The sequence below is a fragment of the Hypanus sabinus genome, chromosome 2 (assembly GCF_030144855.1).
Source record: "Hypanus sabinus isolate sHypSab1 chromosome 2, sHypSab1.hap1, whole genome shotgun sequence".
NCBI classification, from domain to species: domain Eukaryota; kingdom Metazoa; phylum Chordata; class Chondrichthyes; order Myliobatiformes; family Dasyatidae; genus Hypanus; species Hypanus sabinus.
Window position 1 is genome coordinate 137,513,806 of NC_082707.1, and position 144,179 is coordinate 137,657,984.

Here is a 144,179-nt window from a genome sequence, read left to right on the forward strand (position 1 = left end):
TATTTCAAATATCTCCACCTCCACCTTGATTGCCATGAACCTGACAGCCATTTGTAACGTGCTTCTGTCAGCAGTATTCTGAAGGACAGCGGTGTCCATGAAGTTGCCTTTGCTTCATGAAATTTTTATTGAAAATCTTCATGCTAAGGTTCCAGTAGGACAACTGCTCCCTGAACACATCCACCTGGATGAACGTTTTCCCCATTTTCTCTTCCTTTACCAGGTGTTTGTCTTGCTTTCGGTGACATCAATTCATTCTTCCAGTCATTCTTACCAATGCAGCCATGGTGTGAAAATCCTTGCAGTTGGACCAAGGTTAGGCAAACTGCCCACGGCAGACTTCTGAGTGACCTCGGAGGCACCAAGCTGTGAAACTGTGGTAACATACAATGGAAATCAACGTAACAAAGTGCAGGTGATATGGAGTTGTTGAGAGGACTTCCGTACTGCCTAATGTCAGATCATTACAATAAACGTTAAGAAATGGAGTTAGCTGAGGCATTGAGATCATATACCATAAAACGGCAGCTCCTGTGTCAGATCAGGGTTGCGGCCTGAATGAAGCGATGATTCTGAGAACATTGAGAGCCTCTGGCAGGCATCCACTTAGTCTTTGCTAATGCTCCAGTCAGTGTGCTGCTGTGACTGACTCTCAGTGGTGCCCCATCCCCATCCCCATCCCCATACTGGAAGACTAAGCATTACAGATTAACATTTTGCATCATGGATATTTGCTGCTGTCTTATTTAGGACCACTGGGATTTTCATTCTTTTCTTGGCCGGTGAACTTTTTAACACAATTGCATTCTGCCAGACACAAAAACTGGAGGAACAACACTTCATATTCCATCTTGGTAACCTTCCCCTCCCACACCCCTCGATATTTCCTCTGATTGGTTTTCCACCCTCTTCCCACCTTCTTTATAGGGCCCCTGCCCCCTCCTCCTTTAGTCCTGATGAAGGGTTTCGACCCGAAACGTTGACTGCTTCTTTCAACGGATGCTGCCTGACCCGCTGAGTTCATCCAGCTTGTTTGTATGTCTTAATTTGACCACAGCATCGGCAGTGCACTTTGTGTTTTTTATAATATGGGCGTTTGCGACATGGTGGGATGGATTTGTAAGCAGTACAGAGCTGCAGGCATCTTCTACCACGTAGGAACTCAGTTTAAAGCAATAGCATTACATCTTGCAGAAAAATCTGAATACTGAACTTAAACATCCTGGTTTAACTATACAGTATGTTGCTCTTGTTTCACATGAGTCTTTAGCTACATAAGTTGCCAGGTAGCTGCACTTTTGACTTGTGAACTTCAGTTGATGAACAGTTTGCAAGAATGCAATACTCTTGTAACCTGGAATGGTCTTGAAAATATGGTCTTGTACTGGGTACTGCTCAGAAAGAAGCTGCAGAGTGACAGACATTTTAGATTTCTTCTATAATTGTGTATCTGGTGTCCCTATAAAGAAAACGACCTTGTTCTATTATGCGCATGTCTATACTGCTTACATCTGTGAATTTAAGCTATATTGCTTCTCAGGCATTGTTCTTTAAAACAATCCCTAGTTTCAGATTCCTTTTCAAAAAAGAAAAGTAGATTTACATTTTAAGCAATCTAGCATAAAGTCTAGATTATTCTGCTAGTTTACATCTAAAGCCAAATAGTCTCTAATTCAGGTTACCCAGATTATAAACAATCTGAGTAAATCTATTATCTTGCTTTTCAGTACTGTATACTTGCACGATGTTCCAATCATGATACAAGTAGCTGCTTTCCTATATTAGCCCTGATCTTGTACTAATAGCGCCGCTACTCACACTGACTGTCATTATGGAGAAAATCATACAGATGTATCTGAACTCACATGTGCTTGTTAAATGTGGCAGTCTGTCATTGGATGTGCAGTACCCCTCCACTGCCCCAAGTACTGAGATTCACACACGCATTACTCATCTTAGTTGTTGCATGTGTCGTAATGATAAGTTACATTTTCACTACCCACCAAATAAACACATTAGAATTTTTTAAGACAGGCAGCTTCTTTCGCATGTCAATTGTTAATAAAGTGACAAGCAATACATTTTGTCAAGCCACCTCATTGGCTGGAAGAAAATTGGTCATATGAGGGCCAGTTTGCATTCCATCAGAAGATATTAATTGTAGCAGGTTAAAAAAAAATTGGGACAGATCCTGACTGGAACTACTGGCGGTCAGCCAACTGAATGGACATAAGTCATGGGCTTACATATATAACCCTTCAGCTGTGGAAGGCAGAGATTTGCTGAATGATGGATGGTGCAGCATTGGCCACTATGCTCTGTCACTAGACTTCACATAGAATCCAGATTCCCTGGGGAAATTCTCATTCAGATCTGTACTGGGACAAACATGATAGGAAAATGAGAGCACATTGACTGCAATAGGTCTGTGGACTTGAAGGAGAAGCAGATGGTGTTATTTATAAACAGTATAAAACAAACTGTTGGAGGAACTCAGTAGGTCAAGTATCTTCTGTATTTGACTATCCCTTTGCTATCACAGACGCTGTTTGACCTCCTGAATTCCTCTAGCAGTTTTGCTCCAGATTCTAGCATCTGCAGTCTGTTGTCTCCGTTATTTTAACAAATGCATTTTGCTAGAGTACAGTGTTTTCATCATTTTATGATGCGTTTTAACTGGCTTCTTTGCTTTTTAAAATACAGCAGTTTTTAAAAACTTTAATTCTACTAGTTCTTAAAGATCTCTGTCAAGAGATATTTTAAACACATGTCACCTTTCACAGCCAACAAAGACTCACTCTCATCGAAGGCCACTGTGAAAACCACCCTGGAGTGTTTTGGGGGCAAAGTCTTTGCATAAGCTTGTTGCCAGCCTGAACAAATTACCCAACTTGAGGGAGACACAAGAGACTGTAGATGTTGGAATATGAGTCAAAAAGCAAACCACTGGAAGGACTCAGCTTTTGTGGAGGGAATTGGGTAGCCAGTGTTTCTGATAGTGAAGGTTCATCTGAGCTGAAAGACAGAGAGGAGATCTCCTGATGTACCATTCAGTACAGCCAAAGTGTCTTTGACCTGAAATGTCAACTGTGCATTTCCGTCCAGAGATGCAACCTCATCAGCTGGGTTCCTCATGCAGTTTGCCTTTTGAACTGAACTTGAGGATATGGTCCTCCATATCCTTCTTTGAAAAAGCATTTCAAAGAAGTGCTTTGAAATGATGCTTGGATCCTTCCTCACCAAACTGCAGCAAAATCCCTAAATGCTCAAGGACTTTTCCCTATCAATTCAAACTAATGATCTACACTTCAGTGTATAACAGGCAATTCAGTTCAGTAAAAACAATTGAAGATGCGAATTAAGTGAGTTTCTTTTAAAGAAACCATGTTGGTTTACAGCATATGAGTAATTTGAATTAGAACGTAGTAGGTATAACAGGTTTGAGAGAACAGGTAACCTGACCCATGTTCCCTGTAATAAGCTTTATTACAATTATACAGAGAGGAAGACAGGGCTCGTGCATTGCTTCTTGCCTCATCTGCATTGGGTAATCTTTATTTCTCTCCTGACATTTCCTTCTGGTAAATCAGCACTAAAACAACTCAAAACAGTCCACCAAAAATGCAGAACTCACCACCAGCTATCCCCAGTCTAACTAACAGGTTCCATTTTTACAGTCAATTTTTTGTTCATAGTTGGGCTTTCTTAACCGGGGATGACCTCTATAGTGCACATCACCCCCTTAGTTTAATTTACCCTGGACGAAAGTATACTGACTATAATGACTGGTTATCACATAAATTATCAATTATTTTCCCCCAAAACAAGCTCAGAGGATTGTTTATTTACTTATTAATAGGCCCTCCCTGTACTTTGAGCCGCACTGCTCAGCAATCCCCTGATTTAATCCTGGCCTCATCGTGGGGCATCAATGACCAATTAACCCACAAACTTGTATGCCTTTGTACTGTGGGAGGAAACTGGAGCACCCAGAGGAAACCCACACAGTCAGCGGGAGAACATATAGACTCCTTACAGGCAGTGACAGGAACTGAACCAGGGTCGCCTGCAATGTAAAGCTTCGTGCGAACCACTAGGCTACCATGCTGCCCTGTTCTTCCCATGAATATAAGTTGAAAAATCAGGCAAAGATGTAGAAATAAAAACAGAAAATATTGGAAAAACTCAGTACATCAGGCAGCATCAACGGAAAGAGAATAAGAATTAATGTTTCTGGTCAAAGGGTCTTTCCATTCTGACAGGACCTGAAACTGTTAGTTTGTTTCTCTCTCTGCAAATGCTGAATCTTCTGTCTGTGAAAAACTAAGTCACCAATTGGGTGCAGCCAGACGACAGAGAAGTGGAAGTTCACACAGTGGCCCTCACAGTGGCCTATCCTTTCCATCACTCCAGAAAAAGACAGAAAGTTCTGGGGAGGGTTTTTGGGAAATGGGTGCATGAGGGTGAGATGAAAAGGGTGTCACTTCAGTCATGGTGAAGCGGAAGGTGTTGGAGGGAACAAGAGCCTCAGTGACTGGATAGCCCAGTCTCAGGCAATCTGATGCTGGAAGGTCTTAGTAACAAAACTATGGGGTTTAAACCAGCAAGACATTTTATGATGCAAGCCTCTATGTAGTAGGTGTGGTGTGAATGGGAAACTTGAGAGACTGGAGAAAAATAAATCTGTTCCATTTGACCTAGCTACATTGAAGAAGAGATACTTAGCATTTACTTGAAGTTGTTTTATATCCATTTAGCTGCTAGATTTCTTAATGTCCAGGAAGCTTGGTCAACCAGAGGTAGACCTACAAATAACAACATTGACCACTTGCCTAAAGGACCACCAATTGTCCACTATGTGTCTCAGATGTTTTAAGCATGACCTTGGGGGGTGTTCAAGAAGGGTTGTGATTGGAATTTAGGTTTTACAAATATTAACAGCTGACCAATCCCAGGCAACCAGATTGACATTTCAATTTGATGACTTTTCCTTAGAAATGGAAGAGGTCAAAGGTGTACCAAGTGCTTAAGTAATTGTACAGCCTTGGAAGGAAAGGCAAGGAAAGAATGAAGATCTTTGCTAGTATGGAAGATGACTAATTAACTGACAAGGAGGTTAAATGTGCATGATTAAAGTGTTGGATGATAGGATATTAAGAAAAAGTGACTCTAATGGAAGTGTAAATGGTAATAATATTCTCAACAGCCAATTGAGTAAAAAGAAGAGGAAATCGTTATCAGAGGCTTCTGGCTTGGTTATTGAGATTGGGGGGTGGGGGGTGTGGGTGGATGGTGTAAAATTTCCAATTGAGAGGGGCGGTATTAGTCTTTGTATGTGTCTAATGAATTAAGACTGGTTTAGCAATCCCCTAATGCTTGTTCTCCATTGAAAATCTACATTGATCTTTCATTCCACATGATGCAGATTTTATGATATTGGGTTTCATTAAAGTGCTTCATTTACATTGTAAGTCATACAATTCCATGCACATAATGTTAAAACTTAATTCAGCAATCCAGCTCGTGCAAGAGAAAGCACATGACGGTGCATAAAGAAACCCAGGCAGCGATCAATACTGTTGGCCATGATCCACACTCCTACAAACTTTTCAATGCGTATCTCTGGGCAATGTATCTGGGAGACAGTTTCCTTTCATCTGCTGGCTTATGCCTCTGTTGTTCATGTTCTCAAGTCTTGGGACTGGTTTCCAGGGGTAGTAGTGGAAGCAAACAGATAGGTGGAGTTCAAGAGGCTTTTAGGCACATGGATATGGAGAGAATGGAGGGATATGGATGATCTAGAGGAGGAGGACATTTAGTGTATATTAGCATCAAGGTAGACACATACCAGTTGCTAGGCTAATTGGTCATTGTAAATTGTCCTGTGATCAGGCTAGGGTTAAATTGGAGGTTGTAGGGCGGAGCAACTCGCAGGGCCAGTAGGGACTATTCTGCGCTGTATCTCAATATATAAACATAGTGGGTATGTCTAGTACTGTCCTATATTCCTCCTCATTTTGACCATTATACATTGGATCAACTCGGGCTCAGCTGCACAGATTCTTGCCCCTATTCTACCTCTGGATTCCCATTCCAGAAACCTGAGCTCCAAAATCTGTAGTGTTGTTCTGATGGGCAAGTGAGGGGTTAAGAGGTCTCTTCTCCCAGATGGATGCAGCTGCATTATTTCCCTGCTGCCCCTCACTCAGCTTTCCGAAGCCAGCTCATTATCATATTGCTGTCTGTAGAAGCGAATCGCTTACATTCCATGCACCCGCCCAGCCTCACATCCGTGCAACCGGGATAATACTTCAAAAAGTCTTATTTAGTTCTCGGGTGCATTGGGATGTCCCAAAAGGAATGTGAATGGTGCTGTAAAAGTGCAAACTTTTCTATTGTCACTATGTGTCCTGGCCTTATTCCAACTTCTCCTTAGAAAATATTCTTACTCACTCTCATCTGCTTTGTTTAAGTGCAACCTGTGGTTGTCTGTGCATGATGGTCACATCAGCACTTCATGGCAAAGTCTAGAAAAGAATCATACACTTGGGACCTAAAATGAATGGAACATTTTAAATCTAGAGATATCACAGGACCAATGAGAAATGGTGATCACACATACAGATCATTGAGACAAATACAAAAGATTATCAGAACAACTAATGGGACGCTGGCCCTGATATCTAAGTACTTTTGGTTATAGCAAAGCCCTGGCCAGATCAAAGTTTTCCTGACAGAAGAAAGAAATTACTTCTCTAGGCTGAGGAATCCAAAAATTTGAGTTGGACCTTATAGGGATGAGCTTAAGAAACATTCAACAGGCAGAAAGTGGTACATGTTGGACGTTTTTCTCTGCAGTTGAAGCTAACTTAATTCTTATTGTTAGATTGGATATTGATAATTTTTATAATGGGAAAATAACATAATACTTTTCCAATATTCCTAATGTTGTATAGTAACTGCTTAACTGGGATGTCCCTTTGACACTGAAATCAGGATGTGCTTCTGAAAGATACCTAATCACTCTAAGCATAAATGATTTTCCAACAGACAGTAATCCCAACAAGATTTAATTTCACTTTCATTTTCCCTACTATGCATTTGAGGCATTGGTATCAGAACAGCTGTAGACTATAGTTTCTAAACTGGATTTTGGATATGAAAGCCTAAATTTTTCATATAAACTCCAACTGGGCTGAGGAAAACTGGCATCACCTGTAAGCTACTTTCGTACATTTCTTAATGTCTGAGTACCTGATTGATAAATATGGCTGTGGACTTTTGGACTGAATTTTTACTCTTGCACCATTTTTCCAATGTAGGAATTCCCAAATAACGTACATTTGTTTGCAGTGAGATTTTCAACATCACTGCATCCAAGTCATGACAATTCTTACTTTCTCTCTGAAAGTACAGGTTTTGCTAATCCCATCTAGTCTAAAGGGCCAACCCTCAAATTGTACTCTGCCTCCATTAAGATCCATGAACACACCTACAAATACAGCCTGTCTTGTGCAGCTGGACAGCTCTGTCCATGGGTAATCTTACACTGCCGATGCTGATATCCACCCCATCTCACTTTTGCAGTTGGGATATGACCCTACTCCTTACTTTGGAAGGAATGACTTCATCTACTTGTTTGCCAGTCCATGGGAGAGCCAATGTACAATTTCCTGCATGGCAGGCTTCCCCATTCAGAGAACTGCACTCAGTCAAGCCCATTCCTTCCTGGAAGGGTCTGTGTTGCTCCAATTGCAGACTAAAACATCCCCCGTGCATACATTATTCTTTATAGTCTGTCTATACCCTGTTGACTCCTGCAACAATTCATCCTTCTATCATCAGTAGCAACACTCCCTGTAGCTGGGAACGTGCTGCTTACATTTTGGTAGGTCCTTTTAAGAGTGAGCAGCAGCAAATAACACCTATTAAATAACTTGTGATTGTCTGTAAGGAGCATTACTTGAAACTGCAGCAGTACACAGGAAAACCCGATGGTAGTATTCGGAAAGTGTCACAGATGCAGATCTTGCTGTTGATGCCACTTTCACAAAGAGTGGTTCGTGCAACCAGCAATAACCAGTATTAATACTATTATAAGCATCTCAAGACATTAACGCTGTTTCTTGTGCTACAACTCTGTGTGGTTACTGATTAGCTTCCCGAGGTTTAAAATGTAATAGCTGATGAACATGTTGATAGATCAGGTCTCTGGGGTGTATATGAAGTCTGTTGCCATCCCGCTCAACAAAAAATAAGAAATGATTTAATCCTAATTCTGATGAGTCAAATGTCTACTTTAACTAAAGGGTCAGGTGTTGGGTGTGTTCCATTACACTGGTCTGTGCATGTTCAGGGTCTGCATTTCTTTTCTCAAAATATACAGTGCACTCCTGTTAATTGGGGCATATCAGGACCAGTAGCTTTTGGCCCAATTAAGTGCCTGCCCCAATTAGCCTAAATTTCATGGAAATAGTTAAAAAGCTTTATTAAAGACAAACTACCGTTTAACTGAGTAACAAATTAAGTGTTTAAATGAAATATAGAATAAATTAGAACACTACCGAAACTACTAAAATATAGTAAAACTGTTTATTAGTTCCCAATTGTTATCGATAGAGGAATTAATTCAGTGTACACTGATGTGCCCTTTTGATTGACTGTAAATGAACAAAGTTAGCACAGCCACCTAGTGTGGATAGTGGAGTACCATTAAACAGTGCTCTCAGCGATTACATTCTCCAAATCTTCATTTTAATTGTAACATTCAAAATGATTGTAGATACTTTCAAATTCTTCATAGTTCCTAACTTGTAGAAAGAGTGAAATCATTTCATTTTCACGACCGGGCTGTTTCCGACATCTCTAAGTCCGAGTGCTTGAAACCACAGAGAGCAAAACAGTTCTGAATTGTCTTACTGTTTATTACTTCTCACCTATCAGTGACAAAAATCACTGCCTTCTGACCACAGGCACCCAAGTGATACTGTTTAAAAACTGTTCTCTCTAAGCATGGTGAGGAGCCTAAAGGCCGCATGATGCACATGCCATTGACGCCACGTAGAAAATGTTCGGAAACAGTCAGCTGCCCCAATTAAATGGCATATTGTCCCTAATAAATAAAGGGAATCCTGACAATATTCTCAATTTGATTATGTACTTTAAGAGCTGTCCTAAATAAATGGATGTCCGGATTAACCGGAGTCCACCGTTGTTCACAGTTCATCGTTGTATTAATAAAACGAATGCTCTGGAGCAATCAATGAATTTTACTCTATAATCACCATCTCCATGGACATATGCATATACAAAATGGAAATTAATTCCTATTTTTCAATTTAAAAGTAAACATTTGAAGATTACAGTCTCCTTTTGAGCCTCAGATTAACGGACATGCTTGCATGATATATTTCCAGATCTTGGTGTGGAAATGGCCCTTCTGCGTGGTTTTCATTAAAATTGCCAGAGGTAACACGTTTTCCAGGGTTTAGCTAATGGAGTTTGATTATTAGAAGAAGTTTTGTGACAATACAATTAGTCATGACTGAGACTTTTTTTGACAGACAGACACAGATTAATCCTTATAATCCCATCCTTCAGGCCCTATTCAGACGGATGTTAATAATTAGGCTTCTCATCCCTCTTTGTTCCCATTAGATTTGACCCTTTATTTTACTATTTATACATTGCTTTCTGCTTCACAATAGAATACAGAGAAATTACTGACAACTACTTAAATTACCACCATGTTTATCTATTATCCAAATTCATATTGCTGTATTAATTGCTGTGAAGAATCTTAAGAAATAGAACAATGGATCAAAAATTTGCTGGCTACACTATTCACTGCCAGTTGTATTATGCTACAGGGTACAATGCTTAGCAACTTTTGATTTTTTTAGACAATAGATGACAATTTGGAACTTTGAAACAGGGGGCTTGGTTGAGTCCTGAAATTGAAACCTTGCTTTCAAGCCACATGTCTATGTAATACCTAAAAGCTCCACAAGGTGGCATCATTGCCCTGCTGCTAAACAGACTGCCACAAAGCCTCTGCAACAATCCCTTTTGTCAGAGGACCCCCCCCCCCCCCTCCAATTCCTGTCTATTAATGTTAGCGTCAATACAAGAGGGACTTGCTTGGGTCTGATTATTTTTAAAAAATGAGTATGTGAAGTCCACTGCGCTTATAATACTAATCACATACTGAGCCCCATTTATGGGATAATGATTTATTTGCGGTAAGAGGACTTTAGATGCATGACATGTTATCTTTTTCATACATATCTACAGCATTAACACCTTTCCTTTTGGTGTTTTAATATCAGGGCATGCTGGGGCCATTTTCATTCCCATCTGTGAGCAGGTGGATTGGAGATAACTCTCATTCAGCTTTGTTTTCTTCCGGCACCATCATTAATCATTCCTTAAGCCACACTTCAACTTATAATAATCAGGACTGTCTGCTATATTCTGGGAAAGTATTGCCTCTCACGCTGTAATGTGAAATTGAAAGTGAATAGCCAAAGCTAGATGCTTCTCCAGCAGTCCCAGCGTATCTCATCATTTAGGTATTTATCCATCGCGGTCTTGTATGGGGAGTGACTCTGGTGTCCCAGGAGAGCACAGATTGTAACAGAGGATCAGATTTGTTACCCTGGCTTTGGGCTTTGATTGTCCTCCTATAAGTTTGGGATTAAACTGAAATTTCCCACAGGGCTGTGCAGGATTTGCTAGCATTTAAGTGTTTAACCTGTCTGTTTGTGAATGAGAATCCTGTGATCAAACTGTTCCACAGAGACTACCTTGTTGCAAGATAGCATCAAATGACAGACAAGATCTCGTTTCTCTAAATTCCTACAAAGATTGGGATAAATTTTGTTCATCGAGTATCTTTTCCTTTTCCCCAAGTGGACTGTTTTTAGATGTTATAAACAGCACACACATTGCACTGTTAAATATATTTGCAAAACCATTTTCTCAATTCAAGGCATTTTATTGCTTATGTGGTAGTTATCTGCTGGGAACATTATCTAACACTCTGATTTCATCTCCTGTTTCTTTAAAAGCAAACCTCTTTTTTTTCCCTGCACATTATATCCTCGAAGAAATGTTTTATAAAATGCAGAATTTATAAGGATTCTTTTTTTGTAGCTTGGCATATCACCTTTAAAATCTTGAATTTCAAGTGAGTCACCCGTGATGAACCTTCCTATTGAACTTAACATTCTTTTGGTATAAATTAAGCTGCCTTAGCTTTTCATGGCTTCCACCCTAACAAAACAAGAGAGACTTTCTTTTCCAAATACAGGCCAGGTGTGCTATGCAGGATATGCTCTGGCTAAAGACTGTCTATTCACTTGAGTGGCCCACCTGGTCCAACAAACATCTAGCCGACAGCCTGAAAGTAAAACAAGGTCTTCGGTGTCAGAATGTATTCCAGATTTAATTGGTGCCACTGTATAGCTCAAAGCCTGATGTGCCATTGACTGAGGTTAACTGTACAGAACACAATAGAACTGCCTTTTGCTACAGATCATAAATTTATTTGTTACATTTTCGTTCTGTATTTGTTAGCTGACGTTCTGCAGCCCAGTTTTAGCCCTCTGATATCAATAATGAGGATGCAATTTGGATGACTGTATTTCCCAAATGCCCTTCTTTTAAGATCTAAATGGATCCAAGATCACCAACAACAACTTGTATTTAGATGTGGCCTTTCAGACAGAAGGAAAACATCCTGAGGCATTTCATAGAGGCATTAGGAAATGAATTGGTACCAATCAGCCCTGAAAGAGATCTTACATGATGCATTGTGCTGCTGTAAGTGCTGTAAGGCATTCCTCCTATGTAAGTGCAGTTCAGGATTCCACAGGGTGGGTGTTGCTTCATCAGTGAAAATGTGCTGGAATCTGTATAATAGCCAAATCTATCTGGAAAGCAAGCATTTAGAGGAAGTGTGCGCTTCGTAAACACAAGAGATTCTGCAGATGCTGGAAATCCAGAGCAACACACACAAAATGCTGGAGGAACTCAGCAGGTCAGGCAGCATCTGTGACAATGAATAAACAGTTGACGGTCTTCCTGAAACGTCAACTGTTTATTCATTATCACAGATGCTGCCTGACCTGCTGAGTTCCTCCAGCATTTTGTGTGAGTTAACATGTAGTTCAGTTCTGTCAGGTGGTATCTGCTACAATTTCCCTCCCCCTAAGCATTGACCTCAATATGCCACTGCATTCTTTCCTATAAAGCTGGTGAATATAAAACAACATGAGAAAGGAATCTCAATATGGCAAGGCGTGCTATGCCAAACTTGAAGCATAGCTTTTTATAAACTGAAAAATGCAAAAATATTTTATACATGTGTATCTTATCAATTTTGTGGAATTTTATCTCTGCATTGAAATATTAATATTTATGATTTCTTCTTGGTTCCTGTGCGAATAATCACAAAAACATCTCGAGGTGCAGAGTTAGAGATTGAAATCGGCCTTGTTCCAGCCAGGGTGTGCTTGTTGTTTGCAACCTGAGGGTTTCGCAGCCTCAAGGGAGAATGGAGATGTGGCAGAGAAATGATGGAGAATTCTAAAATCTACAAATCTTTACAAGGAGATTATAGAACTTCATTAAATGCCTACGGGCATTCAATTGGATACAGTATTAAAGGATTCTGGATTTGATCCCCTCACTGGGGCGGGGTGCGTTCTGAACAACAAACACAAAACGCTGGAGGAACTTAGCAAGTCAGGCAGCATCCGTGGAGAGGAATGAACAGTGAATGTTTCAGGCCTTTTTCATGACTGGAAAGGAGTGGAAAATAAGTCAGAATAGGAAAGTGGTGGGGGGGAGTGGGGAAGAAGCACAGTCTGGCTAGTGATAGTCGAAACAGGCGAGGGAGAAGGTGGGTAGGTGGGGAATGAAATGAGAAGCAGGGAGGCGATAAGTGGAGAAGCTAAAGGAAGAAGCTGATAGGAGAGGAGAGTGGACCATAAGAGAAAGGGAAGGAGGAGGGGCTTCATAGGGAGTTGACAGGCAGTGAGGAGAACAAGGGGTAAGAAGGGAACGGGAATGTGGAATGAAAAAGAGAGAGGGGAGGTGAGCAATTAGAGAAATTGTTATTCAAGCCATCTGTCTGGAGGCTTCCCAGATGGAGGATGAGGTGTCGCTGCTCCCAGATGAGTATTTCGGTCTGCTTGGAACTGACGCTTGCCCACGTGGTGCCAGGAACAACAGGAGACCTTGGCTCTGTTGCTGGCGCTGTACTAATGCTTGTTCTGCATTACGTCCTGAGGAACTTGTATCAGTGTGACCAAACAAACAACAGTGCTCAGTCACGCAGACACAGAAGGATGGATGCTGGAACCAGGAGCAACAAATACTCTGCTGGGGGAACTCAGTGGGTTGAGCAGCATCTGCGGAGGGGGGTTTGGGGAGTGATTTGTCAATGCTTGCATCAAGCGGTGAAACGATGATTCCTATTTTCCTACAGCTGTTGACAACGGGGGGTGCTAGAGGGCGACTTCATTGAGTTCATCTGCAAAGCAGTTTAAATTTCTCTCTTTAAGGTCTCTTCTTACCTTTTCAGGGTGGCTGGGGTCCTGATGGAGCCTTCGATCTACAGCTCAAATAACAGTGAGCTTGCTGAGCAGCCCAGTTCTTTCAATACTCCAGCAGCACGTGCACCCTTGGTGTGTGACCCTGTGCAGCCCTGTGGGTGATTGGATTCCCTTGATCGTGTTGCTGTGTGTGGGGGGGAGTCAGAGAGAGGGGGGGTGGGGAGAGAGAGAGGGAGAGGGGGGTGGGAAGAGAGGGAGAGAGAGGGAGAGAGAGTGGGGGAGAGGGGAGAGAGAGAGGGAGAGGGGGGTGGGAAGAGAGGGAGAGAGAGAGGGAGAGAGAGGGGGAGAGAGATGTGGGGGGAGAGAGAGGGAGAGACAGAGAGAGAGAGGGGAGAGGGGGAGAGAGAGGAGGGGGGGTGGGGAGAGAGGGAGAGAGAGAGGGGGAGAGAGATGTGGGGGGAGAGAGAGGGAGACAGAGAGAGAGAGAGAGGTGGGGGGGAGAGAGAAGGAGAGAGAGACAGGGAGAGGTGGGGAGAGAGAGGGAGAGAGAGATGTGGGGGGAGAGAGAGGGAGAGAGAGAGAGGTGGGGGAGAGAGAAGGAGAGAGAGACAGAGGGAGAGAGAGGTGGGGAGAGAGGGAGGGAGAGAGAGAGGAAGAGAGAGAGGTGGGGGGAGAGAGAGGGAGAGAGAGAGAGGAAGAGAGAGAGAGGTGGGGGGAGAGAGAAGGAGAGAGAGGCAGTGGGGAGAGAGAGGGAGAGAGAGAGAGACACACACACACACACTGTGGGATGTCAAGCTGTTGAGATGAACAGTGGTTTTGTTGGACCCTAGAACTTGCTGTCATTCGGGTTTTGCAGGGGGGTGGCTGATGCTTTGTTTCGTCGGTGTCTGTGAAGAGTAAGGATTTCAGGGTGTATACTGTATACATTCTCTGATATGAAATGGAACCAGTGAACCATTAATGCTGTTCAGCCAGCTGAACCCCTCCAGCAGATTGTTGATGCTAACTCATGTAAAGAAGGGTGAAAGAATGTAACTAGACAATTGGTTTTAAAGACTGTCTCAAATGGGGAAAAGAGAGGTGGCCAGGAAGGGAACTCCAAAAGCCTGTAGATGTGGCACATATTAATGTCCAGTCATTCAGTCATACAGCACAGAAACAAGCAATGTAACCTAGATGTCCATGCTAACCATTGATACTCATCCCATTTATGTGCAATGCCCTGGCAGCTCAAAGTATCTAGATATTCCCTAAAAGCCATGAAAGGATCTACCTCCATAACAGTCACCTAGCACCTGTGCGATTGTGGTGCGATTGAATTCAGCAATTCAGAGACCAGCAAGATCAATGCAATGAGGTTTGTGGGGCTGCTGAGGAGGGAGGTGGTTCTGAAGATCTTTGAGGAATCCGCATTCACGTGGTGGTCAGGAAACAAGTGCTTGGGAAACAAGACATGGACTGAGTTTGGAGACGGGCTCACAGTTTAACGTACCTCAAGTTTATGGGGAGCAGAACCTGGTTAAGACTGAATTGGAACAGGGGAGACAAATGCACGAGCATTTCAGCAGTGTGATTTGAGCCGGGACAGAGCTGAGTGACGTTAGGGAGATAGAAACAGGCCATCGTACTGATAGTTCAGACTTGCTCTCAGAAGCAGAGCCTGGCAGCAAATAACAAGGTTGCCGTGGTTTGGTTCAAATTTCAGACAAGTGTCTTGGAGAAGGACGAAGTCCTTGACTAATGAGTGGATTTGGTGAAGGCTTCAATCTTTCCCGGATTTAGACATACACTAATAGTCGGAGACAAGCAACCCAATGTTTGAGAGATATCCAGGAGAAATCGTGGTGGAAAGACCTGCTTCATTTTCTGCTCTGTTGTCAGAAGGAAGAGAAATATATGATGTTGCCACCTATCCAGATAGACTTCATGTGGTGAAGTTAGTCTGACAGGAGTTTTCAAGAAAGCAGATTCCCTCATTGAAAACAGAAAGAACAAAGGCTCCAATCCTGAAACACTGACTGGTCCAACCACTTCACAGATACTAAATTATCTGCTGAATATTCCAAGCATTCTTCGTGCTCTTTTCTCCTTCTAACCTGGGCTTCACTGCTCCGCTCAGCTGGTGTTCTGGTGTACTCTTTTTTTACTGCCAGTAGAAGCATTTCTGGTTTAAACTCCTGACAAAACACCACAGGGCAAAGCTTTGCTGAACATGATCAACACACACAAAATGCCAGAGGAACTCAGCAGGTTAGGCAGCATCACTGGAGGGGAATAAACGGTCAATGCTTTGGGCCATGACCCTTCATCAGGGCTGGAAAGGAAGGAGGCAGTGTCAGAATAAGAAGCTGGCTGAAGGAAAGGAGCACAGACTGGTAGGTTATAGGCGAGACCAAGTCAAATCGAAAGTGGACAGAGTGAAGGTGCTCAACAAAACTGTTCCCCAGTCTATGTTGGATCTCACAGAGGCTGCACTGGATGACCCTGACAGGCTCGCAGGTGAGGTGCTGCCTTACCTGGAAGGAAGGTTTGGGGTCCTGAATGGTGGTGAAGGAGGAGCTGTAGGGGTAGGTGTAGCACTTGTCAAGCTTGCAGGGATTAATGCCAAGAGGGAGATCAATGCGTGGGAAGGATGAGTTGACCGGGGAGACATGTGGAGAATGATCTGTATGGAAATCTGACAGGGGTGGCAGGAAAATACGTGCTTTGTGGCGGGATCTCATTGGAGATGGCGGAAGTTGTGGAGAATGATGTGCTGGATACAGAGGTTCATGGGGTGTTACGGAAGGATAAGGGGACCCCTATCCCTGTTATGACGGTAGAAGGATGGGATGAGAGCAGTTGTGTGGGAAATGGAGGAGATGCGCATGAGGGCTGCATCGACCATTGTGGAAGGGAAATCTCATTCTTTGATGTAAGAGATGATCTGATGGTTACCTCCAGAGGTGTGATATCAGCTAGACTTAACAGCAATAATATCCAGTTAAATTGCCTCAAGGAATATTTAATCTTTAACACTCATACAGAAGTCATAATGTTCTCTTTTTAGAACCGATGATGAGATTTGAAAATACTTTTTTCTCTCTAGTTTCCTTGGGTAATTACAAGATAACTTCTGTCTCCAGTGTGGTCCACAGCCAACTTCAAGCAAGCATACATTGATCAAAGATGAATTCTCTTTGCAAATACCTCAGCACTTGCGGGAGGAATCTGCATCTCACCTAGTGCTGATTAACGGAGATTTATAAACCAGCAGAGGAGGAGATCAAATCTCCGTGGCAACACATGAGGGCACTCCATCCCCATCACTTCACGGCATGACATACTGTTCCAACTCACCACGTACTACATACTCCCCTGTCACTCCAACCCAGTGTTTGAATTGTGACTGATGATACTGTAGCTCATGCTCTGCATGATTAATTGTTCCATGTAGAAGGAATACAGTCAGGGCTTCAAGCTGGATAAATTTGGCCTGCGTGCTCCACTTGATTTCACAGGAGAGTTCCATGGATGGCTCTTCACCCTTATCTTACAGAGCCTTTGGAGTTTGCTGGAGGAGAGAAAGGAAATCGAAGAAGTATTGTATAATTTTAATGTGATGTGGGCATTTGATAAGTGGTCACATATGAAATTACTTTGTTAAGTAGCCCTTATAAAGGTTTTTAAGGTTATTATTCCCACTTTACTGTTTAAGGCTGAGTAACAATAATGAGTTGTCATATAAAAAAAGATTACAAAATGATTTGCACAGGCCAAACATGTGGTTAATTGGAAGGTAGAGTTGAGAAACTCTCTGATCAAATTGTGCCTCTCATCCTCCCTCTCGCTATCAGCTGTACTGATGTAAGGATTTAAAGATGAGCTTTATTTATCAATGGCTTAATACAGTCCAAGGATTTGCTGGGGGTGGCCAGTGTGTTTCCCATGCTTCTGGCGCCAACATAGAATAGTTCACAACTCACTAACCCTACTGTATGGCCTTGAAATGTTGGAGTAAGCTGGAGTACCCAAAGAAAGCCCATGCGGTTTGGAGGGCAACGTACAAATTCCTTAGAGGCAGGGGTGGGAATCAAACCATTATCAGTGATCACTGGAACTGCAAAGTGATTGCCGATTTTGTGGTACTTCCGCAACATTAATTACACTAGTTTTTCTCTCAAGTGGGTGAAGTTTTAAAGTGGGTGATGACACTGGAGGGTAACAACTTCTGCTTTACTTTGGGGTGTTATGCCAGATAATCGCACCGGAGTGACAGGTAGTATCTCTTTTATGTTTGTTCATCAAGAAGTATATTGTCATGCATTTCATCGTCTGGTTCTGGTGACCACAAACACACTGGAGAAGATTCGATTTCCATTTTTACATGGACTATCTACATCCACCATTATTTGTGCCAATGTAATTGAAGATGCCCATAACCAATGTGGAAGCTCAAAGTTGAGCATCAGGTTTTTCACTGATTCCATTCGTTTTTACCCCCAGATTTATTAGGGTGATAATTGCCTATCTAAAGGTCAAGTATTTGGGCCCATGAAGGTTTGCATGACTTCAATAACGGTAAGGGGCGTTGTAATATTGAAAGTCTGGGGAAATAGTAAGGCATTCATTTTCCTTCATTTGTTGCATTGTGGTTTTGCTGCCTGAAAGAGGTGCGTTGTGGAAGGCGATTTCACTTGGCAGTCTGCAGAGCAATCCCCTCAGTACATGTGCTGGTGTGCCCACATGGAAGGGCACTTCCTTAGAGGACAGTTGACCATTGCTGACGATGAAGCAGTCAGACCTGGGGCACATTTTAGCTGCAGGTGTCCTTGGACAGCATTGCACTGCATTTGACGTTTCCTGCCAATTCAGAGGCTGTGAGCCTGGTTACAAACAAGTAGGTGTGCCTCCGCCTTCAAATGCGAGTGAGAGGGTATCTGCAGGCTTCCTGTGTCTGCCTGACATGCTAGCATCCTGCTGCACTCCTCCAAAGCAAGAAGCATTGACTGCCATTGGGAATGCTGGTGGGAAGCTCTCAACCTCCTGATAAACCGAATACAAACAGAAAAGGAACAACGTAAAAAGATTGACAAGTAGATCTCAAGTCTTACTATTGACATTGCTTTCACAAGCGATAAATTATAAAATCTCTGCACACCTACCTTCTAGAGGCAGGTATATGTCTGGAATAAACACCAGAAAAGTATGTTGACATTTAAATTATACAATCAAAGCTTAGTTTTACTATAATTATACTGCAGTTTGTCAAGTGCCTCTGGTATCAGTGTGAAACTCATTTGAAAAAGTGGATACGCACTAATTGGGTTGAAACCTGGCATAACTGATCTCTACCCATTTATCCAATCAATTATGCTCACTTTATGTGCCTGTTAATTGGGAATAACCAATTGGAATATACACCCTAATGTGTTGAGCTTGCTACACCGACAATAGCAAATTTTCTTGAAGCAGTTCCCTAAATTCTTTCAAGAAATAATTAGATATCCTTCTGGAGAGTAAGAATGAGATATGAAACAAAAAGGCAGACAGTTGTGAATAAAAGTTATTTTTATATTATATTTTAATTAACTTTGATATGGGAAGTTCAATGTTTGAGAGAACCCACTCGAATATTGGATTCCTGGAACTGGAATGAAGGGTCAACATAATAATAACAAAAACAAAGCCTGTTGTGTCTAAGTCTTATCCAGTTAGTATGACTGGCTGACATAGTTTTTGCTACCCAAAATTCTTATAGACAGTAAAAAGCATGTCAGCGTTTACATGCTCCTATCACATGTACAGTTATGCTCTGAATTTTGAATGAACAATTTCCATTAGACCAAGACACTGTGGAAGATCATTTCATCCTAATAAACATTAGGATAAATAAATACATAAATAAATATCCCAATAATATCCTAAAAATAGAATTAGTGGCAACTCAAAACAGGCCTAGGTTCATCTGATCACATACACCTATTAGTTTTATCTAGGGTTTACAACAGACAGCATTGAGCAATGGGCCTATAAGTGATGGTAACTAGCCATTTACTCTAAAGAGGATTGCCACTGATTATTGGGTATATATCAAATGGACATTTAGCTTTATATTTGCAATGAATTGTTAATGATCCTTCAGTGTATAACTGATAGATCTTGGCCGTTGGGTCCATGATTAGTGGACATTCGCCATTGGGTACATGATGATGGATATGGGCCTTTGGGTACATGATGATGGACATTCTCCATTGGATACAAGACGATGGGCATTTGCCATTGGGTACATGATGATAGATATTGGCCTTTGGGTCCATGATGATTGACATTGGCCATTGGGTACATGATGATAGGCATTGGTCTTTCAGTACATAATGATGGATATTGACCATTAGGTACATGATGATGTGAATTGGCCATTGGGTATATGATGATGGCTATTGACCATTTACTACATGATGATGGGCATTTACCATTGGGCACATGATGATGACATTTTCCATTGGGTATACGATGATGGACATTCACCATTGGGTAAATCATGATGGATATTACCCTTTGGGTACATGATGATGGATCATTGGACATTGAGTACATGATGATGGATATTGGCCATTGGATACATGATGATGGATCATTGGACATTGGGTACATGATGATGGATATTGGCTATTGGGTATAGGATGGTGAATCATTGGCCATTGCGCATATGATGATGGATATTGACCACTGGATACATGATGATGAATATTGGCTATAGGGTACAGGTTGGTGGATCATTAGCCTTTGGGTACATGATGGATACTGACTACTGGGTACGTGGCGATGGATATTGGTCATTGGGTATATGATGATGGATCACTGACCACTGGATCTACTACAGTTAATTTTATGTCACCAGCAATGCTGAAGCTTATCACATCATCTCCAGTTAGGTGAAAATGTAGATTACACTAAATTATGCTGTCTTCAGTTTTCAAAACAAATGCATCTTCAGCATTTCAATGTTCTTTCTCTTTTATATTTGAGATTTTTTTGTACGGAATTCTATTTTCCTTCTAGGAATATCTTTATAGGTGTTACGTACATGTAACCCTGTAAAAGTACCAGCAGCAACAGAACACACCTGGCGTCTGGTTTTGCTGTTAACAAATCACTATTCTGTTAGTAACTACATAATTTAGTAACTTAAACCAGGTAAGCCAGGAAGTAGCTGTGTTATCCTTATATAGGTGTAAAAATAAAGTTCCCAAACTCAGGTGACAAGAGATACAGTCTTAGAATGGTATGTAAGAAAGTTCAGTTCAATCCTCAGGTTAACTAATGCAAGATATTTGTTATCCAAAGACGAATGTTGTGAGAAGGCAATTACGTCAATATTCCACAGATTCCACGCCAGCGATACAAAATAACAATAGTGGTAGGTTTTATCTCCGAAGTTGTTCCACTCCACACACGAAGTATCACCGACAGTGATCTTCAACGAATATCCTTTCAACACAGGTGGTACCACACCCGAATTCAGCTACGCGACATCCCAAAGAGGTGTCCATAGGGTACTCAAACAGAATCCACGTATGGATTATCACCAACAATAGCTTATCACAAAGGGGACCCTCTTCCAGGGAAAACTACCACCCAGGTAAGGGTCGGCACACTGGTAGATTCCATAAGGTTACCCCAACCACACAAAGTGATAGCCACTTATCCAGTTCCATGGCATACAAAATAACTCCAATGGTACCATCTTCCAGTGAAATACCGCACCCAGACGAGGGTCAACACACACGTGATATTCACAAAGGTTTCCCCTCGCCAGAGAACCCACTCCTGTGGATTAACTACGTGACAATCACACTCTCGTATTCGAATAGAATCAAACTCACCCTTACAGGCTACTTGGAGAGAATCCAAACAGTGACCTCTTTTTCATTAGGTTTCTTCTGTTTCAAACCTTCCTCTCCTCTTCTCTCTGTAAGCTTCTTCTAGTTGCAGCACTTATGAGAGTCATTTATCAGTATTCTGGATCGATCTCAACTCACCCCTTATGGGCTACTGAAAATTTAAACCAGCGACCCCACTCACTGGTGTCTTTCAATGACAGAAACCATCTTGACTCTGAGTGTATGTGTCTCTGTGTCCTTGTATATTCAAAACAAGCCGCGGAGAAAAATGTAAACATTCATTGTCCATCAAGTAACTCCACCTCTCTCACCATAGTAACCAAGCAATTTAAGCAATTTTGTAGTCAGCAGAAATCCAACAGTGTCCAAAAGTCAGTCTCATTCTCTCGGTGTTTCGAAGTGCTGGTCCACAGAAAAAATAAACCCTAGGGGTATATAACAATAGGAAAAGTATGGTTGAAACCACTGATAACATGGCAGTGGGATCACCAACAATGATGAGACTGCCTACAGAGCAGAGGAAGAAGAATTTGAGGCCAGGTACTAGGCAAATAACCTCTTCGTCAGTGTCAAGAAGACAAAGGAGATGGTTACCTACTTCAGAAGAACTTGTACCACTCACATCCCTCTTTCCATTGGTGGCCCAGCAGTGGAAACTGTGAGCAGTTTCAAACTCCTGCGAATGCACATCTCAAACGACCTTTCATGGTCCCAGAACACATCCTACGCAGTCAGAAAAGCTCAGCAACACTTCTGTTTTCTGTGGAGGATGAAGGGAGTTGGACTACGTGCATCTGTATTCATGCCATTCTGCAGATGCTCAGCAGGGAGGATCCTAACAAGTTGCGTCACTGCATGCTACAGAAATTGCACTGTGGCAGACAGGAAGGCTCTGCAATAGGTAGTCAAAACTGCCCAAAGCATCACCAGCACCATCCTACCCGCCATCAAGGACATATATATAGAAAAAGGTGCTGGAAAAAGGCCAGTAACATCATGAAGGTCCCACCCACTCTGCTCATGGGCTGTTTGTCCCATTCCCATTCAGGAGAAGGCTGCATAGCATCCATGCCAGGAACACCAGACTCCAAAGCAGTTACCATCCCCATGCAGTAGAACCGGTTAATGCCTTCACCCACTAACTCGCCCCCCTCCACATCAACAACCACCACAGCTTTATCATTTCCTGTCAGTCACATTATGTACAGGCACTCCTGTACCCAGTGTCACTTTATGGACCTGCAGTCAATCTATTTATATCAGCTATCGTATGTATTTATATTTATTGTGTTTTTATTATTATTGTGTGCATCGGATTTGGAGTAACAATTATTTCATTCTCCTTTACACTTGTGCACTGGAAATGACATTAAACAATCTGGAGTATATTTATAGGAAAAATATGGTTTAATCCCTTGATTTAAATGGTTTCTCGGAATGTTTATGTAGGTGTTGAGCTCACTACAGGGAGCAGTGTGTAGACTTTGTCTGTGATAAAGAGTTTTCCCTCCCATATATATGTCACCTTAAGCCAAAAGCACGTAAATGACAGCAGGTTTTAGATTCTCCAGGGACAAAGGGAAAGTGCCTCCTAATACCTCACAGTGGCTCTTCACATTTATATTGCAACTAATTTATTACATAGGCAGTTGAAGAATATAACAGGAGCTGGGATCATGGAGATCACCCTTACAAAAAAAAGTTTAAAATCCAATCTGTGAATGCAGCCTAGAAGTGTGAAACTACTTGGCTCAGGAAAGTAGGAATTCCGTGACTATGTTTTGGTTCTGGTGGAGTGAACTGCTTATGATCAATGACAGCCTCCTTACTAGTTCCTGCAATTTTAGGCGAAGCACAAAAAAAAAATTGCAGTTAGTATTTTAAAAGGTATTCAGGCACACGAAAGTAAATCTAACATTGTGATTAGAAGTCATTTAATAGGAACCTATACATGCGTATAGTTATGAAAACTCTTTTCACTTGCGTAGCTGTAAAACATTTATCATAGGATATTCTGGAGGTGATAAAAACTTCAGGCCTTACACAAACATCAGTAGGTGCACAACAGAATTTCAAAGTTCTCTACCTGATGAGGGAAATCCAGCCCGTGTGATCCCACACTACTTCAGCAGGAGGGGTGGACTCATTGTGGCAAGAGAGGAGGATGTTGGTTCTAATTGCATCCACTGCAAACCACTGCTGGAACCTCCATACTTGAGTGAATCTCAAATAAAATGCTCATGGCTTTATACACTGTCTTATAAATAATGATGACATCTTGACAATTTTATTATTAGGCATTCATTACAGTTTCAAAACCCAAAATTTGTCAACTATTGCTGCAAATATCTGCTGGATAAAAAAAAAGACGTTCTGCAATTGATTCAGTAAAAGCTATTGTGAGGAACAATTGAGGAAGATATGCACTCCAGCATACCTAGATTATTTCTGTCCCTGTAAGATTTATTTCTGCAGATTATTCCAGTCTGTCCTATTACATTTCCCTGCATTGTGCAATCATTGTTATCTTTATTCTGTTAAAAATTTTGCCTTGCATGGTTTAGAAACCCACGTATTTGGCACTGTTCAAAACAAATGGGATCAACTTGTATTTCTCAGAAAAATTTGCAAAATGCTTCCTGTTGGCAATTTTTCATATCAATGGCTTTGACGCCAGGTTAATTTCTGTAGTTTAGCGGTACTGTACCCTCTGCAGCCAAATGAAATGTAGGAAGTAAACACCAGTATTTCTGTAGCAGGTTATTAACCATTTGTTGCTGTCATTAGGATGCCAGGCAGAGATTTTTTTCCCCTTTTAATTTAATGCATCTCAAAGTGTGAGCTATAGCAAATGTCACAATCCCATTAAGTGTCCCTCACAGCATTTGTTGTGCTAACCTCAAGGATTTCCCATTTGTGCACCAGGGTAAGGGTTAATAAGCTTACTGCATTCTGCTGTGTGATAGACTGACACCACAGAATGTATCAATGGGATGATAACCCTTTTTCTTTCTGTTATTATTTTTCAAACTGAAGCTCTGAATCAGGCAGCCTCTTCTGGAAATATTTGTATGATCCACATTTCTGCGATAATTTTAGTTTGTTTCAAACTTCAGTTTGCATCTTTTGCTAAGGGAACAGTCTCAACAGAAGGATCTAGTTCCTTCATGTTATGTTCCCTTTATTGAAATGTAGAGCAGGAGCAAATCTAATTTGTTCATAAAGATCAGATTTAATTTCCACAGCAAATTCCAGAAGAACCTGTGTGTTTAAGAATAGTGAATGTTCATGTGTACTGGAGTCGAACTTTGAGTCTGTCCTCCCTATGCACAACATGATATGGAATGTGCATTACTGTTCCTTCACATCAGCTTATAAAATCAGCATCTATAAGGAGTGACAATTTTGAGGTTTTACATTTTTTTTGGATAAAACCCATTTTACTTACTTTGAAGCTGCATGCGCCTGACTCCAGTTCACTTTCAGTGTCACTCCTGTGGCTAACCGTTTGCTTAATGGCTAGGAATGGTGTCAGTCATTTAATACATTCATTTCTCTTGCAGAGCTGGGTGCAATGTTCTGTAATCATATAGTCCATTTGCTGAATTTATTTCTTAAACAGTATTTTTTCCCTTTAAGCTGTGGAATTTGGACTTGGAGTCAGGCTGATTTTGCGCTATGATGGAGGGGGAGATTGTAATCTGAAATCCAAAATGAATCCAAGTGTTCATCCTAGTTGTGCGTAATTAATTAGATTATGGGCAAGGATAAAAAGCCCCGATTAGGTTGGTGCACTGTAATGCTGTTGCATTTTGTGCTGTCTCACAACCTTTCATGGTTTTGCACCACAGCTGCTGTAATGGAGTCAAGAAAAAAAACCTCAGGCAGCAATGGAGGATAAATTCAATCATTTAATTAGATGTCTGGACAATTGTACCCAATATACATAAGCTGGTGGTAAAAGTGAAGTTTGCTCTTTGCTTTTAGTTCATGAAACCTCTGCTGTCCCTTGCCCATAGCTCAGGGCAAAGAACCCCTGGAGTTCATAAACCCGGGATAACTACATGAGTTGGATCAGTTATTGCCTCAGCTTTCCACTGTCCGTAAAACATTATCAAGCTGTAACTAGCAAACCCCGATTTTCCCAGGGAACTAACTTCTCTATGAGTTTAAAGTAGGCTTAATTTTTGAAAATCAAAAGGTCAAAAATTCTGAAGCAATATTTATGATGGTGAGGACAACGGAATGAACACAATTGATTATTCTCAAGAATAAGAAGCACTTCTGACATTGTGAACATCATGTGACTGTACACGGCATAAAGACATACCTGCACACTCATATGATGTCAGTACCTGCAAAGCTTCATTCTCCATTTAGTTCAATGGAAAATGAAATGCTTCATTAAATATACTCCACTAGGTTAATCTATCAAATGAGCGAGCTGAAATTTGTCATTTTTAGAATGTGGAAGGTTAGTTAATGTTTTAAATTTAAGGAGTGGGATTGATGCCTGATTGACAGCAGCTGGATTTTTATTTTTTAAAAAAGGAGCTGAAACACAGCATTGTGAAAGGAAGGATGCTGGTGTTGCAAGGATTTCACCGGCATGTCTCAGCCACAATCACAAGTTGCTGCAGGAACTGTCAAGACAAGTTTATTATTCACTTTTTTTTCTGAATACATTTAAGAGAAATCAAGTGCACCTTGTTTTGAAACATTACCTATGACACAGGAACCTCAGCCCCTCAATCATTTTCTGTGATCCGTGCCTCTGCAGACCTGTTGTTGTTTAAAAATGTACTTGCTTTAGGGAATAATATTTTTTAAATGTTATACACTTACCTCAGGCTCAGAATTTTTTTACATTACTCACTTCAAGCAGGCGTAGAGTCACTCGTGTGGAAAAAGCTAATGTAATGCTGCTTGAAAAATTTAATCTCTCATGAAATTATAATGCTAAAGATCAGCAGAAAGTACATCTTGATAAATAAATGAAGGTATCTGTTTAGCAGGCAAACTGTAGTTTCCAGCAGGGTTAACAAAATCGAGAATTTTGTGAGCAATAATTTTAAACGTGTTTATTGTCAATGTTAAAATGATCTTCTTTCACAGCCAAGTGATGACAAACACAAAGGGATGGGATTCGCACAGTGAAAGACTCCTCGTGTAATAGTGGTACAATTTTAAAAGAATTGGCTTTTTGGCAATCAAAATTCACTAATTATTTGGCAATAACCTTGATATGTTACACAGTTCACAACCCAGTAGATCAGTAATCAAAATGATGGTGCACTTATATTCACTATTTTTCGATTTGATTGTTTATTAACAATAATTGTTGGACAGACTCTTTACCCTACATTTTAGTAGCTTAGAAAAAGCACATTTTTCAATATTACAACAATGATAACAAATTAATAAAAAAAATGTATGAACAATTTAGAAATAAGCTCACCTTTGCTTTTGAAAGTATTTTTTTGCAAACAAGCAGTAGCTGTAACACACTGTCTTAATTGTGAAAGACCAGTTTAATCAGCAAGAATGACCTACTGAGCGACAGTTCTAAAACAGGAGAGAAAAAAAATACAGGTTTTCCTTTTCTACAATAAAAGCTGTGGAAGTTGCGTGGGGTAGAGTCTCTAGGAAATCCACTCTTTCTTTGAAAAAATGTCCGTGGGTAGATACAAGATTGGCACAACAATGACTGAAAATAGCAAGGGCTGATACGCATTGTCAGCTAGAATTTGGGTTAAGACAGTGACTTTTGTCTGCAAGGTGTCTGCGTTGAAAAGAAGAGATGGGAGATGTAAAATTCTAATTTTCCTATCTCTGATTAATAAGATATATGGCTGAATAATGAGTGTGCAGGTATCACACAGAAGCATTCACAATTCCCCAACTCTGTCTAAAAGTGCATTAAAGTCCAATACTAACCAAAAAAAAAGCCAAGTGTTATTTTTTTCGCCTTGCAAAATTAAGTGAGTGGCATCAATGGTCATAAATGAAAGCATTCATCAAAGGTGTTGGCCATGGCAAAGGATTAGCGAATGCTGATGAAGTGTCCAGCTTCCCATAACTCGGAATGGGACCAGATTCAGAATTCCTTTATCATCTTGCTGCTGCATAACAAAGGTCTCATATATTTAGTGCAGGTTTGCCCTGGGCCACATAATAGGATTAGGAATAATTTTTACAAATTTACAAAAAACAGATCACATGGGAAGGCTTAGAATTTGCTAATAATTTCTCCGTCCTTGATAGATCAAAGGGAGCAAGGGTTCTGAAGCCAAGCAGCAGTTTGACCCTGGTCAGGCTTCCTAATGAAAGGGTTAATCTTCTCAGAGGTGACCATAGAGGAGCAAGTGGTGTGACCAAAGGGAGACTGAGGAATTAGAAAATCATTCAAAAGAAGACTGGGTAATATGACAGAAAGAGAAAGTTACTCAGCCGCTCCACCTTAACTTGTCCTCAGTGATCTGAAATGATTTTCTAAATGATAAATCTGCCATAACACAGAATCAGGAGTTACAGTTCATTTACCTATTGCTTTATATTAAATTAATTTATTGCACTTTTAATAGGTAGAGTTCATCTTTAAAAAAAAGTGCTGGAAGACATTTGATAGGGCTGTCTTTAAAAAAAAAGATAATTGAAATCAGTGTATTCCTCGGGGAGAGTTGACATCACACGGCTTCCTGCACTAACTAGGAAGGCAGGACAGTGACACAGGCAGTAAGTCTGTCCTGTGTAACCTCACAAGTGCAGTTCAAAATTCATCAACAGCCATCATTGCGAGGAGGTTTTCCCAGTGTGGTTTAAACCAAAATGCAGAAAAGTGGATTTATAAACCTTTAACAAGTCATGCAAAGGTTACAAAGAAGCCAGGAGGAGAAAGTAATCTTCATAACAGAGCAAAGATTTTCAAGACACCAAAGCTCACTTCAATTCAACATTACAAATAAGTGTTAATCCTGTAAACCACCAAGGTTTTAATCTTCAACTACTAATTTATGACTGTAAAATAATTAATCTGTTCAACATAATGGATTACATTTTCCCACTGGAACTTGAGAATGAGCAGCAGTTAAACTAGCACTAACATTTTTGCCACTGATCTTTTTTTCCCATTTAGAAAGTTAGCTTGACCAAATTTTACCCAAATGCTTGAAAAGCATCCTTTTACATTCTTCACAACAATGCATAATTAAAATACATCAGTATATGTCACTGTTATTAAGCCTAAGTAGTGAGTATTTCTGACAAGGTCAGTCAAAAAAGGGCAATGGCAGAGCCCACGGTTATCAAGTGTTACAATAAGGAACTGGAAATTTGAGACCCTGGAGTAGGAGGAGGCTTTATATGTAAATATGAAACTGTAAGTGTTCTGGCAACTAACTGGTTCTTCCATATCAAAAGTACTAGACAATTCAGAGTTATAGTCAAAGACTTAGGACTATCTATTGAACACAAGGCAATTTTGAAATAAAGACTAAACTGTTATGTACAACTGTGGTATGAATAGCAAGTGAAAGATATGTTTTGATTTTTAATGGATTGTCCGGTAATTATTCTGTGGTCTAGGTTTTATTCTCCTGTCACCACAGAGCCGTTGAACCCAGATTGTGAAAGTAAATGCCTCAGTAAGTTAATGTGTCCAAGGGTTGAATATAATCTGTTCTTTTGTACATTCAACATTGGACTGAGAACACAAGGTGGATTGCATATACTGTATAAAACTACAGACCAAGCCACCATACAAACGGACTGTACATTGGTCCAAGGAATGTGACACTTGATAAGCTTTGTGAGCCCCTTCCACTAAGGAACCCAAGCTAATTATCATCACTTTTTTTTGATGGAAATGTCAGGAGGTGGGCGACATGAATGACGTATGAGTGTCCCAAATTGGGTTAATTGAAATTAAAATTAGGGATTGTAACACATGGCTCCCAAACCTTTAACAATGACGGATGACAATAAGTGGATTACGTATAGACCCCTATTGGTAACCCAAGCAATGAGTTGACGTCTTTTATTCCATGTGAGGGATTACTCTAGCATTGTTAATTTACAGCAAATGAATACATTAAAGTTTGTTTTTCTTCTTAAATGGCATTCTGACATTCTTATTGATGCACTGGGATTGTTTTCTTTGATTTTGCTCAATATTTGGTCGTAACAACAATGCACGGCCCGACTCAGATGTGTTGTTAACATTTTGAACCCTGAGCATAAACAATAGACATGTTGAGTGAGATAACGCAATGTAATCCAGGACTAGTTTTCTTCCTTCTCCAGTATCATACAGTTAGGCAGCAAAGAAATGGGCTATTTGGCCGTAATTCTCCTGCTGACCGTCAAACACCCATCTAAACTAATCCTACTTATTTTCCCTACATTCCTCCATATTACTGGCACACTACTTCTCAATATCTCAGTTCGGAACTAAACTGCACGATGAGTTAACTAATACTGGGAGAGTGATACAAGTCGTGCAGTCCAGCTCAGATGCTTTCTGGAAGGGGGTCAGGACATTCCTGCGGATCCCATCATCTGAATAAACTGCAGGGCTGAAACACCACGTTAAAGAGAGATTCCATTCCTACTGCTACTTCAGAACCAGAATCATTTTTATTACCACTGACATGTGTCGTGAAATTTGTTGTTTTGCGGCAGCGGTACATTGCAACACATAAGGAATTGCTATAAGTTACAATAAAAAAAATAAATACATAATGCAAAGAGTGAGGTAGTGTTCATGGGTTCATGGTCCATCTGATGACAGACGGAAAAAAAAGCTGTTCCTAAAACATTGAGTGTGTACCTTTAGGTTCCTGTTCCCCTTCTGCTATGCTAGCAATGAAAACAGGGCATGCTCTGGATTGTAAATGACCTTAAAAATGGATGTCACCTTCCTGAGGTATCATCTATTGAAGATGTCTTCAAAAGCATGGAGACTAGTGCCCATGATGGGGCAGGCCGTGTTTGTAATTCTCTGCAGCTTTTTCTGATCCCGTGCATTGGTTCCTCCATACCAGATAGTGATATACCCAGTCAGAATTATCTCCACAGTACATCTGTAGAAATTTGCCAGAGTCCCTGGTAAATCTCTTTGAACTCCTAATGAAGTACAGCTATACTGGCATGCTTTCCATGTAATTCCATCAATATGTAGGGCCCACAATAAATCTTCAAAGTCATTGACACCCAGGAGCTTGAAACCGCCCACCCTTTCCACAGCCTTCGCCTTGATGAGGACTACTACGTGTTCTCTGGACTTCTCGCGGAGGAAGGGGAACACAAGAAGAAGGCAACTTAGCACATTTGAAGATCATGAACAACAAAAAAACTCCAAGTAGCACCTGCACAGAATAATCTGTGACCAATGAAAAAGTTAGAAATATGTGAAAGTAATGTGAAAAAAGATGTGTCAGCCAGCACCTGTAGAGAGAAACATTTTATATTTAAGCCTGTAAATAGGTCATTATTCTGGAATGCTCATTTTACTTTAGAGATGCTACCTGGCCTACTGAATATTTCTACCATGAATAATCTCATCACTATCAGGCCCTTACAGTAGTGGAGGAGGTGGGGGCTGAGCTTGTGGTGTGGCAGGATAGCAAACTGCTTGAAAGGAATGAAATATTGAGAAAGGTTCAGGAAGTCATTTGTCAAGGTTCACAAAATTTAACTGATACCATTAGGTCTATTTTTATGCTAGTCCTCACATAGTTAGATTTGAATGTTTCCACAAAGAGAACACTTTCATAATATAACTCCGATTACTTGTGCAATATGCTGTGACTGTTCTGGTCAGATTCCTGCTGTGCAGGTCAAGACTACCCATGCTCCTGGAAAGATGATGCACCTTAGTGAAGAGGCCAGACTGTGCTTTAGTAGGCCTGGTATAAGAGCACATGGATTTTACGAAGCAATTGAAATTACATGGAAGCCAACTCCGTTGAAAGCCTGATGTTATCTCGATGCAACACCAAATGCAATAATAAAAATATTAGGGACTAGAAAGTTATCAGTCTGTGTGAAAATTTCAGCTCTAAGCTTGGTGAAACAAATTCACTATGTGAAAACCTTAAGAAGGCCTTAAAATGCCTCTAAAAGTCTTCATGACATGGTTATGGTGGTTACATTAGGATTGCAGGCAAACTGCTATGCAGAATGTGGCTTAAAAGAAGACCAACATTTTTACAAAATCTCAAGACATCCTGCAGAGTATTTTATGCACAGCTAAGAAAGTAGATCAGGCTTCTGTTCAACATCAAATCTGAAAAACAGCACAATTCTCCATTCGTACTAAACTGGAACATCTGGCTGAATTAGATGCTCATGCCCCTGGGACTTAGAGTTAGAACCTTCTGACTTTGAGACAAAGGCATGACTAACACCAAAGGCACCTGAACTGTACAGCTCAGATTGGCACAAACTTTATCACAAACACTACTCTGTGAAGCAGATGTTTCAAGCAGGTGGAATATGCTATACATCTCACTGCTGGTGGAGCTGCAACCAAGGAATCAAATCACTGATGTAAATTATATTATAATTAAGGTTTTAGTCAAAACATGTGTTATAGCTACCGTTTGTGTGCAGTAGGGTATGGAAAAGTACAGAAGCAATTCTCCACACTTGATTCTAGGTCAAATGTTGCTTTTGTTAAAGATTTGATCCATTCCTCCTGGAGGGAGGTTTCACTGAATGTTCTCACTTAATTTTAAGAAGACAAAAGTGTATCACTTTGATAAACATTAATGTTCAAAGACATCTTTATGCATTCAGATCTTTGCTTCTCTATGAAATCTCCTCTCGACCTTCTTGGTTCCAGGGAGAACAATCACAGCTTTTCCAGCCTTACACACAGCTGAGTTCCCTCACAACTGGAACCATTCCAGAAAATCATCTCTGAAACTCCTTTGGGACCTTTAGATCCTTTTTAAGGTGTCATTATTCAAATCACCCATCAAATGTATAAACTCACAAAAGTCCAACCTGCTCGTGTAATCCCTCTCTTTGTGTCATATTTATCACTCTGGTGAATCCATGCTGTATTTTTGCTGAAACTGACGAGCCTCACGCAGAGTACAGTGCCCAAAGCTAAACGTAATACTCCAGACTGGGTCCATCCTGTACAGTTCTATAGATAATCAAGATGACTCCTAACATTTTCCATCAGGCAGTAGCGTTCAGTCCTGCTGAAAGGTCTAGGCCTGAACCGTCGACTGTACTCTTTTCCATAGATGCTGCGTGGCCTGCGGAGTTCCTCCAGCATTTTGTGTGTGTTACATCTGTAGATCAAAACCACCACCTTCTAATAAAATGTTCCAGGTGAGACCAATAAATTGAAGTTACATCAGCTAACTCTTTTTATTATTCACCTGAAGACATTTGTGTTGCTGGTAAATATATTTACTGTCCATTTCAAAGTTATCCATGATATGGTGGTGGTAAGCTGCCTTCTTGACCCATTGCTGTCTACCTAGTTAAAGTAGTCAATGCTATTCCATAGACTGTCTCAGCAATAATGATGCACTTTTGGGGGCAAGATTGTGTATAACTTGGAGGTGGCAGAGTTCTCCATGTTGATGTCCAAATCCCGGCTCCTTGAGGTCAAAGATTTGGGATATACAGTTGAGAACACCTTTCTGTTTTGTGTTAATTCAAGTTGTAAATGGGTACACCCTACATTGGCTGTGTGTTGTCATGGAGAATGCACCTTTGCAGTGGCAGACGAGGTGTGATTTAGCAGGGTGCATTGTTCCAGGTGATGTTGAACTTCCTAGGTCTGTTTGGAGAGATGCCCATCTAGACAGGAGAACGTCCCACCACAATTCTGATGTGCTTTATTGAAAAGGTTTTAGAAAGCACAAAGTGGACCCACTCATCTAAGAATACTCAACTACTAACTGGCTTCATGAGGCCCACATGATTAAATTTCTTGTCCTGTGGTAACCTCCATGTGGTGAACTACATACGCCTGTCTGGACATGCCCCCCCTGCCGACTGCTCCTGTGGCTCCTCCCACTGACCGTGGCTCCTCCCACAGACCCCGGAATAAAGGCGATTGAGGCCTGAGCCTGGCCCTCAATCTCCAGGATGTAGTATGGTGGTCAATTGCTGCTTGTTCCTTCTTCCAGTCAATAAAAGCCGATATCTCGCCTCCCGTCTCAGCGAGAGTTATTGATGGTGCATCACTCCATAATATTGATTTTGGGGAAAAGGACAATGGCAATGTTATTTAATATCAAGGAAAGTTTGCTGAACTCTTATTGGAGATGGCATTTGATTATTTTGTCATCATCACTTTCAGTTTGCAGATCACTCGAAGCACATTTATTAGGTGATAATGAGCCAGGGTGGATTTAGCCTGGTTGCAGTGGAAAGACCAGGCCAATTTCCATCCTGTTGGATGGATGCCAATATCATAGCAGAACCAGAATAACTTAGCAAAAGGTAAGGGGTAACCGGAATAATTTAGCAAGGGTTAAGTGTAACCAGAATAGCTTAGCTACAATTTTGGATTATTGGCCTTTTGGGGCCACAACCAGGATACTGTTTGATGCCAGTTTTTCAGAATGCATTCAGCCAATTTTTAATATTGCATCATGCAAATTAAATTAACTGAATACAGCCTTCTATGTTTTTAGGAGTCTGAACAGAACCATTGACTCAGCATCCTTGGTTGGGTATGCCTACAAATTGCTCTGCACTCAAATGGAGAATGAGAAAGCTCTCATGAGGCTTCCTCTGGCCCTTTGCAGAAGGGTTTCCATGGTTTCTGTTGGTTCTGGGGATTTCTCAGCTCTGTATCAGGGGTTCAGCAGCATACTTTTGACAATGGCTCCCCCCAGGAATTCCCTCGGCTCCTGGACATTTGCAGTGCCGTCACTACTTGAGCAACAAGCTCATCTGGAGTTCAACGGGAAAGGAAAACCCTCCTCACGTCGAATCTAGTTCAATAAATCTGCAAATTGAATGCACGTAAATAGGGTCCACTCCCAAGACTATTGTTTCAGCTAAGGATTTTAAAAGTAGCTTTTAATTTGTTAGTCCTGCTCTGAACCTTTTCCAAGGCCTCTATAATGCCCACCGTGTACTTACTGTGCAAACTATTCAGGATGGGGCTGCACCAAGATTATTGTAATAAATGTAACAAAGCACCAGCCTCTGAGTTTTCTCATGTTCATTAAGTTGCTCCCAGTTCTCTGAGTCTGGCCCTGCTGCTGCAAAACTCCTGATTTAGTGAAATTTGATCAGGACAAACATTTCTCCATTAAATGGTTCCAATCCGTATACTTTAGGTTATAATTAAATCAGTTACTGTAAATCCAAACACAATGCAAACACTGCAGACATGTCAGCTGCCTGCATCATGTGACAGAAACAATTCAGAATGACATGGAGGTCTTTCTGAAATACATTTAATCCAAACAATCCCTAATGTGTCTCTGCACCTCCTGCTGCAAACGAAACTAAAAATGAACAGGCAGATATTAACCCATTGGGAGCAACGACAGTACTTACAGCATCCTGTAATAATACAGGATTGTAGCTAATTCACCAAAGAAAGGCTTATACCATGAAATTCTTTACAATTCCACATAATCTAATTTTGCTTTGCTTTTTAAGTAGGAGGACAGTTCCATTTCTGAAACTGAAAAGTGTTGTCTAATAGAGACTGAAGAAAATTTTGTAATACTGTAACTACCAGCAATTTTTCAAAAGCTTAGCCAAAACTCATTTTTGTTTCATTGTTGCTTGTTTTGCACAGAATGCGAGCAAAACTGCTACTTTTTTAATCAAGTTCAGAAATTTTTTAAGAAGTGCAGACAGAAATCTATGTGTATGCTGTCTGGAGCTCGACAGATTCAATTCTAAATATAGGTAAGTGCCAGTGACAGGAGTGGCAGAGTATCTGACAGACTATTGTGCCACCCCTCTGCACTTCAGCACCTGAGGCACTGGTTTCAAGTTTGATGGAGAACTAGATTGACAGAGTTAATCAAACTGTTTTCCAGCCTGGTTCACATTGGGTAAATCTACATACATTTGTTTTTAAAGCAAACCTTGATGCATGATTAAATAATTTATTGATAACAGGAAGGAGTGAGTCTTCATCCAGACTGAATCAGACCTACCAAAAATAATGTGATATGGTTGCCTGGAGGCTTCAGATCCTCAGTTTGTTTGTTTTATTTAAGACTGTCACTGAAATTTGACATTTTTATAACAGGCACGTTTGGCAACACAATCATGGGCCATAAAATATAAACACCAAAAAAAATACACCACTCCATCTCTACAGAAAAGAAACAAATAAAGAAGGGTGCAGGCCCACTGCCAATTGACAGCAATTCACCTCACCAAGTCGACAGAAGTTACAAATCACAAATTGAGAGAAAAGCACTGGAAGAAGAGCTTCAAAAAAGCATTGAAATGGTTTCAGTTGAGAGTCTGTGTGAGAGGAAATCATAAGTGCAAATTCAATCTGTGTACTACAAAAGTGAAAATTGCTAAGAAAATGGAAAGGATTTACAGGAGTGCCCTTTACAGATTCATAATTGTCTAAAAATTCCTTCATCATCCTTCACTTAATGGGAAAAAGTCATATCAGATAAAGAAAGATAATCAAATGGCTGTTTATATCTATTATCATTTACTCTCTAGTTACCCGCTCATCAAAATCCAAGGCTTTACATTTTGTTAGGAACGCTTGACTCTTGCCCTCATCACAGCCTTGTCCAAGCATGGTTCCAGTTGGGGGGGGGGGGGGGTGGGCAGCAAGAGTGATTGTACTTGACTTCAAGCCAGCATTTGGCCAAGAAATTTGAATAAATTTGAAATTAATGGAAATTAAGGGGAAGGAACACCAATGGTGTACCCCAATACATATAGTTGTAGTTGGTGTGGGTCAGTCACTTGGGACATCACTGCAGAATGTTGTAGGGCAGTGTCCCAGACCCTACTTTCTTGAGCTGCTTTATCAACGATGTCCTTCCACAAAATACAGATATTTGTTGATGACTGCACAATGCATCTCTTCACACAATGTGGCAATTTACTGCATGGTTGCATGCAGAAAGAATTAGACAACATTTCAGAACTGGGCTGATGGGTTGTAAGTAGCATTTACAACACAAGAGTGTCAGGCAACAATCATATACAATGAGAGAAAGGCAAACCACATGTCCTTGATATGCTGTGACATTTACTGCATTCGATTCCCAGAACATCACCACTATCATCAGGAAGCTCAACTGGAACAGCCACATAAGTAAAAGAGCAGGTCAGAGTATGGGTATCTGAGGTGAATAACTCACATCCTGATACCTTTACATCTTCCAACGTCTATAGGGTGCAAGTTAGGAACATGATGAAATATTTTCGATTGGTCTCAATCAGTGTATCTCCAACAGTTCTCAAGGGACTCTAAACTTTCCAGAATAAGCGGTCTACTTGATTAGTTGTCTATCTGCCACCCTCCAGTTGATGCCGTGTGCATCTGCATCTACAACATGCCTTGTAGGTTCTCATCCCGGCTTTTATGACATCGTCTATGAAACTCATGGCCTTGGCCATCAAGTGCTTCAGCACATGGGAACTCCAATATCTGCAGGTTCCTCTCCAAGCCGCATACTCTCCTGATTTAATCAACTGCAAGCTATTTGTTGATTCTGGATTGAAATTCAGCAAACCCCTGCTTCGGCTTTGTGGGTTAATCTTCACCAGGAGGATGGCAATAGTTCAAGAGAGTAATATTCCACCACCTCCTGCGAAAAACCAAAGATGCGCAATAAACGATAGTTTTGCCAATAAATATAATCCTGAAAAGTTAACAAGTTAAATACATCATACACTACAAAAATGTGAATGAGTTCTTGTGTTAAAATTCAATCAAAGTGGCAAGTTTCCAGTAAAAAAATTGCAGCAAGTGTAAAATAAGTGTCCTCAGTAGGTTCTTAACATCTAACAAAACCCATTGTGGGATGTACAGATTACACAGGAGATACATGGAGCTCAAGTTGTCCCCAGAACTTCCTACACAACATTGTTACAAACTACAGAGTCCACACAACTCAATCTTACAAGTGACAATCCTCATTCACTACAATAATTACATATCATACACTACTTACCCACACTTAAGTTAATTTAAACTATTAGCAAGTTTTACAAATTTAGCTGAATGACCAGTTTGGTACTCGCTGTGATACTTGTTGCAGTTTCTGTATTACTTGTGTTGAAGGTATTGGCTCATTAGGTATTGTTGGACTTTCAATAGACTTTGCAATGTTTCAACGGTTCAAAGGTTCATTTATTATCAAAGTACACCACTCCGAAATGCCTCCTCTCCAGATAGCTACAAAAGCAAGAAAGAAGAGAACAGCAGCACAATCATCATCACCCAAATTCCTCCTTGCCACACACAAAAATGGAACAGGCACATCAACCCCCAAACCCCCTCCCCCACACACACCAAAAATGAGAAAAATTGGGTGATAAACACAGAATACAGTACAGGAAAACCATAAGACTGAAAAAGAAGTCCCCAGTCAAAGTCCAGGTCCAAGATGCAGAGTACCTGGGCAATATACTCCCTCTCTGTAGCAGAGTGATCTCACCAGCAATAAAAAGGCAGTCTCTCCTCTCCGGCAGCAGAACGAGAGATCCCCCAGCGATAAAAAAGCAGGCAGCATGTGTATCAGTCTCCCTTGTTGCTTTAATCAGCAAACAATGGAAGCTTTTATCAGTGAAATGGAGTCAGCCTTGCACCCCATCTCGCAGACTTCTCACCACAAGGTTCCTGCATTGCTGCCTCTGACTCCCAGAATCCTCTCAGAGAATGCAGAGCAGTGAAGTACCCAAATGATCTCCAAACTACAAATCACAGGCTCTAACAGTTCCAGAATCACATTCAAGATGAAAACCAAATGTACAAGACATAAAAGAAGTGAAATATATGGTTTCATGATCTATCGAGAAGATGTCGACCAAAGCAGTGTTGCAGGTGCCATCTTAAATACTTTTGAAGGGTAGTCAGACTTCTAGAGAAACATTTTTAGCTTGCAGGCTTCTTCTTTATTCACTCAGACATCATTCATCAGGATTGAGTGGTCAATAAGCACTTAGTGGAATTCCTATTCTATTTTTATCAGATAATTCCAAGAACCACGTAACACTCCAACATCCTTTTTCTTCATCTCCAACAGAATGGATGGCCTCAGTACATGATAGCTGTCCTGGACCTCTTTTTCTTGCGGATTGTTCCCTCATGTTTTCCCTGTGCAACAATGACCTTGAACTCAATGTTGGTAGGACCAAGGAATTGACTGTGGACTTCAGGAAGAGGAAGTTGAGGGAACACACATTTCATAGTGTATTTTGCTTGATGTGTTTCTTCAATGCTTAATTAACAGTGAAAACTTTCCAATTCCCAATTTGAATATAATAGTAAGAAGTAATGAAACTGTGTTTTATCCATTGAACAAGCCACTCAAACTGAAAGGAACTAATCTGTGGACCATTAGTAGCAACAAATTCATCAAGAAATCCATATGTGGCTAAGATAGACCTTAACTCTTTAATCATAGATTCCTTAGTACAGACACCACATACTTTAGTTTTTAGATACTCAGAATGCTATTAATTAATATCAAGTGCTTATCTGCTCCTTTTTCATAATAATCAATATAGACCATTAAAATAGACTATTTGAATGCTTTCCAGTACTGTAGAACCATATCATATGTGACATCTATTGACTGTCTTCAATACCTTTGTTAATGCCAGACTGATTGACAAATCTTCTAACCACAGCTTCCATTGTGTTCTGCATGGAGTTCTATATTCTTTCTTGAAGTTATGAGTGAGCAAAAAATTCTTAATGTCTGTGATGAAATGCCTATGTACTGTAACTTCAGGTTGTGACTGAATCTGACCATCTGCTTAATGTGTATTTATATACTTGTTTCAAAACAAGGTCTTTCTATGCTGCCTTCCTGTGATTGAAAAATGATCCACAGACTACAGAGTATAAATTTATTTTTCTACATTATTTGTTGCTTCTTACTTAGGTAGTGGTACTGATGCACCATCAGTAACTCTCAGAGATGGGAGGCGAACGATAGGCCTTTATTAGCTGCAAGACACCACGATTAGTAGCAAGAGACCACCACACAACATCCTGGAGACTGAGGGAGGAGCAGTGCCTCCAATTGCCTTTATGCAGAGGTCTGTGGGAGGAGCCACAGGAGCAGTCAGCAGAGGGGCGTGTCCAGACAGGTATATGTAGTTCACCACAGGCACCAAGGTATCTGCTAAAGTATCTAGACAAAATGATGTCTCCCTCTGCATCCTTGATGCCATCATCAAAAAATAAGAACCAAAATACCTAACAATGGCTTGTAGTCAGTAATCAGTGCAAATAGCCTTCCAGCAAGAAATGGTAAAATCTTGCAAATCTAAAGGTAGTGGAAATACTGAACGTTACTTGTTCAGTTTTGGTTAGTGGGTGTGACACAATAGATTTCCCATTGATGTCACAAATCACTACTCCAAATCCACAGCTGGAAGCACGGCAAGCAAGTTTTAATGTGCAGTTGGTGTCTTAATGCTCCATAGAACATAGACAGTACATCATATTCCAGTGCACTATGGCTGACAATGTTGTGCCAACCTCTTAACTTATGACAAGTTGAATCTAATCTATCTCTTCCAATTAGCCCTCCATTTTCTTTCATCCATGTGCCTAGCTAAGAGTCTCTTAAATGTCCCTACCATATCTGCCTCTACCACCAACACCAGCAGTGCATTCCAAACACTTTCCACTCTCTGTATAAAAAACTACCTGTGACATCCCACTTATGCTTTCCTCCAATCACTATAAAATTATGCCCCTTGTGCTAGCCATTTCCAACCTGGGAAAAAGTCGCTGGCTGTCCATTCAATCTATGTCACTTATCATCTTATACACCTCTATCAGGTTGCCTCTCATCCTCTTTCATCTCACTTAGACTATCCTCATAGACGTCCTCTCTAACCCAGACAGCACCCTGGTAACTCTTCTTTGCACTCTCTCAAAACTTTCCACTCCTTTCTAATAATGAAGCAACCAGAACTGAACTCATTACTCCAAGTGTGATTTAACCAGAACTTTATACAACTGCAATGTTACCTTGCAGCTACTGCACTCAATCTCCCAGCTAATGAGGGCCAACACACCCTACACCTTATTAACCACACTATCAATTTACAAGGCAACTTTGAGGGATCTATAGATATGAACACCAAGATCCCTCTGTTCCTCCACACTGCTAAGAATCCTGGCATTAACCCTATACTCTGCCTTCAAATTTGACCTTCCAAGGTGTATCATTTCACATTTTACCAGAAGGAGTTCTATCTAACACTTCTCAGCTCAACTCTGCATCCTATCTATGTCCTGTTGTAAACAATGCCAAACTTCTGTACTATCCACACCACTCCACACCACCACCAACCGTAGTGTCATCTGCAAAATTATTAACCCACCCTTCCACTTACTCTTCTAAGTCATTTATAAAAATCACAAAGACCAGGGATTCCAGAATGGATCTCTGCGGGATGCCCCTGGTCACTGACCTCCAAGCAGAATATGTCTTCTGAGCAGAACTGAGGGCAAACCAACTCCGAATCTATGCAGGTAAATTTTGCATGATTCTATTCCTTCTGACTTTCTGAATGAACCTACCATGGGGAACTTTGTCAAATGCCTTACTGAAATCCTGATAGACCAGATCCACTTCTCTATCTTCATCAATTTGTTTTGTCACTTTCCTGAAGAATTCAATCAGGCTTGTGAGGCACAACATGCCCCTCACAAAACCATGCTGACTATCCTTAATCAGCCTGAGCTTCTCCAAATGCTCATAAATCCTGCCTCTAAGAATTCTCTCCATAGGTTTGCCCACCACTGACATAACACTCTCTGGTCTATACTTCCTCACATTATCACTATTACCTTTCTTGAACAAAGGAGTAACATTTGCCATCCTCCAATCCCCTGTTACAACTTCTGAGTCCAGAGAAGCTGCAAAGATCATCATCAAAGGCACAGTAATATCTTCTGTCTCTTCAGATAATAACCAGGAGCATATTCCATCTGGCCTCAGGGATTTATCTACCTGCATGTTTTTTACAAGTTCTTGCACGTCTTCTTAATGTTGACATGTTCCACTATTTTAGCCTGTTTTATGCTATCTTTGCATTCTCCAAGATCCCTCTCACTGATGAATACTGAAGCAAAATATTCATTAAGGACCTCCCCAGGCTCCTCTGTGATTCTTTTATCCCTGATCAGTGTTACCCTCACCATAGTCATCTTCCTGTTCTTCACATTTATACATATATAGAATGCCTTGGAGTTTTCCTTAATCTGATTCACCAAGGCCTTCCCATGTCTTCTTCCAGCACTCCTAAGTCCCTTCCTTCCTGGCTACTTAATAACTCCAAGGACTTCTGATTCTTCCTTCTTAATCCCGAAGTATGCTTCTTTCTTTCTCTTGACTAGATGTTCTGTATCTCTTGTCAAGTATGGTTCCTTCACCCTACATCCTTTTTGTTCTTCAGTGGGGTACCTAAATACTAGAACATTCAACAGCCATTCCTCCCCTGGTGATAGCCAAGTCTCTGTAATGGCAACTGTGTCAGAATCAGAATTAGGTTTAATTTCATCAGCTTACATTGTACAATTTGTTGTTTTACAACAGTAGGCCATTGCAATATGTAATAATTACAACTATAAATTAGAATAAGCAGTATATAAAAAATAAAGTAAATAAGTAGTGCAAATGAAACTGAGCAAGTGTCCATGGGTTCATTGTCTATTCAGAAGTCTGATGGCGGAGGGAAGCAGCTGTTCCTAAAGGGTTGAGTGTGTGTCTTCAGACTCTTGTACCTCCTCATTAAAGGTAGCAATGAGGAAAGAGTATGTCTTTCGTGTTGGGGGTCATAAATGATGGATGCTGCCTTTTTGAGGCATCGCCTTTAGGAGGTGTCCTCGATGCTGGGGTGGCTAGTGTCCATGATGAAGCTGGCTGAGTTTACAACTTCCTGCAGGTTTTTCTGATCCTGTACAGTGATGCGACCAGTTAGAATGCTCTCCGCGGTACATCTGTAGAAATTTGGAACGTACCAAGTCTCTTCAAACTCCTAATGAAATATATGTGCTGTTGCGACTTTGTAATATCATCAATATGTTACGCCCAGGATAGATCCTCAGAGATGTCAACACCCAAGAACTAGAAACTGCTCTCCCTTTCCACTGCTGATCCCTCAATGAGGATTGTTGTGAATTCCCTCAACTTCCCCTTCCTGTAATCCACAATCATTTCTTTGCTCTTATTGATGTTGAGTGCAATGTCAACCTTATTTAAACCATCCCCCCCCAACAGCTCTAGCAAACCTCTTGAAGAGGACTTGAAGATATTGGTCCTCTTCAAGTTCAGGTGTGATCTGTCCCTCTTGTACATGTCATACCTTTCCCAGAAGAGAGCCCAATCATCCACAAATCTGAAACTTTGCTGCATGCACCAATTCCTCAGCCACACATTCATTGGCCAACCAGTTATGACTGTTCCATCTTTTAAGGAACATCTTCCTCTTGATTACTCCATATCTGGAGAAGAGTCTTGTCTTAATTATTTCTGCCTCTGGAAACAAGTTCGTCTCCATTACATACGACCTGGGAAAGAGCATTTCTGTGGGGAAGAAACTGCCTCCACTACACCACCTTTCTGTGGAGAAGTCACAATTATCTTGTCATGTTAACTCCTGACTTTGATGAAGAGCCTTTCTCAATTATCATCCTTTTAGTGGAAGTATTTTGCCTTGTTTACTCCCTCTTCTGAGAACAGCCTTTGGTGTAAATTACTTCTTCCTATGAAGAAGAGCCTTCTTTAATTATGGTCTAGGAAAAGTTCCTTGAAGCAATCACTTTGTTCTGTGTGAAAGAGCCTTGGCTTGTTTAACATTGCCGACTTAGTACCATCCAGCAGAAGGGCACGTTTCAATAAGTCTCTGCTCCAAAAATCCAAAAAAGGAGCCTTGTCTTGAGTCTTCCTCTATTGGAGACCAGTGTGACTCCATTACTCTACTCTGGGGAAGAGCTTTGTTTCATTTGCTCCATCTTGTGGGGAAGAGGCCTGTTCTAGATTAATCTTTGTTCGGGATTAGAGCCTCTGTCAATCACCCTGTCCTCTAGGTAGAATGCTTGGTCATGATTATTCTTCTGCTTGGGGAAGAGTTTCACCTCAATGCCAGTCTCCCATGGGGAAATGCCAAAAAATAATCTTTCTTTTGATTACCCCCTCTGCTTTCTCGAATACCCTTTGCTATAGAGAAGGAACTTAATTCAATTACTTACTCCTCTGAGGAAGAGCAGTGACTCAAGTAGAATTCCATTAAATCTGATTTAGGTTTCATTAATTATAAGTTGTAATTTGTAATATGTTATCATGCTCTAAGACATTTTCACTTATACAGGAATTGGAAGATTGGAAAAAAAGAGAGCAAGGTTCATCTGGTTAACTTTATACAACTCTTATGGAAAGATTGCTGCAGGATTAATGGATTTGCTGCTAATCATAGCAATCAATCTCCATCAATTAGTGGACAAGACCCCCAGAAATGAAGTATAAGAAAACCCAGAGGTGGAATACTCTGGGAACCCAGATCCACTTAAATGATACAGCTTTAGTCATGATGTTAGGTAAGATTTTACAAACAGCATTTTCTACAAAAAGGGAGCAGCAAATTAACATTTTAATATGATGTATTACTAATTAATAGTCTCTTTGTTAAAAATGCCCAGGCTTGACAATGTTATACTATGTGTAAATATATAATGTCTCATCATCATTATCACATCAAATTAGTAAATTACTATTAATTCTCACCAAAGGTTACTTTCATTGAAATTACTTTTGGAATTGCTACACTGATGTTAGAAACAATGATTGAGCTTCTTTGCATTTGTGGCAGGGAAACCATATTGAAGTCGTTAATACAAACATCAAGAAAGTGACATCAGTTCTTGTGGGAGTTAATGTAAATCAAAGTTTTTGCAGCCAATGATTCATTCATAAAACTACAATATTAAGCAACATAACAGATATTGTGAATACAATATTTGGTGCATGTAATACTGTTTTAGAACCTGAAAACTACATAGCAATATATTAGTTCTGTTTTTGACATATTAAAGCATGTTATGTGATGCACTCGCATCATCATATTGAATCGCAGTTGTAGAACATGATTTTGTTGCAACAGTGAAAATGCGTTTTATGGCTATGCTTCCATGTAAGGGAAATTGACAGAACCCAATACTTCCTGCTTCACCTCTATACTACTACTGGGGCTTGAGAAGCTCTGTAAACACAGACATCTATCAAGAGTGATTCCTCCGGAGCAGACTGTGTTAAAGGTGGGTAACAATTTAACTCCATGGACAATGCTCCATCTTGTCTAGTTGTTGCATGTCAACGACAATGTGATCATTCTTTCGAAGGAATGTCATCACCCAAGGCGCCTGTTAGCATAAAGTACTTCGGAGGCCTATCTACTTACTTTCAGGACCACTCGGCAATAGGAGCATATTCATGCCAAGCTCATGATCGGCAACTCTGTATTGATCAGATGGATATTTCAGTACTAAACACTAATATGTTTGTGCTGGTACATTCAATCCACTGGAGTTAAAGAGAATGCTGGGCTTCCCATAACTACCATGGTTCCTTGTCTATTGAGAGGAATTTGCTGCAATGCACTTGATATCCAATTAGGACCATGCTAGTGTATGTATCTTGGTTTGTGGTTGAGTTCATGAGAGTCTCCAATCATTTGAGGTGTCTCCAATTATCTGTTCGGGGGGGGGCCGTCCTTACATGACAAATCATATAATCCTTATACCTGAAGTTCGTTCTCCTCCTCTTACTTCCATGGGCTTATCTCCCTCCTTGTCTGCATCCTCCTGCTCCCCACACTGGTGTAATATCTCAGGCAAGGAGCGAGCTGTCCTCAAATCTTAGCAGATAATGGAGAAGTCTGAAGACCCATTTGGTGTGTATTTTTCCGCGCCCCAGTCTGGTGCAGGCAACAACATCTCATTTGAAGGAGTCTGATCATATCCTAAGCTTGGTTGTAAAAAGATTTAAAAAGATTAGCTTTATTTCTCACATATACATTGGAACATAGAGTAAAATGTGTTGTGTCTGTGCGACTACATATCAATTAAATAAAAACATGTGTGCAGGTGATGGCTATAACTGGTGTCCTCACATTGCAATGAGAGAGTGAGAGGGAGAGCAGAGCCATATGCACATGTAGACGGCAGATCAATGTGCATAGGTAAGTTATAAGTTTATGTGTAGTGCTAAGGGGAGTCATTGTTCTAAAGAAATAGATCTATACATTACACCTCCTCCCCCTTTGGACTAATGTAACATAAAACTGTATATGTACAAAACATTCAATTTCCCTTTCACAAACCATTTTCAAATAAACATGCTTTCACAATAATGGTCCATAACTAACCTCACTATACTAAAGATTCATTCTTTCCGTGCTGCTCTGTTTCTTTCAGGATAGTGCCTCTGTCATGGTCCAGATTGGTTCCCCTTTAAATTTAGTTAGGTGGCGTTATGATCCGGACCATTGACTCTTTGTTCCCTTCTAGTTCCATTTTACGTATCCCTTGAGTTTGGCCATTAAGGTAATTTATTCTTGACCCGAACCGGCAGCTTATAAGCCCCTGGCTTTAGCCGTTCGGGCCGAGAGTGTTAGGAAGCGTCGCTACCACAAGCCAGAATTATCCAGCCCGCATCGGAGCGCCAGCAATTCACCTTCCTTTGCCCGGAGCCGGGCAAGGTCAAACTGCCAGGGGTGAGTTGAAGGTAGAGTCCTGGCTCGATATTCATGCCCAGTGTCCGTGCCTATCCCTCGAAGAAGAGTCCCGGCTCTGTGCCTGAGTTGAAGGCGGCATCCTGGCTCGATGTTCCTGTCCTGCGTTTGGTGTCCACGTTCTGGCTGCGGCGATCCAAGTCCCTAGTCTTCTAGTCTGAGGTTCGTGTTCCTCTTTGTCTTCCTTGATTTCCTGGTTCTCTGTGTAGCGAGTAATAACGCTATTTTATTGAACCTAAGAAAGACGTGTTTGTGTCCTGCTTATGGGTCCTCTCCCAGAACCATTGATATGATAGCCTCTTGACCTGTGGAGTGACATCAAGTTTAGCAGGTGTCTTGTCAAAGACAATGTTCTCGATTGCCAGTCTGACGTTGCTGTTAGTGACATGATCATCATTGAGGGGTAAGTCCGGTGGCTGTAAGGTGTCCACCTGTTAGCTGCGTTTGTCTCAGGTTGTTCTTCGGTTGAGCATCCAGTATCTGTTCACATGATGTCTCCATGTCTGATCGGCAACATCCACTGTGTATATCAGTGGTCCAGTTCCTGTAGTTACCCTACCGGGTGTCCACTTGTCTTCTCAGTAATCATGCACTAGGACTTCCTGACCAATCTTGACACTCTTTACTGATTCACTTGGCAATTGGCTGAACGGTTTATTCTTCACTTCGTTCTGTAGTTCTGGTTTCAGGAAGTCTATGCGAGATCTCAGATTCCTGCTCAAGAACAACATTGCAGGTGTTTGATTTGTCTTTGCATGAGCAGAGTTCCAATACACAAAAAGGAAGTTGTCCACCTGTGCTGTAGAGAAATGTCCTCATTTTCCATTGCGTTAATGGACTTCTTGAAGGTTTAGATAAATGTTTCAGCTAACCCATTTTTGCTGGGTAGTGAGGAGCAGACTTGAAATGTCTGATGCCATTTTTCTTCATGAATAATCTGAATTCTTCTGACGTGTATTGTGGCCCATTTCCACTCACTGTTTGTTCAGGTAAGCTATTTCTGGTGAAGATAGTCCTCAGAGATGGTTGCCTTCATTGGTATGACCGCAAGCTATTTCGAATGAGCATTCACAGCAATCAGAAACATGGAGTCCATGAATATCCCGGCAAAGTCAATATGTTCTCTTTGCCATGGTGAAGAGGATCACTCTCATGGGTGTAACAGTGCCCATGGGGATGCATTTTGAACTTTTTGCCATCCCAAACAGATTTTGGTCAAGTCTTCAATCTGTCTATCAATTCCCAGCCACCACATATAGCTCTGGGTGAGACTCTTCATCTTTACTGTACCCAAGTGTGCTTCATGCAGACTTTCTAGCACTCTGGTGCATATTTTAGAGGGAACCACAACACAAGATCCACATATCAGTGTCTTTGACATACAGACGGTTGGTTTCGTCTCACTGAGAATGTTGGAAACATAGGATTACCCATGAGCTGGCCATTCTTGCATGGTGATGTCATAGACTTTTGACAATGTCGGTTCATTCCTTGTTTCTCTTGGTATTTCAGAATTTGTTACAGGCAACTGGTCCACCAGTGTTGTATGGAACACTTCTGCTGAGTCACAAAACGAAGACTTCCCTTCTTCAGTTGTCAACAGTGGAAAACATAACAAGCCATCAGCGTTACTGTGTTGTTTGGTATCTTTGAACTCTATGTCATAAGAATGGGCTTCTAGAAAAAATGCCCAATGTTGCAACCAAGCAGCAGACTTCAATGGGTTCCCTTCCTGGGATTGAAAATGGACACAAGGGGCTGGTGTCACTAGTGTAAATTTTTGTCCATAGAAGTAGTTGTGGAACTTCTTTATTCTCCATACTAGATTAAGGCTCCTCACTCAATCTGTGCACATCTTTCTGACCATTCCCACTTTGCTCCTGTTAGCAACAGAGGATTCAATGGGTGCAGCATTTACGAGAAACCTGCGATAGTAGTTTACAAGGCCCAAGGTTGACCTGAGTTGTGACACATTTTCTGGTTTGCATGCCTATAGCACTGCTTCAGTCTTCTCTTGTGACTTTTGTAAGCCATGCTCATCAATGATATGCCCAGAATACGAGACTTCATTCTCGAAAACTCACACAACTCTCCCATTGCATGCAGACCATATTCATTCAGCCAAAGCCAAACGCTCTACCAAAGTTCTGCAGATGCTCTTCATCATTCTTGCCAGTCACAATGATGTCATCGAGGTAAAATTGTGATCCTGGGATATCTTGGGGCACTTGGTCCATTGTCAAATTACTGGGGTTGATGTGATGCCAGTTGAGGCAATTATACTGGAACAGTACCTTGTTAGTGTTGGTTATGAGAAACCTCCTCTTGACTCCTCAATGTTCATTTGCAGGTTTTGACAAGTCAATCTTTGAAAACCCCTGCATGGGCATGCTTCTAGCACTAACAAGAGCACTCAGAGGAAACCCACATGGTCACTTGGACGTTGCTCAAACACCAGCAGGATTTGAGTCCTAATCTTATATTGGCACTGTAACATTTGCAGAAACTGCTAGCAGAGAAATCCATTTAGATGAACGATGCACGGAAAACAATCTGAAGCCAGGAAAGGTAGGGGATAGCACCACAATCAGGCTCCAGCATTGGGTCGTTCTGCTTCTGAGAGCTGATTGTGTATATGAACTCTCTCAGAATGGGCCATGTGACTTTCCTGGATATCTGACTACGACCTTGATAAAATTACTCCCATGGTCAAATATGCATGCACACAGAAAATGAAAGCTGCTGCCATTCCTGAACAGTCCTGGATTCTGAAGGGAAGTCCAAAGCACCAAATGAGTGCAGTCTATTGGAAAATCAGTAACGGCAGAAACTCCACGTACTCAAAGAAAAACTGAAGGCAGCCCCTTTCCCTGGAGCAGAGAGCACTGATGACCACTCGAATACCATGGAGAGTAGAAAACTAGTGACTGGTCCTGAAGTTGGGCAGCTGAAAGTGACAGCAATCCTGATCATCAGGAAGAGCAGACCAGACAACTGCAAACAACTGAGGCATGCTATCTGTGGGACGACTCCTCTGATGTACTTCAATCTGGAGGAAACACGAGGAAATCTGCAGATGCTGGAAATTCAAATAACACACACAAAATGCTGGTAGGACAGAGCAGGCCAGGCAGCATCCATAGGAGAAGCACTGTTGACGTTTCAGGCCGAGTCCTGACGAAGGGACAAGGTGTTCCACCAGCATTTTGTGTGTGCTGTTTCAATCTGGAGGAGCATTGTTTTTTAGAGAGGGCAGCTCCAAAGTGTGCGCCCCTAGGAAAGGGGCCTTTGAACTTGAGCACTTCTGTGATTCCTCCCTTGGGCTGTTTGTGGGACATTGTCTAAAACTTTCACTCCAAATGTGTGGTCACGAGCAATCCTTCTAAGTGATCTTGATTGATCAAAAAAGGCATTGAAGCTCAGAGGAAGAGTCCATGGCTGGAAGTGCAGTTTTTAGAATGAACAGCTTGTTTCCAAAGTTCTTGCATCAGATTGACAAAGTTTGTACTTTCTATGTAATTCTTTAAATCACATTGGAACTGATGCTCTGAAAACCTGGAAGGGTTGTACCAACATCATAAAAGCCAGAAAATCTGAAGTTATTGAATGCTCATCTGAGGCAAAATGAATGTGTCACCAGTAAAGGCACACATTCATTTTGAAGTGCTCAACCAATTTTCTGGAGATGTGCAATTCAACCAGAAAATAGACACAATTGAACTCCAATCCACAAATAAATGTTAGTTTTTTTCATACAGCACTGAAAAGAAGATGTCGCATGTTCACTCTTCTCGTAATATGTGGTTGTATGACTCCCTGAGAAAAGAATCTGGAAATAAAAGAACTGTCCAGATATTCCATTTCACAAACCAGAGGGCAGCAATCTTGGCTTGTATGAGTGGGTGGAGGCCTGACGGTGGGAACTTCGATCAGTCAAGCTCATAGAGCTGTTATTGCTTTCAATAACGGAGGCATTGCAGTTTTCAACACTATGGTTGGGTAAAACTGAGCCTCCCATTTGATTGCTCTTTAAAAGTCTTAACTGCAGTAAAAACTCAAGGTAACTACAGGGATAAAAGGTCAGAAATCCAAAAGGAAAATGGAATGTGCTGGAAATGCATGAGGGTTCAGTCAGCTTCTGAGAGTATAAAAGCTGCTGCTGATTTTTCAGTGGAAACCTTTTCACTTGAACTGTTAGGGGTCCATAAGATATAGGAGCAGTATTAGGCCCATCCAGACTACACCATTCAATCATAGCTTATCTTTTTTCCACTCCTCAGCCCCACTACTCAGCCTTCTCCCCGTAACCTGTGATGCCATGTCCAATCAAGAGCCTTGATCCTGCAGGGTCATGTAGGAGGTTGTACAAAATAGTGGGCATTTTTTTTTAACATTTTTGTTATTTGCAAGTTCAGAATATTCTCTAATGCAGATCAAGATGTCCACAGTAACTTACCAGTAATTTTGAACTCCTGCTTTAGATTCTGGCTGGGCTGTAAGGACCATGGGAAAATACTACTTTTCAGTTTGAGGCAGACTGATTTCATAGTATTTCATCAAAATCTAATTGATTTGACCAAATGTTCCAAGGTTCAAAGGTTCATTTATTGTCAAAGTGTTCAACTCTGAAATTCTTCTCCAGCTAGCCATAAACCCAAGAATGAAAAGAACAGCAGCACGATCATCAACCTCCAAATTCCTCCTGCCTGCACAAAAAAATGAACAAAAACAGAACAGGCACATTGATCCCCAAATTCCCCTCCCCTGCACACAAAAATATCTGAGAAAGATTGGGCAAACAAAGCAAATAATAAAAAACAAAAGATTGAAAAAATGTCTGTAACCCAAGTCTATCCAAAACGCAGAACGGCTGCGTAACATTCTCCAGGCAGAGCAGCAAGCCTTACCCTCTCCAGCAGGAAGCGATCTCACCAGCGATCAAAAGGCAGTCTCCCCTCACTGTGGCAGAGCGACCCCCCTGCAATAAAAAAGCAGTCTCCCCTCTCCAACTGCAGAGTGATCTCACCAGCGATCAAGAAGTAGTCTCCCCTCTTTGGCAGCAAAGTGATGCCCCAGTGATAAAAAGGCAGGCAGCTGGCATTCACCTTCTGCATTCGTCTCAATGTTTCAATCTGCCTCGTCACTTTAATCGGCAAACAATAGAAGCTTTAATCAATGAAATAGAGTCTCGCAGTCTTCTCACCATGAGGTTCCCACATGCTGCCTCTGCCTCCTAGAATCCTCTTGGAGACTGCAGAGTGCTGAAACCCCCAAAATGATCTTTGAACTGCAAATCACAAGTCTTCAACAGTTCCAGACTCACATTTAAGACGAAAATCAAATGCAAATGATATAAAAGAAGTGAAATATATGGTTTCATGATCCGTCCAGAAGGTAAGATGTCGAACAAAGGAGCAATATACACAGGCACCATCTTGACCGGAATACCAAACCTGATATTTGTAGTTGCAGGGACAGAAGTAGTGTCTATTGCTCAGGTCACTTGTGTTTAATAATGCTTTTGGAGTATGAAAAATTGGGAAGATTACCATTGGGAAAATTACTAATTTCAATACATTTTCTTCCTCAATTGGTGTTTGCCTGTGCAAAGTATATTTTTTACCTGTGCCAAACATAAGTTTCTCTGAGACCTTATCTTTCCCTACCAGGCAATTTCCGACATTCCCAAATACTTCTTCCAATACTGGTTTATTTCTTACTGCATGCTCCCTTTGTCCCCCACGGAAACATCTTTCAAAGACATTTGAAAATATTTGTCCAGAAATATTCTGTCCTCTAAAACTTCCTTTCTAAATATTTCATCTCTTGAGTGGCCCTTGATTCCCTAGTTGTCATTTCTTTACTTAACTTCTATTTCCCATCATGGGAATAAGCCTGTCGGCTGTTAGGAAACTACTAAAAATGCATAATAATGTTTTACGTTCTCTCAGCATTTCCCACATTCTCCCTCCTGCTCTTGTTCAGTTTCTCCTTTCACCCTAAAAAAGATCATGGGGGCTATTATTTATAACCCAGAGCTCCAGAATATATTGTTATAAATATGGTTGAGTACTTTGTTAGAAAGTAACGCTTTCTTCCACTGGCAATAACAATAAGGCCAATGAAATGTTATGGCAGTAGTGTGACAGTTCAGATTTTGTGCGTTATAGCAATAAATGAAGCACTTTATTTGAACACTTTAACTTTATCCCACAGAGATTACAGCAGGATGGAATTCAAGGAGAGCACACCATACTGAACAAGGTGAACAATTCTGTGCAAAAAGAGTGGGAAACAAGACTGTATAGCATAAAGGATTGTATTCTGAAATATGCATAAGATCTGCTTATATTTCTTGTATGTTGGGGGAGGCAAACAATTTTTTTTTAACACCAGCAACAGGGAGGGAGGTGTATACTCAAGCAAATTGATTTCTGGAGCTTTGGTGCAGTTACACAAGGTAACCATCTGCAGATCTCAGTGTAGTGCTGGAAGCCAAGGCACGAACTCAAGTCGGGAGTTCTCCTTGGGAACTATCAATTTAAGCAGTGGGTCTCAATTGGAATAATGGAATCAGGAAGATGGTTGGAGTCAGGAGCAGGTCATAGGCTGGGAATACAGTGCAATTATTTAATTATTCCCATAGGAGCATGTTTTTTCCTTATCCAATGGTTCCCTTGTTAATTTTACTTTGTTACGAATTTACTGCCTTATTCTCACAATAATGTGCAAATCACTCAGCTACTAACTTAATTATACATCCCTAAAGCTATTTTTTGCTCCCTCATACTTATCTCATCATATCCAATACCCAGAATATTTTGAAACGCCTTATGCAGGAGTCCTCTTCCACTTCTGCCATGAGTTTAATATGCTCATCATCTATTCTCAAAGTGTCTGGTGCATTTACACAGCAAGCTAAATCTTGTTCCTTTGCCTGATCCACTGAAACCTCAGATGCAAATATTTACCAATACATCTAACATCTCTTTCACCAGCCAAATGGCCATTGATCTTCAGTCACTTTTTTTTAACCTGCATACATAAGCTCTTGGATGCAGACAGAAAAAAAAACTGCCAAGTTCCTCTTGAACAACCGATTGAAATTCTTCCTCATGCCCAGCCATAAGAATTGTGCTTTCCTTTTGAATGAGGCTGAAAGCTCAGCATCCACTAAACAGGAATTCTGTTAGAGACCAAATTATATACATTTTACAAACACAACAAAAGCAGTTTATGAATATTCAAAACACTTAGGGAATGAGATAACACATTAAAACAACACTGTGGTCTAACGCCTACATCAAATAAGGTTTCAAATTGTAGAAGATGTCAGATTTACTTATTATACAGCCCATTTTGTGTCTCATTAATGCACCAATAACAAAATACTGATCAAATGTTATGGCTATCTTTTTCTCTCCACTCTAAATATACAAAACCCCAATGCATGAAAATGATGTATTTTTCACCTTGTGAGCAAATTAATACTTACAAAAATATCGCATCTTGCTTTTGGAACTACTGATTATAGCATTCTATCTTAAAATGTTGTCTCTGTGTAATTACTTAGCTAAAGAGGCTAAATCTCTGTGCTCAGGTCTGAAAAATGTGCACCTGTTGTGATCAAGTATTTTTATTGAAGTTAGAGTGGATTGTAATACGAGATCTTATATTTTATTATCGGCAGCAAATGGTAAGCTGAATTGAAGTATTCTAGCTTACATATAAGCTGTACATCTGATGAATTTACAACAGGTAAAAAGGGAAGATAATACTGCAGACAAATAGATTGCTGGTTTGGGGAGGATGCTATGAGATTTGCAGTCTGTGAGGCTTGGGAGGTCTTCAGCAAGGCACACAATTCTCTTGTCTGTAAGACCTTTTAAAAGGTCTCCTTGTTAAGCCTGAAATGACACTATGACAGGCTGCATGAGAGATTTAGACAATGAGGCAGACTGCATTACTGATTATTTCCACTCTCTTGATTGGCAGTTCACGCCCATCTAACAATATCGAAGTACACTTTCCTGCTAATTTTCTCAAAGTCAAAACTGCTCTTATTTCAAGGTCACCTTATTAAAGAGTTTCATGTCAGATTCAACAAAGATGTGCATATTTACAGGAGTACACATCAGTGGTCATCAGGAAAGATATGCTTCGAGAGAAAAGATGATTCCTTACAAACTTCACACATCATTACAGATTAAATTGGTCTTGTCCATTCTCGGTCATTCTGTCTATATGCCATTAGGAGAAGAATTAATACATTGAATAGATTATACAAAAATATAATCATAGTTAGCCTACATGGAGAGAGTCTAAGTGTTTACACTGTTCCTGTGGACCTTCCCCAAAGCAGCTCAGAGCCCATATTATTCTGTCATTGGATTCAGTTTTAGACTTGTGCTTTTGTTTGATGCTTCCTTGGTAATGAAGAGCTCTTCACCTCAATGCTGTTTTATTTCACCATTAGCTGAAGCCCTTGAAACAGTCATTGAGAAAACAGGAGTTTAAAACCCTTCAAAAATCAAGGTGTTTAGTGCCACTCTTGTATCAATCAAGGCTCCCCTCCAGTAAGTGCTATTTCCTCTCTGTGCTTACATTTACATGAAATATTCATAAAGCATTCAGTTTTTCTCTTCAGTCTCTTAATAATCACTTTTAAGAAAAAGCTGCAATCATCTCAGTCAGGGCAGAGTGTTATGGGATGTGCTGTACCTTTCAATGCCAGGCTTCCTGCAGATTACTAGTTTTGTAATGAGGTGATTGACATCACAGGCTCCTAAAGAGTCTCATCACAAACCGAGGCAACCACTGTCTGTTGTCCTGTCTTCAAAAGCCCACTCTTTCCTGCAATTGTTCGTTTGGGTAATGGTGTGCAAAAAAAAACTCTGTAAAGCAATATTGTCCCTGTCTGTTTATTCTTAAAAAGGCAACATTAAAATGGTACAATTATCAGTGTTTTTTTAGTATTAACAAAAAAAGAAAGTGATGTAATTTAACAAACACCAAAACTTAACCTTCTGCAAGTACACATTTCCATTTCTTGCAATTTGGATGAATTGAGCTCGGGGCGTCAGAGTCTGGAGTTCACTCCCAGCGTCTTCTGTAAGTGTTTTGGAAGGAAAGCCCCATGGTATGCATGGGTTTTCTCCAGGTGCTCCAGTTTTCTCCCACATACTGGTTAGTTGGTTAATTGGTCATTGTAAATTGTCCCACAATTAAGCTAGGCAAGGGTTAAATCGGAGGTTGATCAAAGGGCCAGAAAGATCTATAAATAAAATAAAAACAAAAAATAAAATTATCTGTATATTTTATGGTGGCTCTAAAATATTATTTCAGTATAAGCTTTTCATTTCTCTATGCTTATTTACGGTGTAAATGCTGCTTGGTGGAAAAGAAAGGGCAATGTGAAAGAATAGAAGCAAGAAGCTACAATGTTATAAGTGATTTAGCTCCAACAAACCCAGTTAAACCTATCCAGTGGGATCTCTCAATATGATAATATTAATGCGATTATACTGTTGGCACGGATGTGAGTACATTGCACCAAGTTGGCTCTCTCTAAGATTAGATGTAGGAAAGGAGAACTAAACAATCCTGGGATTCTGTTTTATACATGATAGAGGAAGAAGAATTAAAGGGGAGGGGTGGCATTACTCATCAGGAAAATTTCATGGTAATGCTCAGACAGGACAGACTATAGGGCTCGTCTTCTGATGCTATATGGATGGAATTAAGGAAAAAGAAGGAATGATCATGTTAGTTGGATTATATTATAGACCTCCCAATAGCAAGATTTAGAAGAGCAAATATATAGACAAATAGCAGATAGTGGCAAGAAAAATAAGATGGGAATATTAGGTGATGATAACTTCCCACATAAAAGCATTAGGTGGAGTAGAGGTTGTGTCGAGTTGTGTTCAGAAAAGTTTTCTTCATCAATATATAGGGGTTGCAACAACATATTGATGAAAGAAACTTTCCTGAACACATTTGACAAACTCTATTCCATCATATGCTGATCTCCTATTACGGAATGAGATAGGGCAGGTAACAGATTAGGGGATTACTTCGGATATAGTGATCATAATTCCATTAGTTTCAAGATAATTATGGAGAAGGATAGGATGAGAATCTAAATTGGAGAAAGGCCAATTTTGATAGAAGTGTGGATTGGGATAGGTGGTTTTCTAGCAAAGGGATGCTTGGTTATTGAGAGGACTTCAAAAGTGAAATATTGAGAGTACAGAGTTTTTATGTCCCTGTCAGAATAATGGGCAAGACTAACAGGCTTAGGGAAGCTTGTTTTTTGAGGGAGATTGAGGACCTGGTTAAGAAGAAGAAGAGATGCATAGCAATGAGGCATTTGAGGAGTATAAGAAATGCAAGACAACACTGGAACAGGAATCCTGAGGGCAAAAAGAAGGCATGAGGTTGCTCTGACAGACAAGATGAAGGAGAATCCAAAGGCATCTACAGATAAACAAGAGAAAATCTGCAGATGTTGGAAATCTGAGCAACACACACAAAATGGTGGAGGAACTCAGCAGGCCAGGCGGAAAAAAAGTACAGTGGGCGTCTTGGGCTGAAACCCTTTGGCAGTACTCGAGAGAAAAAAGTACTGAGGAGTAGATTTAAAAGATGGGGGGGAGAGGAAAGAGAAGCACCAGGTGATAGGTGAAACCTGGAGGAGGAGGAATGTAGTAAAGAGCTGGGAAGTTGACTGGTGAGATGAGCTGAGAGAGGGAAAGGGGGATGGGAAATGGAGAAGGGTCTCTCAGTGGCCACCCATTTTAATTCCACTTCCCATTCCCATTCCCATTCTGTCACGATGAGGACATACTTAAGTTGAAGTAACAGCACTTTATATTCTGTTTGGGTAGCCTTCAACCTGATGATATGAACATTGATTTCTCAAGTTTCTGGTAAAGCCTCCCAAACCTCCATCCCCCTTCTCCATTTCCCATCCCCTTTTCCCTCTCTCACCTCATCTCACCAATCAACATCCCAGTTCTTTACTTCATCCCTCCCCCTCCAGGTTTCACCTATCACCTTATGTGTCACTCTCCCCGTCTCCACGCCTTATAAATCTACTCCTCAGCTTTTTTCTCCCAGTCCTGCCGAAGGGTTTTGACCTGAAACAGCTGCACTTTTTTCTATAGATGTTGCCTGGCCTGCTGCATTTCTCCAGTCTTTTGGCATCTACAAATATATTAAGAGCAAAAGGATAGAAAAAGACAACACTGGTCCATTTGAAGGTGAGCATGGAGCTAAAGGGGATTCAGGAGATCTTAAATAGATTGTTTTGTAACAATGGTGAGGTCAATTGTGGCTTAGTGGGAGAACTCAAGAGAGAGGTAGTAGATGATGCCTCTCTGAATGGAGGCGATTGTGCCGAAGGGATTGGAGCCGGGTCCATTATTGCTTGTTATCTATATCAATGATTGGATGTTTATACGCTAAATTGGATCAGCAAATTTGAGGATGACACCAAGATTAGAGGTGCACTGGATGGCAAGAAAGGGTAACAAAGCTTGGAGTGGCATCTGAACTTGCTGGAAAATGGTCTGAAAATGGCAGATGAAATTTAATGCAGACAATTGTGAAGTATTGCACATAGGGAGGACAAACCATAATTTGACTTGCACAGTGAAGGGTAAGGCACTGAGGAAGGTGATAAAACCAAGGGCTCTGGCAATACAGTTCCAAAATCCCTAGAAAGTGGTAGCACAGGCTGATAGGGTAATGAAGAGAACTTTGGCAGATTTGCTTTCATAAATCAGAGTATTAAGCACAGTAGTTGGGATGTTATATTGAAGTTGTATAAGATTTTGGTGAGGCCAAATTTGGAGCATTGTGTGCATTTCTGGTCACCTACCCACAGAAAAGATATCAGTAAGGTTGAAAGAGTACAGAAAAAATTACAGAGATGTGGCTGGGATTGAGGAGCAGAGTCATAGGGAAAGTTTGAATTGGTTAGGACTTTATCAATCTCCCCTCATTCTCCTACACTCCAGGGAATAGAGGTATACACATTGGCATACACATTTATGAAAGGTATAGATAGGATACGTTCAAGTGAGGTTCATTGGGATGAGAACTAGAAGTCATAGGTTAAGGGTGAAAGGTAAAATATTTAAGAGGAACCCGAGGGGGATCTTCTTCACTCGGAAGGTGGTGCGAGTATAGAGCAAGCTACCAGCAGAGGTGGTGGATATGGGTTTGATTGCAACACTTAATAGAAGTTTGGAAGGTATATGGATGGGAGCGATATGGAGGACTATGGGATGGGTGCAGGTTGTTGGGAGTAGGCAGGACAACAGTCCAGTATGGACTAGATGGGTTGAATGGTCTGTTTCTGTGCTGTAGTTCTTTTTGCCTCTATAACTATAGACATGCATAATTAAATGAAACAGTAAGTTTCTGTTTGAAATTCTGAAATAAAAGCAGAAGTCATTGGAAAAAATTAACAATCTGGACAGTATCTATGAAGAGAGAAACAATTCATCAGAACTCTGAAAGGGCATCATCCTGAAAAAAAAAAAGAATTATTTATCTTATGACCCACTGAATATTCCCAAAATTATAATTTTCTATTATCCAGTACTAGCCCAGAATCCTGCTCACTACACAGTGAAATTTGTAAAGTTCGTAAAACTACAAAAAAAAAGATTTTAAGTTGGCTTTGCACAGCTTACAGTTAACGAACAAACACAGTGAGATTAGGGATTTCTTCACCTGATCTTGCATCGGATGCCAGATGCTTAATTCTCCTTTCCTTCAGAGCCCACCAGTGATTAAGCGAGCAAACAGGTTGCAAATGTCTACCTACCAATGATAGTCTTTGGAGGACTACGAAAGGGTATGTGACACTGACCCATGTTAACTGACTTGTTGGCCCTAGGCCCTATCCTTATTCCTAAAAGACATTTCATTTTGAATATGCTCCACCAGCTGACCTACCACTTGGACCATACGTAAACATCATCCAAAACTTTGTTGCCTACATCCTAAAATTAATGCAAATTCTTTCCAGTTATCGATGCTAAACTTACTGATGTTACTGAATCTGGACCAGATAAGGTATTTATTTAAATATTCTCATCCTTGCATTCAAATTCGTCCATGATGTCACCTGTCCCAATCTCAAAAACCTCCACAAGTCTTACAACCTATCCCTGTCCAGGACACACACATCACCCCCAGGCTCCTTGTCATGTACTGTATCTTTTAGAACTAACACTCATTCCATATAAAATAAGCATCTTCCATACAAGTACGATGTGTACTTTTGATGCCAGCACCTAATGCTTGAGATTGGTTAGATGATGCTTTTCAGGTGCCCTTGCAGTCGTGTGTAATAGACATGAGAACCGTTATATCAATTCATGTGGAATTGGACCATTGTTTCTAAAACTGGTATGCTATGTCCCTTTTAGAGTTCTGTAGGGATTGCACTATGGAAAATCAATCTTGCTGCGCCCATCTTTCCTAGCATGCCTTAATATACTTAGTTTGACCTCAGTGGTTGGGAAGATGTTGGAGTCGATTATTAAGGTTGAGGTCTCAGGGTACTTGGCCCACATGGTAAAATAGGTTGTAGTCAGCATGTTTCCTTAAAGGAAAATCTTACCTGAAAAATCTGTTGGACTACTTTGAAGAAATAGCCAGCAGGATAGACAAAGGAGAATCAGTTGATGTTATGTACTTGGATTTTCAGAAGGCCTTTGACAAGGTGCCACACTGCTTAACAAGCTACAAACCCATGGTTTTGCAGGAAAGATTCTAGAATGGATAAGACAGTGGCTGATTGGCAAACGACAAATAGTGGGATACAGGGAGCCTTTTCTAACTGGCTGCCAGTGACTAGTGGTTTTCCACAGGGGTCTATGTTGGGACCGATTCTTTTTACGTCATATGTCAATGATGTTGATGATGAAATCAATGGCTTTGTTGAAAAGTTTGCAGATGATATGAAGATAAGTGGAGGGTTAGGTTGTTTCGAGGAAACAGAGAGACTACTGAAGGGCTTAGACAGATTAGGAGAATGGACAAGGAAATGGCAGATGTAATACAGTGTTGGAAAGTGTATGGTTATGGATTTTTGTAGAAGAAATGAAAGGGTTGGTGATGCACCATCAATAACTCTCAGAGACGTGAGTCGAGATAGGCTTTTATTATCTGGAAGAAAGCATTATTAGCTGGAAAACAGCACCGTCAGCAGCAAGAGCCCACCACACAACATCCTGGAGACTGAGGGAGGAGCAGTGCCTCCAATTGCATTTATACAGCGGTCTGTGAGAGGAGCCACAGGAGCAGTCAGCAGCGGGCGTGTCCAGACAGGTATATGTAGTTCACCACATTCACCCCCCCACCCTTTGTTTTAAACGAGAGTCCCCATGGGGCGAAGTTTCTTACAAGTATATTTACAGATTAAGTCTATCAGGTGGTTGAATCTGTCACTGCGATCTACGTAGCACAGGCTGTGATTGCACCGGAGATGGTGGTTGTGCTGGTTCCAGCCTGACTTGAGGTGTCAGCCCATTAGGCATCAGTGATCCCTCATGCGTGTGCGAGGCGCCCGGTATGGGAGCGTCGTGAGGAGTCTGTGTAGGGCTTGGTGTGCGTGGTGTCAGGTGGGTATACACCTCAGTGGGTACAGGGTTCGTAGTTACCGTGGAGTGTTTGGGGTAGTGGTCTGCTGCTCCTGGGGGTGCCAGGTTGCGGATGGAGACCGTGTCCTCTCTCCCTTCAGGTAAGACCACGTGGGCATACTGGGGGTTTGCATGTAGAAGGTGAACACTCTCGACCAGCGGGGAGTATTTATTGCTCCGTGCATGTTTCCGGAGCAGCACTGGCCCTGGGGACATCAGCCAAGCCAGTAGGGTGGTCCCAGTGGCAGACTTCCTGGGAAAAGAAAAAAGGCGCTCATGAGGGGTGGCATTGGTGCACGTATTTAACAGAAAGCAGATGGAGTGGAGTGCCTCAGGGAGGACCTCCTGCCATCGAGAGACGTGCAACTCCTTTGACTTAAGGGCTAAAAGTGTGGCCTTCCACACAGTGGCATTCTCCCTCTCCACCTGTCCATTGCCCCGGGGATTATAACTCGTGGTCCGACCAGTAGCAATGCCCTTAGCCAGCAGCTACTGGCGCAGCTCATCACTCATAAAGGAGGACCCTCTATCACTGTGGATATAGCAGGGATATCCGAACAGAGTGAAGAGCTGGCGCAGGGCTTTTATGACAGACGTGGCAGTGGTGTCGGGGCAGGGGATGGCAAAGGGGAACTCGTCAATAACGTTGAGAAAGTAGACTTTGCGGTCGGTGGAGGGAAGGGGTCCCTTAAAGTCAATACTCAGTCGCTCAAAGGGGCGGGTGGCCTTGATAAGTTGTGCCTTTTCAGGACGGTAGAAGTGAGGTTTGCACTCGGCGCAGACTTGGCAGTCCCTGGTCATCGTCCGGATGTCTTCAAGGGAGTAAGGCAGGTTCCGGGCTTTCACAAAATTGTAAAATCGGGTGACCCCCGGGTGGCAAAGATCTGCATGGAGGGCGTATAGCTGGTCAAGCTGCGCACTGGCACATGCTCCCCGGGATAGGGCATCGGGGGCTCATTGAGCCTTCCAGGCTGGTACAGGATATCATAGTTGTAGGTGGAGAGTTCTATTCTCCACTGCAAAATTTTATCATTTTTGATTTTGCCCCGCTGTTGGTTGCTTAACATGAACGCAACCGAGCGCTGGTCGGTCAGCAAGGTGAACCTTTTGCTGGCGAGATAGTGCCTCCAGTGCCTAATAGCTTCCACTATGGCCTGGGCTTCTTTCTCCACCGTGGAGTGCCGAATTTCAGGGCCCTGAAGGGTACGAGAGAAGAATGCTACTGGCCTGCCTGCCTGATTGAGGGTAGCAGCCAATGCAAAGTCGGAGGCGTCACTCTCTACTTGGAAGGGAATGGTCTCGTCCACCACATGCATCGTTGCTTTGGCAATGTCCCCTTTAATGCGGCTGAAGGCCGCACGGGACTCGGCAGAGAGGGGAAATGTGGTGGACTTGACCAGGGGACGGGCCTTGTCTGCGTAGTGAGGGACCCATTGGGCGTAATAGGAAAAGAAGCCCAGGCACCGTCTGAGGGCTCTGAGGGTGGTGGGAAGAGGGAGTTCTAACAGGGGGTGCATACGGTCAGGATCAGGGCCAATGACCCCGTTCTCCACGACATACCCAAGGATAGCAAGTCGGGTGGTTCCGAACACACACTTGTCCCTGTTCTAGGTAAGGGACAGAGCTTTGGCCTCTTGGAAAAATCGTTGGAGGTTGGTGTGATCCAACCAGTCATGACCGCAGATGGTGATGTTATCCAGATATGGAAATAGGGCCTTCAGTTGGCACTGGTCCACCATCCAGTCCATTTCCCTTTGGAAGACGGAGACACCATTTGTGACACCGAAGGGGACGCGCAGCAAGTGATAGAGCCTGCCGCCCGCCTTGAAGGTGGTGTAGGGGCGGTCCTCTGGGCTGATGGGGAGATGGTGATAAGTGGATTTCAGATCTATGGTCGAGTACACCTTGTACTGAGCTATCTAGTTGACCATATCTGCGATGCGGGGTAGCGGGTACGCGTCAAGCTGCGTGAACCTATTGATGGTCTGGCTATAGTCCACGATCATCCTATTTTTCTGCCCAGTCCGAACAACAACCACCTGGGCCCTCCAAGGGCTTGAGCTTGGCTCAATGATTCCCTCCCTGAGCAGCTGCTGCACATCCGACCGAATGAAGGCCCTGTCCCCCACGCTGTACCTCCTGCTTTTAGTTGCCACAGGTTTATAGTCGGGGGTCAGGTTGGCGAACAGCGGTGGGGGAGGGATCTTGAGGGTGGAGAGGCTGCAAGTGGTGTCAGTAGCGCAGCTGTCGGCATGGTGCTGGGTGGGATGTGCGGGTCGGTGTGCGTGTGTGGTCAGTAGCGGGGTATATGACGGAGTCCCACAAAACTGAGGATTCCTGACAATGAGTGGTGGGAGGGGCCCGTCAAATGCCATAGTCACACTTTTGAGGTGGCTCTGGAAGTCCAGCCCCAATAGCACAGGCATACACAGTTGAAGTATGACCAGTAGTGCAAAGTCCCGATATTCTGTGCCCTGCACCACCAATGTCGCTACACAACCCACCCCAGACGTCTGTGGAATGCGACCCAGAAGTCATGGTGACCCTCTGGCTTATCGGCTGTGTCACGAGTCCGCAGCATTGCACCGTGTCCAAGTGAATAAAACTCTCAGTGCTGCCCATGTCAAACAGGCAGCTAGTCCTGTGCCCGTCCACCAGGATGTCCATCATTGACCTTGCAAGCTGGTGTGGGGTGCTTTGGTTGAGGGTTATGGAGGCCCGAGTTGAATTGCCATCTTGGTGCCCGGTAAGCACCTGTGGGTTGAGGGCGGGGCGAGGTGGCGCTGACAAAGATGGCCGCCCCTATGCCTCGCACGAGGCCGGCAGGCAAGATGGCAGCGACCAAGATGGCGACCCCCATGCCTCGCACGCGGTGCTGCTTGACCCCGCTCATGGTTTAGACTTAAAGACCTTGGCGAAATGGCCCTTCTTCCCACAGCTGGAGCAGGTCGCTTCTCGGGCCGGGCAGCATTTTCAGGGGTGCTTTTCGAGTCCACAGAAGTAACACTGCACGGACTTGAGACTGGCAGCAGCTGTGGTCGCTTCGCTGGAGGGTTTTGGGGAGTTTTTGGACTCGCAAGTGGCAGCAGCTGTGGTCGATTCGCCAGTGGGTGGTGGGGTCTGTGGCGTCCACGGGGCCAGCGGGAGATCGCGTGGCTGGACAGTGTCTGCGTTGTGCAGAGCAGCCTCCAGCGTGTCGGCCAGCTCGATCACTGAGCGTAAGGTAAGATCGGTTTTCCAGCAGCTGCTGGCGCATGTACACTGACCTGATCCCTGTAACGAAGGCGTCTTGTACCAGGAGCTCCGCATGCTGTTCCGCCGTCAGTCCCCTGCAGTCGCGGCCCGCGCTACTGTCTGTAGGGCTCGGACAAACTCAACGCTCGACTCTCCGGCCCGCTGCCGCCGCGTCGCTAAGTGATGTCTTGCGTAGACGGTTTCACCGGCCACAGGTACTGTCTCTTGAGGGCGTCCAGTGCCCCTTGGTAGGTCGGCAGGTCCTTGATGAGGGAGTATACCTCTGGAGAGGAGGATTTTGTGTATGATAGCAGGCTCAGTCACGGGTATTACTTCCAAGTATGATTGGAAGGATGCAAGCCAGAGTTCAAAGGCAAGAGCTGCTTCTGGGGCTTGAGGATCAATGTCCAGTTTTTCCAAACGTAAAATACTTTCCATGTTTTAAAATTCCAGCTAATAAAATTGATGCACCATCAATAACACTCGGAGACGTGAGTCGAGATAGGCTTTTATTAGCTGTAAGAGAGCAGTCAGCAGCAAGAACCCACCACACAACATCCTGGAGTCTGGGGGGTGGGGGGAGCAGTGCCTCCAATCGCCTTTATACAGGGGTCAGTGGGAGGAGCCACAGGAGCAGTCAGCAGGGAACGTGTAGTTCATCACAGATGGCTATTTCTAAATAGGGAGAAAATACAAAAACCGGAGGCACAAGGGAACTTGGGAGTCCTTGTACAGGATTTCCTAAATGTTAATTGCAGGTGGGGTCTGTGGTGAGGAAAGCAAACATGATGTGAGCATTCATTACAAGAAGACTAGCACAAGGATGTAATGTTGAGACTTTATAAAGCACTGGTGAGGCCATACTTGGAATATTGTGAGCAGTTTTGGGTCACTATCTTAGGAAGGATGTGCTGAACCTGGAGAGGGTTCAAAGGAGGTTCACGAAAATGATTTCGGGGTTGAATGGTATTTGATGGCTCTCGGCCAGTATTCACTAGAATTCAGAAGAATGAGGAGTGACCTCATTGAAATGTTTCGAATGGTCAAAGGTCTAGATAGAGTGGATGTGGAGAGGATATTTCCTATGGTGGGAGAGTGCAAGACCAGAGATACAGCCTCAGATTAGAGGGGCATCCTTTTAAGAGCAGAGATGAGGAAGAATTTCTTTAGCCAGAGAGTGATGAATCTGTGGAATTCATTACCACAGGCAGATGTGGAGGCCAAGTCTTTATGTATATTTAAGGCAGAGTTTGATAGATTCTTGCCTGGTCAGGGCATAAAGGGAAACAAAGAGAAGGCAGGAGATTGGGGCTGAAGGAAGAATTGGATCAGCCATGACGAAATGGTGGAGCAGACTTGATGGACCAAATAGCCTATTTCTGCTCTTATATCTTATGGTCTCAAGGTCTGATTCTGCAGCCTTGCCTTTGGATTTAAACTCCCCTGCTAATGATAAGATCTTCTCCGCATCCACTCTACCCAGGGCCTTCAGGATCTATTTAGTGCGATTTCTTCCATTTTGTATTTTCCTCTCCCAAAATGAGAGCCCTGAACATTTCCAAAGCCTTAGTGATATATTCTTCATTAGAACAAATTTTGTATGCCTTGTACTCATTATTTCCATCATCTTCATATAAATGTTCCTCTACTCTGCTAGAAATATTCCCTTAATTAGTTTGTGCCTTTCAGTAAATAATTTCTTTCAAACCTCCTCTAGCCTGACATTGCTCTGACCTTCTGCCAAGCTTGTTTCCTTCTTTGCACAATGAGATGCCATTCTCCTACATCAGAAATCTACTTATGTTTCTCTATAACAGAGATTAACAATGCAAAACTTGACAGTAGGTCATTTGGTTTAAATATTACAGACTTCACAGCAGTATTAATGAACTTTCCAACATTTAGATATGCTTAAGTGGCTCTTCAGCCATTAGAAGAGATAAATAATTATTATTCCAGCTGCATCTTGATTGCTTGCTTTTTTTATTTTGTTAATGAAATTGCATTTTCAGTATTGCCTAGATTCAAATGGCTCATAAAGAAAGGAGTTGCATTTTAAGAGCACAGTACATACCCCGTTCTGGATATTCCAGACCACTTAATAGTGAACAAAATACTTCGAAGTGCAGCCGCTGTAGTTATCTCCAAACTATGTACAACAAGCTCCCGGAACATCAATGTGCTAACAATCAAACAATGTGTTTTTGTGATATAGGCTGAAGGATAAATATTGGTCAAGATGTTGGGGATAACTCTTTAGCAAGGTATTGTTACAAGAACTTCCACACTTGACCAAGAGCAGATGGCGTATAGGTTTAATGTCTCCTCCAGGCACACCTCTTAAACTTACAACCTCCAACACCAAGAAGGACAAGGACTTCAGGAGCATGGAGCAGCACTACTACAAGCAGACACACAAAATGCTGAAGGAACACAGCAGGTGACATATAATTTATATAAGGGAATAAACAGTTGATGTTTCAGGCTGAGAACTTTTATCAGGATTTCCAGGTTATGCAGAATCTCTTATGTTTACAACTATTAAGTGCAGTTTCTTTTCCAAGTTGGCCGCCAACCTGACTTGGAGTTGAAGTTACCATTCACTCTTGGTTGCTGAGCTGAACTCCTGGAAGGTATACCCTAACTGTAGGAGTACTTTTACCAGAAATACCGTAGCTGTTCAAGGAGACAGCTTAGCATCATACCAGTAGATGGGCAAAGAAAAAATAAATGCTGGCCTTGGCAGTAACGTTCAGATCCTGTAACAGAAACCCCTCGCTTTTCCATTCTCTGGCACGGCTGCATGTGCTCCTGATACGGTTCTTCCGGGACTTTGCCACTCATCGACGTAAATCTATACTAAGCCACCTTACAGCAGCTCACAACTCAATCTCTGGTCTTCGCCTGCTGAAGTGTGCAAGTCCAGACAGAAGAATGCCTCAGTTTCAGTTACGAGGAGAGGTTGGAGGTTTGTTTCTCTTGGACTGGAGGAGTCTGAGTGGGGGGCGGGGGCTAGTGTGTGAGGAACCTATAGATAGAAGTATATAAAATTATGAAAGTCATAGATCAGGGGTTCCCAACTTGGGGTCCATGGAACCTTGGTGAATGGTAAGGCTCCATGGTATAAAAAAGGTTGGTGACCTCTGTTATAGATAGAATGGATAACGAGAAAGGTTTCTGCATAATACATGCATTTAACACCAGATGGCACAAGTTTGGATTATTTAAAAGACTCTCAGATAGATACATAGGTGAAGGAAATTTGAAGGGTTTTGGGATACAAAAAAGGGAAGGATTAGATTGATTGTGGACTAGGCTAAAAGGTCAGCAAAACATCATGGACCCAAGGGTCCACTCTGTGTTGTACTTCTCTATGTTCTATATTCTACCACTTAAAAAAGTCTATAAGACAATAAGACACAGGAGCAGAATAAGTCCATTCAGCCCATTGAGTCTCCTCCAACATTTGATCATAGCTGATTTGTGGCACAAGGATAAGCAATAATAGAATGACGTGTTACAGTTACAGAGCATCTTATTGTTGGAGATGTCCCAGTGTTCTAATCTCCTCCCAATCCCTTAGATGCATGGTCTCTCAACAATTAGCTGCTGGAATTTACCCCAAGTGTGTTGGCAAATGGTTGAATCAGGGGAATTAATAAGAATACAGGGAGAATAAAAAGTGGGATGAATGTAAATATGTGTTTAGTCAGCAGGGCCATACAGTATACCTGGATAAGCACATGAATTGTCAAGGTATTGTAGGCTATGGGCCAAGAGCACAAAAATGAGGTTCTTGTGGATGGGTGCTTGATATTGAGCCTGAATCAGTCACAAGCTCATCCCCTCCTCCATGAACCCTTCTGATACGCCTTTTAAATTTGACTTGCTCCACAATACAGCTAGGAGTCTTATTCGTTTAAATTAAAAACAGGTACCTGCCCTGTTTTTTTATTTAAATAGGTCAAAATGTAACCCTATGAGAGCAATTATTTCCCACAACGAAATTTGAAAGCGAACTTTTCAGAAAACCAAAGTGACATATTCAGCCCATGCAGACAGAAATTGCACTCTTTGTAACTAATGTCATTGAATTCCATTGATTTCTAGAATTCAACAATTGCTAGTGGCTAAAACATGGATAATTAATGGTCTGGCCAGTATGTGCTGATGTAGTTGGAACAGGAGTGGTATTTCATTCGAGTACGTGCAAAGTGTAATAGGAGCCTGATCTTTTTCTTCAAATGAAATAAAGTGTTATTGTGGCCGAGTATCTATATCATTCCCAGAGCAAACTGTTAAGAAGTAATATCCTGCCAAGGATCCCCATGCCCAGTCTACTGCAAGCAGTTAGATCTCCCCACCAGAAACCCCTCCCCACCCCCACCACATTAGTCAACTGTCAAGAGCCTTAAAAAAATAACTTACATTATTGTGGTCCTAACCACAAACTAAATCTTCTAGCTAACTGACATTAAGTCAAGGAAGCAAAATGCAATCAAGAAAATGGTAGCACAGAATGCAATAAACACACTCCATTGGATTAAATTTAATTACTCGATTATTTATCTGAAAGTGGTCCCATTCAAAAAGGATTTTTTTTTTGCCTTTATCTCTGCTGGCTGCTTCTCCCTAGAGTATAAAGTTCAAAGTTCAAAGTAGATGTATTATCAAAGTACGTAGACATCACCATATACAACCCTGAGATTAATTTTCTTCTGGGCATTTCAATAAATCCATAATAGAATAATAACCATAATGAAGGACCACACCAACTTGGGTGTTCAACCAACGTGCAAAAGACAACAAACTGGGCAAATACAATAATAAAGTAGAAAACAATAAATATTGAGAACATGAGATGAAGAGTCATTAAAAGTAAGTACATATAAGACATATGTCACCATTATGGTGGGAGGATATCCAATAAAATGTAAAATATTTGAGACAAATCTATAAAGTGAGATGTAAGGGATTATTTGGGAATTCCTAACCCAGAGCTTGGAGAGCGGTACCTTCTTCTGGATTAAGGTTACTAATGGAACATGTAATTTAACTGTCCAGTAAATACTGAGGGGGTAATTTTTTTTTACATGAAGCTTGATAGACTTTTGCTTTGAGAAAGTAAAAGAGAGGTTTAAAAATAAATGTGAGGTCAGAGACTGAGAGTGGTATATGAGTGATAGGGACTGAAAACTTCAATGGATCAAGCTATCTATAACCTAACCCTTAGAATGAAAAAAGCCTCATGGGATGCGAAGTCCTTTATTACTTCACACTTTTTTACAACCTCCTAATTGTATTATTTTCTGTCAGCTTTACCATGCTTGCTTCATTCTTTCTAAACAAAGTATTCATGCAATCTTATATTGGAACTCTGCAAATTTTCCCTCTCACTACTCATACTTTACTAGACCTCCATTTTGCTGGTCCATTAAAAAAATACATAAAGAATGGCTGTAAAACTAGGCTAAATACGGCATCTAAAAGAAGAAGTGTTATCCCTACCTTGTTAGCTCGCATTACCAGCCAAAGGTAACATAGTCACATACCCTTACACGGTGAAAGGACTCCTCCAAAAGTGCTTAGATATAAGTGAATCATCAACAATCAACAAGTAATTTCTACACTTATGAAAATTTAATCAGGATCTAAAAGCTGGGCAACTCCTTAGTTCCTTTATGCTTTCCTATCCCTCATTTTCATAAGTTTTTATAATCACAGTTCATTATTAACTTACTCAAGCATGGACTTGTTTACTGGCAATTCTGTAGAGTGCAACTCCATTAACAGCAACTCCAACAATAGAACTGACCTGCCTGTCTACAGGAAAGGCCTGGATAACGTTTAGCCTTGGGCTGACAAGTGTCAGGTAACATTCACATCACATAATGACATCCTTCCACAGGTAAGTACAATCTCAAGTAAGAGAAAGCCCAGACAGTTCCCCTTCATCTTACTGGCACTGCCGAGTCCCTCATTAATATCTAGGGGATACTCACTGACCAGAACCTGAAGTGAACCAGACTGATCCTCACTAGGGCTAAAAGAGAAGGCTGTGGATCTACAATATCCAGACATGTGTGTGATAAAGTACTCATTAATTGGTAGATGGTTTATTATTGTCACATGCAGGGAAGTGCAGTGAAAAACTTCGTTTTGCATGCCATCCATCATTTCACAATATCAGTATATTGAAGTAGTACAAGGGAAAAGTAATACCAGAATGCAGAATATCGTGTTCCAGTTACAGGGAAAGTGCAATGCAGGCTGACAGTTAGGTATAGCCCCCCAAATGCTGGAGGAACTCAGCAGGTCTGGCAGCATCAATGGTCAGGAATAAACAGTCATTATTTTGGGCTGAGATGAAGGGCCTCGGCCTGAAAGGTTGACTGGTTATTATGCTCCACAGATGCTGAGTTCCTCCAGCATTTTGTGTTTGGTACTTTGGATTTCTAGCATCTGCAGAGTCTCTTGTGTTTAAGGCAGTAAGGTGTAAGGCCATGATGAGGGAATTTTTCAAGGTCTAGCACTGCATTGATTTTTCTTTAACTTAGTTTAAAAAGTTAAAAGAAACTTCTTCATCTTTGGTGGAAAGTGTGTTCACAGCACATGAAACAAATCTGAAGAAGACTATTTGAATCTGTCCATTAGTAATGCAGCCTAACCCTTTCCCTTATTCACTCCCTTCCCCCACTGGTACATGTGACATTAGGTCTGCCAACAAATCCTCAAAACCCTCTCAAAATGGCCATTGTGTTCCACTGTCAAAGTGTTTATCTGTGAAACAGCAAGTTTGCAGGGACTCAAATTTTATCAAAAATAAGTGACGATTACACAAGGACTATAAAATCCTAATTTTGGCAAAGAATATCATTAGGAAGAATAACACAGTTTAAGTCAACTTGGAAATGATAGAAGGTGAATACTTGAAAATAAATTTGTTGAAGTGCTTTATCTTGAAATATGTTTCTTTCAAATATATTAATGACCGTCTGTTCTATGTTACACTATATACCAGATGATTTCAATTGGTGACTTGTCTCATTGGAATCAATTTGACCCATAGAGAATGAAAAGCAAACTCTGTTTTCCTGTGGATTAATAATGTAGATCACCATGTAGCCCATAAAATACTTCTGACATTGGGAAATAGTTTGGGCTTTTTGCGCATTTTCTTTCATTTTGGATTGCCTGAGTACCATTATTTGCTGCTTTTAATGACAGAGATACTAAGAAACTAATAAAACTGTAAATGATCACACAGGCAGTGAATTTTTAGGTGCACTTAGTCTCCATGCAGGATGAAATATATGATCCTAGAAATTGGATTTCACCCTTTTTTGGTGTGCTCAATTTTCGTTGTGTCTTGTACTATCATTGAATTGGGCCTCCACAAAGGAAAGCATAAATTTGGTTAAAAAGATGCTTGCAATGGCATTTGGTTGGTGCAAATGACAGCTAACATGGAGGAAGAGAAGGAGGCTGTTTCCATGCAGTCTCAGGCTGTTTCAGCAAGAACTGTGACCCTTATGTCAGAGTAGAGGCTGCATTTTCCCATGGCCTGATTTTCATCCAGGATAGACATTTGGCCCAAGACATTATGTAACGTTTAAGTGCTCTTGGTTGTGATTAACAAATGAGGGATACTTCATACCGGCAAAAGGAGAACTATTGCAAGAGCTTTCCTGGTTTGACTCTGTTAAAGAGTCTGCTTCCAATTAAGTACCATCAGTGTAGTTGATGATGTACAGTACTTTAAGAACATGAGTTAGTCACACTCTGAATCGTTGAACCGTGCAGCAGATTTTTTGTGCAGCCATAAATTTTAGGAAACAGTACATTACTACTCCTGATGCAGGTAAAGTCGAAGTTGAGTTTATTGTCATGTGCATAAGCACATATATACAAAGGCACAATTAAACCTGACCTGAGATAGCATCACAGGGCTGAAGAAACAGAACAGCTGGCAATATGTCACCCTATCAGTCCATCATGAAAAGCAGCATTCACTCCATGGAGTCCTACACTTCCTGCTGTCTGGTGGAAAGAGCCAACATTGTCAAAGACCCCTCCCACTCCAGGTATTCCCTCTTCACCACTCTCCCATCAAGGAGAAGATGCAAAGGCTTGAGGACACACACTGACAGGCTCAATGACAGATTCTGTCCCTTTGTTCTGTCAAAGTATCTACATGTTACCAGGAAAATAAAGAGATACAACAGAATTTATCAAAATCTACACACAAACCTAAAAAATGTGCAGAAGAAGTCAAATTGTACAAATAAAAAATAAATAATACTGAGAACATAAATTACAGAGTCCTTGAAAGTGAGTCTATAGGTTGTGGAATCATTTCAAAGTCGTGGTGAGTGAAGTTATCCACACTGCTTCAGGATCCTGATGGTTGTTGGGCAAGAAATGATCCTGATCCTAAGGCTCCTGTACCTCATGCCCGATGGCAGTTGCTGGAACACAGCATGCTCTGGATGGTAGGTGTCCTTGATAATGGATGCTGCTTTTATGTGGCAGGGCTCCATGTAAATGTGCTCAGTGATGTGCTGTTATAATGATCATGAATGGTAGGATGAAGAACTCTTGACTTCACAATCTGCCTTGTCATGAACCTTGCACCTTTTTATCTTCCTGAGATAAAAATTTTTTATCTTCACTTTCTCTGTAAGTGTAACAGTATATTCTGCATACTGTTATTGCTTTTTCGTCAGAACTACCTTGATGTATTATGCTTTGAAATGGCTGCTATACATGTGACAGTAATAATCCAATTATCAGTTCCCAATGCTTTTGTAACATTCCATCATGTGGAACGTTTAACAAAGATTTCTCCATGGGTATTTAACATTCCTTCATTTGCTGCTGAAGTGGAGGATCCTGAGCGCCCATTGCATTTTATTTTTATGGTCTTTTTGATTCCTTTTTTTCAGGCACACACTGGAAGGCAGATCTTCCAATTGGCCCAATATCACGCACAGGCTTGAAGAGTCACCTCACCATATCAATAGCATCCACTCTAGATTTTTAAACACACAAAATGCTGGTGGAATGCAGCAGGCCAGGCAGCATCAATAGGGAGAAGCACTGTCGATGTTTCGGGCCGAGACCCTTCGTTCCACCAGCATTGTGTGTGTTGCTTGAATTTCCAGCATCTGCAGATTTCCTCGTGTTAGATTTTTAAGGGTTGTTTTCACAATGTCCAAGCCACCCCATAAACTCAGCAAGCCCGTCTCATTATATGGGGGTTAAATCCCTCGAGAGGAGAATGCATATCCAAGTGGACTCTACATTGGGTACAAATGACATAAAATATCACAATCCTCCATGGAATATCAGGTCCATCGATTGAAAGGTTTCACTGCGATCTTGTGTGGCTTTAATTACGCAATCAAGGCTTCGGAGAAATTGATTTTTATCCTACATGCAGGCTTTGTGGAACTGGTATTAAAACAAAAACATGATAACTCTCTTCAATTTGTATTTACTTTCTGAGAGGCTGACACATGCAGACAATAATAGCTTACACTTATAAAGCACATTTAACACAATAAAACCCACAAGCTGCTGGACAAGAAATTTGACACAACTAATTTGAAAAAACTATTTTTAAAAACTATTTAAACTATTAACTATTAACTATTTTTAAAAAACTAATTTTTAAAAAACTAATTTGATACTGAGCCATGCAAAGGAGATATTAGGAGAGATGAACGAAAGCTTTGCTTAAAGAAATACGTCTGAAGAAATAATTTGCAAATTTATGCTGGATAATTTTGGGGTGAGAATTCCAGATCAGACAACCCTGGCAGCTTAAGCCTCAACCAGTAATTTTAGATCATCTAGTTTCAAGGATGTACAAGAGGTCAGAGCAAGAAAGGAATGGCAGATCTGGAAGGCAGCAGACAAAACTACAGAGACAGAGAGGGAGGTGAACCGAGATCTATATTTTGCTAGACAAGGGCTGATTACATAGGTGAGTTAATACAGGACTTGTGAATGAGTGGAGCTTGAGTTAAGATACTGGCAGTAAAATCTTGGATAAGCTCAAATTGATTGAGGATAGTAAATGAAAGGCAGGTTAGGAGAGTGCTAGAATTGTCAGGTCTCAGGATGTTGTGTCCTCAGGGTTTTCTAAATTCAAATTAAATTCATTATCAAAGTACATATGCCACCATATACAACCCTAAGTTTAATTTTCTTGCAGGCATACTCAGTAGAGCCGAGGGCTATAATAGAATAAATGAAAGACAACACTCAACAGGGCAGACAAAGAACCAGTGTGCAAAAGACAACAAGCTATGCAAATACAAAGGAAAATAAATAATAATAATAATAATAATAATATTAATAAATAAATAAGCAATAAATATCAAGCACATGAGGTGAAGGGCCCTTGATAGTGAGCCCATAGGTTGTAGGAATAGTTCAGTGATTGTGTGAGTGAAATTGAGAGAAGTTATCCTCACTGGTTCAAGAGCCTGATGGTTGAGAGATAATAACTGTTCCTGAACCTGGTGGTGTGAGTCCTCGGGCTCCTGTACCCTCTTCCTGAAGGCAGCAATAGGAAGAGAGCATGGCCTGGGTGGTGAGGGTCTCTGATGTTGGATGCTTCTTTCCAGCAACAGTACACTGTGTAGATGCGCTCAGTGGTGGAGAGGGCTTTACCCATGATGGACTGGAGCATATCCACTACTTTTTGTAGGATTTTTCATTCAAGGGCATTGGTGTTTCTAAACCAGGCTGTGATCCAACCAATCAATATACTCTCCACCGTACATCTATAGAAGATTTTACTGGGCTTTCCCACATACTCTTTGTGGTTCCCAGTAAATATCAAAACTTAGCAATGTATGACAGTGCAGAAAATGAATTTAAAGTATAGAGAAATTCTATTTTAAATCAACATGATTGAAAAAGTGTTCAGTAGACAATCAGATATAGTAAGACCGAAAAAATAAAGAAATACCCTGGCACCTTTTGAGCAATTGGACAGAATGCAATAAATAGAGGACTGAGTGCTTCTACATCACCCCACAATATGTGGGCAGGACTTGGCAAGAGTCCACAGGTTACAGGTGAGACGTAAGTAGGAAATATTGCAAGTTTCTCTGGCCAATACTTCATAAAGGAAGGGAAGGACAGAACTGAAGCATTCAGCATCAAAAGTCTATGGAGGCTGATCTGGGATCCACATATTCTGGCGCAGTCTGGACTCGAGTAAGTGGTGGCTGTGGCTAATGGTTGGGTATTTTGGTTGCTCATTTTCTCCTTTCACAGCCACTGCTTGTTCTCTGCAGTAGGTGGAGGTTGCTGTCATGGAGCACAGAGCCCTCTTGAAAGACAGATTTTCTCCAGCCACCTCTATTAAGGGCAATGCCTTCCCAGTTTTTAGATGGAATGGTGAATTTCGTTAGGCTAATTTTGCTGTTATCTCTGAAGTGTTTCCCTTGTCCACCAGGAGCTCGCTGACCTTCCTTCATCTGAAAGTAAAGCCTCTGTTCAGGGAGACGTGAGTTAGGAATCTGAATGACATGACCTATCTATCGGAGTGGCCGCTGCTTTATCATGGTGGAGATGCTGTTCATGTTGGTCTCCTCCAGTGCGCTGGTGTTAATGTGTCCATTCTTTCAGCTGATCCACAAAATCTTTGATAAGGTTCTTTGGTGATACTGTTCCAGGGCTTTCAGCTGTCTACAGTAGGTTCTGTTCCATACAAAAATGTAGGAAGGCCAAATGCTCTATTGACCAAACGTTTTGTTTAGACCTGGAGGTCTTGGTCTTCAGACTCTTTTCCTTAATCTTGCATTGGCTCCACTAGCCGTGCTCAGATGGTGGTTTTTCTTTGAGTTGATGTCTACTTTTAAGGAGAAAAAACTGCCAAGGTAGGGAAAGTGGTCAAAGTTTTCAAGAGCGATATCATCAACTTTTATGGAGGGCTGGATAAACAGCTGGTTGGGCTGTGGCTATTTAGGACCTGTGTATTTTTTTTATTCAAACAAAGAACCAGGGCCCTATATGCCTTGGCAAATGCATTCAGGGTATGTTAGAGATCTTCTTCAGAGTGTGCTGCGATGGTGTTGTCATCCGCATTATGAAGCTCCATGATAGTGCGTGCCACAGTATTGTAATGGTTAGTTAGCGTGATGCTCTTACAGCTTGGGGTGTTGAAGATTAGAGTTTAATTCTGGCACAGTCTGTAAGGAGTCTCTGCCTGCCCTCCCCATGGAATGCACAGTTTCTCCAATTTCCTCCCATAGTCCAAGATGTACCAGTTAAATTAATTGGTCATTATAAAATTGTCCCATCATTAGGTTAAGGTTAACTGGGGTTGTTGGAAGTTGCTGAGATTGCATGGATCGAAGGGCCAGAAGAGCCTATCCTGCATTGTATCTCTAACTAAAATAAAAATAGTGGTGGTGTTGACCTTGTTCTTGGCCTTGAATCAGTTGAGGTTGAAGAGCCTATTATCCAATCGATACACAATTGGGATTCCCCGTGGCTGGTCTTGGCCAATAAGGTCAAGGATTGCAGCTGTAAAGATGGCAAATAGGATGGGTGCAATGATATAACCCTATTAGACTCCTGACCTGTCAGTGAAGGGTTCTGATTCAGTGCCACTGTTACTGAGTACAGTGGCTGACATGCCATCATACAGTCACCTTAGTATTTGTAAGTACTTGCCTGGACAGCCATGACAAGTAGAGAGCTTGGAGGTCAACTGTATCAAATGCCTTTATTAAATCTAGAAAAGTCAAGTACAAGGGCTGTCTTTGTTCAAGCATTTTTTCCTTTATTTGGCAATGCTGTGAAGATCATGCCTGCAGTACCTCTTAATGTGTGGAACCCACATTGTGATGCAGGGAGTACTTCTTCAGAAAGCGGAACGAGTTGGTTGACAAAAATACTTGCATGCAAAGTACTTTGCCTGTTACTGCCAGGACGTTCTTGCAAGTACTGAAGATGGGATCGAAGCAGAACCCAATATTCTTTGATATCCTCCCAATATTCCTTTTGGAGTATATCTGCCAGTGAGGTGTGAAGGTGCTGTTGGGTGGCAGTGCCATGCGGGCTCTCCAGTTTTAGTCTTGTGAACCCTTCCCTCTTTCATGAGTCTGATGGACATGGTGGAGTGGATCAGGTGATGATCTGCCCAGCTGTCATCTGTGCCAGTCACTGCCCCTGTGATATTCACATCATGGACAATGGCACAGTCAATGAGATGCCACTCATTGTGGCCAAGATGCCTTGAATTTGTTTTTCTGGTGGAAGAGAGTATTCATAATAAGACTGTGCTCAGCACATATGCTGAGAAATATTACTCCATATGAGTTGATGCTGCAAATGCCTTCCTTTCCTATGGTACTCTTCCAAAGGTTGAAGTCCCAACCACCCCTGACATTGAAGTTCCCCAAGAGAATGACCTTATCCTCCTTGGTAAGTGTAGAAAGCCTCTTTTTCATACTGATGTGAGTGAAGTTGGTGCATAAACACTCATGACCCTTGCCACCTTGCTGTTGGCAAGTTCCAGACAGATTGCCAAGAGACGATTACTGATCCCCATGTGAAGTTCAGAGAGTCGACTGACAAGCTGGTTCTTTATTGCAAACCCAACATCATGGATCCTGGCCTCAGCTGCTTCTTTCCCTTTCCAGAAGAAGGTGTAACTACCCTTCTCCTCCCTCAGTTGCCTTTCGTCTGCCAGACGAGCTACAGAAAGAAGAGCTAGCTAGCCAGCTCAACCTGTCATCTCTTCAGTTCTTTGGCGATGATCGTAATTTTCCTCTCAGGTTGACACAACTCTATCAGAGTGTGCACAGTTCTGGCTCCAAATGTTCTGTTTCTTTCTGATCACATGTGGTGATCCCTCTGGACACAGTAATCCAGTCAGGAGGTATCGAGGCAGGCTATTTTTAGGACACCTTTTCCAGCCTCTTCCCCGAGTGTGGAAAAAGAATGGATCCCAACGATCATGCCAGGGTCCAGTGGCATGAGGTATTCATTGTTGCAGTCTTCCTCCACATTCACCGACATTATGATGTGTCATCACCTTCCACCAGATTCACTGAGGTTTTAGCTGAATCACTCTGTGCCTGGAACCTCCCTCTTGACCTTACCAACATGGGTGACCCTACCAGGAGCCAACTTCCAGATGGCACCGCTCTCAGGGTCTCTGGAACTCACAAACCTCCCCGCCGAGACAATGTGATGATTTGTGGAGTACAGAAATAAATATTGCAAACACAATTCATATCCTTGTCAAACATTCAGGGATCCTATCTCACATACTTAAACACATGTCTGTGTTTTAAAAAGTATTTTCCACCTTTATTTTCTGTCATACAGGTGGGGTTAAACCCAATGAAGGTTTCTTTTCCCAAATGCACTGCAAGTGATTGTCTAGGTTTCTCTTCGAAATATTGGGAGTTAATGGCAGACTGTTTCCAGCTGAAACTACTAAACCCGAGGTATATACACCAACATAAAGCACCAATGAAATTCACAAGCAGTCTCAATATGTTGATCTTATTGAAAGGTTTTTCCATATTCTCCCAATCTGATGAAATTCAAATTTCCCAGGCTGATTAAATTAATTTGATTTCTGACTGTTTTGGATTGAGTTGATTGAATAGGTCCACTTTCTCGGAGATGATGTTCTTTAAACTATTCCAGGACCATACATCTGTCTCTTCCAAAATTAAAATGTGATCACTTCCAGCAAAATAATATTTCACAGATTTATGCACGACATCAACATGTTTCAAAATATATGCATGTTGTAATAACTTGTATGCATGTTGCAATAACTAGGAGAAATAAAGAGAACCATTTAAAACATTTAGTGTATTCAGTTGATTCACACCCAAGAGACCGAGTGCTGATAAATGGGATTAGTAATTAGTACAGTTGGGTACTCAATGATTAGCAAGGAATGTGTGGGCTGAAAGGACTGTCTCTGAGCCTGATGACTCGATCACACAAGCCTGAATTTGCTCTGTTCTGTGAGCTGAATTGCACAGGAGTTGGCCTTCCACCAGTCTTGCCACCTCTGTTCCCAACCCATTAACCACAACTTGTAAATGGTAATTGGTTTGTTCTTATGGCATGTAGCAAGGTACACTGAAAAGCTTTCGTTTGCATGCGATCTAGACAGAACATTCCAAACATAAATATTTCTAGGTATACAAAAGGGAAAAAAGAATATAGAATATAATGTTACAGACACTGAAAAAGTGTGCAAAATAATACTGGAAGTGTAATACTGAATGAGTTGATGCCCCCATTCTTGATACAACCAATGAGGACTTGATGGCAATAAGCCTCAAGTACAGGAGGGAAAGCATGGAGTAAAGGTGTGGCCACTGCTGGTGCCTCATAACTGCAAGGAACCAGGTTTAAAACTGACCCTGGGTCCTGTCTGTGTCGTATTTTCTCTCTATGACCACTTTGGTTTCTTCCGCATGCTCCTGTCTCCCGCCATATCATAAAGATGTACTGGCAGGTGAATAGATTTAATGTGAGTACCAAGCTGCCAGAGCCAGCGGTAGAGGCTGAACCAAGTACAACAGTCATGTACATGGGCATGCACCTTGATAGGAAAGGTCAAGAGGGTTGTGGGCTGAATGTAGGCAAATGGGGTTCATCCAGATAGGCAGCTTGGTTGGCACAGATGAGATGGGATGAGGGGCCTATTTCCCATGCTGCCTAGTTTTATGATCTGTGATTCCAAGTGGCTAAGACAATTTTGGATGGTAGTGGGGGTTGGTGCAAATTGATGGGCAGGTGTGAGAGTGAACATTTAACTAAGGAAGAAGGAAATGGGATCGATAGATGTTCTCATCTGGGAGCTGACATGAATCCATGGTGCTGAATGGCCTCATTCATGTTGTAATATGTAGGCCATTGAAGCCTCACCTCCTGCCAAATTTGCAAGGCAATTTAACAGCTTCAATATGTTTCTGATGGTCAAAGATGTTTAAACACTTTCAACATTGCTGCATGTAGTTAAAAGGATAAAAATAAACAAAAAAAATGTAAAACACAAATAAACAATGAAACACTTAAACAAGAAAAAAATAAGATTTTAACTGAGCTTTATAGTTCTTCTTTTCAGGTTCGTAATGACCTAAAAGAATGAGACCTTGTAACCTATAGCCGGTTTGATCTGGTACAGGAGCTGACTCCCAGGGATAGTGGTGACAGATCCCAACAGGCCTGGGTTCCACACATAAGTCTACCTGGGAAACTAGCTAAACATGCACAAATGATTTTGCAAGTTATTAAACATAGTGATAGAAATGATGGACGTACAGTATAGCTCAGAAGAAGATGGCACCAGTGAACAACGCAACCAAACGCAATGTCCTTCAGACAGTTCACAAAACTACTTCTTTTACTTCTCCTTTCAGATATGATTCTATTACCATTGGATCCTGTGTTTTATATTTTGATGCTGTGTTTTCGAGCCAATTAAGTGATCATGTCGCTTTATTGTCTCTGAGGGAGTCTGGTGAGGTTTCGAGAGGAGCGTGTAGCCTGAAGGCCAAGAAGGCTGGAGATTGGTCATGAGCCCCCGATCGACTCCATTTCTCGCCAAGCTTGCTGATTGAAGTGTTGAGCAAGATTGAAATCAACGCGGAGGTGCTCAGCGCCATCAGCCTGCATTTGACCGGTCTCTCTCTTCCTCGTGCTCGATGGTGCTGGAGTCCTGGGTCCTAGGCAAGGCGTAATCATTGGGGATTATGGATTGGACTGTAGTTCATGTTATGATGTGTTTTTGGTTTCTGGTTGCTCCTTTTTTGAATTGGTATTCTGTGCGATTTTGATCAGGCTCTGCAGCCTGCAGTCAACGAACGTCACCGTGCTAAATCGAACTGAGCTGAACTAAACTGAACATTCCTGGACTGTTGCAACAACCCTATGGTTTGATGTTTTATATTCTGTGTTTTCACTTGTTGTTTTCCATTTGCATGATTTCTTTTCTTTTTTTGTGCTTTGCGTGTTTGATGTTTTCTTTGATTGGGTTCCATGGCATTTCTTTATTTCCTGGTGAATCTTAGGGTTGCATACTGCATACATACTTTGATAATAAATGTACTTTGAATCTTCAAATCTTTATTACTGGTAAATTTCTGTAAAACTGTTTGGAACATGAATTCAGAATAATATGACAGTCTGGCTCATGATTCTAAGATTATTTAAATTTGTTCCTGGTTCATAATTCATTAGATGGCAAAGATCTGTGAGACAGTATCACACAATTTCCACTCTTAGCTCCATCTTCAACCAAGTAAATCTGCAATATTCAGATCAACCACCAAATGCTGCAGCAGCAGTTAAGGAAGGCTATGCCACAGTCTAAATACTGTATATGGAGTGAACAAGATCACTAATTATGCATGGGTAACAACTGTGGTTAACCTGTAATAAAATACAGTTTAGAAAATTACTGATATAAAAACCCAGTCATAAACAAATTATGATTTTCTTGGAAATGAGAGTTAATGATGTGGAAGCCTGAATTTGTACATTAAACATTCTGAAATGAAGGAATAAAATGAAGCCTTGAGGTATCTTTGGTGACAAGGGACAACTCTAACACTATTGTAAGTTAACTGCATTAAATTGAAAGTAACATTTAATTAATTTCCATATTGAGAGATCTGATATATTTGAAGCTGCAGTATAATGAGACATGGTGTAGTAGTGTTAGCAGTAGACTTCGAGCTGAGTGGTCTTGGGTTCCAATCTGGTTGGCTCCTTGCATGCTTTCTGTCTGAGCCAGGTTGAGTGTCAAGCTAGCAACTCAGCCTTGGAAAAAAACAAACAAGATGTTAAAGAATGGCAAGGTTTCAGCCCGATATGCCACGTGACACTGAAAAGAATAACAACAACAATATCAAGATTGCAGTGCATCTTTTTATACCTAGACACATGGCTAGTTATCCTCAGTGACACGAAAAAACACTGATTAACATCAGTTGAGTGATTATGATACCAGAAGTTAGATTGTGACACTTACCACTAAAGTCAGGACCTCCACAATTTTATTCAGCACTCCAGATCTTTTGAGCCATTTATGGTCAATAGCACAAAGAAGGTGATTAATTTTAGAAATGGTGCAGGGGATACATCTGGTTATGAACAATGAACAAACAATGTGGAAGAGAAGGCTCTGAAATTGCAGCACCAAGGGTACCACTGCTGACTGATAGAAGTAATTTGTAGATCACACCTGTCAGACGATGGTGGCCGATAACAATGTGGAGAGTCAATAAGCTCAAAAACTGTGATAAATGATGCATGTAGTTATGAGCCAGGTAGCAGAGTGATTAAGCAGCACTGATGATACTACTGCTGACTGTTAATTTCTTATTCTAGAGGTATTAAGGACAAGAAATAATAATATATGTTGAAACCAGACTGTTGTAACCACCCTATCACATAACTTTCAACCTGTTAATGTTGTGGTGCGTGACAATCATTCGCGCTGTGAAGTTATTAGGGCAAAACTACTCATCCAGCAAGGACTATAAAACCTTAATTACTACCCTGGGTTCTAACCACTAGCTTAGCTATCAAGGCTGGCAACCTTGCTGACACTTCATACAGATTCTTCATTTCTACCGTATATTGCTGCATTACCTCTGTTCTGGCTGCTAAATGTTTTTATTTCAAACTTCTGCTAGAATTCAGGATGAATTGCATCAATCAGGACAAAGTTTTACAGTTGCAGAAGCCCAGGAATGAAAACTCACTCAAGTCAATTTTGGTCAGGTTACTTTAAGTAGTTTACTGAAAATGACTTTTTCTGTTGAAAAGATTTCTTCAGCCTGAAGAGATTTTACCATAGATGAAACTAACTAATTAAGAGGCACAATTGATAGCAAAATGACAGAAGGACAATCCAGTAAAGATTGGAATTATTCCCGACTTCCTGAGCAACTTACCTCAACTTGTAGTGACTCTCCTGAGAATTTGGACACAGGCAAATGGAATATCTCATTCTGCAGCTAGAAGTTTGAGACAACTTGACTTTTCCTAAAACATCACTCTGTAATACCAAAGTTTGATTCCTCTTCTGTCAGCAGTGTCTGAAAAGTCATGAACTCAATTGCTCACTTTTGAACAGCTTAAAATACTGGGAACAAAATTAATCTTTGGCCACTCATACTAAACACGAACATATTAATTACTGATTGCAGTAAGGAGCTATTTGCATACCTAGCCTCAGTAACTCAACATTTTCAAGATTGATTTGTTTTGGACTGCGTAAATTGTATTGCCTGTCCTTTAGCTTTAATGCAATGTAATTCCTCCATGAAATTTCATGAATCTAAATGACTCAACATTATGGAAAACTTAACCACCATCTAACCGCATGAAGGAAATACCAAGGAATGCAGACTCTCAGGTAAGATTCGATATGAAGAGTGGCTATGGATTATCTTCAACATCCAATCTGTGCATATCTGAAAGGATATAGGTCCTGACATGAGCCTCAGTTGATGGTGAAGCATTTGACATAAGGCTGAAATCTTCACAACCTGCTCTTATTAGCCTGAATCAAACACAGTTACATACAATAGCAAACAGGAGAAAATCTGAAGATGGTGGAAATCCAGGCAATACACACAAAATTCTAGAGGAAGTCAACAGGCCAGGCAGCATCTATGGAAAGGAGTGTGGCCAATGTTTCAGGCTGAGACCCTTTATGGGTCCCTAACTAGAACAACAGCTTAGAGCTGAACTGTGGCCATTCAGCATCAGCTCTACATGCTGCCACAATTGCTAAATTCATAGCCTTACCCCTGTATGTGATCCAGCCAGGAGGTTAATACTGAGAAAACAAATGGCGCATTTAGCAGATCTTCTTAAAATACCGAACTATCAGCATGGTCTGTGAAAGTCCCCTTTCTGAACCATTGCAAAACCCAGCAGGAGTGCAAGTGAAAATGCTGCAATGCTAACAGACACTTCCAGTTGGCCTCGCAACTGAATGGCGAAGACTCCAGTGTCATAGCTACTGCTATCCAGTCAATTCCATTGATTTAAAGTGACAATAAAGAAGCGTTAAGCAGTTTTGCCTCAACAATGTCCATGGGGTCTGCCATTGTTTCTGCTAAAACCTTCATTTTAGGTGAACATTTCAGTCAAGTTTTTTTTTAATGTATTTGGGATGCTGGTGATGAATAAGTCACCAACACATATTTGATCCAATCCTGAAAGTTACTCAGTGATCAAACTCTTTCAAGATACCATTAAAGTTGTTTCATTAGGTGACATATAATAACATGTTTGCCGAAGATTACTTGTTTTCTACCAGATTCACTCAGCTCCCGATCTCTTTTGAGCATGACCAAAAATGGATGTCCAAGTTGAAAAACAGCACCTTTGACGTAACCAACATTTGAATGAGTATGAACCAAGAAGGCAAAATTCAAACTGATTGATGTCAAAGAAATTCTTGCCAGTAGTATTATTCAAACTCCAATCCTAGAAGAATTACTAGCGATAACGTACCATAATATATTGTTTTGGCTTCAAAATGCACATACATACTCAAACTTTTCCTCTCATACTTAGATACATCCAATGTTTTATACACACTGCCCAGAAGGTTATAGAGTTAGGTAAGACATGACCCTTGAGACTGAAACAGTTTGGATTATCACATGGCAATACTCATCTAAAATGGGCACAGATTAGAAATGAACTTGTAATGCTTCTCTTGTAATGTCTCAGATAACTGATGCAGCTACTTTTCTGCTGTCCAAAAATTACTGCTCAATGCACTTATGCAGTCCATGCAACTGTATTAATGTTACTGTTTATGTTGTATGTGCTGTATCTCATTACCGTGTAACTTCAGGAAAGTATTACTTTCTGTGCTGTACAAAAGCATCACCTTACAAATGGCCTCGAGTTCAGATGAAGGACCAGTTTAAAGAGCATAAATTCAAGTCCCATGTTATAAATCATTTGTATTTTTCCTGATCTTCTTTCCATTAATTCAATGCCATTTTTTTCTTTATTGCTACGTTTTAAATTATAAATTTCCAAGTACAGTGAATTTTACATAAAAGACAAACATATTTTGTTCTGAAGCTTTGTTGGTGCTATGTGATAAATTAATAATGACACAGGACTTCATGTTACAGCCCAGAAGAACATTTCATGTCTTCTTCTGGCATTTCAAAGAGGGCACAGATTTCTTTACTATTTCCAAACACTACTGTGTTAGTAGAGATGAATTACCAGAGTTTATAATTTACATTATGAATTCATAGAACTGGCAAAAGGGATTAGCGTATTGTATTTCAGGAAAGAAGATGATCCTGTCATTAATGGTCGATACTTTCATCACTGTTTAAACCTGCAGACTTTGTGTGCTGATGGTAGTACGTGGACATATCAGGAATTCACAGCTGTGAGGTTTATCTGGTTATATACCAGTTTGCTCACACTATGCAGACTTAGGCCATCAAAGTGGATTAGACTGTCAATCATAGTGTGCGATGTATATTGTATTATGTTATTTTGAAAATGTCAGCAAGATCAGAGTAATTTCTTAGCTAATTGCATCTTGTCTCCTCTTAATACTGCACTTTTAATGCTTTCATTACCTCATGTGACAGTAGTTATTTCTGGGTTCATATTAGGAACAGTCAACACTCTCATGGTTTGAAATGGAGGATGGAATGTTTATTAAGTTTTTTAATATTGGATAAAATATTTTGCAGGGAATATCAACATTCTAAGACCTCTAACAAATTAAATAATTGCCATATGGAACATTGTAAATATTTCCTTCTAATATGTTAAATCGAAGGATGCAATTTATTATGAATCACAGAAGCTCTCCTTTGACTTCATCATTTGCTTCTTCATGTTCAGATCATACAAAATGATAAAAGGAAGTTTTCCTCTTGTGAAGTACAGTTCTTTTCTCCGTTCGCTGTATCATTATTTTTGTTCTTAATTTTATAACTGCTGAAAGAATGGAGGTTTAATTCCTCCCGTTCAGTTCTCAGCAAGAAAAGAGAGAAACAAAATACAAAATAACAAAAGAAATCTACCATCCAGAATGGTGCGCTACAATTAAATAATTCTGAAGCTAGAAATGGTTGTATCTACAAGGAAATATTGATATAAAAAACTGATGCAAAATACAAAACCTAATTTCAGAAACTGCATACGGTACTGGCATTCATTCACCCGGAAGGACCCATACCTAACCACGGAACACAACAGAAATTGTTGGAAAGTTGCTGCATATTTTAAGGGAGCCATGGAGCATCTCCTCCTAGAAAGGCAGCTGTAAGTCACACAACATTTCAGATTTTTGTTCGGTGACGAGTGCGGGAAGATGCATGAGATCAGGTGATGACAGGACCAGACATAGTTGTATTACCTTCTACAGTGATATGGTGATAGCAGAAGGTGGAATTGCACAATGATGTGAATCAATACGTTTAGGGAAGGGCAGAAAATATGAACACCTAACTCCATAAGCACTCCAAAGGCTTCTTTGACTTGTTTCTTTACTTTGAAGGAAATTATTATGGCAAATATGATTCCAAGGTCAAAATTATACACTGGATTGGCTCTTAATTTTGACATTAAATAATATAACTTTAATTCATTTTGCTACTCGGTATATTTTAGAATTGCAGACTTTTATGCAGTAATATATACTGCGTGTATATAAAATAGACATCTTAATACATATTTCATTGCTAAAATGAGTTATTTATTACATTCTAGGGTACATTTACTAGTAATTACTCTGGAAGGAAGAACTTGATCATGCAGGGTACAAATGACTGAAGTTAAATTTAAACAATTGATGTTTTGGGTTGAGACTTTTCAACTGGACTCAGACTGAAACTTCGATTGTACTGTTTTCCACAGATGCTGAGTTCTTCCAGCATTTTGTGTGTGTGTTGCTTTGATTTCCAGCATCTGCAGACTTTTCCAGCATCTTGCTTCTCTTGTTTGAAGCTACTGTAAATTTACTTCGGACAATTTCAAGTGTTTAGTATTGTTTAGAGGCACAGATCTATAGATATTATAAAACTCACAAATCCTTAACATTGTAAAGAGCTACAGAAATGTAATTAATTAACTAGTAAAGTGCTCATATATGCTATTCACCTTAAAAGTCTATGGTTGTGATTTAATTGATTCATTATAATAGCCTCTCTGGTTAACTTCAACATTAACGATGGTGCTTAGTTTTGGTTTGTTGGTCACTGATACCATGAAGACTGATGTTGAAAGAACTATGAGGATATAGTAATCTATAATGATTTAAGTTTCCATGTTATAGGCACTCCTTATAAGCCAAGTGATCCCATAAAAGGACCAAAGAGTCTTTTTTGTTGACTATCAGTCAGGTTGCGTGAGAACTAGTCAAGGGTTCTGTAGAGAACCATCAGCTGCCAGTAGTATGTGTGTCAACTCATTCTGCATTTCCATGCTTGCTCATTGACCTCACTGAGTAGACAGTCATGCAACTTACAGAACTAACACACTGGACACTTTTCATAGGGTTGCCCCCTCAACTCTATGCCTGCAATAAATGGCATACTTAGAGCTGCCCTATTTATTCAATAGGGGTCCTATCCTTAAGTTAATAAGGTAAGCAAAAGTAACACATACTTAACAAAATGCTGGAGGAACTCCAAAAGTCAGGTAGCATCCATGGAAAGGAATAAACGGTCAAAGTCTTTCTATCTGCAGAATCTCTTGTGTTTATGATGAGTAAAATATAATTTTTTCTTTATTTTCCACTATATTAATAATACTTTATTGTTTTATCTATATTATATATAAATAAGAAAATAGACTATTTAATAAAACTATTTACAGCTGTTTTTAGATGTGCCTGATTATCAGAGAGGTTTACAAACAGTGGAATAGGCCTACGCAAGCATGTGCTGTCGAAGACCATCAGAATGGTGCAAAAGGTGGGGTTCAGAACCTGTTGCCCAGCAGCCTGGTCACCATTCACAGTCTGACCTTCAGACCCCAGGCCACAAAGCCACGTGTTGGAAGCCAAGTGGCCACAAAAGGTAAACATGACCATGGGGCACCTAGAGAATGCATGCATAGGCAGTGGACTGGGTTGAGCCCAGTCTGGCTCAATACTCCACAGGCAACTAATTCAAAATTGAATTCAAGTAACTACATTCACAAAGATGCTATTCTATCAGAGAGTGAGATGCCAACATCATCAGTACAGGCACCTGAACTGGAGACATCCAAATACTTAATTCCATTTAGGTGGAGATTTCCGTAAGGAACTGCTGGATGCCCTGCTGTTAGGTTAGGCATCAACCTACAGATGTCAGTATCAGCGTACTATGTCTGTGCACTTACCAATGATTGCAATTCTCTGGCAAATAAAAGAGGCGATGGTCTGAAACTGCGGCTTATGGCTCCTGTGCCAAAACACAAACTGGTCACAAGAGAATTATAATGGCACTCATCTTGTCACAGAGATAGTCACAGAGTGCACATTTGACACTTTCAAAATGTGATTCAGCTGTTTAGATCTCATAGGGGAGAGATCAGAGTAAACCCTGGAAAGATCTGTGAATACACTGTTTGCTGTTGCATAACACACAACATGCAATGTTTCACATGCTGCTGTCACCTAAAATAAATAATATTAGATGATACAGGTGGACAGCCAAGGTGTTGCTCTGGGACAGTTCAGATGGTTGCTGGATATATTTGTCATTCTGCTATCTATAATTGTTTTTTGCAGGAGAACTTTGGTACAGTTGTCAAAAGCCCTGAAGCAACATATTGTGATGGATAAAAGTGATGGACTAGATTTTGCACTTTATGTTTAGATTTTAATTTGCCCAAAAAGAGATTGTATGGAGGAAATCAGATGGAGAATTTGGAAGTGTGACATGTTGGTGGGACAAAGGTCTGAATGGGTAATACTTAGAAAACAATTGTGCTTAATTCTGTAATGATAATTGTAAACAAGTGCAAGGGGTGAGGCTACATACTTGCACAAAGCAACTATTGTTTGCTTTAAATAGTTGTATAATACTGGCTGATAATGTAAGCTTCTGTGTCTATGGATGAAATTGACTCTAGGTCACAAGGTGGTAGTTGGCTCAGATCAGTCACTCTGAATCTTGTGAATGATAAACTGCGCAAGCATTAGTCCTCTGACATTAGAGACCCATCAACCACGCTTGTGAATATAGGTGGAAGGCTGACAATGCAAGCTGCAACCATTGTTAGCTTCACACTTCCTCAAAATACTAGTGTAGGGGAATTGTTGTTTTAAATTCATTCACAAGACATGAATATCATTGGCAACTGCAGCTCGTGAACTACATTGGACCATTATTGAAAGCAGATAGAAGTCAACCATATTGAATTGCTTCTAGAGTTAAACAGTTTCCTGTCTTGAATGGTCTTGAATGGCTTGAAGACCATTAATGAACTAGACAGGTGCCTATATATTTTAATGATCATCGTTTTTGATTTTAGCATTTCCCACATCTTTATTTAATTAACTGAATTTAAACTCCCTTCCTGCCACAAACGGATTCAAACATGTCTCCAAGTTATTAGTCTTGGAGCCATGGTTACCAGTCTAGTTATTTAACCAAAATGGCTTCTCACCTTATGATAAATTGCCTGTGGAGAAACCCAAAGTACTATTATTGAGGGAGTGAGGCAAAATGGGTTATCGTAATGCATTTCAGGAGAAAGAAGCAAAAATGGCAAATTCCTTGAATTCTTCAGAAAAATCATAATACTAACTCAGTTCCATTAATGACAAGGAGTCTGCCAATCTCAGCATCTATTTTATATCTGCAGGTGGTAATTAACACTAAGAGTTAACTGGGAAATTATCTATAATTTGGCATGTGGTGCTTTTCATGAATTTGTGAAACCAGTAGGTGCCTCAAGTATCAGAAAGGCATGTAACCAAATGACAACATAAAGCAGAAATTGGCTTCAATTGCTTTATGTTCTGGGCTTATTTTGTATTTCTATTATTACTTACAATGAATATTCTCATTCTTTATCCGTGGCTGAGGTACAGTGATGACCAAATATTACAACATGAAAGAGATAACACTGATCCTTACTGTGATTTATCCTGTTCCCTGTTGAAAAGTGTTAATTCCACTTTGATCACCCTGTCAGGCTGTGCATTCTGAATCTTAACCACTCCTTGCATTAGGGACATATTCTGGCTCTGGATGATTTTCCAACCTGAAGATCATTTGTTTTTTCAGGTGGCTGGTGTGAATTAGTTGTGTGAGGCCCCATTTTGCAGTTTTTAAGTGTTCAAGTGTTTTTTTTCCTATGGTACATAGAGCTACAGGCTTGGAAATGTAATTTTTCAGTGCTGTTTTTATCAGAATTATGCAACTGAAATACAACCTTACCTGGAATTAAGCATAATAATACATAATAATAACCATACCAGGGTTGTTTTGCATCTTGCTAGAAACCCAACTGGTTACTTCCTGTAGATACATTTATGTAGTTGACTAGATTCCTACATCAGTACCCTTGCAATGTTTCAAAATATCCCAGGAGTAAAATCATTAATATGTCCAAAAGCAATTAAGTTTTAGAGGTGGTTTGAGAGCCCATAAGCCAAATGCCTTGCATTTCTTTTCTCCCTCCTTACGTGGCACCAACACCTCTAAACCTCCCCCTCGCCATCTCACACCCAACTCTCTGAAATCCATATCCCAGACCCAGCAATCACTGAAACTCCTAAGTGTGACTCCCAACTTTATTACTAAGTCGATCACCATCTGTGCCCAAGACTTATCCTTCTTTGAAGATCCCTTATACTTAAAAAATTGCAGAGTGCCCCCCCCCCCATTTCAACAATTCTATTTGGAGAGCCATCCCCTCTTTCTCCCATCCCTCCACCACGTCCAACTATTTACCTTCCCCAGTGACTCAGTCCGAGGTCTGCCTGCTAGTATATTTTTCCCAAAACATTCCCAAAGCCTTGGTCTTCAGACAGCACCAAGATTCATAGCAAGTGCCAAATACCAAAATCATTGTTAATACTCCAGGGTAACATCCAGCAGGTACATAAATTAGGGTGCACCATCATTTACAGACCATTAAATATATGTGTCTCTTCACTATCTATTATAACACTGGAGGGGAGGGATGACCATTCCTGACATCCGTTAGTGTTACTATAAGTGAGAGGAATTAGAATCAAAATCAGATATAACACAGTTAAATAAATGAACCTTGTATTTTATTGACATCAGGTTTAAAATATTGAGAATAGGATCCTCTTGCTAGAATACAGCAGTGTCATGCTGCGCAGATGACAGGAATTTCATCAGATGCCTAATACCCTTAACTATCATGACATTGAATAATGCATGCTCTTGCAAGACCAATCCCTCCTTTTCAGCAGGTGATTCAATTGCTGCAAAATGGGACCCTTTTTCTCAACCTGATCACCCCAGAGAAGCTGAAATGGTAGTAGATGAGGAGAGTGATAACCCTTTAGAAACCATCTGCTCTCAAACGTGTTAGATATGGACAGGCATAATGGAGGCTGTAGTTGACATGTAATGGCTGGCATCTCAGAAACTGCAAGACCCTCAAAACCTCTAACTTTCAGTCTCCTGTTTCTGCCCACACAATTTTAATCCTTACCAGTTTTTACTTGATAACCTCCATTAGATCATTCCTCAGAATCATCCGCGCATTCACATTAAATAGTTGATGATCACCGCCCAGCAGATTAATGCTATTCCATTTTGACAGCATTCAAAGATGCCTTCATTTTGACATCACTGACACTACATGGATTGTTTTTGTTCTCCTTGACCTCCACCACAAACAACTCAAGCTTGTTGCTTAAATGTGTCTTCCTTTCTGTTCTAATCTTTTTTATCACTGCTATTCGTGATGCTGCTTCACCCACTTACTTTCTCCCTACATTGTAATCTGCAGGAATAGCAATGAGCTTTATTAAACCTTCCACTTTTTTTCTGGATTTCTTGGCACTCATGAAATTGAGTATAATTTCAGAGCAACAGAATCCATTTTCAGTTCTTAAAAAAAAAGATATTTTAAAAAATGTTTGCATTATAGCAAGCATAAAGCAGTCTTATGTTGCTCAAAATTGTTGTTTTGATCTGAAGTGAATTAAATACAAGAAATTCATCCAAGTCAGCAGAAGGAGGTTATTTATGTTGATCAATATACTGTACTACCTTTGCAATTCATATAATTCAGATTCAGATATGCTCCTTTCAATTCCAATCTGTAAATGCATGCTTTTATTGAAGGACTGCCATCAGCAATGAAATCAGCACCCTTTACTATCAATGGTAAGCGTCCTCCAGAAATTCAAGAGTCTTTCATGCTTTTGTATTTGTGTTAATGGATTTTAGAAACTATCATTTGTTCTTCACTTAATTTTGAGCACATGGGCATGGATTTGCATAGCTAGCTGCCATTTAGTTGTGAGCCTGGAGTCTCCAAAAGGGGCTTGGTCAGAATTGCTACTTGCAGATCAGCTAGGGAAAGCAGAGTCCAGTAAATGAAGACACAAGACATTGCAAATGCTGCAGCAGTAAGTGGTCTGCCCAGAACATCCCTCACTCATGACTTCAAACTTGTTCACGTGTCCGCTCTTTCCTGATTGCACTGAGTACAAAGACATGGAATAAAATGCAGTAAAGACAGAGGAAACATAGTGTCAGCAGGATGTAAAATATATAACTGCAACAGAAAATCTAACCTCAAAACAGCAGTCTTTTTATTACTGTATGAACCTTTGCACTTCCCGTAAAATGCATCTTTATAGAACACAAGAAGTGAAAGGAATAAAAGACCAATGATCATCTAATTCAATTTTTACCATCCTGATAGTCACTTGCAATAATATGGGATCTTACAGCATTCAATCCTTTGATGAAATGCATTATTAGTTGCTTATAATGTACTATGCAGATGAGTGTAAATTGTAAAGTTTGTTGTGACCAGCCATTTTCATTTCAAAAGGATCGCTTTTTGTTGGTAGAGCTTTAAAAAAAAAGATTTTCATCCAATTTATCTAGCAGTAATCAGAACCAGTTCTCAGAAATAAAAGGTCAGCGTTCAAATTCTTCGGTGTTCCTAAAGTATCCAAGAGATCTCAAAACAATCAAATCTTCCTGAATGATGTTTCAGGTCAAATCGGATGTGAATGTACGAGGTGCAGTCAATAGATTTGCAAATGACACTGAAGTAGATGGTATCGTACTCAGTGAAGAACATCATCAAAACTTACAAGAGGTTGTTCATCATCAAGGTAAATGGGCCAAGGAATGACAAATGACATTCAATTCAGATATGTGCAGGGTGTTGCATTATGGGAAGTTGAACCAGGGTAGGAACTTCACAGTGAATAGTAGAGCCTTGGGGAGTGTTGTAGAACAGAATACAAGCAAACAGTTCCCCAAAAGTGGTGCCACAATTAATAGGGTGGAGATGAGATATTTGGCATGCTGGCCTTCATTCATCAGGGTATTCATTGTAGGAGCTGGGATGTCATGTTGCTGTTGTACAAAACATAGCTGAGGTTGCACCTCGAGTATTCTGTACAGTTTTAGTTACCTTGTTATAAAACAAATATCATCATTCTGTAAAGAGTGCAAAGAGGATTTAAGAGTATGTTGCCAGGACTCAGGGGCCCAAGTTATAAGGAAAGGTCAAGCAGGCTAGGATTAATTCACTGGAGCACAGAAAACTGAGGGGTGACTTTACAGAAGTGTATAAAATCATAAGGGGCACAGATAGGGTGAAAGCACACAGTCTTTCTTTCCAGGGAAAGAGAAATCAAAAACTAGAGGTCGTAGATTGAAGGTGAGAGGGGAAAGATTCAAAAGGGATTTGAGGGGCAACTCCTTTATACAAAGTGTAATGTACACATGGAATGAGTTGCCCGAGTAAGTGGTTGAGACAGGTACAATTACAATATTTAGATGACGCTCAGACAGGTACATGTACAGGAAAGGTTTAGAAGAAATGGATCAAGTGCTGGTTAATGAAATTAATATAGTTGCGCACCTTGGTTTCTATGGATAAATTAGGCTGAAAGCCCTATCTCCATGCTTGACTGTAAAATATTTGAGCATACTATTTCAGCTTACTGTGATGCAATCTTACAGCATACGAGGAGATCAGAAGGCCTACTGTGCCTCTGGTTACTATTTAAAAGAGGGCTCTAATTACATTCACTCCTCCCTTCCTTACCCCTATCAAAGTAATTTTTTATTTCCTATAGATAAATTCAATTCCCTTTTGTATTAACATAATTCAAAATAAATGAAGTGAAGCAAGACACTGTTGCATTGGTCAGAGAATTGGGGCCAAGATCCACAGATGCACTTTTTCCTCTGGGGGCCACAAAGTGATGGAATGATTCCTTGCATGTTATTCCCATTATCTGTCAAGTTCTTATGACAATTAAATAAATTAAACAAAAAAACTCCCCACTTAATATGTATAGTAGATGAAATGCTTTCATTGTTAAAGTTTGTGAACAAGTCAGTATGACCACAGCTAATACTTTTTCAATAAATTATTCAAAAAGAATTACCTCCCCATAGAAATCTAGTAAATGTATTCTCCTTGGTGTTGATTCAGTGGAAATAATGAGACAGCAATAGCATGCAATATTAGATATTTAATTTAAGAGTCAATCTGGAGTAAAGGACAATAAAAACATAAAATCTAGTAAACTAATCATTCTTTAATGCATGCCCTTCAATTAGAAGATTGATCAACTTTCTTTGCTCATTCAACTATTGAACTTGCTCCAGAATTTACCAGAGGTCAATTTCTTCTCAAGTGTGCAGCTTTGAAATGCACATAAATGATTTCAACCTATGAATCCAGAGCCAGTCTGTTTAAATATATCCTGAGCTGCTGAGACTGCTGATGCAGAAAAACAAAACAACACTTTTCTTTGGTGCTGCTATATACATAAAGTACACCTCTGCTTCATTGTGGACACACCAGAAAAATAAAAACAAGTATTTTACAACGGTGCCGACAGTTTAAAATTCTTCTGTAGATCACTAGGATATCAAAGTAACCTTGCTGAGGGGTCTAACATCAGCACTGATTTATTTCTGTGAGATTAGGTGAGTGGTATTAGAGTCTAGCTTAAAGCACAGATGTATAAAATTAGCTCACACACTCCTTGGACAGTGGAGTAACTTTGAAGAGGTTGGGTATGCATGGAAGTGCTCCCTTTAATCAGAATCTCTGCTGACACCATGAACATTTTAAATCATTACAATAAAACAAATGGATTTCTCACAATACTGATCATTAACCAGCTTTAAAAGTGAAGTCAGGCCTCACTCACACATGAGGACCAACATTCAGCTCGCTAAAGGTGCTATAACGAGTGTGCCCGATAGAAGCATGCCCTGCTACTGGCTACATTGTTGTTTAGACTAAAGCTCCGTCATTTACATTCATATTTTTCCAAATGTTGTATTCTGCCATCTTAATGCAAAGAATAATAACAACCAATTTCTCACAAAATATGATTCTGGAAGCTATTGAGGAAGTGCACTCACATTTCTCATTCTCATGGTGTTTGTTTTAAGCATGAGAGTGCTGCCCTACAAATAACAGCAACCTTAGTCTACCTACTTGGTCAAATGACATTGCAGGCCTATTTCAAGACCACAGACCAATTCATTGTAAAGATTGATGGCAATATTTCTCTTGGTAGATGTCAACAGTAAGAAAGGATAATACTGCTTTGCCTGTGTTTGTTGCAATTAATTTTTGAGCATTAACTTTCAAGCTCTCATGATGTTTTATTGAATTTGTTTTGGCTGCCTTATATGTCAGATCAGAACACACGTTTCTGTCTTGAACTTTTGGTCAGACTGAAAATGTTTGAGCTCATTATCAGCAGCAGGCGTGGATTTGAATGGATCTGTGTGCCTTTCTTTCTTTTCCACTCAAGCATTTCAACTGCAAACCTCATGTAAAAAAGGAGCTGCCATTAACAGTTAGATGTTTAACCAAACCATAAGTACATCCTCACTCTGTCTGTTGTCAACTTGTGCACTTATCAAACAAGGGAATCTTTACAGAATCCACTTCTGGTCTTTGTATAGATTTGTTTCAATAAAGGTTGAAAGCTTTTCAGTTGTGTTTGGGCAGGTGTAGCTATCCGAGCAAGTGGATAATCTGTCAGCATGTCCCTGAATTAGTCATGAGCTGAAATTTCCTTAACTTAATCACAGAAATATGACATATCACAGTCTGTAGGTAGATTTGATTTTGGTGGAGGACAGTTTAATTAGTTGTTCTTTTCTCTTTTAAGATCCATGTTGATGCCCTCAAAAAGCACACATTTTCATACGACAGGGAGACCAGGAGGAGGAGCTTTTGCCAATGCAAGTTTCTCATTAAATAATCACAGATGGGATCCAGGTGCTAATTTGTCTCCTGACTTCTTCTCTGTAAGCAACCATTATGATTCACGTTGGCATCTCATCACAGTAAAGTAGGGGACCAGGGGACATTGGAACTGACTGAACAGCTCCCAAAATGGCAAACTACATGCACACGGCCACACAGCATCTATATGTTACTCTGCGGCGACTCATAATGATAGGGGTCATGAATGTGTATCAGCAATATCAATGATAGAACTTGACATTTTATTTTATACTTCACCTAATATGTCCCCCCCCACACACACAATCACAATGGAGTTATGATTAGAAATAACCATATGTTATTTAATCAGCCACTTCAAATGAAACATTTGCCTTTCTCTCTCCTACTGTCTGACTTTGTTGAGTGTTTCCAACATTTATTATTTCTGGTACTACAGTTTTTGGCTTCTTGTTGGTTTGTTGGAGGAACAAAAGGTAACACAAGCACCAAGCCCTTTTGTTTGGAACATACAGCAGCAGATATGCTGCCTTACAGCAGCCACTGAAACAGCCTTCTTCTATGGCATCACAATAAATGGAAATACACAATTATTCAACAAGCTTCCATGAATTGCTATAGAATAATTTAAAGTACTCTACTGAATTACATTAATTTTTGCATCTCTTTACTAATGATAAAAGCTCTTGCACAAAATGAAAAGGTAAACCAGATTTCTTTATTTTCCCGGTTAAATGAGAACTATAAAAATGTTACTTTTTAAGTAGAGGACAAATAAGTATCCAGTTACTTCAGGTCTTATTTTCAATTGACTTCTCTTATCCTGGCAGCACTCATAGTTTTGTGGGCGACATATGGCATAAGTTGTTGTGCTGAAAAATCTTTTAAAATTGGTCCAGATAAAACATACCATTTAATTGTTTGGCATTCACCTTTTTCTCTCAAATTCCATTTTTAAACGTGAGTCAGAGTCCTACATAGTTAACTCAACATTTGCCTAAAATTTGAGTATGAGACTCTATTATACAAGGCTCAACAGTTTACTGGATGAATACCTGGAATAGACAAGTTGTTAAGTGATGAAAGGTTAAGCTGGTCAGGCCTGTATTCACTGGAGTTTAGGAAAATGATTGGGGAGGTGACTGCAGGGTTCTCAGGCACTGTTCCCTCTAAGTTCATGACCAGGCAGTAACTGAAATGCTCCCATGCTCATAGCCTTTGTTGCCACTGAGCTGAAATTTTCTTAACATTTAAACATTTAACATACTGTGCAGTTTTCAGGTGTTGTAAAAATTTCCTGCTCAAAGCAATGGTTGGACTACACAGCTGTAAAAAGAATTCCAGGGAACGTTCATGTGGAGATTTTATTTCCACTTGTGGCAGATGTGTAAGCTAAGACCATAAGACATAGGAGTAGAATGAGGCCATTCAGCCCATTGAGTCTGCTCCACCATTTCATCATGACTGATCCCAGATCCCACTCAGACCCATACATCTGCCCTCTCACCACATCCCTTGATGCCCTGACCAATCAGGAATATATCAACTTCCAACTTGAATATACCCATGGACCTGGCCTCCACCGCAGTCTGTGGCACAGCATTCCACAGATTCGCCATTCTTCAGCTAAAAAATTCCTCCTTACTTCTGTTCTAAAACGTTGCCCCTCAATCTTAAGGCTGTGCCCTCCAGTTTTGGATACCTGCACCAGAAGAAACATCCTCTCCAGTCCATCTTATCTAGACCTCTCAATATTCAATAGATTTCACTGTGACCCCCACACATTCTTCTAAAATCCAGTGAGTATAGGCCCAAAGCTGCCAAACACTCCTCATATGTTAACCCCTTCATTCCTGGAATAACCCTCGTGAACTTCCTCTGACTCTGTCCAATGAAGGTACATCCTTTCTGAAATAAGAGGCCCAAAATAGTTGATACTACTCCAAGTGCAGCCTGATTAGAGTCATATTTTCTCCTTGATTTTGTATTCAATTCTCATTGCTTTGTTTACCACAAATTCAATCTGTGAACTAACCCTCTGGGAATATTGCACGAGGACTTTTCAGTCCCTTTGCACCTCTGATGATTGAATGTTCTCCCCAGTTAGATATTAGTCCTCACTATTGTTCCTTTTATCAAAATGCATTATCATACATTTCGCAACATTTCCCATCATTCCATTTGCCACTTTTTTGCCCATTCTTCCAATTTGTCTTCATGCTGCTGCATTGTATTGCTTCTTCAGCACTACTTACCCCATCCATCTGTCTTGGTATCATCCACAAATTTTGCCACCAAGCCATCAATTCTACTATCTAAATCATTGACAAACAATGTGAAAAGTAGCGGTCCCAATACTGAACCCTAAGGAACACCACTAGTCCCTGGCAGCCAACCAGAAAAGGCCCCCTTTAATCCCACTTGCTGCCTCCTGCCTGTCAGCCATTCCTCTACCCATACCAGTATCTTTCCTGTAACACCATAGGATTTTATCTTGTTAAGCAGCCTCATGTGAGGCACCATATCAAATGCCTTCTGAAAATCCATGTAAATGACACCCACTGCCTCTCCTTCGTCCACCCAGCTTGTTACTTCCTGAAGAATTCTAACAGATTTGTCTGGCAAGATTTCCACAGAGGGTTCCTGTCAAAAATAGGGAATCATATAATTAAGGCAGAAGTTTTTAGAATTCTGTTCCTCAAAGAGCAACAGATGTAGCTTTTGATTATTTTTAAATTAACAGTGGCTAGATTGTTGACAAGCAAAGGAACAGAAGCTTACTGTAGTTAGATGGGAATGTGGAGTTTAGATCAGATTAACAATTATCATAATAAATGGTGGAATAAGCTCAAGGGGCTGGTGGCTTATCACTTTTCATAGCAAAGTCATCACCTGCTAGATAGTTGAGAATTCAATGTGAGCTTGTTACATTGGCCCATGTTACCCACTTCTTGTTGCCACTTTGAATCCAGTAAAAGTAAAGATCTACCAGTATCACTATAATAGTTAACAAAAGAAAATGAGAACCACAGGATAGGATATTGTTCAGAAATATTAAATGTTTGGGCAAATCCATATGACATGAGGTTTTTCCACTTTATCATCTGTCATCAATACTTAATATATACTTTTATAACAATCTACAGTATATTCTTCATTGTTCTTTCCATAAATAGATCACCCACATTATGGAACTTTCTTCCTATTGAACCTACTGAGGGAAAATTCAGAAGAAATACAGTGGATTCCAGTTAATTGGGACACATTGGGACCAGTACATCTTGGCCCAATTAAGCGACTGTCCCAATGAGCTGAAGTTTCATAGAAATTATTAAAAACGGTATAAAAAAAGACAAACTACCATTTAACTAATTAAATGTTTAAATGAAATACTGAATAAATTAGAACACTACCAAAAGTACTACAGTACTCTAAAACTGTATTAGTTCCTGGTGCAGATAGTGGACTGCCTTCAATCAATGCTTTCAATGACCGCATCCTACAAATCTTTATTGTAATTGTAACATTCAAGTTGATTCTCTTTACCTTCAAATTCTTTGTAGTTCTGAACTTGTTGAAGTAGTGTAATCATTTTATTTTCACTCTGTTTCTGGCTTGAATGCTTGAAACCACAGTGAGCAAAACAGCTTTGAGTTGTCTTATTGCTTATTACTTGCTAACTATCAGTGACAAAAAAACACTGTGTTTTGAACACAAACATGCAAGTGACACTAGTTAAAAAACTATTTGCTCTGAGCATGGTGTAAAGCAGGGGAGGCCAACCTTTTACATTCCATGTGTCAATTTTTTTACGCATGAGTTCAGATGCGCCATAAACTCTTGCACCCGCATTCAATTCTTGTAAAAATATGTTAATATAGACATATTTAGCATTTTTACATGGTATATTGATTTAATATAAAAACAAGATAAACATTACTTACCTTAATGAGACTTTTAACAAATATATTTTGTCTTCTTTTGATCTTTTCCTTTTTCTTAATCACATATTCTTTCCGTAACTCAGACCCAAGCACTCGCTTCAGTTTTCCTTCTATTTCAGTCTGATATTGTGTTTTATAGTGTCTATTAAGATCATGTCTTCTATTATGTGAGAAAGTGTTTTCACAAACAATGCACAACGGTTTTCCTGATGGGCCCACTATAAATAAGAACTCATTTTCCCACTGTTCATTGAATTTATGCTTATTATTGCTTTCTGCCTTTCTTTTGCACTGTGATGGGTAACTGAATGTAAAAACAAGGCTTAATTTTTGAAAAAGAACAAAACTGCAAATGTTCACAAAGGACGAACAAAGCACAACTCCGGAGTGCATGAGTGTCAATTGTAAACTGACTGGCAAAAACCTGCGACACACCGCTGGTGAAGACACCTGGTACCTCAGGATCAAACAAGTATCAAACACGTGTTGAACAGTTATGGAACAACTGCAGAACAAAAGTCCTTCTTTCCTAGTTCGACTCTTTGAACGTTTTTTTTAAAATTGAGAACAGATTAAGGTGAAAGAAGATAACATTCACCAAAAGATGTGCACGAAATAATAAAATCACTAAAAACAATTGCTAATTTTTAGATTTATTCTCAGTAAAACCCATTTCTAGCTCTAAGCTACTTGAATTCCTGTTATAGATTTTTTTTCTACAAATTGGTTTTTGGTTAATACTTTTTGCAAGAGTAGGCTTACTTTTTTGTTATTATCACTGGGGTGCAATGCGCCACTTCTAAGCATCCAATGTGCCATCCCTGGTGTAGAGTCTAAAGGCCGTACGACTTGGACACGACTGACACCAGTTAGAAAATGTTTGGCACAGCCACCTGCCCAAACTAAGAGGCAAAGTGTCCCAAATAAATGAGATTAATCCTGGCAATTTTCTCGATTTGTTTTTGTTCTTTAAGATTTGTCACAAAATTAGCAGCTGCTCTGATTGAGCAGAATCCACTGTACTCTAATTCCCGATTAAACAAGAAGTCTCTTAACTACTTCTGCAAGTGAATAAAACATTGGAGCATTGCATGCAATTTGGTAGTGGCATTACAGAAGGAAGTGCAAAAGAGGATCACCAGGATGTGGCCTAGATTACAGGGTTTTAGTTATAAGGAGGCGTTTGTTCTCTCAGGAACATTGGAGGCTGGGGGACAATCTAACCAAAGAATATAAAATTAAAGGAGGCATAGATAGAGTAGACAGGCAGAGTCTTTTCCAAGTTGAAAATGTCAAATGCAGGAGGGTACAGGTCGGGATGTGGGGGGTGGGGAGAAATTTAAAGGAGATTTGTTAGGCATTTTGTTTTAACAGAGAGAGGAGGTGTCTGTAACTTGCTGCCAGGGGAAGTGCTGGAAGTCAGATACTATAGAAATATTTAAGAGGCGTTCAGGCACATATATAGAGAGGCAGAGGATGGAGAGTTACAGACCATGTGTGGGCAGATGGATGTGTTTAAGCTGACATCATAGATACCACAGACATTATAGGCCAACGGGCCTGCTCCTGCGCTGTACTTGAATGTATATGGTCTGTAAGTCCATGTACTTAAACGTATATAACTTTTCCAGGTCATTATTTTTCGACTGCTCTCTGGCACTGGATCATGTCTATGAATGCATTTAATTACAAATATTCCATTTTCACGTTTTGTTATTAGACGCCTCTGTATCAGTTACGTACCATGTCTTTCTTACTCTAAGAAGTAATGGCATCCAGATCTTTATTAGAATGGTTTTTATCAAATTTATTGTGGTAAACAGTAGGATAAAGATTAGCTCTCCAATTTAGACATGAACTGAGGGAACCAGAAAGAATGCCATTAGACAACTTCCCCAGTTACTGATTCAGTTTCCATCCTGCTTTAGTTTCCTAATTCCTTGATTTATTGCTTTCTCTTGGTAGTATCACAAGTAGAACTGTAATATTTTGAAAATGTAACTATGCCCACAGTGTGCTTCTCCTCTACTGGCTCAATTGTTTTCAATTTTCTGTTTTTTAAGAAAACAATACTCTTGGATTTTCTTAATTATACGTGCATTAGAGATCTTTGTTTATATTAAGGGTTCCTGTGTTAAAACAACTACATCCTGAATGTTAACTGCAGGCTTCATCAGTTTAGTGGAGGAAGCCAATGAAGTGTAGATGAAGAAATAAAGGTAAATAAATTATTAAAAGTTATACAAATTCACAATGCATTTTATATTAATATTGTTCTTTTTCATTTAATATCCTTTGTAACCTTTATGCATGACAACACTTGTTAAGGGGAAAAGTTTTTCTAATTTTAATTTTGGAATTTAATTCTCTGGACTGCAGTGGTCCAAGCTTCACAAGAACTGAAGCCCTTCAACACCAAGATCATGTATTGCCACTGCATATCATAATGCAATCAGGTCAGTCTTCTTAGACATTCAACGGTTGTGAGAATCAGCACAGTTAAAGAACTAAAATGGGTTTTGTTGCTTGTCTACAAAACATTGGCGTCTTTATATTTTCTTTATGTACAGATATCTTGGGGACAAGGCTGTGCAAAGAAACTTTGCAAAAGGACAGAGTGGAAAATAAATCAGTGTTGTACTATAGAACAAACTTAGTGGAAGCAGGAGGGAGAGGATTATTACCCTTTTGCCTGCATAAATTCTTCAGCATTGCCTAAGCTTTTAGAATCATCTGATCGGAAGGGTTAGCACTGGAGATGGTGCATTGAATTTATACAAGGATGCACATGCCGTCGAGATTGTATTTATGAGGAGAAAGTGTTTGGGGTGGTGCTGTTTAATTTGGAACAAATGAAATGGAGGGGAGATTTAAATGGATGAGATACCTGCAGAGGATGAATATGAAGAATATATTTCCCTAGGCCTAAAGGTTCAATATCCAAGTTAGAAACTATTCATTGGTAGAAGAATTAGAGGGGAACTGCAGATTTTTTTTCCACCTGAGGAGTAAGGAGGGTCTGGACTTCACTGCCTGAAATGCTGGTGGAGGCAGTCACATTCATTGAATTAAAAATAAACCTAGATGCATAATTTCTTAGACTGGGAGATGGGAAATGGGTGTAACTTTAGCTGGCATGGACGCAACAGGTTGAATGGCCTCTATCTGTGCTGTAAACCTCCATGATTCAGCAGTTTTCACCTCTTCAGAATAATAGCTTGTCCACTTTATTTTGCTGCTGCAATATTTAAATACCTCTTCAGATTTCAGAAAAGATTGGGCAATCAGTTATATTTGTTTGAAATGGGAAACAGAATGTTTTCATGGCCTGCAGTGGGGCATACACCCCAGGTATTTCAGAGGCAGCAGTAACTTTGACATATCAGCTAAGTGAAGCAGAGATCTTGCTTGAGACTGAAAGAGAGCCAATCCAGCTGGTTGCGTCGCCATCTAGTACGGAGGGGCTGCTGCACAGGATGGGAAAAAGGCCGCAGAAATTTGCAAACTCAGGCAGTTCCATCATGGGCACGAGCTTCCCCACCATCAAGGATATCTTCAAATGCCCTATTCAAGGAGGTGGTACAGGAGCCTGAGGACATACACTCAATACTTTAAGAACAGCTTTTCCTCCTGTGCTATCATTTTTCTGAATGAAGAATTGAATCCACGTGCACTAGCTCACCATTTATTTTGCTCTCTTTTTGCATGATCTATTATATAATTGTATATATAGTTATTGTAATTTATAGTTTTTAAATTATATACTGCACTGTGCGACTGCCACAAAACAGCAAATTTCATGACATATGCCAGTGATATTAGACCTGATTCTGATTCTGACCTTTAAAATGCAGAGCTCAGAAAAAAGTAGAAAGAGTTGACAAGAGCAGTCAAATCCAGCTTCAAAACCTCAGGCACAGCAATTTATTGCTGCAATATGTTTAATGAGCAAACTGGGTCAAAAAAAAGTAAGAGCTATGAGCCTCAGTCATCCAATAATACACTGAACTAAGCAAGTTTGGTTCCCCTCAACTACTTCAATAGTTTTTCATTAAAGGAAGTATCTCTTTACATCAGAGACTTCACTCAGAGGTTTACATGTACACAGCTAACTGAAGCCCTTGCGTGATATGTAATTGCTTTTATCATGCATCTGTCTCCATCCTCATTATAGTTTGTCTACTGACACGTGTTTGACTGCATTCATGGCAACCAGTGGACTTCCACATTTTCCTTGTACAAGAAGCCAATCTACAGTAATGAGGAAAGACTGGCTGGAAGCAAAGTGAGCCCAACCTCTGCTCTCCCACCCTACAAGATGGAAGTCAACAGAGAAGAAGGTGAGTGGGGCAGGCAAAGATTTTGAACTGCTGTCAGTCCATTTCTGTCAAAACCTGATTGAGCCCCTTAGCTTTAACTTGGTTGGACTAAGGCTTGTGTGGGCATTTTAATGAGAATGTGCACATGGAAACACAGCGTTCCTGTTTGAGAGGATGCTGAACCAGACTTGCTCTGGAACCATGCCTGCAATGTGTATGAACAATTGGGAGGACTGCATCCAATTCACTTATTTGTACCAGGGAGTGAGTGACCACTCTTAAAAAAAAGTCCAGAGTCTTAGTTTTGTGGGAAGCTTGATAGAGATAACAGGAAGTGGTTTCACTAGTTAAGATAAAAACTTTGAACATAGGTCAGTTCAATGCAGACAAACTTTGATCTATCTATTATCTCTGAGCAGGAAAGGTGCCAGTTTCCACCTGGATTTGCTTTATCCTTGATTTCTTTATGTCCAAAGCACAGGATATTGATGTATTCCCCTGTGGAAATTATTCTCCGACTTCTTTAGAAATGGGAAGGCATTGGGAAGTGGGAGCCTTACTGCTGAAAGCACATATGTGTGTGGTGGAGCAATTGTCAGCAGTGATAAAACATGATCAAAATCAGCTGCACTCGTACTATAGACAGGCATGATGTACGCTCAATGTTAACGAGACACTAATAATGGAAAATAGGACGTATGTCATCACTATGTCATTGCTTCTTCAATAACTACTCCCACCCATGTTAGAACTGTTGCCTTCAGCTGAGGCAAGGATATATGGTGCAAAATGGAGTGAGTAACAAAATGAGTAGAAAAATGATTTAACCAGGCTCCCTGCCACTGGAATAGCAGAAAAAAATACATACAGAGTATGCTTGGATGATCCAGGTTTATGGGCAGTAGATTAAAAATATCCTACAATTTCTTTTTTTTGTAGGTGATTAGTTAAGAATGAAACATGGAATCATTTTCTTTAATCAAAGAAGCTTTCAGTCTGTGATTTTTGCTGCACTGATGTTGCTGTTCTGAGTAATGCTAAGGGATAACAAAGCATGGATTTTCAAACATTACTTCTTGGATTTGTCAATGAATAAGGCACCAAGCAGTCAAATTCTGAGGTAATCTCATTGTGCTGGGTTCTCCCTGAATGTTTGGAGAGCGCCACTGGGAGAATCCTGGCATCGGATGCTTTGATAAAGAATGAGACAAAAATGAAAACCAGGAAAGAAGGTCATCCACAGCCTTGGATGTGAACAAGAAGGAAAATCTTGGGCTTTGTTGTGGTTTGATTGATCAAGTAGGCTTGCACTCTGCTCTATTTCTTGGTCCGGCTTTGAGCCTTGCAAATTTAATGTTATCTTATGTGCAATCATAAAGGCACTAAGATGTATGTTCCATTAGAATTCAAAAGTGAGCTTGCATTCCATGCATCTCAGGTAATTGTTATAAAATCAAGGTTGAAGTAAGAGACATGAATAAGATAGAAAGAAACGGTATAAATTATTTTTAAAATATTCTGGAAGGCAAGAATCAAAACGGAGGTGATAAAGTTAGATGTGAGAGAGAAAAGAAGTGGCAAACTGATGAAGGATATAGATCATGACAACACATCCAATATGAGCATTATGGTTTATATCATCCATTTTGCTTCATTGTTCTTGAATTCAGGAACAATACATAGATTCACAATTACATAGATCTGTCATATCAGATTTAGACCCTAAGAACTTAGATACTGTATAGGAGCAGAATTAGGCCATTTGGCGCATCAAGTCTGTTCTGCCATTTCATCATGGCTGATCCATTTTCCCTCTCAGCCCCACTCCCACTGGGAACTGTTTCCTTGTCTCCTCAATAAGTAGGTAGACTTTGAAACTTCTCCTGTAACATAAAAGCCTGGGCCTCAACTATAATGTTTACCCTTCACAAAATTATTTCTGACTGGGAAAATTTAAACAGTGGACTTCACAATGCGCAGTCCATTGCACTGGGAACATCTTTTGATTTGCAGCTGATGTTCACACATGAATTATAGTCTTTAAATTTAAGACGCTTTATGTACATTTTAATTCAATCACCAGTCCAAGTTAAAACCAAACTTCCAGTAATGCATTTGCTCAATAGCAGGCGGCCTCTTCACCAAAGACCATTTGTGAACACCTGCAGAATAGGCACATCACAAACAGACAGGGGGCTGACTCATTTCCTGTATGATAGAGCAAACAGTTAGTCCTGGAGCTTGTGGTTAGAAGAGCCTTGCATTGTGTTAATGGGTGTATCAGAAATTTCCTGAACTTGGGTGTAGTGGTTTTATTCTATCTTCAAACATGAGTCCTACAGTTGAGATTTTTGAGGAAAGCCAAAGATTATATGGAAAGCCAACAGCTGTAAATGAGAGATAAGAATATGAAGAGGAAGTAATGGCCAAGGGCCTTTTAGTTTAATCAATCCCACAAGCCATTTCTCTGGCATCCAGGAAGCTGCAACAAAGAATCATCAATACCAATTTACCACAAAGGAAGTTTAAACTTTACTCAGGAAAGCCATTTCATTCATAAAACTGTTTATGTTTTTTTTTTTGTTTTCTGATCCAAGTTGGAGTACTTTAAAAGAAAATAATTGGTCTAGTAATTTGGCCATATTTACATTTTTTTGGAACATCAGAGTACAGCAGGAGCACAAATGCAAGGATTTCTTGGGACATTTTTGTGCTTGCATCACATAAATGCACCTCCTCATGTTTACATCTATTTATTGCAATTAGGCTATTCTATTCAGTCATAAATTTACCCCCCATTATTACCCATATTGTGAAAATAGCTTAAGAAGATTGATCATGACAACCCTAACTTTCCACTTAGATTCTAACCATTGTTCACAATAACCTATGCCATAGCAAGATCATATTGAGGTGAAAATTAACAAATGGGTGTAAAAATAAGTGAACCCCATTGACAAGCTATGCCTTAGGTTAACTGAATCACACCAGAAGTTAGAGCACCACTCCATTAGGAGGGAAATGGCTATCATAATTCATAATTAACAGCTTTACAGTACTGAAGCTTTACAACTTCTGTAGACATTGTTGGGTTAAGTTCTTACTTCCCTCTAATCCGCTGCCAAGTTCACAAAGCAAGAATCATAGTTGTACTAAAAGGCTCTTTGGGAGGGGTGTCAGGTAAAGCTAAATCAAAAGCCAAAGAAAATGACCCAGCAGCATCAACAGAGGAGAAAATATGTAACATCTGAAAAAAAAAAGCTGTGCTTTACCTGGTCTTTGTAAGTCCCAGACAAGTTAAATGAGCCAGAATACAGAGCAAGTAAACTATTCCCTGAAATAGCTTGTGGAGTGCATATACACAAATCATGAATTGTATAGCGCTATCTATAGATAATGCAGCCTTGTTAAAGCAGTGCATATGATGCAGCTCCCAGCTTTCATGCAACTAACTGTGGGTAGCTCTTAGAATAATTTCTGTTTCTGGCATAAAGTTAGTTGTAGAGTGCAAATCTATCTTTAGATAGTCAATCTGGTTTCAAGCCCTATTAGATTAATAGTAATTGTGAGCATGTTTATGTCTTCTTTATGCACCACTGACGTTCATCTACATCGAGCTAATTATTGACTTCAGGAGAAGGAAACCAGAGGTCCATAAGTCAGTTCTCATCAGAGGATCAGAGGTGGAGAGGGTCAGTAATGATAAATTCCTTGGTGTTATTATCTTGGAGGACTTGCGCTGGGCCTGGCACGTAAGTGGAATTAAGGAGAAAACACAACAGCACCTCTACTTTCTTAGGAGTTTGTGTAGATTTGGTATGACATCTAAAACTTTGACAAACTTCTATAGATGTGTAGTGGGGAGTATATTGATTGGCTGCTTCACAGCTTGGTATGGAAACCCACAAGCCTTTGAATGGAAAATCCTACAAAAAAAAGTGGAAATGGCCCAGTCCACCATGGGTAAAGCTCTTCCTGCCATTCAGAACATCTACACAAAGTGTTGTTAAGAGAAAACAGCAACTATCATCAGTCAGTCATGCTCTCTTCTCGCTGCTGCCATCAGGAAGAAGGTACAGGAACCTCAGGTCTCACACCACCAGATTCAATCACCAGGCTCTTGAATCAAAGAGGATAACTTCACTCAACTTCACTTGCCCCATCATGATATGTTCACACAACCACTTTCAGGGACTTCTCATCTCCTGATATTAATTGTTTATTTAATTTTCATTATTATGTCTTCCTTTTTGGATTTGCACAGTTTGCTGTCTTTTGCACACTGGTTAAATGCCCAAGTTGATGCAGTTTTTCATTGATTCCATTACAGTTATCATCTCATGATTGATTTATTGAGAATGCTCACAAGAAAAGAAATTTGAGGGTGACATATGTGCACTTTGATAATAAATTTACTTTGAACTTCCTGGTAGTCCTGGGACGCACACTGACCCACCAGTGGTCCTTCCTCAGAACACATTATTTTGAAGAAAGTTTCCTTCTTGTCTCATCAAAATCATGTTGTTCATGTTGACACTAAATTAAGGACGGGGTAATGGCAAGAATTGCGTTTAACATGCATAGGAAGAAGAGATGATTTTATAGTGATCACTGAATAGCATACACAATATGTTAAGCTTAAACAGGAAGTACTTTGACTTGTTAAAAGAGCCAACATTGTTAAAGTGATTTTCAGCAGTGGTTTAATTGGACAAATTGACGTTATCTAAAGTTGCTCTTTTGGGTTTGCTTTCTTGATTTTTAATTGTGCTAGCCGATGACACAATTTGAGGAGTATGTCTAGCCCATTCCTATAAATTTGGCAAAGATAGCATTTAGATAAATCAAATATAAGTTGACCTCTTTCAATAACTTACTGCCACCACCATTGCTTTAAAAATAACCTTAATCTCACTAACCTTATAAGCTAAACTTCTATTTCTGATGCCTTACCAATTATCTCCTCATCTCCACAAGCCCTGGACATTTCTGGCAGTTTCCACAACAAAGTCCCAAGCCACAAACATCCACTCTGACGGTGACAATTCCTTTCCACCCTCCTGACAGTCTGCAGCCTTCAGCTCTACAGACTCTAGTACCCTCAGCACCTTCCATTACCCTCCTCCAATTTCCCAATGATTGGGATAGCAGCTTTGTGAGTAAGTGGTCAAAGGAGTGGCAGGTAGAACTTACGGAGTTCATGCACGAACTGAGTTCAGAGAAACACTAGGAAAGATTGTGAGAAACTATTGAGGCCTTCCACTGGTCAGGGTTGACCATGGATGTTGCGTCCCAGCTGTCTACATGATAGGCAAGCCAGGACAGCACAATACGAAGAGCAAGCTGTTGCCCATGTAGCAGGCTCCCCTCTCCACACAGCTAATGAATTCAAGGGAATGACAGAGGCCAATACATATTGGCACCAAAGGCAGCGTTGAACATAATGCAGGACTGCCTAAAGGACTTGGGATTTTTCTCGAGGTTCACCCCCTAAGCCTTCCCAGCAAGTGGATACAGCCCCAAGGAGGTGGAGATTTCAGATCAGTGGTTACCTTCTGCAAGATGAGCTGCCAGCCATGGCTGACAAGCCCCATCTCCCCAGAGCAACTGGTTTTAAGATGCTAGTAGCCCTTAGAAATAGTTCTGCAAGGCTTACTTGCTAAGCCACATATGAAGATCAGGTGATGGACTTGATTGTCAGTGGTTATCTGAGACACATGTCATAGATAGTGGGAGCTTATCCCCACTACCACTACGGTTATAACAATCTTAAGGAATTGGTGAGGAACTATACACATATACAAATAGTTATAACTGTAAGCAGAACAAGTGCTACACCTGCCCTTGCACTTCCTCCCTCACCACCATTCAGGGCCCCAGACAATCCTTCCAGGTGAGGCGACACTTCACCTGTGAGTTGGCTGGTTTGATATACTGTGTCCAGTGCTCCCGGTGTGGCCTTTTATATTTTGGTGAGACCCGATGCAGATTGGGAGACCGTTTTGCTGAACACCTATGCTCAGTCCGCCAGAGAAAGCAGGATCTCCCAGTGGCCACACATTTTAATTCCATGTCCCATTCCCATTCTGATATGTCTATCCATGGCCTCCTCTACTGTCAAGATGAAGCCACACTCAGGTTGGAGGAACAACACCTTATATACCGGCTGGGTAGCCTCCAACCTGATGGCATGAACATTACTTCTCTAACTTCCATTAATTCCCCTCCTCCCCTTCTTACTCCATCCCTGACATATTTAGTTGTTTGTTTTTTTCTCTCTCTCTGCCCAAAACTCTGCCTGTTCTCCATCTCCCTCTGGTGTTCCCCCCTCTCCCTTTCTTTCTCCTGAGGCCTCCGGTCCCATGATCCTTCTCCAGCTCTGTATCACTTTCGCCAATCACCTTTCCAGCTCTTAGCTTCATCCCACCCCCTCCGGTCTTCTCCTATCACTTCTTATTTCCCCCTCCCCCCACTACTTTAAAATCTCTTACTATCTTTCCCTTCAGTTAGTCCTGACGAAGGGTCTCGGCCCAAAACGTCTTCCTATAGATGCTGCCTGGCCTGCTGCGTTCCACCAGCATTTTGTGTGTATTAGTTATAACTGCTTGATGGATTCCAGCAGATTCCCATTTTTTGTGCAGAGACCATATATTGTTTAACAGTTCCCTCATTTTCAAATGGTGTCTAATACATCTTCGAATCACCATGTTTTCCCAAGCCTGGAATCAGGCAGGGGAAAAAAATGGAATAAATATTCTTTTTAATTTACATTTCAGAAATATATTCACTGTATATTCTAACCACAAATGGAAACTTTCAAAAAAGGAAAGATTTTTTTGAAATGCATTTCAATTGTAATTTAAGAAATGATTCTCATCTGATGTGGCATAATTGGGCATTTTCTTCTTAGATAGAATGGGCTTTCCTTGTTAATTTCATACATTTCCAAGGACAGTCTCTGGTCAGGAGTTTACTGCCACCTCTCCTGGTTCAAAATGCTGGTTATTCTTTTCATCCTGGGACTAAGAATTTCCTTTCACTGTCTTTTTTTTTTGCACTCTGCGAGATTTAGGACATTGTTAGTTTTGTTATTCTGAACCATTTTTTGATTCCTCAGCACTCTAGCTACCAGTAACTCCACTCCTGAATGTTAAAAGCAACTTTTTTTATAAAATCCCCAGCTGGCTGACAGCTTGTTATTTGGGACACAGTGCCCTGCTCACTTGCATTGCACAGGAGCCTTACCGTGAGCTTAACTTAAAAGGTCAGTGACTTTATTAGCATCTAATTTGCATCCATCAACTAATGGATTGTGGTTTACTTTTGATCGGATTAAGTTTTGGCAGTAATAATGCAAAATTAAGAGAGAAAATATTGAATTTGTTTCATAGCATTAATTCTGGACAACATCATGCAAAATTTACAGCTCAAACATCAGTTCCCTCATTCCCAGTGTTCTCTCCATGAGGAATAAGTAATCGATAACAATCAAAAAACCATCATAGATGCTTTGATTTATATGATAGCTAGTCAAGGTTTAAAAACATATTTGCGATCTTTTGAATCAGCAAACATAATATTAAAAAGTAAAAACCATCAACAACAAAATGCACAAAAATTATTAATGTGAAGTCAGATTCAATTTATAAATAGCAAAGTAATATGATGAAAGAGAAAACAGATTTCATCTTCAAGGTTTGTAGAGTGTTTATCTTGGAGGAAGTGACCAAATGCCACAATATGTCGAGAACTACTTTCCATACTTAGTGTGTTAGGCTCAACAAATGTTGATTATTGCAATTTTTTTTGATTTAGTCTCAGTTTATGACAACACAATACACAAAGATAGAATGACTATTTCATACAAAGTTGGGCTCAGAATGATGCCAGTATCTCTATCTTTTTTGCATCATTCCATAGAACAGAGGTGCTTACAGACACTGGTGCGACTTGCACAGTGATACTGACTCCCTAGGGATTTGAGTGACAGTTCTCTTCTTGTAAAGAGAAGCTTATTACTGAAAGGAAAACATACTGTAACCAGGCATTAGTTACAAAACTTGTAAAATGAGTTTCCAATTTGGTTTCTGCTTTTTCCTGCTACTACTTCTCAAAAAAGCAAAAAAATGTGAGTAATGCCATGTGTAATTTATTTATACTGATCGCATAAAATTACCCTTTTCAATGGATTTTCTTGTAATAAACTTCAATTCATTTTTCCTGTGGTCAGGTTTAAGGTATGCAGACTGTTCTACTTTTTTCTATCATACAGAGAGCACCTGAATTATTAATGCCTTGCATTTTAGTATGTGTATCTCATCTTGTGTTTTATTTTTGTCTCTGTTTGAAGGCACACCTTGAAATTATTGGTCACTGAAATATACTTTTAGCATGGAACCTTTATATGGTTCTTGTCTGCAGCAAAATCTGTTCTCTTTCCTTTCAGCCACATACCAATTACATTGGTAAACTAAGCAATTATCTACTGTTCCTTTTTTTTTGGTGTGCTTCATGTCATGGAAAACATAGACTATTAAGACGAGCACCATTTTACATAATAGTATGTGATCTCCATTAAAAGTTGCATCCAATGACTACATACTTCCCATTTGCAAATGATCAGAGCAGCAACAGCCACAACAGTTAAGGTGTAAGTGGGACGTTACCAGAGGTAAATAAAGGTAGGTGGAATACATGAGCTTTAAAAAGTCACTTTAAGAGTGGGAGTAGGAAAATGATCTATTTTCAGAGTATAGAATTATGGCAGATAAGCCAGTGAGTAAATCTGTAGTATGTATTATAATTTTATGGGTTGTGGAGGGAAGGCTTAAAATGTTGAGCAAGACACTGAGACTTTAGGTCATTTGGCATACTCCTAAATAGTGTGTCAAATAAGGCAATGGGCAAAAAGTTGGGAAGTGGAATGAACCCAAGGCCCATCTTTGGCCAGCATGGGCATTATCAGCCAAAGGCTCTCCAGCAGTGAGAGGGCATGAAGTAATGATTCTCAGTCAGTTGCTTAGTGAGATGTGCCATGGTTTAATCAATTTGTTTTAAAAAACAGTTTCTATGAAGAACCAGCAGAATTTTTAAAAACTGAAATACAGCAGAACTGGCTACTTCATCTTTTTTAAGGCTGCAGTCAATTAATTGCTATTAACGGTGCACAAGTCCCAAAATGTGACGATAGGGAATGATTATTTCAGTCAGTGTTGTACAGAATTGTTCCAATAGGCTAGAATTTAACCTTAGAAAAACTACTGAGAAAGTAAAATCCTGCTGTAAATCTCAACATACCAAACATATCTCAAGATCGTAGAATTGTTGTCATCATTCTATTTCTTTTTGGAAGGAAGATACAATGTATTCAAACTCCTACCTCAGACGGTTTGCATCTAACTACCTTAAGCAAAGGATGCCTTTTTTTACGAGACCCAAGATTTAGTGAGGTAACAAAGTCATATAATGCGGAAACATTTTATAGAGAATAGGATTTGTATTTCAGACATGGATGAAATCAGGAGAGATCGCCTTAGGAAAGTCACAGGAGCTTGCCTCAGCAAAATTCGAAGAGCACCCGCCTCCACCCCCACACCTTAGCAAAATTACAGAAATATGCCTCAGGAAAATTATAGGTGTGCAGCTTAATATTTTTTCATCTGTTATGATTAACAGATAGAAAATTATAAGTTGCATGCTTACAATTGTTCAAGATGTACTTAATGTAAACACTTCTTCACACTGGGAGTGCCCTATCATGAAACCATTCCTTTTAAACTACTGCTTCCTGATGTTATTCTAAGCAGTAGCTATACATAAGGACTTTGGGATCATATACCAAATGATTTTGCCCTGTGTTCAGACTGTGGACTTCAGGTGTTCTGGATATATGTCATTTCAGGGCTTGATGTTAGGCATTCCCTATTTTTCTTGTCTTGCCATTTTATCATTGCAATCCCAAAGACAATTCAGCCTAAGCCTTTAGATAAATATGAAAAGGCTTCCTTCAACTTAATTTGTCAAGTATCCCGACTGACTTAAAATAAGGATCTTGCGGATTGAAAGCATTGTGCAAACTTGCAAATATAAAAGAAGTAATTTTAATATTAAATGTTTTTGTAGAATTTTTATATTCGGAGAAACAGAAAGCATTAATCTGTAATTTTTTTAATCAATTGGACATTCCATGAAAATTTGAATATCTGCATTTTCAAAGCAGAATTTAAACAATTTCACTGTGTACATAAGAAAATGTGCTGTCATTGTTTGGTGACACATTACTGCAACCGATCAGCCTTTGAACTGTTTCTTCTTCCATGCCATTCAGGCTGATTGAGTTTTCTTTTTGATGAGTATGCAAGAGACTGGTTTAGAACACTGTCACAGAGAAAAGAACCTTCAAAGCTTCAATATTATTATGTATAATCAATTGACATTTCTGCAGAGGCTTTCACTACAGTTATCTAAACATTTTGATTACACTGCCTATTTAAAGGGAATGCTAGCCTTCTTAGACTTATCAATACAGTGTGAGCATTTAACTGACTAATCTCTAGAGTAGTAAAGGCAGACAGTTGAATGTTTTGCACACAAACTACAGATTTTTTTAAAATGAGCTACACCTCAAAACACGTAATGTCATAGCAAATATCCAAGAGATGATTTCGCAGTACAAAACCCACAAAAAAAATCTGGCCATGCCCTTAATAGTTTGAGGACACCATTAAAGTACAAAAAAGACTCCAATACTTGTTTGGTGGTATCGATGACTTAGAAAATGTCCTGAATTACATTTAAAAAGAACCCTTTCATGTGATTTTGAGGAAATTATGTCATCTGGAAAGAGTGGCAAAGAAGACATTCAGAAAATAATGAGATAAAAAGATAAAGCTAAATGGAAAAATCACAAAGACGACTTCAAATGCAGGAAATCATAAATAAAATCAGAGAATGCATGAAATGCTTAGCAGGTCAGGCTGCATCAAGCAGAGAAACAGAACGAACATTTCAGATCTGAGGTCCTAAATCAGAACCGGAGATGAGAGAAAACAGGCAAGTTACTTCTTAGGAGCAGAGAAGCTGGTGCAGGGGAATGGTTAGAACAAAGGGAATACTTTTGATAGGGTGAGACCAAATGAGTACATGTGACAGATACAGGCTGATAATGTTCTTTGTCAGTGTTAACCGCTGCTAATAGCTGGATTATGGGACATGAGAGGTCAGAGAGACCTCGTAGCCTTTCAAGTAGACAGAGAAATTCTGAGCCAAAATCATGGATACATGACAAAAGAAAATAGCTAGTTATGTAGAAAGAAAGGGCAAGCTGGCTGAAGTTGTAGAATTTGCTATTGAAGGCAAATGGCTCCCAAGTGCTCAGACGAGGTGTTGTACTTCAAACTTGCAATGAGCCTCATTGTAACAGTACCGGAAGCTACTCGAACAGCAGGCAACCAGAATTCCAGGGGTACTCCTGCTCTTGCAGACTGAATCGAACTGCTCTGCAAAACAATCTCCCTGCCTGTGCCTGATTTCTCCGATGGAGGAGGCCACGTTTCAAACTCCAGATCCAGGGCACGAGTTTGAAAGAATCACTGCTTCTCCTGGAAAAAATGGTTGGTGCCCTGAATGCTGGGAAGGCAAGAGGTGAAAGGAGAAGTGTTGCACCTCCTCTGATTACATGAGAAAGTTTCGGAAGTGGTTGATGGGGCAGAAGAACAGACCAGGGAGTCTTGAAGGGAATGATTCCCGTGTAATGCTGAGATAGTATGCAACTAAAGAGTACTTAGGCATTTTTTTACAACCATCTCTGAAAGTCTTATAATTTATTTTATCTGTGTATTAGGTGCTTGCATTCACTATTATGCTAGTGTGGGCTTTCACAATAAAACAAAGTGAGGAGTTTCATGTTTAATGAAGCCTGTAACACATTTTATTGAACTCCAAAACGTAAACACAACAGCGTGTTAAAAATCCTCATGTAACAGTGTCATCATGTCAGAACTGCCTCCTGAAGTGAAACCCCAAATCAAAGTTGGTGATTGTGAAGTATGTACATTTCTACCAATTACACAGGACCCCACAGAATTCACTAAAACCGGCCTTGTGAGCCTGTCTGGAGCTCGGACCAGCTGCCCTGCTCGGGTCCTATATTCCTGGGGTGGAGGAACTGCAGGCGCCTCTGGCTCATCCAGAGGTGCGTTGGCACACTTATGATCATGTTGTGACACTAGAGGTGTGGTAGTGGAATACTCCAAATCTTGGTGGGCCAGGTTAAGGTGATCTACTGAAATACGTTCGGGCTTATCCCTCTTATCTATGATATTAAGGTCAACGGGACCCCAAGAGTGCTGAGCACATTGGTGGGAGGTAGGAATAGTTGAAAAGGAATTAGATTTACTAGTGGAACGCTGTTGAGAGGCAGACCAAGCATTCGTGGCACCAGTAATGAAAATCCTGGCACTTGTAATGGCTGCCCGTATAACAACTCAACTGCAGATGACCGCAGCTCCTCCTTTGGAGCAGCTCTGAGCCTCATGGGTTCCAATCATGCCAACATTCATCAGTCAGGGAAGTCTTTAAGATGCGGTGAAACCGCTCGCGGAGGCCATTGTTCTGTGGGTGATGAGCCATGGTATGATGTACCCTAATGCTGAGGCTCTGTGCCATCATTGCTCCGAGGTCTGAGATTATCTGGGGACTGCGGTCAGAGGAAGTTTTATACGGGGTACCAAACCGAGCGGCTGATGAACGGCCGAGCCATGTCTGCGCCCATCATCGCTGCTAGTGGATGACTCCGACCACCCGGTGGTACAGTCCACTATGTTGAGAAGGTGCATGGAGTCGCGGGGTGGGGGGGGGTGGGGAGAAGAGGACCAGCAATGACCACATTAACATGGTCAAACTGTCACTCAGGGACCCTGAAAGGTGCCAAAGGCACTTGAACATGACAGTTAATTTTTGCTTGCTGGCATTCCACATAAGCTGCAGTCCAATCACACATGTCCTTTCTGAGACTATGACAAACAAACTTTAGCACAACCAGTTTCTGTGAGGCATTCCGGCCCGGATGTCAGAGGCCACATATGGAGTTGAAAAAGGTCCACCTTCAGTTTGTGGGGCACTATGGGGCATGGGCAACTGGTTGAGGCATCGCACAGGAAGGAAACCCCAGCTTGCCCAAACTTAATGTCAACCAACTGCAGGTCCATGACTGCTGTGCCATAAGCCCGGACCTCTGGGTCAGTAACTTGATCAGTTGCCATGCCGACACAATCAGCCCCTAGTTGTACAGCCTCAATAGCTGGCCATGAGAGGAAATTGGCCACCGCATTGTCTTTCTCCTTGATACGTTGTATATCCGCTGTGAACTCAGATATGTAGGCCAAAGGTCTGATATTTTGGCCTCGCGTGCACAAGGGAGTCTCTGGTCAGCAAACGCTGAGAAATGGCGACCCTCTAGAAGAAAATGAAAATGGAGGGCAGCCAGATAGAGACCGAGAAGCTCACGTTCAAGCGTCCTGTACTTCCTTTCGGGGGGGGGGGGGGGTCAGAGCTTTTGGCTGAAGAAGGCAAGTGGCTGCCACACACTTGCAACCAGCTGTTCATGCACAGCACCCACAGAATAGTCTGAGGTGTCAGGTGTAAAGGCTATGAATATGTTGGGGAGCAGATGCACCAGTAGGGTTGTGTTAGGAAGAGCTCGTTCAGTATCAGCAAGTGCCCTGGTCATATCCACTGACCAGTTGTGGTGAACTACATATACCTGTCTGGACACGCCCCCGCTGACTGCTCCTGTGGCTCCTCCCACAGACCCCGGTATAAAGGCGATTGAGGCCTGAGCCCGGCCCTCAGTCTCCAGGATGTAGTATGGTGGTCAACCACTGCTTGTTCCTGCTCCCAGTCAATAAAAGCCGATATCTCACCTTTACGTCTCAGAGTGAGTTATTGATGGTGCATCACCAGTTAAGCACATGATTAGTGGCATGACATTGCCTTTAAGTACACTATACAGGGGAGCAGCTCGGGGAATGAGGTGGTGACAGTAATTCACCATGCCTAAATGCCCCTGCAGTTGTTTAGATATGCGGGACAGTGGGAAATCCATAATAGGGGCTGCTTTTGATGGGAGGAGTTTCATTCCTTCTGTGGATGTGTGATGGCCGAGAAAGTCAATGGCCGACAACTCAAACTGGAAGCACTCAAAAAGTGTGCGGAGATGAGATACGTGTTCGGATTTGGATGCATTACTCACAAGTATGTCATTGAGGCAAACAAAAAGAAAATCTAAGTCTTTAGTAGAGTCCATCAGCCATTGGAAAGTCTGGCCTGCATTTTTCAGTCCAAGCGGCATGCGCAGAACCTCAGGAAGGTCAGATGGGGTTATCATGGCTGTTTTGGGAATGTCCTCCAAGCACACAGCCATCTGATGGTACTGTATCCCCTAACTAGATCGACTTAAACTTTCCAGCTAAATGTGCTGAAAAGTCTTGAATGTTTGGGAGCGGGTAACAATTGGGGGTGGTGGCCACATTAAGGCATTGGTGATCACCACATGGGCGATAACCCCCATTGGACTTAGGGTCCACGTTGAGGGACGAAGCCCAGGGGCTATTCAAACTGCGTACAATTCCAAGTCTTTCCATGTTGTCAAGCTCAGCCTTCGTGGTTGCAAGCTTTTCCAGGTCCATTCCATGCATGCGAGCATGGACTGGCGGACCACTTGTGGGAATGTGGTTCTCGACCCCATGTTGTGCGAGTGCCATGGAGAACATGGTCTTGGTGAGATTGGGAATTTGCCCAGCAGACAAGTAAACTCACATGTGATGGTGCATGTGCTTGACAGAGTTGTTGTGGGGAACTTACTGGCAGAGCAGGGTAGTGACCCACAGTCCTTGACATCCACAAGCTGGCAGTTCTTAAGATTGAGAACTGTTCTTAAGAGAACTCTCCCTTGAATGCATCCATTCTTAAGAGAACAGTTCTTAAGTGGAGGCCAAGTCTCTGGATGCATTCAAGGGAGAGTTAGATAGAGCTCTTATAGATAGCGGGGTCAAGAGATATGGGGAGAGGGCAGGAACGGGGTACTGATTGTGTATGATCAGCCATGATCACAGTGAATGGCGGTGCTGGCTAGAAGGGCCGAATGGCCTACTCCTGCACCTACTGTCTATTGTCTATTGACTAACAGTCCTAGGAAATCTGCACCAAGCAGAGGTCTAGCCACTTTAACCAGGACAAAATCCCATGTGTAATGTGGCCCACTGAAGCAGAGTGTCACTCCTCATGTCCGGTAGGTCTGGATCCTGCTGCTGTTGATGACCTCCAGTGAGGCTTCGTTGGCCTTTGGCTTCTCAAATACAGGCGATGCCGGCAGCACACTCACTTGAGCACCGGTGTCACACAGGAAGTGTCACCCTGAACGTAGTGAACAGTAGACAACCCTGGCAACTGGAACCCATGGTGTTCCCAAACCCCTGATGCCCCAATGCATTAGGACTGTCAAAGCTGCAAGGTGGTCAGCACTTCCCAGCTTTCCTACCAAAACAAGCACAGGCCCACCGTCACCTGTTTTGCAGCTGCAGGCGTCCTTATGTTGGGGGCCGCGCTGACCAGACTCATTGAGGTAGAGAAAGGAGGAAGAATAATGCACCGCTGTCTAGCTGAGTGTAGACTATCAGCTATCTTAGCAGCTCCCTATAGTCCTTCTCTGGTGTTAGGACAAAGCGAACTGGATCAGGCATTTGTTGCGTGAAGAGTTCTTTAGAAATAAAACAAGGATAGTGACTTCCCAGGAGAGACAGCATGTGGTGCCTTCACTCCAAAGGATTACCATCGCTGAGGCTAGACAAGGAGAGCGACTATTTGGAGCGCTCAGCCTCCGATTGTCCAAAAGTCTGTGAAAGGTGAGCTTTCCCCCGTCAGTGTTTATCATGTTCAGGCAGGTGTTCAAACAGACTCACCACTCTCACAGTCATTGAGTTGCTGAGTGAGTAAAATTTGATGTTGTCAGCGGAGATTGCTCACAGAACAAACTGGGTCCCAGTTTGAACCAAGCAACGGCGGTTTGCTCCTAAAATTCCGACGTTTTCAAAGCGACTGCATTGGCCAAAATGTTCAATAACTCTGGAATTGTCCTTGAGCATTAGGTCACCAATGCAGGTTCTCACAATAAAACAAAGTGAGGCGTTTCATGTTTAATGAAACCCGTAACATATTTTATTGAACCCTAAAACCTAAACACAAAAGCATGCTAAAAATCCTTACGTAAGAATGTCATCACATCAGACCAGCCTCTTAAAGTGAAACCCCAACTCAATGTCGATGGTTGTGAATTATGTACATTTCTCCCAATTACCCTACACTAGCATCTCTTTTCTTATGGGAATTGGCTGGGAAAGCAAAAACTGCCAAAGACTGTCCCAATACCACTGTAAACATCCGCTGCATGTAGAAGTAGCAGTCATTTCCCACTGGTAAAGGCAAAAGTGTGGAAGGATGAAAAAGAAGTAAATACCAAGAGGTACCAAAGACTTTTTTTTGTGTTCATTCCAGGAACAAGCACTATGTGCTCCAGAGTAAATTGTAATTTTGCTCTTGCTCCTCTTGGGACATGAAGGATGTGACTTTAAAACATTAAAACTATTTGATTATGAACGTAGTCTATGCACTCACATCATTACTTTCGACAGTCAGAACAGCTTTAATTTGCAGTTGGTAATTTGTCACAAGAAGCTTCCTATGATTAGTCTTCTTATTGAACCAACAGTTTTTAATGTGGTGTGAATTACCTGCTGGGTTTGTTTTTACCACCGATTCACAGATGAAAATGACTTACAACCATGATTTAAATTAAATAATAGAACAAGAAGCACCCCAAAATTCTCCAGAATCCTCACTTACGTGAAATAAAAGTGAATGAACTGCTTGACATTGTCAGAATTGTAATTCACACTCCTGTTCAACCTGCAACTGATCTTTCAGCTGGATCTAAATGAAGCTCATCTCAGCTGTTACCAATTATAAGCGTTTTTAACTTTAGAACTAGTCATCAGGGAGCAGCTGAGAATTCTTCTGTGAGAAGAAATACTAAGCTATCTATTTATGTGATATGCACAAAAGATGTTGCTCTATTTTCCCCATAAGCATAGTATGCAGAACTAATTGATGCCTGTCTCTAACAGCATTGTAAGTGGCTTCCAGGTAGTTATGTATCTGATGCATGTTTATTGGTGTAGTCCTTGCATTTGGTTCTCTTTCTCTGGCAAATTGAAATGGTCTTAAATTTCGGTACAAATGACCTTTCAATCGCATCAATCATAACTTGTCTGGTTTCATTACTCTAAGCAGGCTATTATTTTTCAACTTGCATTCAAAGGTAATCATATTTTGTTTCCTTTTAATATAGTCAGATTAGTCAATGGCTTGAGGCAATGTTTGAAAACTGCCCCAGAAACTGGCCTTAATAAGGTGTTTGCATATATGTAAAGTAAACGATCAAAGTTCGAAAGCGTAGATGAAGTACTTGGCTGATAGTAATGTTTCTGAGATGGAGCCTTTGTTACAAATGATGTAGCTAAGGATTGAGCATACATTTACAGTATGAGCCAATTCCCTAATTGCTATCTCTCAGGATATATAGGTTCAACTTCAACTTCATTTATAGTTTTTCAACGTAATTAGACCTAAGGAAAGAATAAATAAAACTAGATTAAAGGCAATAATCTAACAACACTTTATTTTGCACAACATTATGTAATGGAACTCATTTGGGGAAAAAAGCAAACACTTTGAGGTGGGTTTGTTAAATTTGCTGTAGGTTCTTTGTGTTATGAAACTTGTATGTAAAGAGACAGTTCAAGGTGCATCAATTGCACTACAGTGCATGCTTTAATCTTATCTGTGCAAATTTCTTATGTTCTTGTTGTCCAAAGGTACAGAAGTCTGCTGAAGAAGCCTGCTGAGTTTCATTTCAATGCCACCTAACGTTGATGTGCCTATTCTGTTCACTGGCCATTGAGTCTGAAACAATGATTCTCCATCAAGTAAGACTAGTTTGCTTCCCTCATACCACCTTACAATCAATGCCACACTAGTCACCCACTGTCAAATCCCAGTTCAATCACAACTTCAACCCAACTGCATCTCTTACTTTCAATACTCCAAACTGATCATTCACATCACAACCACACCGATGATCTGGACTACAATGTTTTCATTTTCACCTCCTCAGTCATCGCCCTATATATCCTGAGAACTTTGATCCATAATCCTCTTAATTTCCTCCACTGAAGAGCTATTGGGTGAAAGGATTTATTGTTGTGCATGGAAGGCCTGTGTATTATGCAAAATACTTGCAGTTTCAAAACTATCAGAGCCCATGTACAAAATAGACAAGGCTTGGCTTTCTATTGCAAATATAAAATATGTCTACAAGTTTTGCAACTAATATTCTAGAAATGATTACTGGGAGACTGATCAGTAACTGTAGGATGCCTTTCTATCTTTAGTCATGGATTTCTGTTCTTTTACCCATTAAAACTGCATCAATAACAACAGTTCAATATCTCCAAATTAAAGATGAAGTCCATACCACTGCTGTATCATTATCTACATCACAACAATTGCAAAGAGCAATAGCTCCCTTGGAGCATTCCCCTGAGTATCACAAGAGATCCAATTTCATCTGAATAAAGCCAACAGTGAATGAAACAAGATTATCCTCTGACATATTTAGTCTACTCATCAAAGCCTCTCTTGAGTTGTTTCTGTTTCTTAATTTAGGAAATACAGATGGACAACATCATTACCAAATCACCTTTTCCTTCTCATCTGCTGGATGTGACCAAATATATGCATAACAGAGTAAACTGGAAGTTTACAAAACACAAATTAAATTTGTGTAAAATATTTCAGAGCATCATATGATTTCTAGCCATTTCCCCAGTTATATGTATTGTCCATGATAGCTGAGATGGTGATATTGATAGATTATCTCCTTTAACTCTTATAGTAATTATGACAGCTTCTATCAGAAGTATTTAGTTCTGCTCCAGACAGCAGTCACTGCTATTAATTAAGCCTCAAGCGCCTGAACAGACCAAATTTGGTATATTTGTAAAAGAATTTCACATGACTTTCATGAAAGATTGTAATGAGGTTTTTATTGACACTCTATTAGTTTTGTGCAAGGCTCATGTACATCAAGGACTAAATTGAATATGGCTAAGGAATTGGCTGAAGCATAATAAAAAAAACTAGGAGAGAAAAGTTTTCCTTTTTTGCTTATGTTAAGCATATCTAGCTGGGATCTGCAATGTACTTCCAAAAAAGATTGAGTTTTAAAAGCAAACTATCAATGGATAGTTTTTTGACAGGTTGTGTCAAAGAAATCTAGAGCATGGCATTGTCACCTTGACTATCTCTAATTTAACTTGAGAAATTGGATTCGTAAATCTAATGTAATTATGGTTCCAAGTTGAAAATTTTTGGAAGTTACAGAACAGAGTATGTGCATTAATGGGCAGACTTATGAAAATGAAATCTCATGCTTATTACTTTACAATAGTGTGCTTCAGAAGCAAATTGAGCAACACATGCAGTCCATCAAAGAAAGTCTAGAGAAATAGCCATTTCCGACTGGAATGGAGATATGTGACAATAGATCTTAGAGGACATCTCTAAGAAGTAACTCTGTACCATTAAGAGAGTTAGATCATTTTACACCTCTTTGGTGATCTAGCTTCAAGACTTATCTGTGTGGTGAATCACACAGATAATTCCTTCAGCTTGTGTAATGGCAGATCTTCAATTTAATGATAATTGAAGTTTCTGCACATTTTATCTTTCAAATATGTCTTACTATTTTCCTTGTTCCGCCATAAGTATGTATGCTGCCGCAAGATGACAACTGAATAAAGGGTGTCTCCTGGGATTCTGAACTTATGTCAGCCAGTCTTACAATTAGCCAATATTAAGCATATACAAGTGATCCTCACTCTAATTTTTCTATTGCTTAGCATTGTCCTGGAATCATTCATTGTGGATGTGGATGAGATCTGGTCCATACTATGTTGAGAATAATCAAAATTACCAATTTTTCACATTGGACCACCAAAGAGCTGCCCTTTGAGATGCTTGACTTTATGCCAATATAATTTTCTTAACAGTGCCTGGCAATAGTCCACAGCATCATTATTTAAATGTATATGAATCAAATAACAGATATTTTTATCACACCTTTTAAGTATCAGTGACAGGCACGGTGCTGCAATTTCTTTCAATACCATCACAAAAACTAATAAAACCTGCTCTAAATTCCAAAACCTCAGGGACTGGTTCATCGCATAATAAGAAGCATCACTTTTATCTTTGTATTTTATTTGCAACAAAAGCAGCAATTCTAATTGTGAAAAGTCTCAAAAGGTTTAGTGTGATTGGAAGGAATTACTTTATTATGCAGTCCTGTTGCACTTGTGCAACCCTTCCATGTCGCCTCTGAGAAGGCAGATCTCCACAGCAGGGAATTTAATGAAAGATCTAAGTGATATGGGGCTGCTGGTGGGGCAATGCCTCACAAAAGGTGATCTCTGTAGCATTATTCAAGCTGCAAGGCTATGCTAATATGTAAAAGGATGCAAATAATATGGGGTTCCTCCCAGTGTTGGGGGCAATTGGTAAAGATTCTGCGTGCAAAATAATGTACTATCAGAGCTGAAACTCTCTGTGAATTCTGTTTGATTGTGCTTGTTTCTGTCCTGCCAACTGAAATAATTACATTACAAATGCAAAGTAGAAAAATATTAGTGGAATGACAAATCACAAGCATAGAAACCCTAGATTGGCTAATTAGTTGTTATTGAAATCTAATTATTGACAGCTTGTTCAAGATGATAGTGATACTAACTTATGGTTATTACTGCCTTGTAAGGTTAATTTTATTATAATTTGTGTACATATTAATTACAGTAATATTTTCCCAAAAATATCAATGTATTTACCAATGTTTTCCTCCTGAAAACTTCTTACCATTTAATAGTGTTCGGAAAAAAAATACTACTTTTCTATTGGCATTTCTCTGCTTAAAAGCACCTTCTTTCACTGGTCTCTAATAAATCTTACAATACAATGTCAGTTTTTTATCTTTCAAGAGGTTGTAATAGGTTTTTGCATTTAATCTTCTTTTGGCACCATTTTAAAAGGTTACAGATAGCTTGGCTAAACCAAACTATTATTTAGTGTTTGACTGTAATGTCAGTCTCATTTTGTTTCCAGGATTGTTTGCACTTCGCCTTTGTAAAAGGTTCTTGATTGAGCAATACAAGAGAAGATCTTTCTATCGTTCTGTGTGATCAATGAAGATGTGCTTACCAGGCCCAGGACACAATGTACACTTTACAATAATGGCTTTTAGTCTGTTTGTTGACAGAAAGCTTTTTCTATGTAACTTGTCAATCTTGCAAGTGTTGCTTGATTGCAATATGAAACGTGAAGTTTGTGGCGTTAGCTCACAAACTAATGTTTTTGTGTGTGTACACACACACACACACATATATATATTCAGATTTTAAATTACAAGAAATTGGAAAAATTTGTACCTTTTGACATTTAATTTCAAATATTATGATGAATAAAACTCTTAATAGTAATGAATGGCATTACAACATCTTTCATATTTTACACATTTTCAGAGATGTGCAGTACAGTTAATGTATTTGCTGCACACAGTAGCATGTGTATTTACTATACACTTTATCCTCAAGAAAATTTGTTTATTTTCACATCGAAGCTATTTTGATTAAACCAACCAACATATGAAATGAGGAGCACAAAAGCACTTTAATAGGTTGATTATTATCAAGATGGATGTTATTATTTTGGAAATTATGGAAAAGTGTTTTTAGGTTGCAGGCAAGAGTCACTTATCTCTGCATGTTCTTCAGTACAATATCTATTGAGAATACCCTTTGAGAAAGGATAATATTTCAGTGGGGTACCTGTGTGGGTATTTAGTAAAATATTTGGCTCATTGTCACTGTGAGTGGCATTTAATTAGCCAAATATTTCAACAGTTCCTGCCTCTAATCAGTGTGCATTTTTTTTTTCTCAGAGCAAGAGGGGAGAAAAAGAGAGGAACAAACTGGGTAGGAAGAACAAAACAAAATATTGTGAAAGAGAAAGAATCAATTGATTGAGAAGTGGTCTTGATTTTGGACCTTCTTAAAGTTTGGTATTTATTGAAAAGAGGCATAAAATTTAACTGAACATTTACTAGTTAATTAATGTGTTTATGGTATTAATGTAACTGAATACACTATGATGAGATGTCACGATCAAATCACCAAGATTACATCAGCAGTGGCATGTACAATTTGATCAAAGAAAATACTACATTATAGAGAGTTATTTTCAGATACAGTATTTGTAGAAGAACTTATGTTATTGTTCAAAGAGGTGCAGCCAAAATTCAAAATGTTCTGCTGGTGTCTTGGACAATATTTATCCTTCAATTAACATGACTGAAATTCATATCCTCTGGTCACTTAATCTATTTCTATTTCTTGGTGTGCATCATGTTTCTCTTCAAAAGAAGTTAAGGCCTCAGACCAAGATATTCAATGAATATCTGGAGAAACACTGAAAAATCTTTGCAGGAAAACACACAGCTCAGTTGAAAAGGATAACCTTCAGAAAATGTAAAGGAGATATATAGAAAGAACAGAGGCCAAATTGCTAAATGAACAGAACCATTTAGACAACAGGTGACAGCAACCAGATTGACAGACATGATTTTTATTCTGAGGATTACAATGTCTAAACTGACACCCCATAACCAAGGATTGGTTGATCTAGCTCAAACATTAACATTTAAAATATTGACAATTCCATCAAATAAGTGGTAAAGAAGTGATTTCAACAATTTCATGTACAAGTCTTTTCATTTTGTGTCTGAACTAGCCAGTTCTGGGGAAAGATTATCAAGCTGTAACTTCATTTTTCTTTCTTTATAGATGCTGCTAGACATTTCCAATATTATATTTTAGTCAAACTGCGGAGGTTGGTATTGTATAATTCCAATATTGTTTTCTATTTTTTCATACCATTTTTTCCTTTAGCCAATTGCAGTTAACAGGATTTCACCACCCTCTCTCAGACAGCAACAGGATCTATGCATCATTTGGCCTCTTTTTGTCGTCTCTCATAGACATCATAGTCGTCCTATCCACCCCTCCCCCTTCTTGGAACTTCATGCTGTATTTACTAGTTCTAATGCAAGGCCAGTAGCCCAAAATATTAACTGTGTCTATCTATCTCCATGGAAACTAGAAGATCTGTTGAGTATTTCTGGAGTATTCAGTTCCTGTATTAAATAAATAGTGCTACGTAAAAAAAGGCAGGAAGTGGTTAAAAAAAAGCACAAAAGCACAAAAGATGGTAGATATGCAGGGAATACACTTTTCCTTCTCTGTGCCATTCCCTGCTGTTGTTGCTGGGAGACAGCTGGCAAAAATTTAAGGACTCAAAGATAAAACGAAATGGACTATTACAGCTATTATGAGAATTCCTTGCTTTGTGCAGTTGAGAAGGTACTTGTGCAAGTCTTGTTTCACACTGCTTAGAATTCTCATTGAGAGTTTACTATGAAAACTGATTTTGTCTCAGTGCTGGACATTTCATAACTGATGTGCCTTTTGGAAAAGAAAGATTATAGAACTCAGTGCATATCTCTTCATGAGAGATTCATTGATCTTCAAGAAACACTTAAGTCTTTCAGTTGGAAAATCTAAAACTTTCTTTGAGTTTCATTGTGAAATTAAGGAAAGGAGCCTGCATGAAGATAACACCACATCAGGATTTAATATTGTCACCATCAAAGTAAATTTCCTATTCAGCATGCAAAGATTTGGACATCTTCTCGAAATTTCAGCACATTTTCATAAATGGTTAACTTGCAATACTGATGAGAGAAAGGATAGATAACATCAGAGTTTCTCAAAGGAAACATCTCATTGTCTGATCTGATCTACACAGATGATGGTAGACTTATCAACTTATTTGATGGACTGTAAGTTATAATGAGAAATGCTCTGGATGCTTTGGCCAAAGTTATCAAAGTCATCTCTAACATGTGCAGCCGTAATTGGATACTGACATTTCTCTCTATGTTGTTTAGAGAATGGAACTATGAGATTTACTCTGCTAGGATCAGTCACAGATTTAATGGGCCAAATGGCCTCCTTTGCTATTATAACAAGTAATGCAAGCAGAAAAATATTTAATTATTTGTTTCACCTCTGCTACCTTGTGTGTCAACAACTTAATAAAACTCAATGTAGTACTGGACATGCCTATTGACAAAAGCTCAGTTACTTTTGGCAAACTAACTTTATGTTTTTGGAGCAACCAGTTTCTCATTGTGAGGGCCAAGGACCACGTACCTCAAGTCTGAGTTCTTGGAACTGGCAATTCACAAACATCTAGATCCTTGTGATCACTGGTCTGCATTGTTTGTGGACGTTCTGAAATGCTTGCATTTTATCAGTGCACTTGGCACGTTGAGCAAGTCTCTCTGAATGCCCCCTTGGATGTGATCTATGAGCAACTAATGGACTGACCTAGTAGTGGTAAAAGACCACAAAATCCATCAACAAGAGAAATAAGGCCTGCAAAAGTTCAACATCTCTGTTGACAGTGTCAAAGGTCAAGCCAACAATTGTCTGATCTCGTGCAGAAGAATTGAAACTGAAGCTGTCACCACTGGGAGTCACTGGTGAACACGGAGTGAACTCTGCAGGGAGGTGACAAAATCTTGCAGACGTAGGCTGAGAGGAAGAGGAGCAAGCGTTTCGGAAGGGATATGGAATCAAGAATTTTGAACGGAGATATTGCTTAACCAGGAACCAGTATAGGTTAGCAAGCACAGGTGATGAGTAAGCATAGCTTGGCATGAGTTAGTAGGTAGTTTTAGATCAGCTTGTTACTTTATATAGATAAGTGGAGGGCAGCCAGGAGAACTATAAAGTAGTAGCACCTAAAGATAACAAAGCAAGAATGAGGGGTTCAATAACAGATGGGCTGAGAATCAGCAAAGTTATGCAAATTTACAGAAATGAAAACTAATGGACTTTGTGCAGATTGTATCATAAAGATCAAAAGCACATCTTTAGGTCATATAAAAAAGTAAGTTTGCCTGTGCACTTTTCCACTTCATATATTAACTGTAAGGAGATTTGTGCACGTAGACCATGAAGTTTAATTTGAAAGAAAGTTATTTATTCCAACTTTCTTCCTTTTTTCTTAATTTTCCTTTTGTGATTTTTTTTTTTTTGCTCATTCATTTACCATTACTGTTTTTTCAAACTGTTTGAAGAAGGGTTTGTTAATTCTGGATGCTAATAAAAATATCAGAGTTGAAAAAAATTCTTACTTCACGTCTTGTATTTATAAGCACAAAACACAGCTTTGTTTACTTAACTATAGCATTCAGGTGAATTTATATAAAGCTTCACGTGCTGAAGTCTCAGATTGCTTCGGGTTTTCAGTGGGAAGAGGAATAGCACACGGTGCTAGGGAGAGAGCACAAATGAAGATGTCACGCACTCTTCAGGGAAGGGATAACCAATAATGTTTTCTTGGAAGGGAGCTGGTGTCACTGGAATGGCTTATGATTGCTGGATTATAGAAAACAAAAATTAGTCCTCAATATAAAACCCAGCGCAATAATTTACAAATATTATAACTGTGGTTGTAAAGATGGAAGAAAATTCAAAAGAACAGTTTAACTAAACTACATGATAATCTGAACCTTCCAGAAATGAAATATTCATTTCCCAAATAGAGTCCAGGTTTGGAGCATACTGTAATACTGTACCTCTCATGTGAGAATATATTTCTGTTAAATTGGGTATTGTGGTGTTGAAACACAGCCTTTCAAATCTGTCAATCTAAGGCAACAGATATCTTGTGCTAGTTTTGTTTTGACGAGTTTTGTATTTGTTCCTGAATAAGAGTTTATGAGATTTTACCTGTGTATCTGTAAAATGAATCTTTCATTAAGTATCAGCTGCATCTGTTTGTACATAGTCTATCTTGAAAGGCTGTAACTGATTGAACACTCTGCTATCCTGCTAATCACAGAGGTGGATTCAGATTAGTATCATGCTGCACATTTTGTCAATGATTCCTTTAACATAATTTGTTAACCAAACATTCTTGCTCCTCAACTTAATTTCCTTTTCAATAGAAAAAGAAGAGGCTTCATAAACAACCATTAAACCTTCATTCAAAGGCTCCCTGTTAAAAAAACACACGTAAATATCAAATCTTTCATATAGAAAATATAGTCATGGGTGTAATAATACAGGAAATGTACAAAATTAAAGTACTTAAAGTGGTAATCTATTATAAAACACAGAATTGGTTTTAATGACTCTGAGATTTAGGTTATAGTCAAACAATTGTTGAGTATTTGTATCCATTTCAAAGGACATAGTCTGTCTATGTTTATTACATTAATCAAACAGTAAGACATCCTGGCTGCAGCAACAGCCTCGCACACAACGTCAGTAAGATGAAAGAGCTGATTGTGGACCTCAGGAAGGGTAAGACAAAGGAACAGATACCAATTCTCATAGAAGGATCAGAAGTGGAGAGAGTGAGCAGCTTCAAGTTCCTGGGTGTCAAGATCTTCGAGGATCTGACCTGGTCCCAACATATCGATGCGGTTATAAAGATGGCAAGACAGCGGCTATACTTTATTAGGAGTTTGAAGAGATTTGGTATGTCAACAAGTATACTCAAAAACCTCTGTAGATGTACCGTGGAGAGCATTCTGACAGGTTGCATCACTGCCTGGTATGGGGGGATGGGTGGCTACTGCACAGGACCAAAAGAAGCTGCAGGGGGTTTTAAATTTAGTCAGCTCCATCTTGGGTACTAGACTACAAAGTACCCCAGATATCTTCAGAGAGCGGTGTCTCAGAAAGGCAGTGTCCATTATTAAGGACCTCCAGCACCCAGGGCATGCCTTTTTCTCACTGTTACCATCAGGTAGGAGGTACAGAAGCCTAAAGGCACACACTCCACGATTCAGGAACAGCATCTTCTCCTCTGCCATCTGATTCCTAAATGAACATTGAACCCTTGGACACTACCTCAATTTTTAAAAAATAGATAGTTTTTTTGTTTTCTGCACGATTTTTAGTCTATACAATATACATATACAGTATAAAGAATTGAATAAGATTTATATATTTATTATTTTTTCTTCTTCTATATTATGTATTGCATTGAACTGCTGCTGCTAAGCTAATAAATTTCATGTCACATGATGGTGATAATAAACCTGATTCTGATTCTGTAATATGTCATGCTAAATTTTGTGTCCTGGTTTCTGCAATGGGATATTAGCCTCCATCCTTCTGACTCAAAGCTGAATACTCAGAAATCAGTTACATACAGATACATATAGATAGGTTAAGTGAGTGGGCAAGGGTATGACAGATGGAATACAAAGATGGTGAATGTAAGGTCATCCAATTTGGAAGGGAAAATAGAAATCAGATTATTATTTAAATGGTGAAGCATTGCAGCATGCTGTTGTGCAGAATAACATTGGAGTTTTGGTGCATGCATTGCAAAAGCTTGTTTTGCATCTTCAATCTCTCACTGCTGTTGCCGGGGGTCCCCACCCGCTTCAAAAGGGCAACCATCATACCAGTGTCCAAGAAGAGCAGGGTACGCTATCTCATGACTGTGTGGCTAGGCACAGCTCAAATATCATCCACAAATTTGCCAATGACATGACTCACACACAAGAGAAAGTCTGCAGATGCTGGAAATCCAAGCAACGCACAGAAAATGCTGGAGGAACTCAGCAGGCCAGGCAGTATCTATAGAAAAGAGTACAGTCGACATTTCAGGCTTGCTGAAGGATCTCAGCCTGAAACGTCGACTGTACTCTTTTCCATTGATGCTGCCTGGCCTACTGAGTTCCTCCAGCATTTTGTGTATATTGCAATGACATGACTATTGATAGCAGAATTTCAGATGGTAACGAGGAAGCATTCAGGAGCGAGATAGTTCAGCTAGTTTAGTGGTGCTGTAACAACAATCATGCACTCAATGTTGGTAAGACCAAAGGAAGTGATTGTGAACTTCAGGAAAGGGAAATTAAGGGAACACACACCAATCCTCATTGAAGGATCAGCATTGGAAAGGGTGAGTAGTTTTAAGTTCCTGGGTGCAAACTTCTCTAAAAATTTATCTTGGGCCCAACATATTGATACAATTACAAAGAAGGCAGAGCAGTGGCTATACTGTATTTCATGAGGATTTGAGGAGATTTACTGTGTCACCAAGACTCTCGCAAATCTCTACAGCTATACCATTCAAACTGGATTCATCACCGCCTGGTATGGAGGGGCCACCACACTGCACAGCGTCTGAAAAAGCTGCAGAAAGTTAAAACCTCAGCTAGCTTCATCATAGGCACTAGACTCCCCATCGTCAGGGCGATTTTCAAAAGACGATACCTCAAAAAGGCAACATCCATCATTAAGAATCCCCGTCACAGAATACATGCCCTCTTCTCATTGGCACTATCAAGGAGAAGGTATAGGAGCATCTTCCCCTCTGCCTTCAGATCTCTGAATGGACAATGAATCCATGGACATTAGCTCGCTATTGTTCCCTCTCTTTTTAATTCTGGTTAATTGGGCCACATCAGGACAAATACATCTGGCCCAATTATCCAATTTTGCATGGATAATTTTCACTAGTTTCTAATAGTTACTAATGGAGAAATTCATTTGGTGTATGCAGATGTGTTCTTTTGATTGACTAAATAATCAGTGCAGATCGTCCACTGCCTTCTAACAGTATTTTTGATGATTGCATCCTCCGGATCTTACTTTTAATTGTAACATACAAGATGTTTGTCAATATCTCCAAATTCTTCATAGTTCCTAGGTTATTGAAGTAGTAAAACAATTTAATTTTCACTCCTGACCTTCTCTGGTACCTGCAAGCCTGAATGCTTGAAACTGCAGTGAGCAAAACGGTTCTGAATTTTCTTACTGTTTGTTACTTACCAGCTGCCAGTGACAAAAATCACTGCTTTTTGAAGACAAACAGACAAAGGATTCAATTTAGAAACTGTTCACTCTAAGCATGGTGCAGTGGGGAGTAGATTTAGGATGGAGATGAGGGGGAACTACTCTTCACAGAGAGTAATGGATTGGTGGAATTCTCTGCCCAAGAGAACAACAGAGGCAAACTCATGGAATATATTTAAGATGTCCTTAGAGAGACCTTTGCAAAATATGGATATCAAGCATGATTAGAAAAGGAGGTTAGGTGGAGGTGAATTCATAACCAGATCTGCCATATTCTTATTGAATGCTGGTACAGTCTTGACAAGCCAAATGGCCTACATCTGCTCCTATTTCTTGTGTTCTAAAGGTTAGAAACTAAATATCGTTCAAGTTGCAGTAAAGACAAAGAATGGAGAGAATAAATGAGATGTCTTTGTCACCACCCCTTCACTGGAATTTCCTTTGTAATCCTGTCTCAGCAACTTAAAGAAAAATGATTTCTATCTTTTTCTGGTTCTGACAGTGATTGTTGACCTGTAATCTTAACTCTCTCTCTCACTCCACAGATACTACTTGGCCTGATGAACACTTCCAGCAATTTCCATTTTTATTTCAAATTTTCAGCATCTGCATTTTTGTTTTGGCCTTCCTTGGTTCTGTTGGGACCTTATATGTTGGGGAAAAATAGCAAACGTGTTTATTTACAATTGCTTTGCATCCCTGAAGGCACATTTCATTTCATTTTCCATGATTCAAAGTTCAGCATATTGGAATTACATTGACTGAATCAAATCATGTAAATATCTATAACACTACATCTCCAGAAAAATGTTACCATTCAAAGTCATTCTGAACCTATTCAAAGACACTCATACAATTTAGGATTCAAGCTGAAGCAGTTTATAAAATTTGCAAGCTAAATTGGATCATCCTTGAAAATGATGCAGGGATCGCTTGCTGTATTTCAAGTCTGTCTAGTGTATTGCAGGCAAAATGCCAACAAGACGGAGATGGAGAAGAATGCTTGCATGCCAATATTCCCTGAAAGAGACAGTGGTGTGGTTGATCAGAACAACTATTGTGGCAGCCGGAAATTTGGTTGAAACCATAAGGAGAGCATAATTTTCACATCTGATCCTTTCTCTCATGTAAGGCTTACTCCTCCACATCCAGACTCTTGTGTACCCAGCCATGAGGGAATGGATGATGAGAGAAGTTTCAGCTTCCATTGCAGCTGGAGCGGCAACCACGCAATATCCCAATGACATAGAGGCATCATAGATCAATGTCATGCAAAGTTATCTTACTGCCTGACTTTGGAAGGGGCTTGTAGGCTACGATAGAGTTCTACAATCTGCCCATTAAGGTAATATCAGGATAGCATGATGAGTGGGATGGCCCAACTTAATAATAAAAGTTATGTCTATGGTGGCGTCTATTTTTGGGTGATAAATAAGCAGATGTTGTGTCAGAGAAACACTCCTCATACAGGGTTTTGACCCAAAATGTCAGCAATTGTTTTCTCCTTACAGAGGCTGCTCGATCTGCTAAGTTCCTCCAGCAGACCATTTGTTGCTCCAGATGCCATATTAATGAGTCTCGGCGGAAAAGTAATGTGCAGTATTCTTGGGGGATTGGCAACTGGGGTCTGTTAATAACTAATATCACATCTGCTCTCTAGGGAGTTTTCCTATGAAGAAATGGTGGAGATGGGCTCCTCACCCAACTTTGCTGCTCCCAGCTTCTGATCACATAGCTGATGAATTAAGCAATCCAGGAAATAGTTTGTGTAAACAGTATTTATGGAACAATGGCAGGAAAAATGGTGGGGGCTTCAACAATGAATCCTAGAAAATGCCTATAGAGGGAAATTTTCCAAGTATTGCTATGGAACTACTCAAGTTAAACATGTTGCTTTAGAGCTGCAAAATAATCTAGTTGTTCAAGCAAAGATATGTGTGCAAGGCTAGAGATGATACTGTGAAACAGAATAGAGGCAATCAAGTGAAGTCCCAATGGAAAGAGAAACAATTACCAGCATAAAACCTCAGAGGAATGTATCACACATCACTGAGATGTGTGAGTGGTCTGCAGATTGCACCACTAAGCCACTTGTGATAATAAACAAAAGCAACAGTAATTTCAAAATTAAAGATAACAGTTGAGATATTGACTTAATATTGAAACAGATACAAATATATTTTCATGGGAGAGAACACAAAGAGACCAAAAAATAAAATAGGAACAGGATTTGGCCTTCAGCCCCTCAAGCCTGCCTCATCATTCAAAACAATCATACCTCAACTCCTCTCCTTCATCATATCTCCATAAACCTTATTTCCTTAATCTTACAAATTTATATCTAGCTTCACCTTGAAGCAATCCAATGCAATGGCACCTAACTCCAAGGGCAGAGAATTCCAGACATTCATTGTCATCGGAGAGAAGAAATTTCCATGCTCCTCAGTTTAAAATGACTGGCCTATTACTTTGCAACCTCTTGGCCCTGCGTTTATGACAGTACTAGTAATAACATCTCAAAGTTGACCCTTTCAATCCCCTTTAGGTTATGATGTTTGAATAAGATCATTATCATTACACTAACCTTCAAGGCATAAAATCCAAATTGTCTAGCCCAGGGGTCGGCAACCCGCGGCTCCGGAGCCACATGCAGCTCTTTCATCTCTGTGCTGTGGCTCCCTGTGGCTTTGGAAAATAAATGATGAGTATTTAATTAAAATGTATTTTATGTTAGTTCGTTAGTTTTTGAAAAGTAATTCTAAATTTGAAGATTATGGTGATCTTGTACAATCTAAATAAAACGTGTTTTCGTCGATATTAATATACGTCACCACTGCCAATGCCTGACACCCGTCAGTGCACGATTTCTTTTAATTTTTCGATCCAAGGTAGGCTAACTATGGAGAATTCTAAAAAAAGAAAAGTGACTGAAGAAAACAGAACGTTTAATGATACGTGGGCAGATTCATTTGTTTTCACTGCCGACGGGACTGATTTACCGGTATGCTTAATATGCAATGAGAAACTAGCAAACAAAAAGTCAAAAGTCGCAAGACATTTCCAGAATAAACACGCAGCCTTTGCTCAAAAATATCCGGATGGAGATGAGAGAAAAAAAGCCGTTTAGGAACTGATGCAGAAGGTTGATCTGAGCAAAAATCATTTCAAGAAGTGGATGAAGTAAAAAAAGAAAGAAAGAAAGAAAGAAAGAAAGAAAGAAAGAATGCCTGGTGGTTGGAAGATCTCCACATGCTCCATGGAGTTCGTAATAATTTTAATATGTATATTTATTTCTTTCCCCTAATAACCAATTGTTTCATCTTAAAAGCATCTATATATTTAATCCTATCTTTTGTAAATAAGGGCTCCAAATTTTCAAAAATGTTTCATATTTATCTCTTAAATTATAAGTAATTTTTTCTAATGGAATACAACCATAGATTTCTTTCTTCCAAGAATCTATACTTAAATGTGAATCCGATTTCCAAGTAAAAATTATTTTAAAAAAAAAAAAAAAAAAAAAAAAAAAAAAAAAAAAAAAAAAAAAAGTGGATGAAGTCTGGAAAATCAACTACATTTGCTAGTTTTGTTGCCGTTCAGGAAATAGTCAGGCATGGGAAGCAGTTTACAAATGGTGAATATATAAAAGAATCTTTCATTAAGATTTCAGCACATCTATTCACAGACTTTAAAAACAAGAGTGAAATTGTGCAGAAAATCAGGCATATGCCCCTCTCTGCAAAGACTGTCAGAGACAGAACCATAATAATGGCAGAAGACATCACAAGACAGCAAATTAAAGACATCAATTCAGCTGCGGCCTACTCGATTGCCTGTGACGAGTCTAAAGACAAAGGTGATATTGAACAAATAGCGCTGTTCTGCCGGTATGTAAACTCTGCCGGGCCACAGGAAGAAATGATTGAGTTGATACCTCTAAAAGGACAAACACAGGGGGTGGATATCTGTGAGACTGTCTTGAATTGTTTAAGAGCCAAAGGAATAAAGACCACCCACCTGGTGTCAGTAGCTACTGATGGGGCACCAAGTATGACAGGAGCGCACAAGGGATTTGTGGCTTTACTGCAGAAGTCGCTGGACAGAAAGCTGCTGACTTTTCACTGCATCTTGCACCAAGAGGCACTGTGTGCTCAAACATTTCCTCCAGAATGTGCAGAAGTAATGGATGTTGTCATTCATTAAATTGTCAATAAATAATGGCAAGAAGTTTAAATCACCGTCAATTCCATTTGTTACTGGACGAGCTGGAAAGCACATATTCTGATCTCCTGCTGCACAACAAAGTCCGGTGGCTGTCAAGAGGGGAGGTGCTGAAACGCTTTGTCGCGTGTCTAGAAGAAGTGAAAACTTTCCTGGGCAGCAAAGGGCTCATCTTTCCTGAGCTGGAACAGCCAGAGTGGCTGGAAAAGCTACACTTCATGGTAGACATGACAGCGCACCTGAACACGCTGAACACAGCTCTTCAGGGGAAAGGACGCACAGTCCTGCACATGTTGGAGGATGCTTTGGCATTCGAGCGCAAGTTGACCGTGCTTACCAGAGATTTACAGAAAGGCACCCTAATGCAACCCATTATAGTTTGTTTATACATATCATAAAGGCAAAAAAATGTTGTATGCAGTATTATTTCATTTTAAATGTCAAACGGGTTTTGTGGCTCCCAGTGTTTTCTTTTCTGTGGGAAACATGTCCAAATGGCTCTTTCAGTGGTAAAGGTTGCCGACCCCTGGTCTAGCCCCTCTTGGTAGGACAACCCTCTCATCCCCATTTTTCCAAGATTATTACAGAGAATAGCAGTGATTCAAGGATATTGGTCTTAACTATATACTGACTATTGAACATTGCCCCATTCTTTAATGTCCTTAGTCAAGCATCTGCCACAAAATATGAGGATTGCACAATAGTTTTTATCAACAAAATTACTTCCTTTAGGGAGAGTTTCCATATAACCATATAACAATTACAGCACGGAAACAGGCCATTTCGGCCCTTTTAGTCTGTGCCGAACGCTTACTCTCATCTAGATCCACTGGCCCACACTCAGCCCATAACCCTCCATTCCTTTCCTGTCCATATACCTATCCAATTTTACTTTAAATGACAAAACCAAACCTGCCTCTACCACTTCTACTGGAAGCTCGTTCCACACAGCTACCACTCTCTGAGTAAAGAATTTACCCCTCATGTTATCCTTAAACTTTTGCCCCCTAACTCTCAACTCATGTCCTCTTGTTTGAATCTCCCCTACTCTCAATGGAAAAAGCCTATCCACGTCAACTCTATCTATCCCCCTCATAATTTTAAATACCTCTATCAAGTCTCCCCTCAATCTTCCACAGTCCAAAGAATAAAGACCTAACTTGTTCAACCTTACTCTGTAACTTAGGTGCTGAAACCCAGGTAACATTCTAGTAAATTTTCTCTGTACTCTCTCTATTTTGTTGATATCTTTCCTATAATTTGGTGACCAGAACTGTACATAATACTCCAAATTTGGTCTTACCAATGCCTTGTACAATTTTAACATTATAACCCAACTCCTATACTCTACGCTCTGATTTATAAAAGCATACCAAAAGCTTTCTTCACCACCCTATCCACGTGAGATTCCACCTTCAGGGAACTATGCACCATTATTCCTAGATCACTCTGTTCTACTGCATTCTTTAATACCCTACCATTTACCATTTATGTCCTATTTGGATTATTCCTACCAAAATGCAGCACCTCACACTTATCAGCATTAAACTGCATCTGCCATCGTTCAGCCCACTCTTCTAACTGGCCTAAATCTCTCTGCTAGCTTTGAAAATCTACTTCATTATCCACAAAGCCACCTACCTTAGTATCATCTGCATACTTACTAATCCAATTTACCACCCCATCATCCCGATCATTAATGTATATGACAAACAACATTGGACCCAGTACAGATCCCTGAGGCACACCACTAGTTACCGGCCTCCAACCTGACAAACGGTTATCCATCACTACTCTCTGGCATCTCCCATCCAGCCACTGTTGAATCCATTTTACTACTTCAATATTAATACCTAATGATTGAACCTTCCTAACTAACCTTCCATGTGGAACCTTGTCAAAAGCCTTACTGAAGTCCATATAGACAACATCCACTGCTTTATCCTTGTCAACTTTCCTCATAACCTCTTCAAAAAATTCAGTAAGATTTGTCAAACATGACCTTTCACACACAAATCCATGCTGACTGTTCCTAATCAGACCCTGTCTATCCAGATAATTATATATACCATCTCTAACAATACTTTACATTAATTTACCCACCACTGATGTCAAGCTGACAGGCCTATAATTGCTAGGTTTACTCTTAGAACCCTTTTTAAACAATGGAACCACATGAGCAATATACCAATCCTCCGGCACCATCCCCGTTTCTAATGACATTTGAAATATTTCTGTGAGAGCCGCTGCTATTTCTACACTAACTTCCCTCAAGGTCCTAGGGAATATCCTGTCAGAACCCAGAGATTTATCCACTTTTATATTCCTTAAAAGCACCAGTACTTCCTCCTCTTTAATCGTCATAGTTTCCATAACTTCCCTACTTGTTTCCCTTACCTTACACAATTCAATATCCTTCTCCTTAGTGAATATCGAAGAAAAGAAATTGTTCAAAATCTCCCCCATCTCTTTTGGCTCCACACATAGCTGTCCACTCTGATTCTCTAAGGGATCAATTTTATCCCTCACTATCCTTTTACTATTAATATAACTGTAGAAACCCTTTGGATTTATTTTCACCTTACTTGTCAAAGCAATCTCGTATCTTCTTTTAGCTTTTCTAATTTCTTTCTTAAGATTCTTCTTACATTCTTTATATTCCTTGAGCACCTCATTTACTCCATGCTGCCTATATTTATTGTAGATATCTCTCTTTTTCCTAACCAAGTTTCCAATATCACTTGAAAACCATGGCTCTCTCAAACTTTTAACCTTTCCTTTCAACCTGACAGCAACATAAAGATTCTGTACCCTCAAAATTTCACCTTTAAATGACCTCCATTTCTCTATTACATCCTTCCCATAAAACAAATTGTCCCAATCCACTCCTTCTAAATCCTTTCGCATCTTCTCAAAGTTAGCTTTTCTCCAATCAAAAATCTCTACCCTGGGTCCAGACCTATCCTTCTCCATAATTATATTGAAACTAATGGTATTGTGATCACCAGACCTGAAGTGCTCCTCAACACATACCTCCATCACATGACCTATTTCATTCCCTAACAGAAGATCCAACACTGCCCCTTCTCTGGTCGGTACCTCTATGTTTCGCTACAGATACTGGTAACCTTTGCAGTAAATCTTGTAGCAAGATGGTACAAGTAGTTCTGATTCAGAACTCATTAAGACTGTAACAAAAAGTCTACTGTCTACTTGTTGTCTCAACCCCCTCACTACCACACTTTTTAAGAACTCTTTATGGTGTTTTCAATTCTGTTAGAAAAGTTATTAACACATCCTTTGAAACTGGAGTTTTTCCAGATACCTTCAAAATTGTAGCTGTCAGACTGCTGCTTAAAAAGCCAAACCTTCCTGGGCAATATTATTGAGATAGTAATTTTCAACCAAATCAATAACTTTCTGAATGAGAATAATATTCTAGAGAAGTTTCCGTCCAGTTTTAGAGCAGCACTCTTAATTGATTTTGCTGATAAATCTCAGGGAGACTGTGTTTTGTCTGTACTGGAAACCAATTTTCTAAGAGATACAATGTACCTTTTGGTGTTGCTCTGGGAAGCTGTCTTAGTGATCTACTCTTCTCCTTATACATGCTCCCCTTAGGAGACATAATTAGAGAGCAGAAACTTGATTTCCACAGTTATGCAGATGACATACAGTTTTATATCTCAGTTGAGCCTAATGATGATAACATTCCATTTTCTCTGACTTCTGGTATGGCTCCAATAAACAAATGGATGAGCAATAATTTCCTTAAACTAAATGAGGACAAAATTTTTGATTGGTCCCAAAGCCAAAAGATAAATTTCTTGATAGACTTGGGAATTTAGCTTCCTTTGTAAAATCAGAAATAACAAGCCTGTGTGTTATCCTTGATTCATATTTGAATTTTAAATCCCACATAAAGAAAGTGACCAGAGCAGAATTTTTACATTTAAGAAATATTGCAAACATAGGTCTATCTCTGTCAAATAAAGATGCTGAAAAACCAATTTACGCCTTTGTATCAAATAGACTAGATTACTGCAATGCACTTTATAGCGGCCATCCAAAGCAATTTATTGACAAACTTCACCTCATTCTGAATGTGGTTGCTAGACTTAATAAAAACCAGGATAAGAGAGCATACCATTCCCACCCCAAATACCTTCAATTGGACTTATAGTTGTAGATATTACTTGTGGAACAAAGTATGCCCTGTCATTGTTCCATAATCTTTCAATTTCCTCTTTTAATTCAACACATTTCTGGTGCTTTTCACTTACTCATTTCTGTATCTTGTTTGTGTTTGTAATGGCTATATCTATTAAGTTATTCTTGCCTGTTTAACCTGTAATATATCCAGATAGTTATTATGGACTGTCCTATCTGTAATAATGGATCAGTTGTAATATAATTTTATAATTTTATTTTGAGTGAGGACTCTCACTCAAAAACTGGATCAGGCTTGCACTCATAGTAAGGTATGGTGTCTTTTATGAGTTTGCGTTTAAAAGCAACATTTTGCTGAATGATGTTTGCCACCTGATTGTGCCTGTGTAAGTAGTCAGATTGAGTTAAACTGCTACAGGATCCTGTAATGTGTTGGATTGTTTCTGGTTTCTCTCGGCAGTTTCTGCATTTATCATCTTGAAATTGTTGGTCTTTTATTATGCACTTTTGATATTATTGTGTTAACCATCTGGTCCTGTATTGCCCCATGGAAGCCCTCTGTTTCTGGGAAGAGTCTCCAACTCTGAGTCAGGCGTTGACACACAGTCTGCTCAGATCATTGGGATGTCTTCCATGAAGGATCACACTCTTTTATTGGCTATTTTTTCCTTCTGTGGCGATAACTTCTTCATTTTTCTGGACTGTGTTTTCACTTAAAGTTTAGTAGTGTGTACTTCTTATTGGAATTGCATATGTTCATGTGGATTGCTGAATCCTTTTTTCATTGATGAAAATATGTCCTTAGAAGTTTTATCTTACTGTTGTGTAAACTTTTTATGTCTGTTATTCCCTTCCTCCTTTTGTCCTACATAGTGCTCATCTAAGTGTGTTCGATTGTACATAGTGTTTTCTCAAATTTGTCATTTCATTTCTTAACTTTCTTTGTAAATTTTCAAGATCGGTTTCATATCAAGATATTATGCCAAAAGAATTTGTTAATATGGGTATAGCAAAAGTTTTTATTGCCTTTGTCATATTTTTACTATTGTGATCTGTTTGGCAGATTTTCTTAAGCCTTTAAGTAAATTCTGTTGAAAGTTTTCCCTTAATCACACTATGATCTATTTTTTTTGTTATTTGATATCCCAGACACTTAAATGTATCATACTCATCCACTAGTTGTAACATATCCTACTGCTCTGTTTTATACTCTAATAACTCTATTGCACCATTCTTTCTATTTAATATTATGTACTTACCTTGTCCAAAGTTCATGTTTATATCTTTAGAAAATAGTTCTACTATTTGAATTAATTGTTTTAGCTTTACTGATGAAGGAGCATATAATTTCAAATCGTCCAATTATAGGTGTGTCAAAGTTGTCTCTGATTTGATACCCTATTTAAAGCTAGACAAAACCATAGTGGTCTTAGAGAGTCACCATGGAAAATACCTTTGTTTAATTTGATAACAGTGGTTATTCTTTTTTGGTTGTTTTACTAGATAGGGTGATTATATTATGCCAATGCTTCATCGGATGTTGTTGGAGTTTCACAGATATTGGGTGCAGTTTATATATAATAAGAGCTTCTACTAACCATGAGTGTGGTACAGAATCAAATGCCTTTTGGTGGTCAATATAATAATATGAATGATTTCTC